At 31.3% G+C, this 144,179-nt stretch overlaps 6 protein-coding genes, 1 long non-coding RNA gene and 1 pseudogene across 7 annotated transcripts; 3 read left to right on the top strand and 5 right to left on the bottom strand.

Annotated features, from left to right (window-relative positions):
* Window positions 1-30,959: 30,959 nt before the first annotated feature.
* On the bottom strand, window positions 30,960-37,357 carry LOC132731503 (disintegrin and metalloproteinase domain-containing protein 10-like). The gene is made up of 11 exons (XM_060717698.1): window positions 37,212-37,357; window positions 36,737-36,865; window positions 36,353-36,486; window positions 35,866-36,047; window positions 35,356-35,509; window positions 34,788-34,895; window positions 34,370-34,469; window positions 33,960-34,071; window positions 33,168-33,296; window positions 32,748-32,887; window positions 30,960-32,496 (listed from the first exon to the last, which is right to left on the bottom strand). The coding sequence occupies exons 4-11, from the start codon at window positions 35,972-35,974 to the stop codon at window positions 32,191-32,193; spliced, it is 1,158 nt and encodes a 385-aa protein (XP_060573681.1). The 5' UTR covers window positions 35,975-36,047; window positions 36,353-36,486; window positions 36,737-36,865; window positions 37,212-37,357; the 3' UTR covers window positions 30,960-32,190.
* Window positions 37,358-37,362: 5 nt separating this feature from the next.
* On the bottom strand, window positions 37,363-39,287 carry LOC132731504 (uncharacterized). The gene is made up of 3 exons (XR_009625902.1): window positions 38,242-39,287; window positions 37,706-37,756; window positions 37,363-37,406 (listed from the first exon to the last, which is right to left on the bottom strand). It is a non-coding gene; the product is annotated as an uncharacterized LOC132731504 (long non-coding RNA).
* A 1,281-nt stretch (window positions 39,288-40,568) lies between these two features.
* On the bottom strand, window positions 40,569-49,565 carry LOC132731509 (uncharacterized). Its single transcript, XM_060717704.1, has 4 exons — window positions 49,351-49,565; window positions 42,127-42,262; window positions 41,133-41,252; window positions 40,569-40,599 (listed from the first exon to the last, which is right to left on the bottom strand). The coding sequence occupies exons 1-4, from the start codon at window positions 49,418-49,420 to the stop codon at window positions 40,569-40,571; spliced, it is 357 nt and encodes a 118-aa protein (XP_060573687.1). The 5' UTR covers window positions 49,421-49,565.
* Window positions 49,566-70,382: 20,817 nt separating this feature from the next.
* Window positions 70,383-85,255, bottom strand: LOC132731508 (guanine nucleotide-binding protein subunit beta-like protein 1). The gene is made up of 5 exons (XM_060717703.1): window positions 85,149-85,255; window positions 77,114-77,185; window positions 76,389-76,634; window positions 74,216-74,378; window positions 70,383-72,363 (listed from the first exon to the last, which is right to left on the bottom strand). Exons 2-5 carry the CDS (start codon window positions 77,180-77,182, stop codon window positions 71,882-71,884), a joined length of 960 nt encoding a protein of 319 aa, XP_060573686.1. The 5' UTR covers window positions 77,183-77,185; window positions 85,149-85,255; the 3' UTR covers window positions 70,383-71,881.
* Window positions 85,183-93,189, top strand: LOC132731511 (transcription initiation factor TFIID subunit 12-like; annotated as a pseudogene).
* Window positions 93,190-96,519: 3,330 nt separating this feature from the next.
* Window positions 96,520-101,655, bottom strand: LOC132731510 (uncharacterized protein DDB_G0274171-like). Its single transcript, XM_060717705.1, has 5 exons — window positions 100,576-101,655; window positions 99,952-100,086; window positions 98,902-98,991; window positions 97,669-97,761; window positions 96,520-96,800 (listed from the first exon to the last, which is right to left on the bottom strand). Exons 1-5 carry the CDS (start codon window positions 101,519-101,521, stop codon window positions 96,700-96,702), a joined length of 1,365 nt encoding a protein of 454 aa, XP_060573688.1. The 5' UTR covers window positions 101,522-101,655; the 3' UTR covers window positions 96,520-96,699.
* A 10,388-nt stretch (window positions 101,656-112,043) lies between these two features.
* Window positions 112,044-119,771, top strand: LOC132731506 (cytochrome P450 4F1-like). The gene is made up of 11 exons (XM_060717699.1): window positions 112,044-112,268; window positions 113,808-113,964; window positions 114,394-114,575; window positions 115,036-115,160; window positions 115,737-115,799; window positions 116,499-116,622; window positions 117,078-117,210; window positions 118,189-118,318; window positions 118,586-118,867; window positions 119,346-119,411; window positions 119,664-119,771. The coding sequence occupies exons 1-11, from the start codon at window positions 112,098-112,100 to the stop codon at window positions 119,767-119,769; spliced, it is 1,539 nt and encodes a 512-aa protein (XP_060573682.1). The 5' UTR covers window positions 112,044-112,097; the 3' UTR covers window positions 119,770-119,771.
* Window positions 119,772-129,217: 9,446 nt separating this feature from the next.
* On the top strand, window positions 129,218-142,098 carry LOC132731507 (myosin-11-like). Its single transcript, XM_060717700.1, has 14 exons — window positions 129,218-131,602; window positions 132,645-133,095; window positions 133,263-133,458; window positions 133,895-133,963; window positions 134,332-134,514; window positions 135,016-135,271; window positions 135,635-135,767; window positions 136,388-136,799; window positions 138,153-138,269; window positions 138,635-138,689; window positions 138,918-139,114; window positions 139,682-139,790; window positions 140,019-140,264; window positions 141,039-142,098. Exons 1-14 carry the CDS (start codon window positions 129,349-129,351, stop codon window positions 141,065-141,067), a joined length of 4,707 nt encoding a protein of 1,568 aa, XP_060573683.1. The 5' UTR covers window positions 129,218-129,348; the 3' UTR covers window positions 141,068-142,098.
* Window positions 142,099-144,179: the final 2,081 nt, after the last annotated feature.

Raw genomic sequence — 144,179 nt, 5'->3', positions numbered from 1 at the left:
AAAATTACCTTAAAAAGCAATGTTTTTTAAATCATTTTTTTGTTAAATTACTTCTTTAAATGTTGTCATATGTTTTATAAATTAAAATTGTTTTTGGTGACAATGTCTCATTCCAAAAACAAAAATAAAACTGTTTTGACGCCTGCCATTCTTGTCTACACCGAAATGTTTTCTTATGTTTGTCATATAATAAAACACAAACCAAATATAAATCAAAACTGTTTTAGAACAAGGTTCATAATTAGAGCATTGTTTTGTTTGTGTTCTAATGTTAATTCTATGGCTTGAGAAATATTTTTTGATTGATCACCACCAACAAGTATTGGAATAATAATCTCGAAGGACCTGGAAAAAAACAACAGTGATGGAGAACTGGACAGCTTCAAAAAAGCGCACATCAATCAAATAATTTTCAATTATCTGAGACATGTTAAAATCAAAGGCTGTACTTACATGACTTAAACACAATGAAAATCTTGACATAGTAACACCAAACTATATCAGTCTGTATTTGTACATTGACACACATTCGAAATGAATAAATCTGTGCTATGCAATACAAATAAATAATGAGACTGTGTGAACTGAAAAAGTTTTATCTCTTAAAGATTTGTCTCAGGGCAAACACTTGCTACATAATATGTTTGTGGAATGTTAGCAACGTGTGTGAGTTGAATATAGCGTCATAATGCTATGTGATCAAGAATCGAGAATATATACGTACAGGTTAGCCAAAATGTAAAGAAATATATTTGATGACATTTTCAAATTCAATTAAATAAGATTAATTGATTAATCTATGTATCGTAGATAAAACATTATCATCGTATTGAATAATAGATATTTCCTACTGCCTCTTTATTATAATATATGTAATATAACATAAATGAACAGTTAACTAAATGGCACGAAATTTTATTTCATCTTCTTGTAAATTCACCTCGAAAAATAGACTTAAGTACCATATTTAGAATAAAGGAAACGTACGAGGCAGTCAAAGTAGCTTAAAAACCTAAAAAACCTAATTGTTTTATGCTTTCATTAAAGTTGTCCATGTATACCCTTCCAGACGTGTCCATTTAAGACATTGAAATGTTTAGGTCAAGCATATTTTACCAATATCATAGTATCGATTATCCCTAAACTGATCCCATTTTAGAATATTATTACTCGCGTCTTATTCAATTGGTTGCCTCCGTATTTGATTAAGCAAGCCTATCAAATAATTATCTAAGCTGTGAACAACACAATCTTTTAATCTTGCATTCTACGATAAAGGCGTTCTCCACTAATTCTTGCATCAAAAACATTTGTTTCTGTACGTCTTCACTGCTAAATCTTTTAGCCTTTGTGATTCAAATGAACAAATAATTTCAAACTACATCATAACTTACTTAATTCATGTAAAAGTTTGCTCTGATTTTCTAAAATCTGGAACAGTCCATTCATATTTTAAATAACTTTGCTATCAACTACACAAATTTAGAATGAGATTATGAAACAGTATGAAGTCTAGCTCTATACAACGTTGCCAAGGCTTTTCTCTCTTAGATCCAGTAAATGTTTGGACTGAAATAGAAATAAAATACAAATATGAATATTTTGATAAGTGTTGATAAGATGTCTGGAACTGGAACAAAATATACATTTCTGGAATCGTTTAAAGAATGTAGTGCAATTTGTCAAATTCCTGACAGGAGAGATAAAAGATTTGACTTTTGATTTATTATTATGCTTAAAGATGTGCGGGTTTAGGTCAAGGCTTATTCCAATTTTCTTAAAAATCCACCAATCTAAATATTGTAGATATAATCTGTATTCACTATTTATTTACTGTCCCCGTTTTATGCCACTGGCCGGTAAGCTGCATTTTGAACTGCGTTTTAAAGTGAGGCTAAGAAATTTAAAGATAAAAATAAGTTTCATTTTGAAAGATAATTGGTACACATTCTGAGAAGATATGACGACACGCTACGTTTCAAACTCTACTCACTACAGGTATAAAAATCCTGGCAGTCTTTTCAATAAAAGACAAACTTAAGTTGTTCAACAATAGGAAATGCAGCTTTGTAGTTTGTGCATTCCCTTTTACATATTTAACAAGAAAGTTATAGATTTCAATAGAGTTCTGCAATAATTTTTTTTTTTGACAGTATAGTTTTACAAGTTTTATCAAAACCAAATTTTAAGATAACATATTTTTAAAAGTAAAGACTAACTGTATTGGTTGTTAAGCCTATTCGGAACTTACCATCCCGTCATGTTTGGCATTTTGATTTCCGTGATTTAACTTAGTACAAATATTTAGCTACTTTTATAGTATACTTTTATATATTTAGTTACTATTAAGCTAATATTGCTGTCATATTTACTGAAATATGATGTATCTTATCAAGAGTCCTTCTAGATAATAAATTAACATAAACAATTGTTACTTTACTTTATGCATTTGTTTTCTTTTTTGTTTGTTATTCTTGCATTTAAGAGGGAATGACTTCATATACGTATATTGATAGTTCATAGATTATCATTTTAAATAGTTACAACCGGTAACTAATATAACTTTTGGAATAAATTATACTATAAAAGCTTAATATATGCAATGTCACAGATAATTATTTGCTATGAATACATATTTAGATAATCCAAATGATTTCAGACATGCGTGAGTTAACAGTTCAGATATTTTTACACTTCAATAAAAATATATTTATATAGATGCTGACATAAAAGCAATAACAAGTGCTATTTCTTTTGATTCATATTATCTGTATGCATTCATTACACTGCCGAGGGGAAAACAGAATTAATGGGGCATAATGATGAAAAGATAAAGAATAACCACAATAAACAATTGTATTGTTTCAAAGAAGTGTGTTGATATTTAGAACATCTTTATTTATTTATAAGTTTAGTAAGATTCTTTAATCGTATCAAAATTGTTAATTATTTTACAAGATATTTAACAAATGTCTCATTTGATAACTTTTAAAGGTCAAGGCTATCCTAGAAATAAAAAGCAAAACGGAGTGCACTTTTAGTTTTGTGCTTGTTAACCTTTTTTCACACCGCCTTACAGTATACGCAACCGTTTATTATTGTACTGTAGCCGAAATACTTCATTTAAAAGAATTACAGCAGAAAAAACAGTACACCTGTTACAATCAAAGACTGAACAATAAAACGCACAGACAATCATTAGAGTTAAGGTCTGTACAAAAAATAACAATGTTAATGATGAATGCTAGACTTTTTTATAACGTCTGATATGTCAGGTGGTGTAAGATATTATATCAATAAAACTTTGTAAGTTAACTAGACCTGCGAATAAATCATTAGCAACTAACTGTTTGCACATTACTCGTACGTATGAACATAATGTTGTAACATTAAAAGGTAGTACTCATCCTGTTTTTGTTTATTTGAAGTCCTTGGAAGAAATAATTTGTTACATTTATCAATCTATTAAATAAGATTCAATTTAGAGTCAATGTATAATAAAGACAAATTGATAACAAATTATAGTTTTGTTTCTTTCGCGGTTTATCCTTTGAAAATTCCTTTGAAGTAACTATTAAATCTATTTAAAAGTTTATGTAAAAACAATCAAAATATATATACCGCATGTTAATATGGTTAGTATTTTACAACGTATTATTATTTTTCTTCATTCTACAATGAAACAGTGGACGACTTTAACAAAATATGCTTGCAGACAAAGTAATATAACATAAGTATTACAAGTATAATCACATTATCTATGATACAAAAGTACCAAACAAATCATTAAGAAATAACTGTATTAAACGTTTAGTATATATATTTAACTACTTCATTTACAAGATATAAACATAATCTGTTGCTGTTTGATGTAAAGATTCGCATAATTATTACTATTAAAGGCTCTAGTGTATTTAATATGTGTGCTTTTTATAACTTATATTTGTAAATTAATTATACCAAGTGCGTATATTATTGCAAACAAAGCGCAATGATAATAATGTTGTTGAGCCTTTTCTTAATAAAGAACGTAGTTAAGAGTACGTGTATTCTCCGGGGCAAAGACATTTAATAGAAGCTCAAACATCTCTAAATGTTATATAAGTAAGCAATTAAGTGCTTTGCGAAAGTAAAGCCTTTAAAATAATACATGCTTTAAACATCGGTAACATTGCAGGTAACATTGCAGGTAAATATCTAGTAATTTATTACTGTGCTGGACATACACCTTACTTTATAGTAAGGATATTCAGGGTATTTAACAGTTCTATCCAAAACTAAGGAAATACAAAATTATATGTATAACAGAACTCATACGAGTTCTCTATATGATACTGCATATAAATATTTACAAAACCTTAAACTATAATATGCGAATTACCACTTGAACACTCCCTCTTTTTATTTCGCTTCTCTCTTGAGAGTGATATTGTTTAATATAGTTACTGTGCTGGACATACACCTTACTTTATAGTAAGGATATTCAGGGTATTTAACAGTTCTATCCAAAACTAAGGAAATACATATATGTATAATAGAACTCATACGAGTTCTCTATATGATACTGCATATAAATATTTACAAAACCTTAAACTATAATATGCGAATTACCACTTGAACACTCCCTCTTTTTATTTCGCTTCTCTCTTGAGAGTGATATTGTTTAATATAGTTAGCTAGTCTTGCAAGGTAGATTGATATATGTAGGCAAGTATAATATCTAAACTTATGACAAGAAATCAAAATACTACTTTCTGGTTTCTGTCATGCATCATGTCGAAGGCATCTTATATAGTTATATAAAACAGATGTGACAAAAATACATCGTATAAAGAAGATTTGTGACATATAGTTTTTATCTAAACTTACCAAAAATTTTAGAAGTACTAGTTAAATGAAACGCGCTTATATCAAATTCAATGCTGTCTATACCTACATTAAGAATATCATAGTTTCTGTTTTGTTTGCTGCCAGCTATAGCATGGAACGATAAATAGCCTGTTACATGTTCCATTCCGATATAACATGTTATTTGTAAGTAAAGTGCCAACCTTATAAAACAAGAGGGCCATGATGGCCCTAGATCGCTCACCTGACTTATCAAACTCATCCAAACAATTACCTAAGACAAGCATTCTGACAAAGTCTCATGACAGGTGAGTCAAAAATGTGACCACTATGTACAGTGTTAACAAGGATTATCCATATTTGAGCAGTGCGACCTAGTTTTTTACCCAGGTGACACATATTCAAACTTGACCTAGAAATCATCAAAACAAACTTTCAGACCAATTTCCAGGATACTTGGATCAAAACAGTAGCAACTAGAGTGTTACGAAGATTTTTCTATTTTTTGCTCCGGTGACCTAGTTTCACATGCGATTTCGAACTCATCCAAGCAATTACCTAGACAAGCATCCTGACCAAGTTTGATGATAATTGAGTCGAAAATGTGACCACTAGAATGTTAACAAGGTTTTTCCATATTTGGGCGGTGTGACCCAGTTTTTCATCCAAGATGACCCATGTTCGATCTTGACTTAGAAATCATCAAAACAAACTTTCAGACCAATTAACAGAATATTTGGATCACAACAGTAGCCACTAGAGTGTTAACATGAGTTTTCTATTTTAAGCTCCTGTGACCTAGTTTTTCATCCGAGATGACCCATGTTCGATTTATTCCCAGCAATGACATAGACAAGTTTCCTTACCAAGTTTGATGACAATTGAGTCAAAATTGTGACCACTAGACTGTTAACAAGGTTTTTCTATTTTTAGCTCCTGTGTCCTAGTTTTTCATCCAAGATGACCCATGTTCGAACTCATCCGAGCTATCACCTAGACAAGCATCTTGATCAAGTTTGATGATATTTGATGCAAAAATGTGACTGCTAGAGTGTTAACAAGGTTTTTCTATTTTTAGCTCCGGTGATCTACTTTTTCATCCGAGATGACCCATGTTCAAACTCATCCGAGCTATCACCTAGACAAACATCCTGACCAAGTTTGATGATGATTGAGGCAAAATTGTGACCTCTAGAGTGTTAACATGGTTTTTCTATTTTTAGCTTCGGTGACCTAGTTTTCATCCGAGATGACCCATGTTCAAACTCATCCGAGCTTTCACCTAGACAAGCATCTTGACCAAGTTTGATGGTGATTGATGCAAAAATGTGACCTCTAGGGTGTTAACAAGGTTTTTCTATTTTTAGCTCCGGTGACCTACTTTTTCATCCGAGATGACCCATGTTCGAACTTATCCGAGCTATCACCTAGACAAGCATCTTGACCAAGTTTGATGATGATTGATGCAAAAATGTGACCGCTAGAGTGTTAACAAGGTTTTTCTATTTTTAGCTCCAGTGACCTACTTTTTCATCCGAGATGACCCATGTTTAAACTCATCCGTGCTATCAACTAGACAAGCATCTTGACCAAGTTTGATGATGATTGATGCAAAAATGTGACCGCTAGAGTGTTAACAAGGTTTTTCTATTTTTAGCTCCGGTGACCTACTTTTTCATCCGAGATGACCCATGTTCAAACTCATCCAATCTATCAACTAGATAAGCATCCTGACCAAGTTTGATGATGATTGATGCAAAAATGTGACCGCTAGAGTGTTAACAAGGTTTTTCTATTTTTAGCTCCGGTGACCTACTTTTTCATCCGAGATGACCCATGTTCGAACTCATCCGAGCTATTACCTAGACAAACATCCTGACCAAGTTTGATGATGATTGAGGCAAAAATGTGACCTCTAGAGTGTTAACAAGGTTTTTCTATTTTTAGCTCTTGTGACCTAGTTTCTCATCCGAGATGACCCATGTTCGAACTCATCCGAGCTATCAACTAGATAAGCATCTTGACCAAGTTTGATGATGATTGAGGCAAAAATGCGACTGCTAGAGTGTTAACAACTAAATGTGAACGGACGACGGACGGACGGACGACGGACAATCATCGATCCTAAAAGCTCACCCTGAGCATGCTCAGGTGAGCTAAAAAGTAGTAAATTTAATGCATTAACCATCAAAAAGGCCTCAGCATTTAGCAGTAATTAATGATATCAAATATAGATTGTTTTAAAATAAATGTGTTGCTGTCGAAAAATTGATAAAATAAAAAATGCACACATTTTAATTTTCTAGAATATAACACGTAATGTTATTATACTAATAGTTGTTTATCTAAATTGGCAATTTTCTAAAGATTTTTTGTTATTTCATTTGGAATGTATTAAACAGTTTTATCTTACATCTTGAAGATTTTTTTTCTGAAATGAGTAAATAATTATTATATAAATATATAAATTTAATCCGATATAAATTACATTCGAATTTAACATTATTATTAACTTTATTATTAGAAATCTACATATTTACTTATCTTACTGCCAAATATATCTATTGAGATATTATATAATTACTTTATTTTATCATGCCTTTATCATATCTGGCAAAAGAATTTGCAAATAAAAATGTATTTTGTTCATGTTGTTATTTACACTCTATAAGCATAATTTGATGCGAATTGTAATTAATTTATGACTAGTTTAGGTGCTTGATATATCAAACTTATTTTGCTAGACTTAATTAGTAAGCTTGTCAAATTTCTACATCATTTCACGCTTTTTAAATAAGTGATATTTACCTAATTGTCTTTAAATCTTCACCTATTTAGCCCTGTAAATCGATGCCATCTTTTGTTGTCAATATATAATCGATTTGGAGAAGAACGATAACTTTCGTTATCCATTTCCATAGTGTATGTTGCTGAATCTGTACTGTGTATGTTATGATATAAAACATTTGTAAACTATTTAAAGCTTTAATTCGTGACGGATTTTATCTTTCGTATGAAATAAAAAAAACACAGAATCCCTACAGAACGCTCAAAACGTTTAAGTCTTAAACAAATATGTAATTTTTAAAAAAAAAAAATATAAAAAGGAAACACTTTTTTTGTGAGATTAGAATGATTTACATGTTTGAAATTGTCATACCGTACTTAACCATAATGAAATAATGGTCTTTATTTCATAAAACTTGTTCAAATAAAGATTAAATAAAAATAATTTCTTTTCATGTATAGAGACATTATGCCAGATTAAAGAGGGCTGTTGAAATATATAAACTAAGCTGTTAATGGCGGTATACATTAGATAATTAAGTTAGCAATAATTTTAAAACATATGCTCACAAGACTAGTACATTATTGTAGTATTGTACTATAGATTTAAAATACGGAGTATTACTTGATATCAAAATTAACATCAGTAGGAGGACATTTATAATTTTTATTCTTGGCGTTTCTGTTCATTTCCTTAAAGTCTTAAATCTATTGGTTACTCATATTCTACTGACGCATTTTCTATTAAGACTATATGTGTAAATTTTAATACAGCAAGATCTTGTAATGGTTTAAAGCAAGTTTTTCATATCAATGCTTTATTATTAATTTTGTCTCTGTGTAACTGATTTGGTGTGGGCTCATTATATCATCATTTCTGACGTCTCTATCGCTTAACTTAATCTATATGACCTGATATTACATACTTTGACTGTATCGTAATCGTATGAATAGATTTTTGAATATATTTGGAAAAAAGAAAAAGAAATAATGACATACAATGTGTGTTCTACTTGACTCGTATCCTAAAGGTGTAATAAATCTTACACCTTAAATATTCTTATGATAGTTTATGACAGATAAAGTTACTTTTTGGATAGACATTTTGATAATCTCAAATTATCGGGAATACGCTTTTTCTAAAATCATTGAAAAAATATGTGTTTTTTTTTTTTCATTATTTATAGCATCTCAGTTTCATTACAATGCATTTTTCAAATAAAATACAAAGACAGTATCTCATTCAAGTGTCTTTGACAGACATTGTTGTTTTTAAGAATTGTTTTATTAAAGTCAACTTGTCATAAACAATATTTAATAATAGAAATATATAATTTTACAGGTATTTAATATATCCATAATTCAAACTTTATCTTGATAAACATTTCAATGTGGGAATCATTTTCTTAAACTAACCATAATTCATTTTCATAAGCAGACAAATTGTCTTTCGGACATTAAATTAAAAAAGGTAAATATGATATTATACATTATGATATAAAATAACTTTAGTATTATTTTATATAAAACATAAGACATTTATTATAAAACTTAATAAAAGTACATAAATAAAAATTATAATTGAAATATATTTTCTTATCTTATATCCCGCAAACCTATATATTACTTATGACGTACGTGTTTAAATATTGTTTGTTTATTTTCATTTATTTATTTATTTATTTGAATGTGTCTGTGTGCATGCATGCGCGCACGTGTATGTCTGAAAACTGTTTTTATACCATTTATAACAACATTTGTCTCCATTTTAAAACAAGTTTATTTACCTAACTACACACGTTTCATTCAAAAAGACAAAAACAAGATTCAAGCTTCGGCAACCAAACAAATGTTACAAACTGACATACGGTTTAAGTGAGGATGTAAAATTTCATTCATTCATTCATTCATTCATTCATTCATTCATTCATTCACTGATCTGTTCGTTTGTTTGTTCGTTCGTTGCACTAAAAGCCGTAACATCTCGACATGAACGACCCCCTGGTTACAAAGGTCAGATGGGTTGTTAGATATGCAGGAGCTGAATACCCTTAATTTCTTACTTATAAATAACTTTTAAACTCTAAGCAAGAACTATAGATAGATAATGATTTTTATATGTGCTGAACTAACAAAAAACATCTGTGTGTGGCAAATATATTTATAGCAAATCTTTTATTTCAACCTTGATAAAACTGTAAAAACACATTGCAACGTAGAAAATTATTTATCATTCAATGCAAAAAAATGGACTTCGTAATCAAATGCTTATCTTTATGTTTTAGATAGGAAACATCAATAATAAAGCCATAATTCTTGGCTGTGGTATTATGGTTACATAACATTTAAATAGCACGTGTTGTGGAACTGGCTTACTTATCTAACATATTCGGGGATTCAAAGTGCAACTCCTTAAATACTTAAAAGTACAAAAGTGCAAACTGATGAGAAATAACAGTGGGAAGTGGGTAAATTGAGGTAAAGTATAATACCAATTTAGTCAAACAACACTTTCATATAGCTGGCCGTTTAGCTCAATAGATAGAGTGTTGGACTGTGATTTGGGCGACCAGGATTCGATTTCCGGACGTTGCATTTTTTGTTGTGATTGATCATTTGCACTGTACTTCTGCTCTGACATGTACAAGAAGTTATCAGTTCTTTGCGAACGTGAGTGCAACTAGTACTGGTAAACTGCTTGACAGCTTTACCAGGAACGATGCAGTGGCTGAACTCTAATCTTGAAAATGCAATGTGGTTAACTGCCCTGATCCGGAGTGAAACTACCAAAACCACCACCAACTGTATTTTTATTGAAGGAAATGCTTCATATAAATATGTACATTTGTAAAAATAAATAAATAGATAAATGAAAGATCCTAGTTTAGTGAAATTTATTTTTACTAATGTTAATATTTGATAGTTTAAAGATGCTTTGTATTGGTAATAATAAAATTTATTTGGAAACGCAGAAAAATATCTTGAAAAAAATAGTGCTTTTTACGTTTTTTATGTCATTTTGTTTAAAATATAGCATTGTGCTGTTAACGCATCGGTCTGTTTTGCTCTTTATGAGTATTTGCCTTAGACTGAATAAACTATTTATTAAATTAGTGTTGTTAAAAGTGTAGACGTTTAAGATGTTATAAAACAGGCTGAATAATGGAAACTTGCACTTGAACGATACGATTACGTTTTATCTGGTAAATTAAGATTGGAAAGCAGAAATGCTGATATATGTCATTTGTTGCACAATATGTAAGTATTAACTTGTCACTTTTGATACCTCGCAACATGCGTAAAGTTAAAGACCTGATACCTACGTGTCTATTTTATTTAAACAAAGGTTATTAACAAACAAACAAACAAAGTTTATCCGGATTTTATTTGCTGTGACTTACGTAACTCGAGAGCATCAATTTGTATCACAAATGATTTAAAGTTCTCTTGTGAAAAATTGCTTGATCATTCTTGCGGCCGGTGACTTAAAAATATCGCCATCTCTTCTTACCCTTCAAATAAAACGATCCGGCAGATGTAAATTCTTTGAATCTGTTTAAAATTCTTTTCTAGTTTTCACTGATATCAACGTGTTTTTAGATTAAAATGAATATTTCATTACAAGTGCTGCACTATTTATATAGACTTGACTTGAATGAAATTTACTTTATTCATATGAAAGCTTTAAAGTCTGAGAAACTACATCGGTTCAGGCTGATTTCTAAAATTGTAGGTTTTTTTTTTGTTAAACTCTACATATTGTAATCTTTTCAAATACATTATCATATTAAGTATTTACTGTTTTGAATACTATTTTACGAATTTAAAGTTTTTATTTACACAGACCTATATCCTATTTGTGTCCAGTTTCATGTTTGCACTGAAGCGCAGTGTGAGCTTATCACATATTCAATTATAAGTGCAGCATTTATAATACGTGTTAATAGCATATGGTTTTACAGTCAAATGTTGCATTTTATGAAAATACTTATTGTTAAATTGGCATCTTTTTGAAATTTTATCCGTTTAATTATTTTACTTTAACGTGACAATTCCTTAAAATCAAAATTTTCCATGGTCAAAATAAGTATTTATTAAATTTAATCACGAACAATGTTACAATGTAAACTATGTTATCTATGGCCTAATTTGAATACATTTATATGTATTCTCTAACACCTAGTCATCAAAACGATGCTGATTTTGAAACATAGCTACATTTTATAAATAAATATGTTTTGGCTGTGGTAATTGTGGTAACATAACATTTTAATTACTGTCTGACAAGTTGTGGAACTATTCCACTCATCTAACTTTCTCTTAGTAAGCATGGATTTTATTGTGCAGTTTTAGTATTACTTAAAACACTTATCAGTATTATTACATAAATATTAAACATATTTCATTATTGTTATAACTTAATATTCTTTATCATTACTTTATACCGTCATCACAGAAGTGTAAATGATGAAACAAAATAGTATCCAGTCAGTAAATTGTAAGCTTATAAATTAATACAATATATCATTTTGAACAAACCTTTTTCATTAAAAGTGCATAGTTAAATATTTCAACATTAAAGTGTTGGCGCAAGGAATGTGTGCCAAGACGCGACTATGCCCTGTGGGCCTTTCTGGCTATTTGCATCGGTTGGCTTAGTGTTTAAAAACTAACTGTAAAAAAACCCTCACAACTAACATAAGGGCTATTCCGTGATGGAATCAGACATGTGGTGTATTAATGGATTGCTCTAGAAAATTGTGCTTTTAACGATTATTCTTATATTTTATATCATTTCGACGACTATTGTGTAATTAAATGTAATTGCGAAGATAGCACATTTTGGCTGCCGCATCAATCAATGATTTATTTTTGACAAAACTATGTCCATGTACAGACGTGTGTCCATACTTGAAATTGAAAACGTGTGTTTTACCACAAACACATATTTTTGATCATAGAATTGCCACCTGACTGTTCCTGCCAAATGGTGTTTTCCGAAAAGTTTAATACATTGTTTTCAAGGTAGGAAACAGACAAAACTATGCACTAAACGGCACAAATATACTTTATTTTTCTTTAAAAAAATGTATTTACGTAGCATTTACAACATTGAAAAAAATGTTCAATGAAAAACAATATGTTCGTTCTCAAATGCGTATCTATTTTTCTAAACATACAACACTCTATAAATAAATAATTCTTGGCTGTGATAATTGTTGAAACATAACATTTTAATGGCTGTCTGGCAAGTTTACCGATCTTACATTTTTAAAAACACGGTAATTGTATAGAGAAACCAGAGTGCAAAATGATGATAAATATCTTAGGGAAGTAAAAATAAGATGTTCATCAAATTAAAACCATGTTAGTCGACAGAACTTTCGTCGCGAAAAAACGTTGTTTTTTTCATAACAAATAATGTATAAAAACAAAAGGTGTGCTTGAAAAATGTTCAAAAACATAAGAAAATAATTTTAAGTTCTTACAATAATTTTGTCTTCTTAATTTAATGTCTAAAAGATTAAAATATGGCGATGTTTACTTTTTAATGTCTGGTTATTTTTTTTTCTCTTACTTCTAAAGTAACTATCGCATACACGTGTCTGTTGAAAATGCGGACTGTCTGCTTTTCTGAGCTGTTTCAAGACATACATAGGTTTTATCTGACTAACTCCCACAAACTTGCTTTTTACGATAACGAGTTAAATTCGATTAATTGAATTTATCAGGTTAGTACAAAACCGCTGATTTGTGCCTTTTGCTGCACAAAATATGTATCAGTCTTTTTTGATTCCATAAAACAATGTGCAATGTGCACTATTAGAATAGACTTGATATCGCGATTTAAATCGTCATTCACATAAACGATGCATGTCGGAGAAGCTATTTCGGTCCAGTGTGATTTCATTTTTTGCAGCGTTTCTATCTAATTCGGCATATTGTTATCTTCCAAAATATTTATCAACAATTCACGTTAAAACATTACGAGAAGTGCATACGTTATAATGATACGAAAGTTTTTTGTTTACTTGATCTATCTAACATAACGCTTTGCTTTGATTAGCGTCTAGTTGCATTTAACCGCAGCGAGTGCTTATCAAATAGTCAATTGTAAGTGCAACAGCTATTAACAGTAATAATCTGATAAGGTTTAAAAGTGAAATGTTGCAATGTGTTGAATAAGAAAGTGTCACAGTTGAACAATAAATAAACTACGGTCAAACTCGAAATATAGGTATTATCGTACACCAGATTTTGTCATCTTTATTTATGAATATATCTTAATTAAGTTCAACATATTAAAATTTATATAAATTATACATTTAAGACAGTAAACGATGATTAATATATTTGATGTTTGAGAATTCCATCTCTAGATAGAAAAAAGAAAAACTTTTATAAATAATCATCAATGCGGGACTACTATTTTTCGATAAAGGTTAATTATCAATTGTAATATAAAAAAATGAAGATTATATACAGTTTCCACAAATATATAAGTTTTTGTTAATTTATTTTTATTACAAGAGTTCTAATGATGAGACATAATAGTATGAAGTGTGTAAATTGTAAGTACGTAAATTAACACAATTTACCATAGGTAAAAAAAAATTCCATTTACAGAAAATTTGTTTATTTCATTTACAGAAGATATGTTTACATATAAAACAATCAAGAATTTTGAAAATAAATTGATAAACAAATAAACTGCCTGCGCCATTTTGTTTACTAGATATATCAATGACAAATTTTAAGAAATAAGCATAAATCTTTAGAAAAAGTTTGTCTGCCTTACATCAGACATATTCTAGAACACACTGATGTTGACAATAAAGGGAAAGTAAGCTTGATAAAACATTCATGAATCTACAAAGTCGTAGAATTGTTTCTGGTGTTACTTAACTTCTGTCCCTGTATAAGCTCCTACCACAAGTCTCTTGGGAATCTCTTGACTGTTGGAAATTATAAATATAAAGATATTTCTTTAAAATAAAAAAATAACTCCTGACTATCTGTCATCTATTGGTAAATAAAAACCAAATAATTCTAATACGGTGATAACATAATGTTAAAATGAACATATTTAAATTTAACAATCTATTATTTGTTTTTTGTTTCCTCATAAATGTTATACTGCTTAACACGTTACACTTTCTGTACATGTACACATGGATTTGCCTGGCAGTCCATTACAAGTTTAATGAAATTCAATATTAGAACATATATAAACACCAGCTACCATCAGTATCCAAAACTGCACAGAAGTGCTGACAGGATGTGTTCTATGGGGTGGCGAAGGCTAAACACTTTTTGTCCTAGCAGATTATTTGTTAATGCCTCCAGAAGATAACATGAAGTTGTTCTGAAATAAAGCTTGATATAAACATTTACTAAGTTGAAATACTATATCGTAATCCAGGCGTTAAGAATCCTGGAATTTCCGCACCACTGTTATGACATGTGACTATGTTGAATGCATTACCTTTACCATTTATATCTGCCACTGAGTTAGTAAAGCTGTAAAATACACACCGAACAAAAAAGAAATGTTTTACTTAAGATTGTGTATTTTTTTGTCTTGGAAAAAAGGCCAGTAGTATTAGATTTTACACTAATCCTAACTAAAAGATATTTACTTTTAACTTTAAATATTATTTCAATTTTTTCTTCTTTCATTTGACCATCTGGAGGCGTGCTGATTTAAGACATAAAATGCTTACTTAATCAATACAAATTTTAGCATTGTTTAAAATAATACCAACCTCTTAGATCTTTATTGAACAAAATACAGGAAAACTTAATACCGGGCAAAAATAACAAAACAATGTGGCAAGAACAAAAATGTGTTTGGTATTTAAAAAAGACCATATGGTTTAACTCGATATCAAACACTCAATGCATAACATATCAGGCAAGCAATATAGAAGGGCTTTTACAATAAAACAATTTAAGAAAGTTAGGAAAGTATATCATATTAATAATAAAAATATAAATAGAGGATATTCAAGCTGTTTTCTTTAAATCAAGGATTTATATTCATTGGGTGATATGAAAATAAGTATTGCATGATTTGCTGTAAGTACCGATTTGCCCTCGTCATTATAATCGATGTCTGTCATAATCTTTTTGGTAAATGATAGCTCTCAATAAAATGATAACCTTTATTTCAATGCATTGTAAATATCATTTTCAAGGTTTTGTCATAATAAAATGGCAAATCACATAATTAGAAGGTATACTTTGCATGACACCATTTACATACAGTATAATTATAAAATTAATGTTATTATTAAAAAACTTGAATCAATACAAAAGCTCAAACAAAGAAAAAGAAACAACAAATTCATTCATTTGGAAAAAGAAGTTTAGTGATTTTTAAGTATGTGCATGTACCTTTTTTTCCATATCTCAAATTGTATGCCTTTCAATTTTTCTTCCGTATTTTTACCTTGATTTAAAATGAATTCTCTATTTTTGAAGACTTCATTTAAATCAGTCACGTGTCATACTACAAACATCGACCAGCACCAAGATTCGTTTCTGAAAAAAGTTTTACAAAGATTAAATATAATAAATCGTATTCGACTTATGATTAATATATATTGTGTATACATACACGTAGACGTGTCCTCAATAATTTCTTCTATATCTCGAGAAACGATACAGTTCGGCTGAAAAATATTTTATATTACAAAATGTATTCTTTAGAACACGAAATTCAAGCTCAAATAATTTCAATTTATGCAAGTGCTGGAAACGTTATTGAATTAAAAGCGCTGAATGATTGAAATTATCAAAGATAATTGCCTATATACACTTCATCATAGTAACATGAAGCAAAACCTTCACGTGCTTAACTGATAAGCCGGATAATTTCTTTTTTTTGCATATGTTACATGCTTCAATCATGTTCTTTTACTTTTTTCGTAAACAAAACTGTCTCTACAAATACATTTTCTGAGATGTGATTTGCAATAAAATACGTAAAATATGATAAAAAAGCATCGTTACCAGCCTGATAAGCCCAGGAAAACTTTGTTATCATTTAATACTATTTTTTCTGCACGTTTGTAACGTCTTTTTTATTTGATAATCGTGATTTTAATATTAAATATATATAGGACCGACTTGTGTATGTCTCAGTATCGTAATGTAACGGTCCATAGTCATAGTACAGCAAACGTTTATCAAGCAGTTCATTTTTCATCGAAAAGTAATACAAAACATTTCTTAAAATTTATAAACTATATCAAGTATACTTTAACCAGTATTGAAACTGTTGTTTTTTTGTTTTTGTTTTTTTTTTGTTTTTTTTTTCGTTGTCAAATCATGAATATGACACTTTTGATGAACCACAATATAGAGAAAAGGGACGATAAATCAAATTGTCTTTTTATATATTTACGTTTAAGTTCCATTCATAATATAAACATTAGGTCGGCTACTTAAATATGATACATACCAACTACAAAAATTATGCCAAATGTTTATAGTATTGTTTGTTTAGTTACCTAGGGCCATTAAGTTCAGTTGGATTATGTAATAGGACTGAGTTACATAAACCATGTTACAAGTATATATGACTGAATAATACAATTTAACTAGGTTAAGCAAGTATATATATTATTTAGGTATATTAAAGGGAATTTTAAGAATTTGCAGTTGACTACTTATTTTTTTTATATTTAATATTAATAGCGGAGCTGAGTTAATTGTTCCTCGATAGAAATGAATTAAGTTAAACTACATTTAAGAATAAAGCATCTCGTGATTAACGTTGAGTGTGTGATAGTGTGTGTGTTTTATTTCATCAAACCATTTTAAGGGGTAATTGGGACACTTAGACTTTTTGGGCATTTACCAGTAAACCCATTTATTTATATACTAATGATGATTTATATTTAAACTATAAATGCAAAGTTTAAAGTGAACGAAAAAACCTTAACTTTATATTTTTTTCTATAATCAGCATTCTGTTTTTGTTTCATTTTTTTAGATGTTCGAGTTAGAACTGTTCTTCTATTTTTCTTTTTCGTTTTTCGATATACGATTTCAAAGAATTAAATTAATCCTTCTATAGTGAAATACGAAATCTGTTTTGGTAGATCATGTTATTTCAAACCACTTTAAGAGAGATATCTATTACATTAGACATTTTTAAATGTGACAAACAAGATTAACAAGGAAGGGAGGCATACAATGAACGCATCCCCTAATACACGACCACCGGCAAGACGTCTAGCAGATCACTAAACGGGACAAAGCACTCGGGCAAAGAAACAAGAACAAAAAAAGACGGACGGGACGCCATTAGAAAACAGGAAATCATAGACTTCTACAAGGTAATTAATCATGCATATTAATTAATGGCAACCGAAAACATTTCTTACTTAGACACTTTTTTGCGGGGGTTTCTTAATATATTCTCTTTTCAGTTGTAAAAATTGTTAATTATAATCTCATAGCGTATTAGATAAGATGAGAAAAGGAAGTCTACCTTATAAGAGAATTCCCTATTGCTTTTTCGGAAATAAAATATCAAATTTAATCTCATATGCCATATACTAATTTTTTCACATATAAAAGATAAAGCAAATCGTGGTGCAATAAACAATAGACAAGGAAAACTTTTTATAGGTCTATCCTGTTGTATAACTATATCCTGCTTCTGTAATTCTACAAAAATGTCAAATTATAACCGCAAGTGTCGATTAATTCTTTATCATATAACAATATATGTATTATGAATATAAACAGAAACCCGGATGTAAGTATTTTTAGACTGTTTTGAAAAGTTCAATATGTTGGAACCCCATTTCCTTTGAACTTGAAATAAGTAGAACAGGAAAGAAACGAGGAAAAGGCAGAAAAACGTAGAACGATATGATTTTTAAGAAAGACTTCATTAACTTTACTTTCAATTTACACGTTCGTTTCAAAGAATTCTTCAAAGTATTATTAATGCAGACATGTCAATGATTCAATTTATGAAAATGAGCTGTACAACATGTCCAAAGGGAAAACACTCCTTTACATAAACCGATGATAGCTCAATAAATTGTTATTTTCCCATTTTGCATTTTATGATAGTATTGTATATGTATAGAGTCTGTGTATCCTTAATATATTCTTAAAATATATATACTAATGAAATGAAATATTTTCTTCTTATTCTGTTCCTTCAACTTCTGTCTTTACTCTTGTAATAATGCTTAAACTGGCTAAACAATTACATGAGCCTAGGGACACATGATAAAAATCGCGAAATGAATCAAATGTATCACGAGAAAATCACTTGCATTTCTAATGGCTATACATGTCTATTATTAGCAAATAAAACGAAGTCTTATTTTAAATGAACATGTTATTACATATATTTTGTGTGTGTGAGTTCAGAGCTGCATGCATCTAAATGGGAGTGCACAATTTAAATAAAATTTACACTTGTATATACTTCCGCATAAAAGTAAACATGTCACACGTTCACACCTCTTATAACATATTTACGTATGCAAAATTATTACTCAAAACACATTATGATCGTATAATTTTTCGATATTGTCAGGATATACTCGTAAATATAAAAACAAAATTACACAGACTTTCAATAATAGATTAACACGATATTCTACCGAATCGTAAATAAGTCATTAAGCAAAGTGTTAGTAAGGGATAGTTTTATCAGAATTTTCAAATATTTTAACAGCTGATAGCACATAAATCTTCTGATAAATTATGTTACATAAAGATAATAAACATGTTTTATTCTAAAATCGGAAGTTACTCATCAAGATAAACATTGAATTACAAAATTATCTAATAGAAATTTAGCAAATATCAGTGTCAGTTTTATTATTCTTTTTCACATATTGGGCCAATCAATTTTGAGTGGAGATGGAATAATCAATAAGTGCCTTGACCTTTAAACTTATTGGTTGACAATTACAAAAATCTATCAATCGGCACATAATATATTCAATCTAAATTACTGGTTTTATATCAGTTTGTCTATAAAAAAACTCCTTCAAATGATACTTATTCAGGTCTTGTTGTTTTAAGATATATCATTAGATTACATGGCCAGATTCTGTAAATCCCATGCACCTTGTCAATGCAGTGTCTCTTAGATACAAATAAAATAAATATTAAGTAATTTTTATTTTAGTTTTACTTGTTTCTTGGTAGTTCTTTTACATGATATGGGTTTGATATCATTTCCTTAAACTGGATTTTACTATAGTCAAATACAGTACAAGGTGCAGTTTATCATAATTATACCACCGGAAAAAATTACGGTACAGCATAAAATAAAATTTATTAACAGAAAATTGCACTAACACGGGCAATAATTTCCAGTATGTTTTCACTCGACACAAGTACCGCATTATGCGTACAGTCAACAGATTGTTTACTTGTTTAAAAACATATTATATAGTATAATATACAATAATACACCGTTTATTTTTATTCGTTTAATATTAGTATTTAATATATACTTTTGCTAATAGTTTGGTACACCGCAGACAGTATTTAATAGAGGGTTTACTGTGTTTTATTTTATCAAGTACCAAAAAAAACAAACTATTTAATTGTTATAATGAATAAACCTGCCACACCTGAGAGATTTGCAAGTTAACATAAATAATAGCAAAACAAAACAAAATAGCACAACATAACGGAGCATAGCCTGGCCTGACGTAGAATTATGTTCGTCAATTTCGTCATAGTTGTTTTACGAAAATATAGTAGAAAATGTATCAACTTAAACTTTACACTAAAATTTAAGCCTTGCTGATACTTTGGTATTACAATTTTAGGAATCCCTTTGCTATTTAACACAATCATGGTAACATATACATTCAAATCGAATAAGTCAAGTACAGTTTAACCATTTATCTTTAAAATTCACTGTTGAGGCTTACAGTCATGTTAATTTGCAAAGAGTGCTATAAAGTCGAATACTTGATGACCTGTCTTTCTTTAAGTTTCTTTTTTATTTAGCATGAATAATTTCTGATAATATTATCGATTATCTTTGTTCCAAAAAAGAGTGTGATAATTGATTGTTTTATCTCAAAGTTATCTAGGTTAGTTTCTAGAAACTAGTTGAGCATGGAATAATTAATGTAATAGTTTTTTTTAGATAAAAATAGAGTCATTAACTGTATAAAAAAGAAAAGGTACATTAAAAATTAACAGTATGTTGCTTGAGAAGATAGCAAATAGTTTCGGGGTGCGTGTGTTTTTTTTAAATCATTAGAAAGTGACACATCATCTATATAAAAAAGTAAAAAAAAGATATTAGCGTTTTTTTTATAACGAAACAAATGCCTTGTTCTAATCTTAACACACCTGTCCGATCAAATGCTTAAAAAGCTGATTAAAAAAATGTTTATAAGTGCCAAAGTGCAAAGAGCACTGTAGTATTACATCGATTTCTTTTTGCCTTATTCACAACCTTACGGAATTATAAAGATAAAATAACACGATAAGCAAATATTTTATTTTATTTTTTTTTTTTTTTTGGGGGGGGGGGGGTAGTTTATAAACGCTGATTGATTTCAATCGCAATAATGATGATGTACAAATTATATTTCAGATGGATGTCATATTCCGACATTCTTCGAAGTGGTGAAATCACACCGGCTTAAGTGGTACACAATTTTCAACGCCTAAAAGTGCTGGAATAAATTATCCCGAAGGACCAGAAAAATTAAACTATCATCTTTTCATGGACGGCAGTGGGAATTGCAAGATAGCCTGATACAAACCACTGGCAAAAACGAAAACGCCATGTAACATTAATATTTAACTATAATTAAATCATCCACAGATATGCGTCTGTGTTTATGGAACATTCAATATAACACTGTTGTTCTATTTAAGTCGAGTTCTTATATTTTATTAAGTAAATGTTGATATTGTTATTCTCGAGCAATTTCCTCATTTTTATGTTATAAAATGTGCATTTAAAACTTGAGAATAAACACTTTCTTTGATAAAACCCTGACTTACTATTTAACTTATGGTGTATTAAAGATGTGTTAAACGATACCTTTGCTACTTAAAGAATAAAAGTTAACAAACCTTTCATTTATCATCACAAAAAACCCGAACAAGGTAAAAATGGTTAATATCGATGTGCACAAAGTATTCACAAATATGCTTTAATTGAAATCATCTATTTTATCCGGTATCCACGTTTCTTAAAAAAGAATACAAAGGTATGTAATGAAATTGGATTAGCCAGTTTGAAATGACGAAAGGTAAAAAAGTTGGAAACTTAATAGCGTAATTTTTTTCATCAAAAACGATTGTCATATATATACATTTATAATTTATCATATTTACGTACATTGTACAAATATAAAAGCTGTTTATATATCAGTCAATTTCTTTCAGCGACATTAAATGCAACATAAGTCATTAGAACACGTACCAAAAACGTATATTAAACAATTAAAGTTATCTGGTTGCTACATATAGTAAATTAATGGATCGACCAATTTGAGTTCTTCATCTATCCGGTACAGTGCACGGATAACTGAAGAAATAAGCCGAGTGTTTAACCCCGGCCAGGTTAATAAATTGGCATTCGCGGCGCCAAAACATCGAAGAATTCGATCGATGCAAAGCTATGTAAAATTTAATTTCTGACTATAACTACAGGGCTAAGTCTTTCTCGTGGGTTTGATAATATAGATATTGCCATAATTTACAAGGGGTTTGCACAGGAGATAGAATTGATTATGCCTATTCACAATGGAATGAAAACAAAAGATATATATAAAAAATATGCAGCAAAGTACATGGAATATTCATATATATCAAGATATGATTATGAATGCTTTGCTCTTGTCTTGTTTATCGGAACTCTGTAAAAACAAGTTCACTATTAGTAACAACTATTTTTCATAATTTTGCACCAAACCTTAAATGCAATCTCTAGGCCTTAATACACTACAAACTACCTCGATAAAGTTTGAATTATATATGTGATGTATTACATAATTAAAGCATAACTTATTACAAAAAGATATATATACGTCATAGCGGAGTAATATTATGTAAAATTAGTCTTCATAATGGAAATGAATCTCATTTTGCGCGTATCTATTTTATATACTTTTCAAAGAAATGTATAAATCATTCCCAGTTTTGTTTTCGTGTACAGTGTTTATTTAGCTAGACAAAGAACACATTTCGCTCGACCACTGAAAAATATCTCATTATAAAAATTATAATGATTAAGTTATCTGGAAGCTATCAAAAGGTACGTTTCTAAACATAACTTAACTATGGAATAGCTGTAGCAAATCTGTCAGTAGTAAATAGACAATCTTGATGAAATCAAGTGTACCAGTATAATTATACTACTAAACTCCAGTAGAAAATAAAACAATATCGGTATAAAAAAGCAACATGATTGTTTGTCTATAAAACACGTTGTCCGTACCATCACTTGTACACTTGTGACAGCTCATTTTGTCACCTTCGTCACACATGTTGATATTTTTGTAGGACATCTTATTGTAAAATAAAGTGTTCATTGTCAAGAAAAATTTAAAACATCAAGGGCTAATTAAAACTGATAGAACTTAACATATAGGAAGATCTATTTAAAACATTTTAAGACATTTTCATGACCGAACCCATTGTAGGTATTTGCAACATTTTTATTCATTTTAACTTCACAACAAACCCTACATTATCCTGATGTGAAATCTGTACATTTATTAATATCGCCTTTAACTGTGACACATCTAGAAACACTCTACCCGCTTTCCACAAAGTTGACAAATTGTAATACCAATAATAAATGTTTTAATACATACCTGACTTAGAAAGACCGCATATACTCTGTAAAACTGTCCAGATAAAAAATATCAAAAAGTTGGTTATACCTTTTATAGGCTTAAGCTTTCCGAAAGCTAAAGATATTTATAATCATTTTATTATGGTCATTTATGTAGCATTCATCATCTGAAAAAGACACAGAAAACCTAAAATATTTAGAGCTTTTTCATTCAGTAACAAAATCATATTGAACGTAATAAATTTAAATTTCAAGAAGTAAAAAAAGGACATTGACCAAGAGCTAAACTGCTCACGAGCATTTCTCTTTGAATTATAAAAATTTGATAAAAGCATTTATGTTTTCATGTTCATGTTTCTTGTTATGTAAATTCTATGTGGATTTTGTCGATACGAAAGTTGGTATTGACGAATGTGTACCAAAGATTGCTACAATGAGTCAGTCTTTGGTAAAATTTCTGACATCTCATTAAAAAGTCGAAGGAGTCTATAGCGAGTTTTAAACTAGTACTTAACTAGTCTAACCACCCCATATCGGAAAGGTTCCGGCCGTTAAGCTTACTTAACAGATGACAAGGACGCAAAGGTACATGCTTCGAAAGATAAGGGTCTTGATATATAAAGCACAACACGGACAATCATATCTGTAAAAAGCAGGAATTTTCCTTTTTTATCTAGTTAATTATGACACTACACGTGTATAGTGTAACACATTCCTCAAACATAAATAATCAAGGACAAATTATAGACCTTCTGTGAGAAAGTTTATTTATTTGTATAGCAAACAGGTGCTAGATAATCATAACAACGAGACATTGGAAATGTAGGGACAATGCGCCTAGGATATGAGCACTTTGATCATACAATAAATCGTACCTATCCCTGTTTAGCTTGTATTGTTAGCGATGTTTAATTTCACTTTCTTAATATCAATCTGCGGTTGCATTTGCGATAAATTGATGAACAAATTAGATGCTAGGTCTTTAAAGTGGTTAGAATCTCCTTATTAATTTGTTAACCACTATGATACAGTACAGTAGCTTTTTATTTTCTATATATTGATGCACGAATGAATAAATGATGGAGAAAATGAGATTATCTTGATAACGTTTGATAACTGACATTTTGCAGAACTGCATATTGAACACTTTCGTGAAAATGCATGTCAAATTTGAAGAAACATTTTTCAAGCGTCAGGCTTGTTAAAGAAAGACGAAAATGTATTAAATAAATAATTTTTAAACATCCGGATTGACTTGTTACTAAAACGAATGGTGTTTTATCGCCCGCCCTCTTGTCAATAAGTATATATCTATTTAGATATAAACAAACAATATATGGAAAGTTAAACAAAATGCAGTTTGAATTGACATAATTTATCATTTATTAAATACTAGTCTAACACTATTGTATAAATTTTCGTTAAAAAACACCATTTTCTCGAACCAATCGTTTAAACAATATTTATCTTTGTCTGATTTCATTGCGACACGATTTTTCATTGGTTTGAAGTGGTGTCTCCTTTTGAGCAATATAAGGCCCAAAAACCCTAACCCAAGCAATTTGTTGGAATGTTCGTTTTTTGAACGGTCGATGTATTTGTTATTGTTTTATTTTGTATATAAAATGTGTACATTTTCTCAAAAAAAAAAATCATTTGACGGGTCTACGTTCCAACATTTTGGAAGGGAGGAAGGTCTAGTTGCAATAGGGGAATGTATCACATTTCATAAAATGCACTAGGAATGTAATATTCTTATTTAATTTTCACTTTTAAATAACAATCTTCACGGTTACTTTAACATTTAAATGGACTTTTGGATTCTTTCATGTGAGGAAGCTATTTAAGTAACTTAATGAACGTAGAAAGTTGTACTCAGGTGCACGTATATTCTTAAAATAATGCAGGTAGAGGTACCTGAGATCTCCCACCTCAAATAATGCCGGAAAGTCGCCATATATTCTTTATAGTGTTGGTGCGATGAAAGAAAAAAAAAACACCCAAAACAAAAATCAAACATTCTTTAAAAAATAAAAAGGGAGATAATTGATTTTTATCCATTTATTATCACATAACTATCTAGAGTTATTATAAAATCTAGCTAGGCATGGGTTATAATATGTGATAAATTTATATACGTAACAAAAATAGAGTCATTACTTTCGACAAAAAAGAAACACACATAAATAAACAGATGTTTGGTAGAGTTTTTGTCGGAAAATCACCAGACAGTAAAACTGTATCTAAATATGATATTTTTTATAGATAAAGAAGCAATGTGCTTGTTCCATAGGTCAATCTGTCCGGCAGAAGGCTCGAAATTTGCACGGACTAACATCATTTTTAAAGCATCAACTTATTTATTTGTTTAACTTAAAAACTCAAAATATAAAGGCAAAACAAACGCAATGATGCACACACGCTGCAATATTATAGAAGAGCTCAATATTATACAAAAATAAATGCAACACTAATTCAATCAATTTGTCCTTCTGTCAAGCTCGACGGTCTAAATCGTTTCAGTATTATTTTTTTTAACATTTTCGAAAATGATTCACATTCATCAAACTTTATCGTCACATTTCAAATAAAATATCGAGTCATATTGAATTTTTAAGACTGCCGGTCTATTCATTTTTATATAACAGGGGCTTAACAAATGTAAATTCCATCTTGCAACATTTTGCATTTAAATAATACGGAATGTTTGTTTTAATGAACTGGCACCATTTTTAAAAAAATAAATATCAGAAGTCACCTATTGAGATCCCTTACCTATTTCATCAACATTCCAAATGACACGATGTCCATTTAACATTGCTCATAAGGTCTATATGCAAAAGACCGATCATAAACGATTGTTGAACGTAAAGTGTACAGTGTACGAAGTAACTAAAACAATAATTCGTTAACAATTTTGACATCCACCCCTTTATTTGTTTAAAAAATTTTAACAATTTAAAAATTTAACCAACCTTTATAAAATTTCCATTTTTTGGTCATTTGTGTTTAAATATGAAACAATGAAATGCAATTTTTGAAATTTTCATTTTTTCCCAATGAAATTTTTTAAAATTTAACCACTTAAACGGGTTTATTACCCTTTTAGTCGTTGACATAATTTGGGAAGAAAATAATTTAAAAAATTGTAATTATTTTTCCCTTGTCATTTTAAAAGTTTAAAAATTTACAACTTTTTATTTTCCTTTGATTTGGGTTTTTAAGGTTTTGCTGTAAAATACAAGTAAATTTTTTTTATTTCGGGGATTTTAAATTTCATCAATCTTATTTGAACAAATTAAAACTCAAAAAACTTTAAAAAGAACCAAATTTTAAAATTGTTTTATTTTTATTTCATAAAAAACTGTCTTATCAAACCAGGTATTTTCTCTCATTTATTTTTTTTCTTTGAAAATAAGCGTAAATAAGGAATTTGATAATATACGCTTTGTGATGGTTTTTTTTGTCAGTGTATATATTTGTACTTGATTTATTTTATTTGTTAGCCACTCAAAAAACAACAACAAAAAACAAATTATTATCACAATAAACAACTGATTAATCATTGTTGTACACCAAATAGCCACAAGTTAGCTGTTATTGAAGTCATCTTATATTTCGAGTATTCATATCAATTAAATAGGAATACAAAGGTGTTTACACTAAAGAAAGGTTAAAAAGCGACTAAAGGAAACATTAAATGTAATGTCGGTAACTTACCCAGTTACAACCGAAATATGCCTGAATTAACAATAACAGTCTGAAATATTGTTTGAAAACAATATACCTCGACTATCCGACTTTCTTTTATTATTATACCATACTGATTATTTGTTTGTTTGATTCGACGGTGCACCGACACAAGTTAGGTCATATTGCACCGGAACAGGAATAATTATTTTGGCTAACCTCTGGTGTTACAAACTTAAACAACACCCTTAAAAATTTCACATGCTGGGTAAAAAGGGTACAAATTTAGAAAATGAACCCCTTGTTTGTCCTAATGAAGGTTCCTCCCCAAAAAGTATAAGTCAAAAAACACACTTATTAGGTAAATTCCCCAAAAAAGGGTTTAATTAATAGGGCCATTGTATCTTAAAAAATTAAACTTTTGTTTCGATTTTTAATGAAAAACCTTTTTAAACATACAAAAAAAAAAACCTTCGAAGAAAATCAACTATTTTCCCAAAAATAAATAAAACCAAATTTAAAAAGAAAAAGCATTGGAATTTTAAAAAAGTTTACCAAAAGAGCCCCTTTATCAAATAAAACAAAAAATTCATATTGTTTGTATTTTTTTTTTGTAAGGTGGGTTTTTATATTTTCTATTTGAAACATAAATTTGCATTGGCGGTTTACCATTTAATGTGAATTGATGAACAAATTGAATATCAGATCCTGACATTATCTAAAGTGGTTTGACACCCGTTCACAACTTTGATACAGTAGATAAGCTTCTTTTTTCATACAGTTGAATGCACGATTTAATAAATGGGAGTAGGTGATTTTTTTTGCTTGCATTTGACAATAGACAATTTGCAGACTTGCATATTAAATAGATTTGTGAATAATGAGCTGAAATGATTAATATACAAATGTCTAATATGAGAGATATTTTCTATTTTGGACTTGTTTTTGAGAAGCATGATACAAATCTTAGTTTTCTAAAAACAAAAAAGTGAAAACGTTTTACACAAAACACCAGAGATAGGGATCGCATGCATTTTAAAATAATTTCGTGTTTGTTTTCTCAAATCTATTTAAAAAAAACTCAAAATATTATAAGCAACATGATTATCACGTTTGTGTATCAAGGGCAAACGTTTTCAAAAATATCAAAAGTTAGCAAGGAGGTCTTTATACACTGCTAATTATTTTCATAAGTATTGCCCCTTGTTGCAATAAGTTGACATAGGATTAATTGATCTTGCATATGTAAATTTAGCCTATGGGTTTTTGTTCACATCCTAAAAGCATTGTCAAGTTTCAAAGGCTAGATTTTTGGCAACGAATAGCCTCCATGAAACAGGAGCAATTAAAGATGTTAAAAATCAAACATTTCTCATTTGTATAGTCAATAATGCTACTACAATTGCATTACGTATATTTATCCCCCAGAAGAACTGATTAGATATAGGCCTACCATGTATGCTTTATGTAATTAATATAAACGAGCTCTAGATACGATTTAATAAATAATTGTAATACATAACAACACTGAAAGACCTATCCCAAAGATAAATCAGACCTATCCCAAAGATAAACTAAAACTTAATGTCAAGAAGACGATAATAATGACACCGAGACATTGGACACTTAAGACAGTTTGCATAATACAGAAGCAATTTTATCCCAAATTAAATCTATCCGTATTAGTTCTGCTAATTTAATTCCGTCTGGTGAACGCTGTTAAATTTGATCAGTTTTCATATTTGAAACATCATTTGCAATGGCGGTTTACGATTTAATCTGAATTGATGAACATATTGAATATCAGATCCTGACATTATCTTAAGTGGTTTTACTACCGATAAGAACTTTGATACAGTGGCAATCTATTTCATATCCCTAAATGCACTATATAATAAATGAGGGATTAAACGATATTATATTTGTATGTAATGAATGCATTTGATAATAGACATTTAGCAGACCTGCATAATAAACAGATTTGTGAAAAAATGAGCGGAATTGATTAATGTACAAATGTCTTATATAAGAGATATTTTCTATTTTGGATTGTTTTTGAAAGACATGTAAGTCTAAGTTTTTTGAAAAAAAAAGGTGAAACATCAAAACACCAGACATCCGGATTGCTTGCAAGTTAAACGATTGGTGCGTTTCTTTTCACAAATCTATTAAAAACAATTATAATGAAAACTCAAATATAATTAGCAACATGGTTATCACGTTTAGGTTAAATATAAAAAGGGCAAACATTTTCGAAATTATCAAAATTTAACAAAGGCGTCTTTATATGATATTCACGGAAAATAATTTTATAAGTATTGCTCCTTATTGCAATAAATTGACATAGGTTCAATTGATCCTGCACATGTTATTTCTGCCTGTGGGATTTTTGTTTACATCATAAAAAGTTAATTTGAAATACAATGCTAGTCAAATATCAAATAATAAGACGCTTAAAGGTTATGTGTAAGGTTTGTTAGTCATATAATGGACCCCGAATCAAGTGTTCTTTAAATACATAAAAAATAACAATGCGGACATGAATTAATGCCATTAAGCCAATCATCTTAAATTACATCTTATATTTATGTTAAAATGACTTAAGTGATATTATTTTACTTTTTCATACTAAAAGCATATACGCTAAAAAGAAGAAATCAGATAAGTGTTACAAAAAGAAATAAGATAAATGATTGTAAATTTCATCGTCAAAATATTATCATCTATCAAAATCATTTTTGACAGTTAAGTGTATCTCGTATATACGAGTACTCATATTTCACCAGATTAGTGTAATCAAATAAATTCAATTATACAAAGATTTATGTCTGATGTTCCTTAATGAAATCAAACGAATTACTAACACAAGCATTTTCTAGCAATTGTTTGCCATTATAGGTCAAATAGTTTCAAAAAGCAACGATGTGGTATGGCAAAATGAATTCATTTTTAATTTATATCAAAATAAGACTTTAAGGTCTGTTTTAGTGATACTAGTAACTCAGTGAGAATATGAGTTTCCTTGATTTTGTAAAGACCGTGTAATTGCACTTCGTTTCATAATATTATAATGGGTATTTTGACGATTTTATATTCGGTCTGCAGTCTTTGATATATCAGAAATGCGACCATTTTGACAACTTATTTTAAGAAAAATTGGTCAAAAGTTTCCACCCATTTTTATTTTTTTGTTAAAATGAAATTATGTCACAAATATGCAATATTTTATAATACTGTTTAACAGCATGATACAGTATGAGTGTTAGTTTGTAGTTTGTAATAATTTGAGATCTTTGCCTAGGTATGTTTGACTCTGAAACTTTAAAAAATCCCTTACTGTTTAATGTAGGTTATCAAGGTAAAAAATTAAACATTTGATTTATTTGCATGTTAAAAGATATGCACGAGTTCAGTGAAAGGCTGTTTTTAATTTTGTAATGAATTCCAACATTCCAGTTGACGTTAAAGTACTCTGTTTTCACTATTTACATATAATACTATTTAATTCCAACGGCAAATGAGGAACCATCGTTTAACGGTTAATACTGTATTCTATAAGTGTGTAGCACACAAATTGTAGATAAAATATTCGTCATAGTTTTCCAATATATTTTATAAATATAATTGATTATAAAGTTATAAAGTTAATTTACTAAAACTTATAAATTGGTCCTTTACTCCGCCTTTTTCGTTTTTGACATATATCGGCGTTAATATTGCATAATGCCTGTATTATTTACATTTTTATTATTTATTCAACAATGAAAAGACAAAAGAATATTTTTACATTTTATTTTAACAAAATAAAAATGCATACTTTTGTACAAAGTTTAACAATTCCATTGGACATTGAAATGTTTTGGACCATTTCTATATATACACAAAATGAACATTTATGCATAATAATACAATGGAAATTACAATTAGTTAATTACTAAATCAAAGTACTAGTTAGTTACTTAAAAGAAAGAACTCATTGCAAAAAGAGTTTTTTCTCTTTAACAATTTAGCAACTAGTACACAAAAAGACAAAAGTGTAAACCACATTGAAAGGACACAGATAAAAAAATTCTTGCACATTTTTTCTTTGTCTTTCATTTGTTACAATATATTTATAATAAAAAATAATCCATATGTACGTATAACTTGTATTTGACTCGTGTGTATTTTGCTAGAGCTTTATTACGATTACAAGTACCTTTTACTTCCGATATTATTAATGCAAGCTTTTTCAGTTCAACTTCTTATCACCTGATGCAGATGTGTTTCTAAGCAGTGCAATTAGTGATAATTTTTTTACACGGACTTTAGCCTAAACCCGTGTTATAACTAATATATTACAACATATCATATCAACCTTACGTCAATACAAATAATGTATCAAGTAAAGCTACAAATAATGGGACTGTATGGTTACACAATAATGCATTAGTCAATGGTAACATTATAACTACGATTCTGTATATGATACTGAGGTAATTTGTTGAAAACAAAACATCAAAAGGAAACAATACGTTTGACAATGAACAACAGGTGTTGACTAATTATCATGAAAATAAGAAGAAAATCCAACCGGTCATCACACAATGACAACACTTTCATTTGGCTTACTCACACCACTTATACAGAGCTACAGAAAATCCATTAATGTGACAAAATGAATATGATTGTTGATATAAACTATTTGTAGCTTATTTTGAAGCACTGTCGATTAAGCACGAACAGTAATAATGTCTACTGAAGAAATATTTAAGTGACCAAGTTGGGCACGGATCAATTCTTTCTGTCATTTGAGAAAACGCATTTTGCTAGCCTAACAAAACCATAATGTTTCCTGCACACGATCTCAACATAAATGAAATTTGTTTATTTCAAAATGTAAATCAATTAATAATGTATTATTACACTTGCATAAAACCACAATTTCTTCATATTAATATTGTTACTTCTTTTTACACAATTTATGCCGTATGTCTTTTTCTGTCCTTTTTTTATATTTTTCAATAAAGTTACTGATGATATTCCTGCACTGCTACGACCTAAGGTCATGGGTTGTTGTTCAACGCTTCTAACTCCTCGCCAAAGGTATTCAATTCAGAATTACTATGACCAGGTCCTGTATACGTTCGCTTCCAAAGTGCTCTAACAATTTTAAATGAAGATAATAATCTGTCCTTAGTATGTTTCACATCATCGCGATTGTCTGACTGATGTAATGTTTTATGAGGATTTCGTTGAAAGTCTATGTCTCGGTTGCTACTTTTTGTATGAACAGAAAACCTCTTGAATAGTTTGAAGAACAGAAATATACATACGACGACACCTGCTAGCAAGATTGCCCACCAATAATGCTGAAAAGACAATATATTACAATTGAAAAAATAAAAGTGTATCATAGCATTAAATTATGTATAAGTCCGCAACAAAAATGGAGTTGTATTCAAAGCTTGTTTATTCTCCCATCTACAATGCCATTTACACATTGATACCGGTTTTTTTTATTTTGGGTTTTTACTTGTCTTGTTATTGGTGAATTTTACATTTAAAATGGGTGTGACATTAAGGAGTTTTATCATTTAATTTACATACTAGTAGTACTCACTCTTAAAGTAGATACAATGTTCCCTTCACATTTAGTACCAGGATGGCAATGTTTCATTCTAGGCAATGGTGTATCAGGTCCAGCAACTTGACACCGTTTTTGTACGTCGCAATAGCCAGTGTCCTTGTTACAAGGTGTGCCTGTAAAAACGAATACTTCTACTTATTATTGAATGAATGCCTCAAGGACCATAATTTATTCAAAGATCACTGTGCTTAAATAAAATGAAGCAACAAGACAACTCGACAAACTTCAGCCACACAAGACATTCGAAAGAGGCGCAGCAAGGCGTCGAAAAAATAGGAAGGCACAAAAGTCGCAGAACGTGGGCACGGGTAAGCAAAAACCTGTTCTCGCCATTTGTTGTTGTTTTTTATTATTAATATAAGATTAAGTGAATATTGAAGAAATACTACTTGCCAGTTGGAAGCTGTACGGGACGAATTGTTGAATTGCTTGAAATATTTGATAACAAGGCCATGAATTCAGGATGTTGTTTAACCTTGTCTATATCGTGTGAACTGATACACTCATCAGACCGTCGTCTCCCTGAAATGTTAAAAACGGTCTTGTAAAGAATATGGACTATATGACAAATACTCATGCATGTCATGAACACAAAAGTAGCCTATCCTTTCAGAGATTGACAGGTCAAGAACTAATTATTGTGCAAAACAAGTAAGTTTTCATATGAGCCGCGTCACGACAAAACCAACATAATGGGTTTGCGACCAGCATGGATCCAGACCAGCCTGCGCATCCGCTATCAGTTCCTCTACTTGTTATAGGGTTTGTAAGCGAAAAGCATGGATCCTGATTAGACTACGCGGATGCGCAGGCTGGTCTGGATCCATGCTGGTCGCAAACCCATTATGTTGGTTTTGTCATGACGCGGCTCATATATTTCTACTCTAGACCTGGTAACCTATTGCAAAAACAATTCATTCAGAATTTAAGGAATATGTTGAGCGTAGTTTATGTTATTACAAATTGAAGTATATTAATATATCAATATATTTGTCAATTTGTAAGCACGCATTTGCCATTTCTGAAAACGGTCAAATAGTATTTGTTATCCTTAACATAGAATATTTTGTTCAAATGTAAAAGTAACATCAAATATAAGAATTGCAACAGATTAAAGTTTACTAAGGCTGTCACATTGCAGAATTACAAACAGTTTTTGTAGGTAGTAAGTTGAGATTTACTTACGACAGCCAATGTAACATAGCTCCTCTTTCTGTTGAATAGTAAGGTTTTCATTGTCATTGGACATCAAACATTCTTGCCATTGTATCAGTTTACATATCGACGCGTTACAGCTCTTCAAAGAAACCAAAAACAATACTGTCGCAATAAAATGGATAACTGAGATGTTTTGAAATGTCATATGCGGATAAGTACCCCAAAATCTTTTCACCTTACCATTGAATGAATATCATATAGCTAAAATTATGTGATATTAAAATGCGTTTGATTTTTAATAATGGAGCAAATTGAATAATTGATGACAGCACTATATGTGAACCGAAATACTTAACACACAACTGTATCTAGAAATGCACCCAATATTTATCATTTAAAGTTTGCGTATATTATATAGCATTAAGGTAAAGATTTACCCCTGCGTCACAAACACGGCCATTTCTGCTGCATATAAAACCGTCTTCTCGCTGTTGATCTAAACGTGGCGGTGGGCACTTATGACCGTACATCTCTCCAGTGCGAAAGAGTTAAAGAACTTGAATTTTGTATTATAACATATTTTAGGTGAAACAAATGAACCCTGACTTAACAAGAATGAAACAGCAAAATCGTTTGTGCCTGCTTCGTGAAACCGTTTATAATGTTCATAAGAAAATCCTATACTTGTTTTATTCCTATTCATGTTGTGGTTAACGAAATTATCAGCACTTTCGTACTTTCTTCATAATCTAAATCGTATGCTTAGGAGAATATGATGCTAATATTAAGATTATCATTTCAAAATGTTTTGTAGTAGCATCTAGATTTTGTACATAGTTTTGATGAAAAGGATATTGGCAGTATAATTCGTCGACACATGGTTTAGAGTTCTGACACACAAAATTCTCTGATTTATTTATAAACTGACAAGTACTGCTGTCACAACATGGTCCTTGACTTGGACTGAAATAAATTGAAGAATTTTTGTTTTTTTTTAATTGACAAGTCATTTAAAATATTTAATCTTTGTATTTGGACACTTCATGTATTCAGTATTTCATATAAAATATAATCACATTGCACAGGCTACGTACTACATTATATTAGTAAACGCTTAAACGACATTTATGGTAAACGAATAAGTATTAAAAAACACAACATACTGGATTTAAATGAAATAAATATTTATTTCATTTTACTTTATTTGCGTCAAAATGAATATTTCAACTAAAATTGTTCCTGAAATGTCAAAGATGCACTACATGATTAAGAAGGTGCTGAAGAGCGTAGTCAATCCTGTTTGACAAGTTTGACATGGTCTTATTATGGTCTTATTATGATCTTACTTAATTGACTTGCAACGTCAATTAATCATGTATCCTACACTATTAAATGTATTAAAACAATACCCTTTATGTATTACCTGCATTGTGCCGTAGCTTTAAGCATACATCTTAAACCCTCAGTTGCATTATGGGAATGACAGCAAGCATCTTTACCTGTATAGCAGTCGTTACCACAGTCACATTCCTCCTCGTCTTCAACTATACCATTACCACAATATGGTAACTCACTACCTGGTGAATTATATGGCTATATATTGAATTGGTACTCACTTATTGCTGAACAATAATTATGTTTGAATATCTAATAGCTCTCTACTATATGAAAAATATTGCTAAACATCAAATAAGTAACTCATTTCTTATTGAAATATTGTCTGAAAATTAGGTTGGAAACTCACTATCTGATAAAATGATAAACTATAAAATTGGTTATTCACTACCTAAAACTATATATAGCTAAACGTAACTTTTTCACCCAAATACCTGCTCCACCTATAAGGTTTTTAATATAACGCCTAGTAGTAAATGACTTTTGTAACATCTTTAACTATTTTATTTTAAAAATCACACTAGTCAAGTAGTCATACCAGTAAAACAAGTTGTTGATTTGTTCCATAGACAGCGCTCTTGATATATATTTAAGACTACAAGGTGATAGTTTATGGTGATTTGGTTTGTCTCCGCGTTGTGCGACATTATGCATCAAATAAAAGCCGTCGACTGGTTCCTCTTTCAGATTAAAACCTGCGCATTCCTGCATAGTGTCATGCTTAAAAGTAAAAGGCAAAATGCATTTCAGATATACTACGCTCAATTTAGAATATTTGTTTTTATGAATAAATTGATACAGACATATTTTAATCAAGTTCTCTTATTATAGATTCTATATTCTGTACTCTGTGTTATAGGATTTGTATTGTTCACCTCCAGTTTAGTTGCATTTTCAAAACAAGAATTTTCAAAACTTCTCTAGTGAAGCATTTACTAAATTTCAAAGTTATCACACAAGTCGTCGGTAAGACATTTCACCATTATATCAAAACAAACTATTACTTTTAAGACAATTGTTCTTACTAGTGCGCCAAATGCATGTGCAACTTCGTGTGTAAACACCAATTGTGTAACCATTGCTGGTAATGCTTGTGTAGTTTCTTGAAATAATGTGATGAATCCATTGTTTATGTTAGAACATATTCCCCCATCTTTGTCTGTAAATAATATTGATAGTGAAATAATATCGATTGTTGACGATCATACGACATACCACCTTGAGTAACAAAACAACATCAATAAAAGAATGTTGAAACATTCTATTAAGTTATGCCAAGGCGTCGAAATCCGATGAATTTCGTTGACAACAACATAAAAAATATACACATTGACTTAAACTTGATAACATATCTATCTTCCTGTAATAACAAATGCTTGCTTGTCATTTTTGTTAAAGAAAGTACTTACCTTTTGATGGCTGAAATGCTAAACCAAGAAGAGGACTTCTGTTGATATACAACACTCTAGCTGTGATAAGGAAAGACAAACAATACTTTGATTCTGTTGTTAGATATTCGTCATCTTTGTATGCAGCATCTGTTAAACAAATGAAAAGAAAAACGCAGTTATCAAACAAAACATCAGTTATATGTCTGGGTGTAACAGATTAATAAAACTATAACCAAAGAATATCAAGATACAGTAACAATGACAATGAATCGTTAATATATCTAAATTTGTCGGAAGTTTATCAAAAATACTAAATGTAAATATAATCTATTTAAACTCGAAATTTAAAACAACATGTAGCCTATTTAAACCAGTCTCGAACCAACTTCCTTGGTGCCATACGATGCAACATGGCTGTTGTTCTAGAGACAAGAAGTCGCGATTTCATGATTGAGATCCACAAGATCATCGCTCCCTTTTTAAGTACACATACATCCTTGGTAATCAGCATCATGAAAATCATGATTATAGTAATAATCGTAATCAGATAGACTTTCTTCTTCTTCTTCATCGGCAAACTTGTTGAGCAGGACTTGTCCTTTAAGATCGTCTCGGCATAAAACAGATGTGTTGTTTTCCTCGCAAGTAAATCTCGTTTCCGTCTGCCTCTTGGCTTATTATTCATCAACTTCAGGACAAAATAATCATCGTTTAACTAAGTAGATTTTTATTGTTAATAAGGTTTTATATTAACAAGAACGAAATTTTGTATGATAAATAAATGGCAATATGTACCGATTTAGTTATTGTTGGTTGTGTTGTGAAAGATAACCTTTCTTTAGAAGTATTGCAAACTTTTATGTCCTCAAAATTAGCAGATTATCAATTAAACTGAGTATGCACATTGTTGCCTTGAAAATTTACACTCATATATTTTTTGGGTTTTACATTGGCTAGGTGCATTGAAGTATCTGAATAGTTTCAAACCTGAGTCTTACTCCCTGCATTTTGTACCCATCTGAGTGGAATGTGTGATTCCTGAAAAAAGTAGAGAATTGAAATTGAAAACGGTGTTTTACTCTCACAGAGTCATATTAAAGTTTCATATGAAATCTTGGGAAAGCATTTTCTTACTTCTTTTATATATTCTATATATTGTATACTATTTAAGTGTGCAAGATCTGTTCAGAATAAAAACAGTTTGTTTATGTTTAATATGTTTTTATCAATTAATAAAACTGCCAAATAATGAAGGAAAAAAACATTTTATTATATATTATTATTTTATATTCGTTTCATTCAAGATCACATAAAAGGTTTGTTTTACAATAGAAAACACCTGCATCTGAGAAAACGCGATGATAGAACAGAATTAAGAATGTAGTTTGCGACAAGAAAAATTAATATTTGTGCAAGTACCATACTATTGACCCCTCCAACAATAATACTCGTTCTTCTTCATCAATGGTGTATAATACAGAGCACAAAGGACATTTGTGAATAATGTTTATAATAAATCATACCATAGATAGTCTTTTTCAGAGTATATCACTGTATGAAATGGTGTTGGCTGTTTGAACAACCAGGAACTTGGAGCAATGTGATAAATGGTTTCTCCAGGATGAATTAGTTTTCCCTGCAATGTTCCATTGATCACAGCTATTTTTGCTTCACTCCCAGGATAATCTTTAAAACAATCGGTCGTAAAATTAAACAATATTTTCAAAGATATAGGACAGAACCTATTGGTTTTTATTCAATATCAATCATCATATGAAAAAATGTTGCCTTACGGCAAATGTAGTCAAACTGTATAAAAATAAGCAAATTAAAATAAATATACAAGCCGTTTTCGATTGCGTGCTTTCAATGACAATGTATCAAATTGTTTACAAATAATATGTAATATATATCTAATGGGAATGTGAAACGTTGCAAATATAGACAGGTCGTTTATTAGGGAGCAGCCTGAGAAACTGCTGTAATTACCTTCGACCCAACCCTTTTGTATATTGTCTGAAATTATATGAATTCATGTACAGTCCAAGTTTATATTCTATCAAATAAAATGTTATTAAACTATAACCTGTATCTTTTGTTAGGTACAAATACATAACTGTAATATTTTTCGAAATGAATGAAATATACAAAACTTAGGAAAGACATTTATACATTGGGATATTTTAGTTGAAAAGCACACATACACCATGTCTAGATTTTAATATTCGTATAATGCTAGGTTAGACACGAATTATAAAAATCTTAAACTAAAATAGAAAACTTTGTGTATTCTAGGTTTGCTTGAATAATAAAATATTTTTTTCGCTTTTGATTTTAGGAATATGTGTTTTTGAAAGTCATGATCGAAATTAAAAAACTGGTTATTCTATTAACATTATGTTAAAGAGTTTTAATCACAGTTTATCACCGATTCTAAAGTTATTTTACTTTTTTAAAACAGCAATTCAATTTTCAACAGCACAATTTTATGATAAGAGGCGATATACGATAGCAAGAGCCGTTACGTTCAATATAAAGTGGGCTTTCTTACATTATCTAGTTTAGGCAATATTTTGGAGATTAATTATGTCTTTAAGTCCTTGGGTGTATTTTGTTATCATCCGCAATACATTATCCTTTTCATTAAATGATATATTAACCTAGTAACTATTTTTACATTGTATATCAATGTTGCTATCCAGCTAGCTTACGGAACGTCGGTGGTTCTACTCAGGTGCCCGTTCGTGCCTGAAATAATGCACGGAAGGGCACCTGAGGTCTTCCCCCAACAGTAAAGCTGGAACGTCGCGATATGACCTATACTGTGTCGATGTGACGTAAAACCCAAAACAAACAAACAAAATATCAATGTTGAATATCTCATTATGATAACCTTTTTTGATTTATTAACCACGCATCAAAATGATAACTTTTCCTGACATTTAAACTGTAAGTTAAACACAATTCCAAAATCTCTAGCTATTTTTCATGTTGAGATTGAATGCAGTGTTGGAATTTCAATGTTACTTTTTTCTTAACTATATGAAAAAATAATTTGCGTCAGCGGGGATTTTGAAACTTAAATTCTCTAGCGCTAACAAGTATGTAGTCCATGTATTTTAATGAAAGTGATTTGGTCCATAATGGAAAGGTTTATGTTATGTTGATAGTATATAATTTACTTATATGTGGATATAGTTTATAATTGTGAGATACATGATGAGATTTAATTTTACATATCTTTATATTGCAGATAAAACAACTGTTCTAGAACAACTTATTTTTCACATCATACAACTGTTCATAATTGTTCAATTAGAACTCTATCAACTATTTTGCCCAAAGAATATTTAAAAAGGAATATAAAGTTGGTTTTATTAACAATTAAGATATGGCTGGAAATGTTCCTGTTGTAGACAAAATATATTTTAACAGCAACTGCCATTACTAATAAAAAATTAAGGGATAGTGTAATTTATGCTATCGGATCGGACATAAATTGATAACTTATCATAGCGATTTCAAAATAAAAATAAGTTTTAATTTACGTCTTTCAACAAAATTGCGTTTAAAAATGTTTCATATTAACTTTGTGAAAAACTTTTGAATCATACTACCCGAAATTAGCTTGATATGGCATATAAGCTTTAAGAATAAAATAAATAAGATAATAAACATTACTAGATGACCCAAGGCAAAAAAGGCTTTTTTCGGATTGACAGGTATAAAAGTTAAATGGTATTGTAAGATAACTTTTAACCAAAATAATTTCAAACGAAATAAAACCGTGAGACTTTTTTTTCAACATAATTACAATGTTTTGTTTCGTTCGTTGCTGATATTATTTGAGTCAAATATTGTATCTAAAGCATGTACCAAACCTGAATGAATAATGTTTGATTATGCATTACAGATCCGTTCAAAAACCCTTATGCAAGCACATTTGGGGCAATAAAATTTCGATTAAGAGGACACGGGAATTATCTATTGAAAATTTTTTAACATAGAAATCATCAAACAAAAGTTTAAGTTATTAGGGATTGTATGATAAACAAGAGATTAAATATGATCAAAGCGTTTTTATTGTCAACAACGCTTGACACACATATTGAGCGTTTTTATTCATCAAAGCAAAATAAATGTACATGTCTCTTTCATGTGTTATCACAAAAGTTCGTTTTTTTTCTTCTTTAAACAGTGCAACGCTACAAAAAAACGTTGGGGGGATTTTATTATTTAATCCCAACTGTGGTTTTTTTTTTGTAGTTGATATTATATACCTTAAAGTGTACACATCTAAACGAAAATGTAGATATCTTATACCTTTTCAAAAATCATTTTTCAAAAGAATAAGCATTTTCCTTTTGATAATAATAACATATTAAAGGGAAAATAAATAACACTGACAACCAACCTGTATCCTTTCCAGTAATAAACAAAATGACAGATCTGGTGTAGTGGTTTTTTCTTTTTGTGATGCAGAATAATGTTTGATGTTGACTGTACACTTCTTTTTAATTCAAGAGAAAAGTTTCTGAAAACATTATAATATAAGTTAAGGCATTAAAGCAAAACTGTAGAAAAATAAATAATCTAAAATATCTCATATCTTACAGATATTAATAGTGCTGTCTGGCAAACTACAAATCATGAGTCAACATGACATGCGGCGTCTTAGCAATATAAGAAGGGCAAACCATAATTCACTGTTCTCAAATTATGCAAGTTTTGACAGTATACGTACATTTTTTTAAAGCAAACTCTTAAATTGATAAATATTACTCTCATTTCGTCAATCCCGAGTTGCTGTATTTAAGCAAGTATATATCTTGACATTTTTGTTTTGAGTACATCTTGACGCTTATGTCATGCATTAAAGGTTTCAAAGGAGAAAATGTATTGTTATAACTACATTTATCACACACCCGTGCCGATTTCGCGACTCCGTAAATATGGTATTGCACGGCCGTGCATATATTTTGACGTGACGTCATTAGCGTTATACAAACATAGTGTAAAGACGCGCTAAATGTTAGCGTTATACTATAGGCGCGTCAATGAAAAATGACTCTTATTTCTCTTTAAACGGTCTTTATTTTGGGTATGTGATAAATAGAATATTAAATTCGTGTAAGTTCATTACTGAATTTATTGCACTCGTTGAATAAAATAATATTATGCTCGCCAGAGGCTCGCATAATATGATTTTATTCAACTCGTGCAATAAATTCAGTATTGAACTTACACTTATTCAATATCCTCTATATCTGGCATTTATCTTTAAACAATTTGATTACATAAGCTATTTAAGAACTTAGTTTTTTCAAATGGCAATGTTTAATAATTTTCTTGTCAATTAATGTAGCATTCAGAATAAAGAAATGAACATACTATTTAAAGACACGCACCTTTTAAATGCATTCAATTTAATCCGGATTAAACTCCCCGGCTTGCCGCTTTTTGTATGTAAAAGGTGAAGGTAATCTATATCGTAATTTAGTGGCTCATAGTACAACAAACGCTTGTCCAAAAGCTCTTCCTTCCCTGTATAAAAGTAAAACAGAGGACATACGAAAATTACACAAAGGTATATACGAGGGGTGATCCAAAAATTCGTGGACAATGTGTGTATCTCCATAACTTGACGTCCTACCGAGGTGAACTCTTTAGATATTATTAATCAATGCTTTTTTAATAAATTGACCACATTTTAAAACACCAATTGCATTTTTTATCTATATATGACAACATAAAAACATTAAGTATCAAAATCGCGGCGCAGCTTACTTTTTCTCTGTGATGTAAACGTTTACATCTCATTTAAACACATGCAAAACCTGTGCAAACAAAGAAAATTGCGGGAAACGTTATAATAACGTTGTTTTGATGTGTATGACGTCATTCTGTCAGTATATTAGAAGACATTTTGAAGTTGCGGTTATTTTACGCTCGTGCTTTAAAGAACAGGTGCTAAAACAGTTTATCGAAAATGGACGTCACGGATCCAGCAAAACTTCGGACAGCTATACAGTTCTGTGTAAATCTTATTATGTTTCCTAATCAAGTATACCGCTAAATAGACAAATGTACACCTTGTACTATAGTACACCTTGTACTATAATATTGCCACACACATGCATGTAAACAATTACAGTACACTTTGTTCATAATATACAAAAGCTACAATTCCTTTGCAGACGATAATATGCATGTTTGATATGTTTTGAAATATTCAAGTTTATCGGAATCAAAGTTACAGAAGAATCATCAACGAATTACTTTATTTCACCACAAAGTGAACAAAAAAGGCTTTCGACCACCTGCATTTTAAATAAAAGCGTAATAAACAAAACCACAAGATAACTGTTTTAAAACCGCGTATACTTTATTTTCATTACATACGAACATATATATATATAACACGAAAAACATTCTGAATGCAATACTTTTGCAGAAAACAAATAAAATGATGCCAATTGCTTTTAAAAATAGAGCTTTATTACGTAAACTTTTTAAATCATTTTAAATTAACATCTAATACTTCATCATTTACAGTAGAATATATAAAAAGTACCTTAAATTTCTGAAAAAAATAAATACAAAAATATATGAGCCGCGTCACGACAAAACCAACATAGTGCGTTTGCGACCAGCATTGATCCAGACTAGCTTGTGCATCCGCGCAGTCTGATCAGGATTCATGCTGTTCGCTTACAAACCCTATAGCAAGCAGAGAAACTGATAGCGAACAGCATGGATCCTGATCAGACTGCGCGGATGCGCAGGCTGGTCTGGATCCATGCTGATCGCAAACGCATTACGTTGGTTTTGTCGTGACGCGGCTCGATCATATCATTTTAAATTTTTGTTTTTCTGAGGAGACGATACAATATAAAGTGTACTATTATCTCTTATCACAGTGTTTGGTTGATAAAATCATGAGATATGTAAAATAATGATGCCTCTGTCTGGTTATGAAACGAATAGTGACTTTATGTGAAAAAAAACAACATAAATAAGAACAACAAATAATAACATCGTAGAAGATCCTGTAATATGTAATAATATATCATGTGTCTAGATAAAGACTAAATTATTGGTATGAAATACAATTATATATAAATCATTATTCATACACACTCTGATTTATACAAATGTCAAACTGACATTAAAATAACATGTATTATAAAGATTAAATATTTATAAACCATCTTAATAATATACCGCTTGAAAATTTAAATTTGGGTTATTGCGACTAATAACCGAGTAATGTAAATACTACAGATTCAATTTATGCTTTAAACGTCCCTATAAAATGTAACTCAATATGTCATAAAATGAACAACCATTCATGAAATATAAAAAATAGAAGAAAGAAAATATAAATCACTTAACTAGTCAAGTACACATTGCTGTCCGTACAAAAGTAAAATGAAGTAAAACTACATGGTAATTTGTTTGTGACATATCGTACTTTCGCTCGCCAGGCGCAAGACAAAAACACGAAAATACGACTAAGTGGACACTGTCGTTTTTTCGAGTTTTTACCTGGCGCCCGGCTGAGGGAGAGTACCCAAAGTGGTTGCTTTGTCGTATTTTCGTGTTTTTCTATGTCGCCCCACGGAGAAAATACTCAATGACAAAAAATCAGCCGCCATTATTCTAAAGTGTTCTTTTATGTGATTAAAATAAAATCAAATAATTCCTTTGTATATCAAAATATATTATTGGGATATATCAATGACGGCGAAATTGATATATAATCGCAAGCGCACACATAATTTGTCAACAGTAAAATTAGTTGAAGAAGTATAAAATACATAATTGTTAAAATCCCCTGACTAACATCAAAGACGACTTTTAAAAAGAAAATTAAATATATAGATTATCATTTATACACACTCTGATTAATGTAAATGTCACACTGACATTATTATTACATTTCTTTTCAGATTTTGACAGAGTAAATATTTATAAATCAAAAATATACCGCTTGTAAATTTAAATTTTGGTAAATGCGCTAATTAGGACTAATGTAAATACTACAGATTCAATTTATACTTTAAACGTCCCCATAAAATGTATCCAATCTGTCATGAAATGAATATACATATTTTTGTGTTGTTTTTTTTATTTCGAGTTTGCTCCTGGCGCGCCGCTAAGGGAAAGGTCAACTTTTTTGAATTCACGATTTCAACTCCGCGAATTCACGATTTCAACTTCATGAATTCACGATTTAACTCGAGGAATGCACGATTTCATGTTCATGAATTCATTATTTCAACTTTCTGAATTCATGTTTTAAACATCACGGATTCAAGATTTCATCTTCACCAAGTTGAATAAATGAATTCGTGAAGCTAAAAGCGTGAATTCTGTATGTTGAAATCGTGAATTCATTTAATTGAAATAGTGAATTCGTGAAGGTAATGCTGAAAACTACGAAAGACCGGTAGGGACATTTCAACTTCATGAATTCCCGATTTCAGCTTCATGAATTCCGATTTCAACTTCAAGAATTCACGATTTCAACTTCACGAATTCACGATTTCAACTTCATGAATTCACGATTTCAACTTCACGAATTCACGATTTCAACTTCATAAAGTTGAAATCGTGAATTCGTGAAGTTGAAATTGTGAATTTGTGAAGTTGAAATCGTGAATTCGTGAAGTTGAAATCGTGAATTCACGAAGTTGAATTCGTGAAGTTGAAATCGTGAATTCATGAAGTTGAAACCGTGAATTCGTGAAGTTGAAATCGTGAATTTGTGAAGTTGAAATCGTGAATTCGTGAAGTTGAAATCGTGAATTCACGAAGTTGAATTCGTGAAGTTGAAATCGTGAATTCGTGAAGTTGAAATCGTGAATTCATGAAGTTGAAATCGTGAATTCGTGAAGTTGAAGTCGTGAATTCATGAAGCTGAATCGTGAATTCTTGAATTCCGTATTTTGAAAACGGGAATTCACGAAGTTTAAATTGTGAATTCATGAAGATGAAATCGGGAATTCATGAAGTTGAAATGGCCCTACCGGTCTTTCGTAGAAAACTCAAGAAGTTTATATGTCACCACCGATCTTTCGTACGAAAGTGTAAGTGAGGTAATATAGCAACATCTTAAGTTTAAAATGTGATATATCTTGTATAACTCAATTTACCTTGCTCAAAACAAAATTTCATGAACACGTTGACATATATATATAAAAAAATCAGCATGATCCTACAGACGCCGTCATTTCGTACAAGTTAAGGTCTAATAATTTTTCCTTCTTAAACAAAAATGCCTATAAGATAAGGTTTTGGTACTTAATATGATCAAGCAACAATATAATTTAAGAACAAAATAAAATGGTTTCAAGTGTGTTTCAACAGATGGTTGATAAGCCATGTTTAAGTCCTAAATAAGTGAATGAATACACGTTTTGTTTGATAACAATAATATAACATAAATCAGCAATAAAACAATGGTTTTGCACACTTGTGAGTTAAAAAAAACTTGAAAAGTTATAAGTTTTTAACAGCTCAACACCTCTCATAATTGGAAAATACTTATCTTAAATAATAATGGCATTGATAAAAATGGTTTATCTACAATGTTGAAGGCGTTCTTGTTAATATAAACACTTTTACATTTGTTTGAACAGTTTTTATAACTTATTTATTTAGAATAAAATAATTGATTTTTGATGAAGTGATATTTTTCGACTTAAAATTCGCTTACAAAACACTTTTAGTATTCAAATAAAACATGAATGATCAACAGCGGGTTATGTAGATTTATCTCCCAGATAAAATTTAGTATTGCAATTTGAAATTATAAGATATATAGCCATTCTTGAGTGTGGTGCATTCATGCAAATTGTATAATCTAAGCGTCAATGTGTCGACGTGCCTTTTCATTATTTATTACAGATTCTGGTGGCTAACCATAATGTTTATCTTTTTTATTTCTTTTCAATTTCACCAACACCCCTCCCAACACCACCACCATCCTCCAACCACATAAAGAAAGAAAAAATTGTCCTGTTCAAGGATATCATCTCGATTTATAAAAAAGTCTTTTCATGACAATCACTGAGGTGACTAGAATGACAAAAATATTCAGATTAGCAGTTAGTTTACGCTTTTTGTCTGTATAAAAGCTGCATTTTTGAAGTGTTCTTAAAGATGCGTTTCGAAAATCAACGATAACAAATGTTGCAAACGTCAGTGAAATTGAAAGTGATGACAGGTACACGATTTGTGATATTGTCAAAGCTGTTGTCATTTCGGGTGCATTTTATTTTGAAGCGTATTTTAAAAGTATGAACGATTTCAGCCAGATGAATACCCCATATATTAACATGACCAAATCCAAACCGCTTAGCAATTGCTTACAATGTTCAAACTTCAATCAAAGATATTTTTTAACATTGTTATTGATGACGATACATGGGTTAACTATTTTTATTTTTAACTAGTCAGAAAAATTGGAAACAAAATAGTGCTGACCAAAAACGGTAGAAGGCCTGTAGTTGCCAGGAGGACCAAGACCACAATGAATGTCCTTCTCCCGTGGTGTTATAGCCGTACAAAATTTGTTAGCAAAGAGTAAAAGTGTTAAATGTCGGTTTTACCGAGATGTCATACTAAAACGCTCAAGAAATATAATCAACCTTGTGTCAGGATTTATTTATGTTCATGATATGTTCCATCACATACATCTGAGCTTGTTAAGAAATTTTTGAAGTCTTGCAACATTCACCATTCTCTCTAGGATCTAGCCCCATGTGACTTTTACGTTTTCCAAACCTTAAAAAGTTCTTATCTGGTCGTCGATACAAGTCCCGACAGACGCTTGGCTCTGTCAGGTTTATCTAATCAGAGTACAGTGACGAATTTCATAATTGAGATATTAAAAGTATGTATTTTCAAACCGCGGAGAACATTTTGAAGTTCATCTGACTAAATTCTTTTTAGATATTGTACAATACACATCACAAATCGAACAACCCACGTCTATCGAAAACACAGAATCCACAAATGGTTGGTTGTTCCGTGATATTTTGATATTTTATAGCTTAGATATGCATTACTATTTGCGAAATTATGCAGAACAATTGAAATTAGTGTGGAAAAAATTACTCTTACATTCCACTATTTTCGCTACTTTTCTTTTATCATATAAATTATTCAACTTTTTTATCTTAATATGTTGGTAAGTTGTAAAATAAATCAAAAAAATAAAACCCAACAGATTTACATAGTACAGTATTTTACAAAGTACAATTTTAAGTTTGTTACACAATAACACATTTGATAGATAAAGTTCGAGATAAAAAAACAACCTGTACCTAGCTATGTTGATCCAATTATGACTATCGAAACCGGTAATGATACAAAACTGCACGGCTTCTAAGAATTATTTTTTTCTTACTGGAATTTATTGGTATAGTATTACAGAATTAAACTATTTATCTGGCAAGAAATAAAAACTGAAATTGTTCATCGCTTTAATATAATTCTATGTAATTCTAAGTGCTTGAGATATAAACTACTGTACAATGATACAAAAATCTTTTATTTTTAAAACACATGCACAATGATACACATAATTTAATATAACACGTTTAATAATAAGTTTTTTTAAATAAACTTTATCTGTGATAAACACATAACTTTAAACAGAGAAAACGTTAATGGTGAAAAAATCTAAGTATAGATCTTTTCAGCTCGCAAATAAAATATACCAAAAACAATCTAATTGAAAATATGAAATCACTTATATGGAATCACAATTAACACTAATCCGGTTGAAATATGAATTAATGTACACAAATATTCGTTTCTTTATATATATTGAAACACTAACAAAGGAACACTAAGGATAATTAAACATGTACTTGATAATCATGATATAATTGCCCCAGGTTAATTTTGCTCGGTTATCGTAGTAAAATATATATTTTAATTGCTTTCTTAGAAATACGGCAGCATAATCATACATTTCATAAATGACACTAAAAATCGGCCTTTATTTTTCCTAAACATAAGAATTCTAGAATTATCAAACAACATTAAATTTGACAGGTGTTGAAGGAATGAAAAATAAAACAGTTAGTGAAATAACCGCACGTTTAGATCTTATTTAATTCCCGTTTTGATATTTCACTTTAGATATATTTCTAACATTGCAGGCGCAGTTTACAGGAAAAAAACATATTGTTTAATTTATTATATACTCGACATACTCAAAGTTTCGTTTTTCTCGGTTGTTTTTTTCTTGCTGTGTTCTCTTTCCCCTTATTTGTTAAATCTTAAATACTTCATTTCAATAGCAGATATTATCTTTCATAAAAAATATCACCTGCATTAAATCTTGATCTATAACCCCCTTGCTCGTATGCTAGATATGGAAATAAACTTTTAAGAATAGCTATTTATCAATAAATTATTTCTCGATAGTCATAATAGCATAGTCAGAATTTCTCAAAGGTATAATTGTATTATTTAATTTTTCCTAGCGTGCATTTTATATCTTAATTCTATGACGTACATTAAAAGGTTTATAAAAAGATGAAAAACAAAACATTAAAATTTTTCAAAGAAAAATAAAATTTCATAAAGTTAAAATTAAATAAAATATGTCAAACCTGCAACATAATTAGCACACCATGCTATCTGAAACAATAACAAAATTAACTCGACATTTAGATGTCTCATTTTGCACTCTATATAAATCTCAATGTTTGACAATAGTTATTTTATCCATTATGAAAATGCACATCATTTATCCGTCTCGATTATATGGTAATATCCATGCATGCTGTTATCATTACGACTGAACTGTTTACTCTAAAACTTCAGCTAGTTAAACTGTATTTTATATCACGGTAGTTTTTTCCTACCTATACTCTTACCACACATGCGCAGTCAAAACACAAAATCCGCTCCGATTTGATACTAAAGTTTTCATTACTTCTGTTTGCTATTTGAATATTAGTTTGGCTTACCGGTTTATCTCTTATGACATGTCATCTCACTCTGACATAGAATTATAATATTTAGTATCTTATATTCATGTATAATGATATGGTTAATTAATTTATAATGTTTAGATAAGTTCATTCATTTGGTTAAACATAAATATATTAAACAATATCATTATTATTAAAACCATTAATTAATCAATCAATTGATCAATCAATCAATCAAATGATAAAATTATTAATTAATTAAATATTTATTTATTATTTCCGTTATTCACTTGTAATGATTTACATGCATTATTTTATTTATTTATTTATTTATTTACTATATTTGCATTTCTTTTTGCATTTGTTTTGTTATTTAAGACTCGCATCTTCTTAATACTTCAATATAGATTTATAAGAGATAAAACATCTATTTACGGACATAAATAAAAACATAGCAGACACACATTAAGCAAACAATAATTGACTCCAAAGTTGTAAAGCACATCATCGGTACATCTTTTTTAACCTTGTAATACAGGTCAAACAATGTTGACATGTTTTACATGGTGTTGATAAAACTTGAGAGAAATTGCCTCCATTCACACTCACTATGTTCATATCTTTACTACAAGGTCATACAAGTGTAAATAGTTTAAAACGTCTATTTCCATTCATAATTCTTCAAAGATTGTTTCGTAAGGCATATAAATGCTTGTTAATAGCGTAATAGCCGTAAATATTTCTACGCTAACTACAAGATCTGTTTATATTGTTATATTATACTATGTAATTCACTGTCCTTTTTCTGATGTTGTTTTTTTTTTTTCGTTTCTTTAATGTTGTTGTTTTTATTCATTTTTCGTTTTTACTTATTTTTTTTTTATTTGTTGATGATTTTTTTATATAATATTATTATATTTCTATATTTGCTTTCAATTGCAAGCATTTGGTGAGAAATTTGATTTCGACATTAGGCAATTTTGCAATACGATATTTCTTTGCCCGGTAAATACGTTTATCAAATTCAGAAAAGTGATCCTATATTGTTGCATTAAGAAAAAAACATTGTACATGTGCCTGTAGTTGGTAAATCAGTTCTTTACTCGCAAAAAAAATTCTGATAGCAAATATATCCCTAAATGCCAAATATGCTTAATTTACAGAATGATTTTCTCAATTTAGAAGTCATCAATGGCGAATATCAGACTGAATACGTCACGTAACTTTATGGCGCACAATATGTCACTTTTTGTATTGTATGAGTCATTATATTACCCAGATTGTCTTACGTTGATAATGTTATTGACATAATTTATTATCTATGCAAGTTGGTCTATAAAAGTTTAGATTAACAATCTACGTCAGATCAATAATGCATGATTCAGTCAAATGTCCTTGTTAAGAACACTGATACTTTTGTTCAAACATGGTTTTTATACCATACGATCTTAAAAGTAACTTGAATCACGTGAAAGCTTATGAGTTCTTTCAAAGCTCAGTATATTATGCAAGTTTGGCATTTATCATTAATGCAACAACTAAACCGAGTTATAACATATGGATTTAAATAAATATGCATTTGTTCATTTTCTTATGATGAATAAAGAACTCTTCAACATCGGATATGACATGCATAAAATATATGACTTTACTTTATTCACTTTCTTATACTTCTAATTAAAGGGACATATAGCTAATGAATTATCATTTTAAATAGTTATAATCGGTAACCAATATTACTTTTGGAATAATTTATGTTATAAAAGCTTATTGGCAATGTAAAAGGAAGTCATTATTTAATGAGTGCATATTTAAATGAACTGAATACTTTCAGTTCCGAAATGTGTATGTTAAAAGATAGAAAACATGTCTTTACACTTCAATAAATATGCACTCAAATAAAATAGGGTCTGACATTAATACAATGACAAGTGTCCATTCTTTTGATTGATATTATCTTTATTAATCCATTACACTGCCGAGGGAAATGACAATTGATCAGGCATAATAACATAAAGATAAAGAACATCCACATTAAACAATTTACCCGTTTGAAACAAAATGTTCTTAACAAATTATTAGTTATGATATGATATTTAGAATGTCTTTATTCATTGAATGTGTTTGCTGAGAAAACAGAAAAATATAAGCTTAAAAAGTGTTAATCAGTCGGGAACAGTAGCAATTAAGTAGTCAAGATAAGGTCATTTTGTGTGTCGTTAAAGTGATCTAGTCTCTTTTTATTAGACCATAAGAGTAAAATAAACAAAGTAAAACAAATGTCACGCAGCAGAGCCTCTGACAATATCCAGCAATACAAGATATCCAACCAGTTGAACATGAAAATGATTACCAGAACTAGTTGAAACACGCCATGCGAAGGGATAATGTAACTTTCTAAAGTAACCAAGAGCTATATATTTTTCAAAGCGACACTCATTTGTTTAATAATTTGCTCTTTAACTCATTCATTTTCAAATTGATTTTACAGTAAACTGAATAAGTATGCTAATTCATATTGTCTAAAAAGAAGCAATACTCGTTTTATACAGATTGATATATCTTTGTGATTTTTTGCAGGACAGTAATGTAAGGTGGCACAAAGGTGACATGTGTGTGTGTTTTTATTTATCTCGTGGCCACGAGATACTATGTCGTGGCTACGAGTTACTAAGTCGTGGACACGAGATAGCTAAGTCGTGGCCACGAGATAATCGATTTCACAAGAAAAAAAGGAAAAGACAAGGTTCAGTTTGTTATTCTATAACTTCTATATCTTTTTTAATTTCATGTCTTCACTTAGGCGTATGCAATGCTGTATTAGCATGAATGAATAAATGTCAAACGTTTGACATTCGGTTAAGCGGAGAATTCAAATTTTCAACAACTTAACTGGCATTGAAGTATATTAGATAACATTTTATAAAATGTTAAGTGGCAATGATCTATCTATTATGCAACATAATAAATAAGAAAATATGATGTTATGTTAATTCTTAAAAAAAAGTCATATGATATTTGGACTGTTTAACTGCTGTTTGAAATTGAAAGAGGATATCCCTTGTGAGCAATGCACACATAGTAAAACGATGAAAATTGCAGAATCGGTATTATAGCTTGGTCCATGAGAGAATTTACAAGAATCAGCATCTTCATTGCCCTCTAGCACCAGCTACATCTTCAACATTATTATACATGTATCTGTCAATAACCCAAATATAACGAGATTAAAATAAGTACGGGGCAACAGATAACATCTTTCATACAAAAATAAACACCTTCTGTAATAAGTGTAAAAATCTTAGTTTCAGCACAGTTTATAAGTTTATAAAATCCTCTTTGGCTCTCACTTGTTTTTGTTTCCTTTTCTTGCTCAAGCAATAAAGTACTGACATTAAATATTTCGCGGAAAATGTAATGCAGTGGTAATTGTTAGCATAAAATATATCTTTAGTCAATCTTGGAATTTTCGATAAAAAAATTGTAAAAAAACATTTGTAATTTGTACAAATTATAGTTGGTGCCAAGATTTTTATCCATCAAATTTACGGGCCCGTTGAAATATATGTCTTTATAAACTCCTGCATCCGTAAAGATATATAGTAAATCTTTCATTGTGTACGCTTTCCGTTTCTGTAATACTATATATCAGCATGGGAAATCAACAGCCGACACACGGTTAAAAAACGCGAAACAAATCTGTATCAATAATAAAAAGTTTTTATAGTTTTGAAACAGTAAAAATGTTTTTAATGCATTTATTTTTTAGGATCTGTCCTGTTGCCCATAGGATCTTAATTAATAAGACTAATTTGTACGTTCTGTCAAAACAAATTTCACTTATAAATAAAAACACTTCTCATATAATCCCATATACTGTAATAAGTTCATGTACTTTATATCAGATTTCCAGGTTTTATTATCATAGAAAAACTAATTTTGTTTGAGATTATGATACTAACTTTATTCACATTTCTGATAGAACCATCTTCCTCGTTCTAATCTTGCACATCTAGACTTGACCTTAAAATAAAGTGATGAAAGTTCATATATATATATATAATTATATATATTATTTCTATTTAATAGCAGTAATGTATCAGAACTTAGATATTTTTCATTTTCAATGAAACCTGAACTGGAGAAGGAATCGAAAATTTGAAGTGGATTGGTCTACAATGGAAATATAATTTTCATGAATATTTCAAATATTTATGAAAAAATAAAAATATATCAATATTCTCATGAAACAGAATGTTGATGAAGTTATATGTGAGTTAGTATTAACATATATATCATTAATAATAATTTGTGATAGAACATTTTATTAACTGCAATACATTTATATGTCATAGCGAATCGTGTATCCAACACTTACCAAAAGAACTTCAGGTATGCCCTAAGTGTAGTGTCTTTTACCTTTATAACATTCTATAATTATCTACTAAAACATCAGTGCTACCTGAATACTTTGCACCAATTTAATTAATAGTCATATTATTCTTCACAAATTATAAAATGCAAATAAATGTTTCAATCGAGATTTAAGTTATTAGAAAACACGACACCATTTGTTTTATTTTGACTTATAACATTAATTGTTTTGAGTATTTACAAGTTCAAAAGTTCAAAATCTGCTAAGGTATATTTCATACTTACCTTTTAAAGTCTCGTATGAAAGGAAGCTACAGTTTTTGTTTAAGTTATAAATAACGAAACAAAAAAAATCTGTTTAAGTACAACACCTTGTCTTGTTTTTACCTTTTATACTATAAGTAGTTACTAAACAAACAAATGTTATTGTATTTTTTATCATTCGCTTATTTTTTACAATGTTATTATTTACAGTGCAGTGGTAAAGTACTAATAATATGTTTGCATCTCAAATTTTAAATTTCTAGATAATTTGGAACCGATAACAAGTCTTAACTTGTGTTATATAAGTAACAGACCCACTATTCTAATCTAAATGATTGTTATTTAAACTGTTGTAAACGATAAAATAAGTATGGAAATATAACAAATTTAAGAATTCAAAAAATCAAAACGCTCTTTTACTATACTTTTTAAGACGAAAAAATCTATTCATTTCTGATACTTTGTATTCTGGATCCTTGTTTTTGATTTTTATTCAAATGGGCTAATTTTAAAGTAACAATGAAAATTAAAATGAAATGTAAGATATTTACCTTCACTGATTTTGTGTAAACTTTAAACATATGTATTGTCATTGGGGTCAACATTTTGATATGTTATGCCATCAATCTCGTCCAAATTGAACAACACGTTTCTGTGATTATTGTATTAGCGACTACGTGATTTAATCTACGTTTATGTGATTCAATTTGTAATTAATTTTATTTTTGAACTGGTCAAGAGGTTAACCTAGGTCATGATGTTAAAATCTTTCTTTATCGGAAAATTTAAACAATAAAAATATACCGAAAGATCTGGACGAGCCCATAAAATCTATGAATTATTCAATAAAAATTGTATCGGAAATTATTTTGCATATATCTAGTCTCAATAATAAATAAAACCACTAAAATATATCACTTCCTTTCATTTCTTCATGTCTGCAATTCCTGTTTGCAATTTTATGTATAACGTGTTTTTTTTTGTCTGAAAGACCTATAATTAGCTAGTAGTATTGACAGTACACAGTTGATTTCACATAATAATGTTAAACCAGAGTAAGTACACTTATAAAATATGGTAGTATAAACATTGATTTCACATATGTTTTTATTATAACACTTGTAATATACATTAGAACAAAGTTTACATCACAAAGCATATTATCCAAATGGTCAAAAAATCCCTGATAAACGGAGATCCCTCGCAAGCAATAACAATAATTTTAAAAAATGAAATCGAGACTAGGATTGGTTGAGTTTTTCATGACAGATAATAAAAGATGCAATATATCTGACGCCATAATAACCCCCCCCAGCACCGGGAACGACTTAGCACCTCACACAACACATGGCACCTGCATGTTTGGAGTATTAAACATTTGGAGAAGGTCAGACAAAACTTGTTTATTCCCAATGAGGTTTTTAATAAAGTTGAAGCAAGAAGGATGAAAACAAATCTTTTACAATTTGATATAATGTAAAAATATCTTACATCCGGAAAAATCCATTGGCAAAAAATAAAACTGTAAGCCAAATGCTCATTAGGAAGAGAACGTGTTTTAAATAAAGATGTGTCATTTATAAAATAATTTAAAAGTTGTTAATAGAACAGCAATAATTTTATTTTTCAGATGTGAAGAGATACTTGAGCTTGATAATGTTCATTGTCGTACAAAACAAAGATATGTTTAGTAATAGAAAGTGCATCGAAACACGAGTAGAAATCAGATTGCCGAGTGTTTTGATGTTCTTTCTCTTTTGAATCATAGTAAAATATAAAAATACGTTTCTGTTTTCACAATATGAAATCCCAGAAAAAAGATACAAATGAACGAGCATCTGAATATGATATTTCTATCGCTTTCCCTTTCTCTGCCGTCTAAATAAGTACACCCCAGAAAAACGAGCCTATCAGTGGGCATTATCTTGAGTGCGGGAGTGCACTCCAGTTAACGCACTATGCATGTATATGTGTACAATTTAACTATGACACATGTGAAAGAGAAAGGCCTCAAACTATGATACAACATTTTATAATTGCAAGTTTTCAACCATTTTATTTTTACTAGATTTAAACCCTCCAAAGATGTAAATATCGGGTCAACTGAGTAGTCGCGTAATTTATCAATTGTTTGTCGGCGTATATTATTCCACTACACTTGCTGAAATGGGCAGAATAGGACAAATACGTGTTTGTGTTTAATGCCACAAAAGGTTTTTTGGTGTTGTTTTTTTTCTCTCTCGTTTTTTGTATCTTTGTTGGAATTAGTATGCCTCTTCTTCCTTTCTTGATTCAATTATTTGTTTGCTGTACTATTATATCAATTAATATTTCCTTTATTTTTATGATATAAATAAATCTCTTCAGTTAAGTTTGTTTCTCCCAAATGAAGGCTTAATAGAAAATAAAAACATAAATTGATTAGGTAAGCATTTTACAACGTATGATACTTTCTCCTTACATAATAAAAGGTGGAAGGGTTTATCAACATATCCGGGTAAAAAAGTAATATATCATAAGTATTATTCGTATATTTGCATTAATTATGATGACAAAGATGTGAGCAAATAAATCTATCAAGATTTACTTTTTTTCAGTGTACTTTCTAACTACTTCAATTACAGGGATTTAAAGTCAGTAAATAGTGTTGCTGTTTGATGTTTTAATTCACTTTTTATTACTATTAAATGCTTAACAATGTTTAATATGTATGTTTTATTAGTAAAAATGGTACATTTACCATATCAGCAGTGTAAGTTATTGATGATAGTAAAAATATGTGTTGCATCCATTCTTAATAGTGTACTGATATAGTACAAATATTCTTCTAGGCAAGTAGCTGAGTGTTTTGCGAAAGAATAACCATTGTGAAGGAAATATATTGCTTTAGGCAACTGTTTACAATAACGGTTTTTCATAAATAAAAGATGACTAATAGTTATATCGACTTAATTCTCGTTGAGCTATAAGTACTTTAATTACACATCCTTGTGCATTAACATCCGAAGAAGCACTTAACATTACGCCTTGAGTCACACATAAGAATACCCAATGAGTAATGCATGATTTCTTTTCCATAAATGTATACCGAAGTGCGCACTTTTATGCAAGAATACATCTTTGCTGATTTTCATACATTTAATTATCAATAGAGGGTTTTAAATTTAAACACAAATTTTGTATTGTTCATCCCCAAGCCTCTTATCCCTCATAACGAGTGAATTAATGTACCATTTATTACGAGTTTTATCTCGATGATGCACTTCGAAACATTATACCGATTTCATAAGATTAACACTAGCCCTCTAATCTTTAAAAAAGGTTTAAATGTACATATCAAGTGCATTGTAAATTTGAACTACAAGTAGCTATATAGACAGAGTACACAAAAGTGTGCATTTATTGAACATGAAATGTATGCACTTTTAGATAAGTCGTGTTAAAAGCCTGTCATGAACGGTAAAACATTACCGGTACCTGTAATTTATTATTGTGCCCGACATCCACATTTTTCAGAAAGGTGATAAATTCAACTTACAAAAAAGATTAACAATTGATTTAATTATTTCAAATGTTCCTATATATCATACACTGGCAACTAATTTTACAATATATAGGAGCAAACAGTGTAATATATGAAATATTACTTGAAAACTCTCTGACTTTATTTATGTCGGACTCTTAACCATGATATTGTTAAATATTGTTCAACTTAGTCTGACAAGCAAGAATGATATATGGAGGCACATTTTTATAATCATTGTAAGAAATGACGGTATAGAATTCTGGATTCTGTCATACATAATACAATTTTCTGAATCACCTCGGTTTTCGGTTATATTAAGGTCAACATTGTTAACTTCAATATTTTCGCGTGGTTTATCATGTTTTGTTGTCAAAATAGGGTACACGTCAATTGCACAGTTAAAGTTTTAGTATGTCGTAAATATATCAATAAAACAAGCTTATTTGTAGATTATATATTATATCATTTATTTAAGACAACAAATATGTAAGGCAATATTATTTTGAATTTAATACTTGTTTATGTGCTTATGAAGGCCTTATATTTATAAATATATGAATAAATGTATCAACACTTTCAATTATATTACACTTTTACGATGATCTTAAATTGTAAACATCTAACAATTTATTGTACAGATGACTTCGTTTAAACATATTAGCATGCTTCTGTAAATTTAGAATTAATTATGTTTAGATATTTTGCTTTATGCTTTATAATTTGTAATGGCTTATTTTCCATTTATCGAATAAAGTTCTACCTAAAACTGACATAACTGTTTGTGTTATAATGTTTCAAACTGTATCTGTGATTGGTTTTTGAAAAGTTTTTTTTTGACAGTAGTAAATGATACATTTCAGCAAAAACTGATAGCTCAATGTTCTTTTAATCTTCATTTTCATTGTTTTGCATTATTATTGTTTTTCATTGACCATAAAATTCAAGTTTTTTATTCTTTCTATCAAGTTTGTTCTTAAAGGAATTGTTACATAATTCTTTTTTTTACAATTTATAAATATAGTAACATTCTTAGCTTTACTTTCAATCAAATCTTGCAATTTTAAACGTTTTAAGTCAGTTAAGAAGAATACGTTTTATATGCAAATAATTATGCAATGATTTAGTTGGGTTTCCATTGTTTTATTATTCAATTTATATTGCCGTATCAAAGAATACAGTCAGTCAAACCAAAAGCCAAAGTCATCCAAAGGAGAGACCGAATATGGCATGTATAGACAGGTGGTCTTTCACTTGCGGTAGCTCTGTTTTATTCAATTACTAACAGGTTGTCGAAAAGTAGATTTTATGTACAAGGTGTACTTTATTCGGAAATGGTCTTTAATACAGGTTTTACTATAATGATTGTATAAAATCTAATACATAAACGGGTGCAATAATGCCAAGCATAAAACATTCCTCTGTCTTTCTAGCCTATCTTTATATGTACTGCGAAGTGCTTGTTGATTGTACAGCATTACAGTACTTTAGTTCTCTTATCTGCGCTATTAAATGAAACAGTTTCTAGTACATTGTATCAAGAATTATTTTGCCAATTTATGAACTGATGGACATTAAATAATTATGCAATGTGTGAAACATTACAATTTAGGGTATGAATGCATGACTATGAGGAACCGGTGCAAATTAAATCTATTTTTACATGTATTTCTTTTTTTATTTTCTAACTCTTTCAACTTAATTGTATTGAACAAAAATAACTGTACAAAAATAGCACTTAATGCTTTAGTCACGCAGTAAAATATGGTGATAAACAATGCAAAATTTAAATCAGTAACATGTAAATTATTACTTAAATCTTGTTTAATATTAGTACATTTCTCTCAAGTTTGACTTTTTCTTAAACATTTTGGCTCATATGGAGCCATGCATGCAGCTTTAATACTAGTTTATACTAAAATGAAAGCATCCCATCGAGATAAACAATATATGCAATTATTAATCTATTGAAATCGTTCAAACGAAACATATTTTGATTATCTGTGTTATCATTGTGCTTGAATTGATTACAGTATCCTTTGGCTAGTACATGTACCATAAAAATGATATGATTAATAATAATGTTGTAGATGTTTATACTAAGTACATTTTAATTGCTATTTATTTGTTACAGCAATTTTGATCTTTACTTGATTGTTGCTTATAAAGAGACGTGTTAATAATGTACATTTTGATACGTTTTTGTTGTGTTCTTCTAAATTGAATGGCCACTTTGATTGAATGAACCTCTTGTCTATCTTTACGCTTAAACATTAACGTATTTTAAAAGGCATACCCCTTTATTATATTGACAATTATCTTATGTTTGTACATATTTAAACTATCGAGTGAACATGAGGCATTGACCTTACATAGGTCACTTACCTTTTTATCACTTATTTCTAAGAAGCCAAAACTCAACATCATCACAAGAGGTATATAAAACGAGTTCCCTTACCTGTCGGTTATTTTTATATTCATTGTTTTATATTCATTTGATTATATGCATTAATATTAGTATGTTAAAGTAGACCTTAACTTCTAGTTACAGATTTTCTAGCAAAGCGATAATCGTATAGTTCGTTTGTTTGTTACATAATCTGAGTATCTGTTTGCAAAAAAGAAAACAACGTCTCTGCAGGCTCTTTTCATTTCGCATAATGTGTTATTTGTTAGTGCTAAACTAATAAAAAATGAAAAGTGGAAACAATTTTAATGACGTCGAGCATTTCTCAACATTTAGCATTAATTAGTGATATAAAATATCAAGGAATTAAAAATAAACATGTCGGTGTTAAAGTATTAACATAATGAAATTAATAATTGCTGCGTGAATAACGAGTTTTTAGTATGCGTTTGAGAAGCAGTTATGTTATGTTATAGTATTAAAGGTTCTTTAATCTAAATTGACAATTGTAAAATATTCGGATGTCAAACCATCAAAAACTTTAAAGGAACTTTATTGATTTTCAAAAAAAACCTAAAAACATTAAATTTGAATATCCTACATAGATAAACTCAGACACTTAAGGCAGAAAGATTTATTGAAGATAATTAAGAAATATACTCAAAAATATATTAAGAATAGATTTTTTTCTGTTATAGTCTTTGTCTTTTTTTATGAAAAGCGTTACATCCAATGAAACATTGATCTTAAAAATTATTACCAGTCCCGTCCTGCCAAACAATCTCAGAGGAGTCCCTTCAATTCGTGACAGACTTTATCTTTCTTAAAGGTATGAAATCTAAAACAAAATCCATGTTTAGAATCAGAAACATTATGCTTTCTGTTTGATTTTAAATGACTGACATGTTTGACTTTGTCAAACAATTCTTAACCGAAATTAAACAATCGTATTTTTATCAATCAAACTTGTTCAAATAAAGATAGAATGAAGATTTCTCTGTAGTTTTATAAGATCAGAGATATATGATGACATTAAAGGAACTTCACTGAAGTTTAAAAGCCTAAAAAAACAATATATTTGATTGTTTACATAGTTCAGATTGGGCACTAAAACATAAAGATATGCAAAAGATAAATTAGAGATATGTACGAGTTATATAATAATACTCAAATATAAACTTAAAATCGTATTATTGAGCCATTCTTATCCATATTTTGATCATTTGTCACAATTGAAATAATCATTCTGAAAAAAAAACGGAGTCAGTGAATGATCTGAAATTGTGCATACAAGCTATTTGTCTAGACCTACATGAAATGGAATATTAATCTCGAAAAAAGTATTATTTTGTCGTCATGTTAAGAAACCTTAGTGGAGTCGCTTTAAGAGAGCTGTTGAAAAACTGTTGATAGGGATATACAATTAACATTTCAATCTCTAAAGACTGACTTTTTATTTCATCCAATAATAGACTATATAACGGGCCTATTGGTTGGTTCAAAGTCCATAAGTTGTTTTAGTACATATATGTTTAAGAAACTGAGCGTTGTGATAGCGATTTATTTCGGATAAAAAGACGTTGAAGAAGGTAGCATGTAAATTTTCAAATTAGTTCAATTTGACTTTTTCTAGCTTTACTCAATAATAACTACTTAACCACACCCTCCCTCCCAATACACATAAGGCATTTGCTGCCGTAAGATTATTGTATTTTTCAGACTATTACAATGTGGGATGGCTGGAACAGAGCTCTTCTTTTTTTCTTTTCTTTTTTTTTGGAATTTGTGTCTCTTTATAATTGATTTGGTGTGAGCTCTTTAAATCATCTCTTCTGACGATAATATATCTTAAGTTTATCTTATAAAGTAATATCTTGGATAACATTTCGGACATTTTGAAAATCTCAAATCATTGCTAAAGTTTTGGGTTGTTAATTAATTAAATAATTAGTTATTATATAATTAATTAATTAATTCATTCATTCAGTTTATTAATCAATTAATTCAAAATTTTATCTTGATATACTACTCTTCAATGTGGAGGGTCATTTTAATACACATACAATTATTCCTTTTTCATTACAAGACAGAGTTACCTTTCTTTGACATAATTTATTACTTTATCTTTTACACATTACATTAAAGAAGGTAAATACGATATATTATAATATAAAACATTATGCTTTAAAGATAAATCAAGAAATAATTTTATATAATGGTAAGACTTTTATTATATATCATGATAAGTGTACATAAATAAAAACTATGATTTAAATGTATTTCTTATCTGATATCCTGGAAACAAGTATGTTATTTATGATGAACGTGTTTAAAAGATGATTTTTTTGGTTGTTTTGGTAATAGCTGCTTCTACACCATTGATAATAATGTATGGATTTTTTTCGTAAGTAACTACCCACTTCTTCTTCAAGGAGGCAAAAAACAGATCAGATCTTAGAATGTTTCTTTCTAAGAAAAGAATTACGATGGAGGGAAATACTTTAACATGTTTTCATAAGAATGACATAAAAATGTGCCTTTAAAATCTCTTTTTGTCAATTTAAAGAAGAGTTCTCTTGGCAAATGCGTTCTGCAAATAAACAAAATATTAACATCTTCTTTCCGATAAACATCTTGTCCAAGAGAAGCAAACTGATATTACCTCTAAAGACATGACACTTTCCAGGTCGTCATTAAAAAAAATAACAGGATTGTATCATAATCTTAGAGCTTAATTCTTATACATGTGATTGTGTATAATTAATTTAAAGAACTCAATACAGATCCACCAAATTTGACTTTCTTACATAGATCAACTCAATACATTAAAATATGCAAAAGTAAGAAAATACCCTGAAATGAATTGAAAATCATATTTTTGTGCTCTTCTTACACTAATTTCAGTTCAACGCTTTTCAATTTTAGGTAATTTTTCACAATTATTCCGAAAAAAAAATTATTGTGGAAAAACAGAATAAGCGAACGATTTGAAATTTTGCAGACAAGAAATTGTTCCTGACCTACATCAAACTGAATATTAATGTCGAAAAACTATTTTCAGTCCAATCATGTAAAAAACCTCAATGGAGTCCCTTTTAAGTACATATATCAAATATTGCGCTTGTTCAGGAATTTATTTAATAGCTTGATGACACCCTTGCGTCTGGTGGTTTAAAACTCTCTTTTTTTATATCTGCTAACCCCCTTCAAAATGAATGTTCCGACACATACATTCATTATAGTCGATATTGTGATTGCATGCGATTGTGTGTGGTGCGTAAGTGTATGAAATAAATCATCGCTGTAAATGTAAACAAATCAAGCTGGGTATAAACTTTTAAACAAGTACATGCTTCACTATTAAAATAAACATTTACAACATTATTTGAACCGACCATAACCTAAGGAAAGGGACTCCACTGAAGCTGTTTTGGCATGACGGGACTGGCAATAATTTTTTGTCAAAATAAATGTTCTTTTTGATGTAGGTCAAGGCCAATAACTTGATTGCAAAATTTCAGTAATTATTCTAATTGTGCAAAGTGACCCTTTGCAACGCTTTCAATCAAATAGTGTTAAAGATAGTACACAACTAAGATTTTTAATTTATATCTGAGTATATTTCTAATTATCTGTTGCATATTTTTTCTGTTTTTAGTGCCAAACCTGATCTTTGATAGAAATTAAATTTTTATGTTAATATCAGGATTTTTGTACCTCAGTGGAGTTCCTAGTCAGGACTCTATTTAAAAACATAGTGTTGATTTTTTTTCAAGATAGATATTCCATTAAAAACAAAATTTTGATGTAAGTATATGTCAGTATAACTCGGGTGTTATATTTCAGTAATTATTCTTATTATGCAAAATGATCCAAAATTGAACGCTTTGCACACATATAGCACAAAAAATAAGATTTCCAATTTATTTTTGCGTTTATTTCTAATTATCTTCTGTACATTTTTCTGTTTTAAGTACCAAAGCTGATCTATGTTACGAATTAATTTTTCATTTCTTTTTAGGCTTTTGGGACCTCAGTGGATTTGCTAGTCGCAGAGGCACTTTCTGTTCAGGTTTATTTTTTTAAAAATGAGAAAAAAGTGTTGTTGTTTTTTCCTATCTTAAAATGTCCTTGTCGGCTACTTGATTTGATATTTTGTCGCATTAACAGCGCAAGAAGTATTTTGTTAATATATCAAGAAAACATTTTATTTACTTAGTTTCTCGTCTTATAATGTTTGTGTTAAGTTTCATGATTGTTTTTATCGCAGCATGTTATTTTCAAATTTTCAAGAACGAGTGCAACATTTACTATCCATTAAGATATATAAAGATAAGATAAAGTGTACGGAAGCGTATCAGGGCCTACAGTTGGTGAGATGTTTTGCGCTAAGTCAACTTATTTTTATTCGCATTGATAAAATGTTTTTGCATTTCTCAATTAAATTTACTGACAAAGATGAGAAGCTTTTAGGCATTGCCACTGAATTTTTCTCGATATGCTTGAAGCTTTTGTCTTTTCGACAAAAATCCTGTCGAAACTTCGTGATTTCACGACTTTGGTGAAATTTTTAATAAGACACAAAGACGTTACTCGCATTGACAAATAGCTTACGTAACACAACAAAGTTTTTTTTGCAATGATTAAAAACTTCTACGTATTACATATTAATCATAATGTCTTCATGGAATGTTTTATGTATTACGTATTAATCATAACGTCTTCATGGAATGTTTTTGTTCAAAACGAGAAGAAACAAGTTGACATGACGTGAAACTTTTAGATAAGTGGAGGCCCTGATACGCTTCCGTAACTCTCCATTAAAATATATAAGATAAGATAAAGTTAAATGTTTTATAATCTGATTAAAGCACTTGTTATTGAATTAATGAGTTTTAACTTATCGTTACATTGAGACGCGGCAATTGTTTAGGGAAAAATACAAATGTTGTGGCAAGGAATGTCAAAGTTGTAATAAAAAGTACCTGACTACTACGGACACTTTTAATCTTTCATACACATTTGTTTTTTTTACTGAATTCGCTCACATGTCATTACATTTTTTATACTTGTATTTTGTTATCAGTGGCAATGCAATTTGCAAATAAAGTATACGTTTCGTTCTAGGTACATGCAAAAAAAATCGAAAAGAAAAGAAAAACCTACTTGTTTCAAAACATTTGTCGAATTAAGTTTATTTTGTTTTATTTGCATAATTATTAAATATAGTATCCCAACAACAAGTCATTGTTTGTAATGTGATAGCATAGTTTCATAGAAGAACGGTAAAATGTCAAGTTAACATAACAACTTCAATTAAACATCAACTATTTGATTATAGCAAGATATTTAGAAATAGTTTGTTAGAAAACTCCACTTTAAAAAGATTGTATTCCCAAATATAAACATTTAAAGCACATACAAGAAAACGCCGTTGAAACACTGCTGTTGAAAATAATTCAAAGTGTGATTCCTGTAAAAAAACACAAGCACGAATTGGAATTAAAACTTGAATTTTTAATTCAGAATTTTTATGAGTTTTATGTAAGATGTCATGTGATGACCTCCAGCTTTACAGGTGGGGAAAGGCGGTTTTATTGTTAATAATCTGAGGGGTACAGAATTTTTTTCTGCAAGTGATTTGTCGAAAGAAGCATCTTTTCGCGATGAATATACAACATATCTTCTGATATTTGTCTAATACTATTTTCATAATTTGTTATATAACAGTCTCTTATCAATTACATTTATACTTACAATTTCAGCTGTACAAGTACTTTGTAAGATCAATTTTAAGATAAAATGCTGTCAAAACTCCATAAACTGTTGAGTAGCCATTAAAATGTTGTTTACTTACATTAATTATTTTCAAGAAACTTTGATACAATCTCGATGACAGCAGGGAGTGTTTTTGATATTTTGAAGCAGATTTTTTTCATGCAATGATATATAGAGTTGTTGATATTGTTTCTATTAAGGTCGCAATGAAATATTGCTACATGTAAGCAACACAACCATTATTTACTTCACACATGAAAGCTAAATTTAAAACGCCAATGAAAAATATATCCGTTTTGAGTTCACCTTTAATCAACATGGTTCTGAAATTAAATACAAACAAACATAACTCACGCTGGTGAGAGATCAGGGGTTAATAGATAAATCAAATATAAACAGAATAGAACAAAACAGAACATAAGTTTATTTAAGACTTAAGCATACAGCATATCGTCAAAACAATGCATTCATTCCAACAAATCATACATCATTATTTTAATAAAAATACGAGGTATGTTAAAAAAAGTTCTCGGCCCGATTTACTTCTAGCCCTTACACTGACATGTACACACGATACGTCGATACCGATATATTATTTAGAGGTTAATACTTGGTTGCTGCTCGGCATTATGCGATACTGGCCCGAAGATGTGCATAATGGCCTGAGGGCCGCAGGCCCGAAGGACATTATTGACTCGAGGGCCATTATCGCATAATGCCGAGCAGCAACCAAGTATTAACGTCTTTAATACCTATGTCCGAAACAGGGCATTTAGACATCGCCGCTAATCTTGGTTGTCGCCCTTTCTAAGAAACTGACAGTTGTCAATGTAAACAAAAATATGTCATTCAGTTTTAAAATCCTCTTATTACATTTGAAAACATGAGCAAACAAAATAGTTATGAGACAATGTTGTTTTATTGTTGTTTATATCGATAAAAACGCTATATATTTTTTGTGAGAATAACATATAGTGACTGTTTTTATTAACTTGTGTGCCTCCGAGACTGATGTCTAGCTCCCGATCTTATTTCTACAGTCAAACTGAAATCATTTTTGGAAATTCTGAGGGTTATGTTTTGTCTTTGGTAGAGTTATTCTTTTCTTGAGTTTATAAATCTTCAATGTTAAGCTTTGTTGATTGAGACTGACTACGTCATTTAAACTGAAAGGTTTTTGTGCAAGTGACTACAGTTCATTCAACGTTAATCTGGTTCACTGTCCTATTATGGTGCCCATTTTTAGAAGTGCGCAGGGGACCAGTCTAATTCAACGTCAGCAGCCATCTTGAAAGTCACTGAGAGTTGATTACGTCATTTTGCACGTGCGCTCATTCACTCGCCCATTATGGAAAAATAATGGCGAGTAGCAAGGCGGCCGAAATTGCATTATGACCTAATTCTTGCCATAATGGCCCTGAAATACCCTAGATTTTGTTACTATATATAGTAACATAGGTATTAATGAAGATTACTGACCGAGTAACACGCAGTTTTACACAGATTAAGTAACATAAAACACACTTTGATCATAAGAGGTGTGTGTCATTTATACCAAGTGGAGAAGGTATTCTATAGAAAATACTTAAAACGAAAATGACACCTATCATTGAAGGGTTTATCAAGATAAAATATGATTAACTGGTATACAAGACAAGAGCACTAGAACATTATACACTTTGATAAATTCATATGTCATACTACAAAAATGCGAAAGGGCATGGGAAAGTCGATGAAAGTTTGCATCAAACAGAAGTTATCTATTGAAAGAAAGCAATTCGTTCTGATTTCTCTTGATTTGCTAATTCAATGACATGTGCTTATTAAACTTGGAACTACATCAATTTTCACCCGTGTAAAATTACTCAATTTTGCATTGGTGCATTTGAGATAATAATGAGGAACAAATTACATGTCAGATTCTGGATATCTTTTAAGTGGTTAAGATTCGTTAATGACATAACCACATTTGAGCCGTGTCACGACAAAACCAACATAATGGGTTTGCGACCAGCATGGATCCAGACAAGCCTGCGCATCCGCGCAGTCTAATCAGGATCCATGCTGTTCGCTATCAGTTTCTCTACATGTAAAAGGGTTGGTAAGCGAACAGCATGGATCCTGATCAGACTGCGCGGATGCGCAGGCTGGTCTGGATCCATGCTGGTCGCAAACGCACTATGTTGGTTTTGTTGTGTGACACGGCTCATTTCTTCAAAACAGCACCCTTCTGTTTTATAACTCAAAGCACAGTTTTTAAATTAGTTCATTGTGGTTACATTTCATGCTGTAAATGTGCACCATATTGCATAGAAAACTATCTCAAACAAGAGCCGTCCGTAAGACAGTTCGCTCGACCTTTCTCAATAGCTGATAGTGGAACAAAAACAATTCTTAAAATGTAACAATGTCCTTCAATCGAGGTTAGGGTCATCAATAACTATGTTGTGTTTGAAAGCAATATATCAAAGAGTAGAGTGATAAAAATATGATTACAAAAGGTCGGAATAAATTTTCTAAGAATACATGAAGGATTTATTATATAAGATCTCTTTCCTAAAAGTAGGGGTCATATCGAGACTTAGTATTTAAAGTGTCAACATTATACCTCAATTTTTTGCCAATGAGCTTTGAGGTAAAAGGTACAAATTCTAAGTTTTCTCGCTGTCGTAGTCTTTGTCACCGTAGTTGTAGCCGACGTCGTCGTAAAAACATTACGTCGTTACAAATATGGTTGAAGACGTTGTCGCATCTGTATTCAACGAAATCGTAGTCTCCTTGTAAGTCGTAGTCATATAATCTGTGAGTGAAATCGTACCTGTCGTAGTCATATTCGTAGAACTCGTTAAAGCTGTAACCGTACTTGTAATGCCAATGTCATAGTCATAGTTGTTATCATAGTAGCCTCATAAAGTCGTAAAAATCATAGTCGTAACAATTCTCGTAGTCCATATGAGCCGCGTCACGACAAAACCAACATAATGGGTTTGCGACCAGCATGGACCCAGACCAGCCTGCGCATCCGCGCAGTCTGATCAGGATCCATGCTGTTCGCTTACAAACCCTATTACAAGTAGAGAAACTGATAGCGAACAGCATGGATCCTGATCAGACTGCGCGGATGCGCAGGCTGGTCTGGATCCATGCTGGTCGCAAACCCATTATGTTGGTTTTGTCGTGACGCGGCTCATATGTCATAGTACTAATAAGTAGTAGTGGTCGACCTGTTCGTTGTAGCTGCACTTCTAATCGTGGATGTCTACGTTGTCTTATACCGTCTTGCAGTCGTAAAAGTCGTCATAGTCAATGTCGTGCAGTCATGTCTTAAAATTCTTATTCGTTGTCGAAGCGGTCCACATCTTCGTGGTCAAAGTTGTACTTGTAGTCGTATAAGTCATAGTTACAGAAATGACCGTAGTCGTGGACATAGTAAGATATGCAGCAACTAAACATAAACAGCTAACAGTTAGCTGTAGTCAGTTTAAGCTGTAAATACAATGTACTGTTAGTCAATGTTTACAGGTGCAACATACATGTAGCATCACGACTTGCTCCTAAATATACGAACACAAAATTTAATATGAACACAAATAACTATTGGAAGGGAGCTTACTTGATTATATTTTACTCATGGTACATATTTTTATTATTCCCCTTCACATGTTTCTCAGGCTCTTAGGAAAAAATACTTTCGAAAGTCAAATATAGCATGTAGATGATGTTGTTTTTCTTGATTGTATACCTCTACAAATTGTAATCAGTACTGAGGAGTGACAACATTTCAATTTTGTTAAACCAATGTGTCAAATTGGGTAAGAGTAAAACAATCCCAACTTTGGAACAATACAATGAAAAACTCATAGCATAGACAAAAAGACTCTATCTACAAATTATTGGGCAAAAAAAGGCTCTATCTATTCAGCATGGCAAAAAGGCTCTATCCATTGAGCACAATCAAACATGTTCTGTCTATCTAACATATGCAAAAAGGCTCTATCTATTATGCATAGACAAAAAGCCTTTATCTATTGAGTATACATTAGATAAAAAAAAACCTCTATCTTTTGATCATATACAAAAGGGCTCTATCTATTGATCATGGGCAAAAAGGATCCTTCAATCGAGCTCAGTAAAAAAAATACTTATCTATTAAGCAAGAGAGACAAAAAAGGTTTTTTTCTTTTGGGCATTTAAAAAAGGCTTTATCTGATATGCAAACAAATAGGCTTTCTCTCTTGTGCTAAGACAAAAATACTCTGTCTATGGAGCATACACAAAGGCTCTATTTATTGAGCATAGAAACAAAAAAGATCTATCTATTAAGCATAGAAAATCTATTAAGCATAGAAAAGGTTAAATATATTGAGCTTAGGCCAAATGGCTTTATTTATTCAGCATTCAATAAGGGCTGATATTGTTATAACAACACAATGTAATTTAGCAATTATACCTTCATCAATTTAGAATATGATTTTGATCTTGGATTTTAAATCAAATTTAATACAATTACTTCATTAAAACTCCTAATATATTAACAGATAAAAAAATTTCCCTTTGCTAGGTTTTTTTACTTCATTATTTAATCTATACTGTCAAAATTTGGTCAAGAAAATTATTCATTCAATAACGGTCCATAAAATCTATATGTAATTTCAACACTGCATGTGTACATGTATATTCTACTACAATTTGGCTACTTTTTATTTCTTCTAACACAAGCTGCTAAAATGTGTTGCCTTAGTATAGATCAAGCCTGTACACCAGATTTCATACTGGTTTATTAACTAAATTCTTTCTGTGGTCTTTAACCATGCAATTCATGAAACAACCATGTACTTCTGGTGTATTGTCCCAGTCAATTTCATAACATATGCTTTTGTTTGGTCTTGTCATAACAGATTTCATATACAATAATATGCTCCTTCTGGCCTTCAAAAAATGTCACTATAAATTTCATATAACATGCTCTCTCTTTGGTCTTGTCAATATAAATTTCATATAACATGCTCCCTCTTTGATCTTGTCACTACATATTTCATATAGCATGCTCCCTCTTTGATCTTGTCACTACATATTTCATATAGCATGCTCCCTCTTTGATATTGTCACTACATATTTCATATAACATGCTCCCTCTTTGGTCTTGTCACTACATATTTCATATATATAGCATGCTCCCTCTTTAATCTTGTCACTACATATTTCATATAGCATGCTCCCTCTTTGATCTTGTCACTACATATTTCATATAACATGCTCCCTCTTTGGCCTTGTCACTACATATTACATATAACATATAACATGCCCCTCTTCTATCTTGTCACAACATATTTTATATAACCAGCTCCCCCTTTGTCTTGCCACCACAAATTTCATATAACCTGTTCCTTATTTAATCTTGTAACTACAAATTTCATACAACCTGCTCCTTATTTAATTTTGTAACTACAATTTTCATATAACCTGTTCCTTATTTAATCTTGTTTCTAAAAATTTCATATAACCTGCTCCCTCTTTGATCTTGTCACTACAACTTTCATATAACCTTCTCTCTTTGGATGTGCCACTACAAATTTCATATAACATGCTCCCTCCTTGGTCTTGTCACTACAAATTTCATATAACCTGTTCCCCCTTTGATCTAGTCTGACACTACAGATTTCATATAACATGCTCCTCTTTAATCTTGTCACTACAGATTTCATATAACATGCTCCCTTTTAGGTCTTGTCACAACTCAGATCATATTCATACAGACCTTCTTTGGTCTTATTGTTTACAACTGCATAGAGAATGCTATTTCTAGGGTCATCAAAAATTCCCACATTTTTTATAAATCTCATCATTTTATTCATATATCATCATCTGTAAATGTCCCATAACGTAATTAACTCATCTTTAGAACCACAAGCTAAGATATTGTCCTCAGCGAAAGCTAAACAGTGAACACTTTCCTTATGATAATTAAGAACTGCTAAAGGCTTCAATTTTTTGGCACCAAATATTCTAATATTTCCATCCCAGCCAGCAAATACCACAATTTTACCATCTTTCCTCACTAATGCATCATTAAATCCTGGGTTTGTGGTTTTAACTGATAAACTAGCATTTATTTTATCTTCAGATATAGTCCATGAATGAAGATCTTCATCAACAGAACCAGAATAACCTTTGTTTAGGACGTTAGAAAAATCCATGCACATTAAAGCATCTGGATGCACTTTTAACTTTTCGGCCATTTTGTTTTGTCTTAAATCCCATAATGCAACACTGCCATCTTCATATCCTGTAAGTAGATTCTGATTATCATTGTGGTCACATCTTTTAATTTTCATACACATTCCTGAAAAATGGAAACAAACTTCATGCAATTAAAATCAAAATTTTAGAGAACAACTATGATGTTAAGGTAAAGCAATTATCATTCTTGTATATTTAGACAGGAAATTCTACTGCTTAAAACTGTGTGAGAAAACTAGTTGCCCCTATTAATTGAAGCAGGGTCTTTCAAATAGAATGGTCTGGAAACACGCTATGTAAACCCTTCTCGCTACAATTAAACATGTCTCGGTATAACTCGGTATAGTTTGCTGTACGCAAATTATATAAGTGTTCAAGAAAAGGGCGAATATTAAATACAAGAGCAAAAATGAAAATTTAAACGACATGATGTTATTTAAAAATCTTTAAACTTGTGAAAAAAGGATAAATATTTCAGAAAATAATGTTTTTTAAAACTATATTTGTTGAAAAACATAGATTGCTTTTTCACAATATTTGCCGATAAACGGCGCCATTTTGAAAATGCACGAAATTAAACATCCAATATTTACAAATAATATCGTGAAATTTTATGATATTTCTACATGATACGATTGAATAACATCTTTTCTCTTAAAAATCAATTTCTATTTTGTCATTGAACAATGAATAAATTTAAAAAAGCTCGTGAAACTCGGACCTATTTTCAAGTATGAGCGGTAGATTTTTACCTTGACACCTGGAATGAAAAATTCTTAATTTCATTGCAAATCTATAAAATTGTTACTTTTACACTAAAAACTGGTAATAAATGTAGTCAGAGTTAGTTTTTGGTAATTTTTTGATTAATTTAACAAAACATTATCTTATAATTTGATTTTTTAATGGTGATGTGCTAAGCCAGATCACGGTCGGTAGATAACCCAATCACGTGACCCAACCGAGACAGCTTTTTTCGTAAAATGTGTCCGTCTCCAGACCATTCTTTTTGAAAGACCCTGATTGAAGGTTCAAATCATGCCAGGACTTTGGGTTCTTTCAATTTGAGGAAGCAATCCAGCTACCTTATGGAACATAAGTGGTTCTACTCAGCTACCTGCTTGTGTCTGAAATAATGCATAGATGGTCTTCCTCAAGAAGAAATGCTGGTACATATCTGTATGACCCTTTAAGTGTTGATATGACTTAAACCCAACACTGCAAACATTTTTGGTGTAAGTATAGTCACGTGCTTTACATGACATCATTCTTATGCGCCTTTTATGAATAAATCATAGCATGCTAGAATGAGGTCTTTTAGGCATTGTACATTTGTAAATGAAGATGTAAATTCATACACTATCATGAGAGAGAAATTTATACTAAACCAAAATATTAGTTTTCATAATATGATTATTTTTTACATAAAGCATCACTTTTACCTTGACCTTTGACCAAGAGGTCATCTAATAGCCAAAGGCATTGTCCCTACCAAATTTAACATACATGTACTTAGTTTATTTCTTCTCAAGATACTGATGACTAGGTTAACAGGCCCAATATATGGATCCGGTTTTTCATAGCGGAACATTTAGCCACACTTTTCCCACTCATTGCTAGGCCAACTGCTCACAAACAGTATCACAAACATAACCATGTGTTCTTTTGTACAAACCAGGTCAACAATTGACTATGTATTATCTCAGTGCAGAAGTTAGCCAATTTACATAAAACGGTAAACACTGGAAAGGTCCATTGTCACCTTAGTGCAGTAACATGTTAACTCCTTTAAAATTATATAAGGAGTTAACCTGTTTCTGCACTAAGGTGACAATACGTCCATTCTTACACAAAACCCTCAACACAGTAGAATTTAACTTAAAAGGGTGTCTTGAGATCAATTAAAAGTTTTCCTAATTTTGAATATAAAAACCACAAAGAACACATTAACTCACCAAATTTTTCTTTTGAACTTTCAGGTTTAAGATGAGCAAAGACTTTCAAAGTGTCAAGGTCATAAATATCCACTTCTGACTGGTTTATTCCTGGAACAGCCAAGGTTCTATCAGCCAAATAGACAGCTTCCACAGAAACCAGTATCACAGCACTTGATTGATCCTGCAAGTATTCAATCTTAATATTCCAGCAACAACAATGATTACTCAATTACATACATGTAAGTATAGAACCGTCCACCTGCTTAGGTTAATAGAGAGTGCATCGGATTAGTAATCCAGGGTTTGTTGGTTCTATCCTTGTTCATACTACCATGTTTCTACTCAGACATTAAAGCTGCATGCCTCCTGATGAGCCAAAATATTTCAAGAAAATAAATATGAGAAAAATGTAAGGTAAAAACATTCAAGATCCAAGTTATATTTAAAATGTTACATGCAGTTTAAGACTGATTTTTCAGTACTGTATCATCATATTTCTACTGCTTTACTAACGCAGTAAGAGCTGTTTTTGCATATGTTGTTCACTTTTTGGTAATTTTCATGGATTGTAAGTGCCAACTGCAATATATAAAATACTTTATTTGTTCACCTCATAATATTTTACTTTTATAAACATTTCCAAAATATTCATGAAAATTAACATGAATCTGGAGTCATGCTGCTTTAAGTTTAATGTTAATTTGTTTCTCATCGCTGATTCAGAAATCATGTGGAAATAGTAGTCGGTCACTTGCCAAGAAGTTGGTAATTAATGGTTAGTATCCAGGAAAGCCTGTAACGTGGATTGATCATGAGATATGAGCAAAAATGTGTTAAAATCATTTTAAAAAACAGATAAATAAACAAACAAATAAGTATGGAACCAAGCAAATATATGCATTCATTATGGAAGTCAACTTTTTAATATTCCTAGTGAGCAGGCATTTTCTTTAAATTTATTATGAACCCTTAGCCAGCTGCTGACAACAGATTCTACATGCACCTTTTTGACCAGTGCTGACCAAGACCGACCAGCACATCTTTGCTATCTGATAATGGTTTGCAATATTAGCTAATCAGTCAATTAATAGTGTTTTTTTCTCTCTAAAATAATAAATGGTTTAGTCCAGATTGAAAGACAGACAAGTCCATTTTAGATATTTTGTGGTGTAAAGGTTAAACATGCTCTATTGAACCTAAATCATTTTTTAGTTTAATAAATAGTTTTTCATAAACTAAACTAGATTTTCATGGAAAAACTGGAATATATGTAATATTCAAATGATAACAGAATTCTACACATTATACATATTGTGTTAACTTGCTAAAATATTAGTATAATTATGCAATAAGATTTCCCTTGTAATTGACATAAACTAAATAAATAATGAAATATTAAGTCAAAATTATTTTATTTCTGACTACATTTTATAATCCTTGCCTTTTCTCTTTTTAGGGAGAAATTTTAACAAAAGTAGCAAGAAAAAAATCAGAACAGTAAATCAAAAGGGACTTCAAAAAAAATGCACTATCTGAGCAAACACAAATTGTTATCTAATACATGTAATGTGGTGGTAGTGTTGGTGGGGGTAGTTTTCACTCCAGATTACTGCAGTTAGCCCCATTGAATTTACCACAGCACAGTTCAGCCACCGCATCCTTCCTGGGCAGGCTTTCAAGCAGTTTACCAGTACTTAGTTGCCTTCACTTCCACAAGGAACTGAAACTTCTGTACATACCAGAGCAGAGGTACAGTGCGAATGACCGTAGAAAAGATTTCATGATCAATCACAATGAAAGTAACCTGTGCCGTCAACCAGACGGCTACGTATCTAAAAAAGTACTGTTTTTACTGCTTTTATAGCTTAGCCATCAGGCCTTTTTCACAGGTAGGGGTAGTTGCCCTACACAGATAGGGGAAGGTGCCCTAGTCACAAGTAGGGGAAGGTGCCCTACACAGGTAGGGGGAAGGTGCCCTACACAAGTATGGAAAGTTGCCCTACACAGGTAGGGTAAGGTGCCCTACACAGGAAGGGGGGAAGGTGCCCTACACAAGTAGGGAAAGTTACCCTACACAGGTAGGGGAAGTTGCCCTACACAGGTAGGGCGAAGGTGCCCTACATAGGTAGGGAAGGTGCCCTACACAGGTAGGGAAAGGTGCCCTATACAGGTAGGGGAAGGTGCCCTACACAGGTAGGGGAAGTTGCCGTATACAGATATTACCATTCAAGATCCAGTCTGTTTCTGCCTTTGTCCAAAGTTTCACCATACCATCTCGGCCATGTGTGATCATGTTTGAGTCATCAATGAAGTCAAGGTACAGTATAGAATGACCGGGATGTGCAGATACTTTGCTGATTATTCTTTTAGTCTCAATTGACCATACATGCACCATTCCATCATAGGTGCCAGAATATAACGTCCCAGTGTCACAAAACTGTAAAAATATTAAATAGTATTAAATAGGAACACAACCTAATAAACTTTTAATATAAAGCTGCAAAAGAAGTATATTGAAAATATTGAAAATCAATCTGTCACTGGCAAAATACTATTTAAGGATATAAGGTGAAAGCATTTTTAGCACCATTGCTTATTGGAAAGTAGCAACATTTTTTTTTTTTTTTTAGAAGTTTTTAGTTTAGGATAATAAATGTATTTATCAAAAAGTATTTGAGGCATAGAATGAAAATAACCTGCCACAGTTTAAAACAGTTACTGTTCCACACAATTTAGGGGAGAAGATGTGTAAGCCTCCAGACAGCATAGTATGCAGAGCCGCAGAAAGTATTCTGAGGGTCCCAGGTTCGAGTCCTGTTCAGGCTGCATATCCATAAAAAATTCTAATGTCACCACCAGCACAATAATTCTTGCTAAATTAATATAAATCTAAGCTCTAGTTCTGTCATGGCATACCTTTAAACATGAGATGGCACTTCCCGAGCCTCGAAGAGTATATATTGGATCAGGGGCAGTTCTATTCATTATCTGAAACATATAATAAAATAAAATGTAATGAAATATATCATTCTAAGATCCAGTGATATATATCTCTACTACAGTATGTTGTATCACCACAGCAATGTGAATGTCTAAACTCTTATGAACTTGTCCATCATAACCAAAGCCAAGTTGTTGGAACTTAGACTAAAGGAGTTAATCCCTGTCCTAGAAATTGGATGGTAAAATCCCCAACATTGCCATTTAGACACATCCCTGGCTGTTTTCATGGAACCAAAATAATTCCACTGCATCAACTTTGAAGTGAGGGTACAGACCAAAGGTAAAAGCTCAGTCACTAACTTCCCATCCTCAAATTGACAGGTGCACAATCTCTTCAATTTAGTAGCCAGTCACGTGGGGTTGCAATTTTTATAAATAACAATTTTGAGTGCAAAGTAAAGAACATGGAAAAGGATGATGATGGTAACCTTTTGATCTTGAATTGCGATATATGTGAGAAAGATATTACACTTGTAAACATTTATGGACCAAATAGAGACAATCCAAATTTTTATGAAAAGGTTTTTGAAAAAATGTCCAAATTTGAGGACTCTTTATTTATTTTGGCAGGGGATTTTAACTTAGTACTTGATCCAGACAAAGATAGTTATAATTATCTACACTTAAATAATCCGAATGCCAGAGACAAGGTCATTAATTTAATGTCAGAGTATAACTTGATGGATTGCTGGCGAGAGAAATAATATTGAAAAAAGAGAATATACATGGTTTAGGAAAAAATCCTATCAAAAGGCACGCCTAGATTTCTTTCTTATTTCGAACAATTTGTATACTGATATTGATAGTACTGTTATATTTTACCTGGATATCATAACTGATCATTCTCGTATATTCATATCTTTAGAATTTGGTAAATTTAGAAAAGGTTTGTCATATTGGAAGTTTAAATAATTTTTTACTTAGGGATGAAGTTTATATAGATAAGGTAAAAAGATTATCAATGATACAAAGTTACAGTATATAGCTGACCAACCAGACAATATACATGAGGTAGAATAATATTCCATCACAAGACTTGCTTTTTTCAATATAAATGATCAGTTATTTTTTTGAAACTTCTTATTAAACATTAGAGGTGTAAACAATAAGCCATGCTTCAAGTAAGAAAAAACTAGAGGCAAATAAGGAAAGAAAAACATTTTGAAAGAAATTGAAAAGATTGAAAAAGATACAAACATAAATTTCCAACATCTAGAAAATAAAAAAAGAGAACTCTCAGAATTAAGAAAAAAAAATGAATGGTATTTTTATTAGATCTAAAGCAAAATGGCTACATGAAGGAGAAAAGCCCACACAGTTTTCTGTAATCTAGAAAACAGAAACTATGTTTCTAAACTTATGAACTCACTTATTTCAGATAAAGGTCAACATTTTAAAATCACAAAATGAAATTCTTTTAGAGACAAAACATCACTACGAAAACTTGTATAAGTTAAAAGAGACAGAAACTATAATCTCTAAATAATACTTTGGATCATTTTGATATACCAAAACTCTCAGAAACAATCAAGCAGTCCATTGAGGGAACTCTGACATACAATGAAATGTTAAACTCTCTAAAGAGAATGTCAAATAATACAAGCCCTGGAAATGATGGCTTTACAGTAGAATTCTTTAAGTTTTTTTGGAAAGACATAGGGGGTTTTCTTGGTAAGATCTATTAAATTATGCCTATGCAAAAGGAGAATTATCAGTTACAAAAAAACAAGGGGTCATAACTTGCATACCTAAGGGAAATAAAGATAAACTTTATTTGAAAAATTGGAGGCCTATTTCACTTTTGAATGTGGCATATAAAATCGCTTCTGCCTCGGTTGCATTTCGTTTAAAAAATATTTTAGCAAATGTTATTAATGAAGACCAAACAGGATTTTTACCTGGCCGATTAATGGCATCTAATATTAGAATGTTATATGACATTTTATTTTATACGGAGAAGAATAATATCCCTGGTTTACTTCTCCTTATTGACTTTGCTGCTGCTTTCGACACTGTGTCATGGGATTTCATGCACCAAGTCTTAGAGTTCTTTAACTTTGGTCCATCTATACGTAAATGGATAAAATTGTTTTATACAAATATAGAATCGTGTGTCATTGTGAACGGACACATGTCTGATTGGTTCTTACTTCATAGAGGATGCCGTCAAGGCGATGCTCTGTCACCCTACCTGTTCATTTTATGTGCTGAGATACTTTCAATTCTAATTAGGAATAACAAAAATATTAAAGGTATACTAATTCAGGGTAAAGAATATAAAATATCACAGTATGCTGATGACACAAGTTTGTTTTTGGATGGTACAAAAAAGTCTTTACAGAACATAATGTTGACATTAAAATTCTATGCTAGTGTTTCAGGCCTGAATATAAATACAGAGAAAACTAAGGCAATATGGATTGGATCAAGGAAAAATAGTAATACCATTATTTGTCCAGAATATAATCTGGCATGGAATGATGAAGTATTTACTGTTCTTGGGGTCAAATTTTCTAATAATCTCTCAGAAATAGTAGACTTGAACTATGATTTAAAAATTGAAGAAATTAAAAAGCTATTTGCAAATTGGTCAAAAAGAGTCCTTTCCCCTATAGGTAAAATTGTAGTAATTAAATCCCTTGCTCTAGCAAAACTAAATCATCTGATTTTAAGTATTCCAAATCCTTCTTTAGTAAAAATCAATATAATTCAAAACTTATTCTTTAAATTTCTATGGAATGAATCTCATGACAAAGTTAAAAGAAAGGTTATAACACAGGACTACAAGTATGGAGGACTCAAAATGATAGATTTGAAAATATTTATTAATAGTCTAAAGGTGACATGGCTACGAAGACTGATCAACTCAAATAGTAAATTCAGTAGTTTTATTGATGGTACATGTCCCTTCATAAGTCAAATATTTAAATTTGGTACAGACTTTATTAAGTCAAAACTTCATGAAGATATCAATCCATTCTGGAAAGATGTTTTATACAGTTATTTTACCCTTTCTGTAAACTTAAAACCTGAAAACAGCAAACAATGTTTTTCAGTTCATATCTGGAAAAATCCAGGAATTAAAGTTGGTAACTCAAGTGTGTATTTACAAAGATGGATTTCAAGAGGAATCTTGTTTTTAGGAGACCTCCTCAATCAAGATGGTGAATTTTATTCTTATGATGAGTTTACTGCAACCTACAATATTAGAAGTAATTTTTTAGAATATAGGGGTATTGTAAATGCCTTAAAAATACCTAGAAGTTAATAATATTTTACATTTGCCCCAGAAGCTCAACTATTTTATCCACATTCCTCATAGCCTGATACTTTTAAATAAAGATAAAAAAGGTTGTAGATCTATCTATAAAGCAATGCAAAATATAAACCAGTATTCAAACTCTTTACAAAAATGGAAAGATAATTTGACGGCTTTTTCGGACCTTTCTTTTTTTTCAAAATAATTCAATATATGATATGGTTCATAGATATACAAAAGATCAAAAAATCATATGGTTACAATTTAGAATCAACCATCGAATCCTTGCAACAAACTATTTACTTAAAAAAATGAATATTACTGATGATGATATCTGTACATTTTGTCAAAATGAATCAGAAACTTTGTTCCACCTGTTTTGTGATTGCCCAATAATAAAACAATTCTGGTTACAAGTTCAAAATTATGTTAAAGAGAAAATGTAATATTGATTTCCCATAATTGGCTGGCAACAGATATCTTATTTGGCAGTACAAAACTTGATATTGTGTTAAACAAAATAATTTTGATTGCAAAAAGTCATATATATTACAGTAGGATTAAGAAAATAAGGCCTAACCTAGAAAATTTTAAAGAATCAAATAGTAGTCAACTATAAGATTGAAAAATATACTGCAAAACAAACTTCAAAGTATGAGCTTTTTGAAAAGACATGGGAGAAGTATGATAATTTAGTCTTTCAATATAATTCAGAACATTAATTTTCTTTTGCTTAGCCATCTCATATGTATTTAGACTGGACATTTGGTAATATTGCAATGTATGGAGCCTTCCACCAACCCAAAACACTGTTTAAAGATATGTTTTTTACTAAACAGCAGAGACGAAAGCCAAAGTAGTTTACACCAATAACCTTTTATTTGATATTTTCCCTATTTTTCCCCTCTTTCCTCCCCCCTCAATTCCCCCTCTCTCCCACCATGATCCTTCCTCCCTTCAGTAGAATATCATAGTTTTAAGCAAATTGTTGCTTTGTTTTGTGTATTATGTTTATACAGTTTAAGAAACAGTAATGTTTAGTTTAAATGACTATCACACAGTACATTTTTGCTCTTTACAATTAAATATTTAAATATTGAATAGATTGTACTCCTTGTAAATCAAAGAGACATTCAAGTTAAAAGTGACTGTCATGATTTTACAAAAACACACTGACCAATTGTTGCTCATCATAATAAAAAAAAAAAATTGTTAAAGTTATAGCTAAGTACATTGATTTATATGTCAGTTCTATTCTTTTCTTAATGTTCTATTCTTAATGCACATAGTTGCAAAAGAGTTAAAATTTCTTTTGACCTACTCAATATCTTATAAATTTTCAGGTAAATATTGCATGATATTTTTTACATTTACTTGAGGAAAGTAATTCATGGTATTTTTTTTTTAGTAAAGTTTTTTTTTATGTGATATAATTCTGTGGTCAAAGTGACATCACCAATTTTGAAATACACACTTTTCATTTGTTTTTAATAGTAGGAAAAAAAATGTGTTAAAACTAAAAAGATTACATGTTTCATTCCTATTGAACCTGATAGCAGAATGATAAGATTTATTTGAGACCATCTCAGTCTTTTGTAAAGACTCAGTTAATTGTTGTATGAGATTTTTTATTTATTTTAAGAAAAAAAAACAGTAGGTATATATTTGGATGGGTAAATGTAACAACTTTCTTTTAACATAAATTATGTTTCAAACATTTTTGTGACATTGAAAAAAAAAGAATACTACTTTAATTTTTGCTGAAAATATTTTTTATTCTAAAAAATATTAGGTCAAAGGGAAGCAACTCTCAAGAGGATATGTTGAAACAAAAAAATGGTTATCTTCTTCAAAATGAAGTATTTTGATAAACTTTTATTTTACTTTATGTTTTAGAAAGTCTTTGGAAAATGTTTGCTTTAGGATTATTTCTGTATAAATTTGTTTGTTATTTCTCTTCTATGTTATAAAAACAGAAACCCCATGAACGTACTACAAATTCTAAATAACACTTTTATACCAGTCATGTTAAAGTATATAAAATTGTATGTAAAGAAATTTTGTAAGGGGCAGTAGGGATGGTTCTCCGACCCTACTCTCCAAATTTGACGGGGATCAATAAACGGGCAAAACTTGTTTTTGCTGAAATTACAAAAAAAAAATCTCTTCAATTTAAGGTATGGACTTACCATGCTTTGTATTTAAACTGTCCATTTTAAACAGTTAACAGTACTGTGAGAGTGAGGTCAGGCTACACAAATACATCCTGACTTAGATCTGGTCCTGTACTGATTGATAAGAGTGACTATAATTAGTTGGTTTTAAACCTTCTTACAGCCTTACTGTTAGATTTGTAATATTTAACAAGCAGCTTGACTGTTAGTTTAACTTTATGCTTATATAAAAATCTAGAGATCCAGGAGTATAATTCGCAAATGTTACATTTTATCAGTTAAAATACATGTAATCCTGCCTTAGAGACAGGAAAACATTTTCTGTTCCTTTCAGATAAAGAATTATATTTTATTCTGATCACTTGGTCACCAATATCAATTAGTTGTGAGTACAATGCCTGGCATGGACATGCTGGTCAGCAAATGACATTATTATGATATAGTCAAAATATGTCTTAATAAATCAATATTTGAATTGCTAAATCAACATTGATTAAAGTAAGTTGTCATTTACATTTTTCGCCTACAATTGAGAAAATTATACAAGAACAAATATAAAGGGGTTTGGTGTATATATATCAAATTTTGTAAAAAGAGAGGTGAATCAAGGGTTTTGAAAAAAATGGCTAGGAGTGAAGTGTCTGTAAATCTCATCACATAGCCCAGAGACATACAATATAATGTCTCTGCTTAACCATTGACCATCTTTTACTAAATAACAGAGGGCTGCTTTTCAGGAAACTTCAAACTCATTAAAATCTGATCATTGTTTTCGCTCTTTTACTCTTCGCTACCTTGGTAGTGGAGTGACAGTTAGGATTTGATTTTAATGTGACTGAGGAAACTTAAAGGGACTCAACTGAGGTTCAAAAGCCTAAAAAACATAACATTTGCATTTCTTACATAAACGAGCTGGGGCACTTTAAACAGAAATATAAAATTATGCAAATATAGTTATACATACATGTGACAAATGAAATGGGCCAAATCTGGATTTTCAGCTGGATTTTGAGGCTCAAAACTGGATTTTTTTATCGACTTGAATTTCAATGCGTGTTTGGCACATTTGGTTCAAAGAATCTATATTACCCTCAATATCCTTTAATGATTATACTTTTTATGATTTTTTTGTTGATCAATATTAATTTATTTCACCAAAAAAATAAATAAATAGATAAATAAATAAGTGTAGTCATACAGGCTATTTCTAAAACAGTGACACTTTCACATTTCATTATTTTCAGTTTGAAGAATTATATTTCTTTTCAGTCTTTCAATAATTAAACACAAGCTATTTGAAAATGTGCAACAACTATTCATGAACATAAGACTATGACAGTTAAATAACGTAACATAAGTAGAAGACTCAAAATAAATGCAAGAATCATTCCGTTAATTAAATCCACATTTTTGCCTCGATGATTGTGTAATTCCTAAACAAAACAAAAAATAGGTTAATTAGACATCTTAAACAGGTTTTGAATGATCCCCTTTAAGTTTAAATGATTCTGCTCACCTTTTATCTTTATCAGTGCGGCACTAATCAAAGAAAATCAAAGGTTGAGCCGAATTCATACATGTAAATTTACAGGGTAGTGTTGATGACGTAGCGTGTAATACCTAAAAAGAGGTCAATTGACTGACACACGACACATGATAAGTTAAACACGTGAGAATAACTTTGGGTATTGGAACTGTTTATTACGTCACCTTGCTGTCAATTAGGGACTCAACATTTAATCCGCTATAATTTAGGATATGGACAGATAACAATCAATGCCCGGAGGCACGGTTTACATTTTAGATACAGGTGCTGTGTTTGATTTTTTTTTATGTTGATTTTTTTTAAATATCGGGAATTCAAGTTGTAATATCGGGAATCGGGATCAGTGTTGAAATATCGGGATTTTTTTAAATCCCGCTGGGATGTCACATGTATGGTTATAATAAATACTTTGAAATAAATTGAGAAATTTATGCTTTTCTTAGTCTGATTTTAGTGAAAAGCGTTTAAACGCTTTTCATTATGGGTCTTTTTTTTTACAGTTTGAATAATTATTCTGGAAAAACGAAGTGCGCGATTGATCTGAAATTTTGCACAAAGATTAGTGGTCTAAACCTTTATCAAATGGTACATTTATCTGGAAAAAATATTTTCAGTCCCATGATGTCAAGAAACCGCAGTGGAGTCCCTTTAAAATTTAGTACATTGTCATTGTAGCAGGATAATTGCAGAGTGCACTGGCATCAGAGCTTCAAGTTGCTGTCAGTTAATAATAATTATTTCTTTTTTGTGATATAAATATATGTGTTCCAGTTTGTTAATACAAAACAATAAAATCATCAAAAAATACACTTTCGTTCTTAGTCTCTTTCTATAAATTAAAATATAATTTAGGCCTATATGTATTCTGGGACTTAAAATTTTAGGTCCCCTGGTCCCAGATGTAAATTGTATTGACTATCATTTCTGAAGAACCAGCCACATTATGAAAAAAAGAAAGCACAAAATCACCAGATATAAGATCTATAGGCAGATTTGTACAAACAAAGGAACATAAGAAGAAATTTCCATCACAAGTCCTCCAAGAGCAACTACACACCAGCTGATAAGTAATTTTCACAAAAAGTAAAATTTACAGTTACACCGTTTTCGGAAATATAAAAGAAAACAGTTTGTATTTTTCGATATTTCTTTTGAATTAGTGATGATATGTACCATAGAGTATCTTTATTTAATTGAACTTTGTTTTATTATGCAGTGAAAAAACTGTTGAACTTCTTTTCTGTGTTAAGAAAATGGATTGTTTGATTTATTGTTTTTGAATCGCGAAAACATATGTCAAACATTTTTTTCGACCCAATAAATATGACAGCCAATTTTACTTCAGTTTTTTAAGTTGACTTTTGCAATACCAGGCCGTTATGATTTTATAAAGAAATAAGTAGTATGTTACTGACTGTAAAAATCATTGCCATGGCATTTATTAATGACCACGGATTATCAATCAGTCGGTAATGTTTTACAAATCATTTCAAACTGTAGCAAACATTATTTGATTTAAACCACTTCACACCATTCAGTCAATTGTTAGCGCCGCGGGGCACCGGTTTGTATAGTGAAGCATGCTGACTTCATAATCCTACCTAACAGAGAAGTGATTGTTAGTTTATTGTGATGTTTACATATTGATTTCATACATATTGATAAAGCCGGATTAAAGGGGCGCATTTGATTTAATTAAGTATATGGGGTGGTATTTTAGAGACAAAAGGGCGGACTTAAAAAGGTGCAGGGCGGCCTGTCATTCCGCACTAGAATAATCACTATGACATAGTTATAAGTAATGATCTGCAGCCTAAATTAATATGAAAAAGGCAAGCCCTCAAAGCGAGCTTTATTCTGGTTCCCTGTCCTATTATGGTGCCTATAAAAGTGTGCAGGACACCAGTCTATGCATCTGTTTTCAATCAGAATACCTCGGCTTTTATTTATGTCTTGTTATTTGAAAAGTTGTGATGTGTCTATTCAGTACTTCCAACGAAAGTTTTCAAAACGCGTTACCGTAAAGCTTGCTTAGGAGCAGGCCCTTTGGGTCAGCTATTCGAGCTCGCTATTAATTAAGCATGAGCGGTTTGACCCATTTAACTAACTGTTTTTTCTACTGACAAACACTGAAACAGTTATGTGTTATTATAACTGTCATTTTAAGGACAGAAATTTTATAGACAACACTGAACATTGCTAGTTTTAATCGATTTAAATGGTAAAAATAAGATTTTTTTTTTCAGTTATTCAAAAATTCATAAGACTTTATTCTATTACTTACATGTATCTCAATCAAAAATGTATTCAAGGACAGTTTTCTGAAAGCGTACCAGTAATTTATTTCAAATTGTTATTATAAACTTTTTCTTTGGTGGATATGTTTTTGGGTCATTGCAATAAAAAAGTCATTTTTTGTAATAACTTTTAATAAAATGAATATGGCCGATCTGGTCTTATTCAACGTTAGAACTACTCTAATATAGTGAAATTAGTAAAATTGGCCATGCTTCTCAATAATCGGTGCAAAATTTCAAAGTTTATTAATTTAATTGGTTGACTAGTGTCATGTTATATTATTTAGAGTCAGATTGTATATTCTTTGTAACTTATTATAAGGATTATGAAATTAAAAAGTAATATATTGGGGCGTCTGTGGCCGAGTTCTTAAGGTTGTTGACTTCAAACCACTTGCCCCTCACCGCTGTGGGTTCGAATCCCTACAGTGACTTTGGATTCTTTAATGTGAGGAAGCTATCCAGCTTGCTTACGGAACGTCGGTGGTTCTACTCAGGTGCCCGTTCGTGCCTGAAATAATGCATGGAAGGGCACCTGAGGTCTTCCTCCAACGTCGTGATATGACCTATACTGTATCGATGTGATGTAAAACCCAATCAAAACAAACAAAAAAAAGTAATATATTACAAATTTATTTTTGCAGGAGATTACAATGGTTTGAAAATGGTGTAAAATGGTGTAAATAGTTATAACATATAAATCACTGTGATGGCATCAACACCTAACACATTTGTGGCAGCTTCTGCAGTATCCTCGCCTGTACCTGGTATCATTTCACAGCAAATACCGGCTAATGTAAGTTTTGTTGCAAGTGTCATTTCAGTCTTAAATTTATACCAACCAGTTTCTTGTTTTGAAAAGTTAGATATCATTATGTTTCATGTATCTATTATAATATAATCAAAATATGTAACTACATATGAGTCTGCAATTTCTTTTCGATAGATTTGTCCAGGATATTTTACAAATCTGGCAAAATTAAGTTGTCCTAAAATCTAAAATTAGTAAAAGATCACTTGTCCAATTTTCAGTTGTAAAATTTTCAATTTTCAACTCGACTATTTATTTCATAATTAAAGACCTCTGGCCCAAAATATATATCAAACAATAAATAGCATTTTATATATAATTTGCATTGTGTGCATTTTACACATAAACGATGAAACAAAAAATATTATTTCTACGACTGATTTATTTGGTTTACAATTTTGTTTTAATTCAGGTAGTTTTTTTATTGTTAACTTTCTCTAACATTTCAGCCATTTTGATTTGTTTTGCTGTTTTTCGTAATACATTCATACTTAAAAACTGTTATTTTGTTATCTTAAAGGCAATAACAAACAGTCCTGGTATTGTTGGAGCCCAGCAGGTTGGCATAGCCCAGCAACAGATGGGTTTGCGCCCGGCAGTGTCAGCAACACAGCCGGCAACTGTGTCAGCTGTAGGCATACCAAGCTCTGTGAGCAAGGAGAGTAAAGTGCTGGACAAGAGGAGACTACAGGAACTTGTTTAAAGAAAAGGTGCTCCTCTAGAACAGCTCGATGAAGATTGTGGAAAGGAAGGTAAATTGAATAGGAAATTGGAAAAAAAAATGTCTTTTTAAAAAAACATTTCCAAAAAAAGCCTTTTTTCCCCTTTTTGACATTTAATTTTGGGGTTTTAATTTTTTTTTTTTGTTTTAAAAAAAAAAATTTTAAACGTTTAACCCTGCTAAAATTCTTTCTGGGCCCTTGCGGGTCCATTAATTTGTTTAAAAAAAATTTTCCAAATTGGTTTGAAAATTGATTCCCCAAATTGGGAAGGTATTGTTAATTTTTGTTTTTTTAATAAAATTAATGTTCTATCCTGGCAATCTAACATGGGAAACAAGTTTTTAGGCACTTGCCTCAAGTCCAGGTATTTGATACTCCTACTTTATAAAACCAATTAAAATTATGCTATATTCATGTTTGTCAGATTCGCTGACATTTTGAACTTACACCATGCTCTCTAAATATTTAGCTTAGTCAGGTAATTTTTTTTTTTCCCAAACAATTCTAATTTCACTAATTTTGAATCCTTAGTGTTGTTTTCTTAAGTCCTGCAAAGGACTTTTAAATGTTAAATATTTAATGTTAATAACGTAAAAGAATTGGCCAAGTAGTCTAGATAGGTGGATGGACATAAGGTAAAAACTTCTATTCATGTACCTGCAATAATGTACATTATAGAGCATGTGTCCGACAGTAAAGCATACAGTCCCTATATGACTTATACAGGGACATGACTTAAAACCTTGCAGAAGAAAAGGTTATAATCAAACCATGATTAACTAAATTGAAGGGTTTGGGATATTGACAAATTATTGTTTCTATAGAAAATGTATGCAAGTACACAGTAACTTATTACTTTGTAGCATTGAAAGTCTGATAGGTTTTGAATTTTATTTATTTCAGGTGCTTATGCAAATTGCAGATGATTTTATTGAAAGTGTGGTGACATCATCTTGTAAAATTGCCAAACATAGAAAATCAAATACCTTAGATGTCAAAGATGTTCAATTACATTTAGGTATGTTGAAGTTTTTGTTAAACTTTATAATTGTATCTTGAGTTCATTTATGATGAATGTATTTGAGCCCATTTGTGATCAATGTATTTGAGCCCATTTGTGATCAATGTATTTGAGTAATTTGTGATCAATGTATTTGAGCCCATTTGTGATCAATGTATTTGAGTCATTTGTGATCAGTATATTTGAGCTCATTTGTAATCATTGTATTTGAGCTCATTTGTGATCAATGAATTTGAGCCCATTTGTAAATCAATGTATTTTGAGTCTTTTTGTGATAGAAATATTTGATTTCATTTTTTTCCCAATGTTTTGAGCCCCATTTTGATCAAGGGAAAAATTTTGTTTTTTAAAAATTTTTTTAAAAATTCCCCCCAAATTTTGAAATGTTTTTTCCAAAAATGAAAATTTTTAAGGGGTTCCCCCCAATTTTTTGTAAAAATTTGGATCAATTTTTTTTGAGCTCAATTGTGATCAATGTATTTGAGCTCATTTGTGATCAATGTATTTAAGTTCACATGTGAATGTGTCAGATCAATGTATTTTAGTTTATTTTTGATCATAGTTATAGTCTGTTTTATTGGTTATATTCTTCATTGTGTTTTAGGAAACATGTATATGTTTTTTAGGGGTTGAAAATATTTTAGATTACCCACTGCTGTTTCAAATACTGTTATGTGTATGTCACTTTCTTACAGGCCCTGATCACTAAATAATTGTTCTTCATTTAGAAATTAACATGTTGAATTGTTTTTGTTTCATTACATGAAGAGAACCGTGCTTACTAGTGATTAGGATGTTTTTGGCATTCAATAGACATGCAGCTTAATATCATCTGTCATACCATGTGTTCAAAATACATTGTCAATGTGTATAACAATAAAAGATATGCGATCAAATGCCAGTCATATTGCCTCATATTGCCAGTTAAACATTTTATTTGCAAAAATTTGCAAGTAGAAAATATTGCTAAATTACAACTCTAGCTTATACTTTCATTGCCAGATTGGTAAAAAAAATAAATATGATTAAAATTATAGTTAAACTTTGTTTTAATAATAAAGCCGAGTTCCATAATGTTGTATAAAGCAGAGCATATTAAATACTGTTAATTGTTATTTTTTACAGAACATAGTTGGGGTATGTGGGTACCAGGTTTTGGCACAGATGAGCTCCGGCCTTACAAGAGGGCAGCAACGACAGAAGCGCATAAACAGGTAAATGTCCCTATTTTTTAGCTTGACTATTCGATAACAATAAGTAGAGCTATCCTAATCACCTGAGCATTGGCGTCGATGTAACCACTTAAGTTAAAGTTTTTATAAGACGTCTAATATTTTCAAAGTCCATTGACATATGGCTTTGAAACTTTGCACACTTGTACACCATCATGCCTCGAACCTGTAGAAAGGAGGAGGTAATTCTACCAAGCATTTTGACAGAATTATGCCCCTTTTAAGACTTAGAATTTATGTTAAAGTTTACATACCACCTCAAATATTTTCAAGTTCCACTGACGTTTTGCTTTGAAACTTCTCACACTTGTTCACCATCATACCCATAACCTGTAGACACAGGAAGTTACTCTTTCAAACAATTTGACAGAATTATGCCCCTTTTTCGACTTAAAATTTATGTTTTGTGTACCAACTCAGATATTTTCATATTTCATTGACATCATGCTTTGAAACATCTTGAAATTTTACACACTTTTTTGACTCTCCAAGGTCGGTAACTGTAATATAGTTTAGATAAAAAAATTGGCCCTTTTGTGACTTTAGAAAATTTTACAATATCAAGGCTCTTTTACTTTCAATCACTAAGAATAGTCAAGCATGCTGCCCTACCAACAGCTCTAGTTTGCTTAATTGTCCACCTCACTTGCACTGCAAAGGTGATTTGGTGACTTTCCTGATGCAGGAAGATTTTTGGTTCCCCTCTGTACATTGTTGTAATCACAAGCCACCCAAGAAGAACTTTCTGTAAGCTAGCTTCAAAGCTTTGTCACATGAAAAGAATCTTAATTCAGTTGAGGTTAAAATCCACAAAATTGAGGGTTAAATGATTTCAAGTTGGTTACCTCAGCTAACGGTAGTCTCTCTAAATTACTAAATCTTTAGACTGCTAGTGGCAACTGGATTTACCCATACAATCCGTGTTGACTAAAAGCATGCAGTCGGCACTTTCATGCCATCTAATCATGGTCTTCCCTGCTGCTGCTGCTGCTGCTGCTATTCAGGCAGTATTTAATTTGAAATTTTCCCAAAAAACTATGTGAGGTATTGTCCAGAATTAAACATAGACAAGTTCATGTAAGATATTTAACATGGTAAGGTCATGTAAGATATTTAACATGGTAAGGGCTAATGTGGAAGGATGTTCTGTGAAAGACATAACATTCCTGTATGTTTTGGATGAAATTCTCATTCCATTGCCACAGCTTTTTTCAAGAGTAATGTTTGTTTTTATGTAGAGAAATTTATTTTTACATGTGTAAAACAAGAAAAGTGTCTAGAAACATTGTTAGGTAATACAACCTACCTGACTGAACTAGTATGCTTATTTATGATTATAAGTTTAACTGAAAATTGGAATTATCTTACCTTTGAATATGTATATACATGTTATAAAAAAGGGATTATATTTTGACTTAAAATACTGCATGTTTGTAATGTCACTTTTCATTGGATAATCGTGATGTTATAGATATTTTTGATATGCACAGCTGCTGTCAAGTTATGAAGAAAACTCATTTTTTCCTATAAAAAGGAAGATAACTGTATTATATAAATCTGTGATTAAGATTCCTGTTGTGTTATATGGTCATATATAAATGAGCGGCGTCACGACAAAACCAACATAATGTGTATGCGACCAGCATGGATCCAGACCAGCCTGCGCCTCCGCGGAGTCTGATCAGGATCCATGCTGTTCGCTTACAAACCCTATTACAAGTAGAGAAACTGATAGCGAACAGCATGGATCCTGATCAGACTGCGCGGAAGCGCAGTCTGGTCTGGATCCATGCTGGTCGCAAACCCATTGTGTTGGTTTTGTTGTGACGTGGCTCAAATGATTATTTGCATAGCAGCTGGGCTTGGGTTATATTTGCAAACAACCATTTAGATAGGGCCATAAAATCTGTCAAATATCTTTATAACAAATAATATACTTTATTTATAAAATGTTAACCAGTTATGTAATCTTATTTTTTCAGAGAATGGCTTTAATCAGGAAGACATTGAAGAAAAGTTGATGTTAGTAATTCCATGTTGACATTGTGTACAGATATTTCTATATGGTTGACATTTTGTACATATATTTTGAAAACTTGACAAGAGTGTAATAAATCATAATACTACACAGTTTGGAGATATTACCACATAGACGAGACTATGTCGAGACGCTTCGGAAATTATATAAGAAGTATCTGAATAACTAATTTTGAAGTACCAAGCTACAAATCACGCTTTCAAAAATCATATCTATGTCCATTTTGCTATGCTCATAGACATACGTGTATTATTTTTAGAAATATGTTCAACTGTGTTAGGTTATGAAACTTATTTACCATTATATGGTATTTTTATGATATTGTCTGATAACATATAACCATGCTCATATCTAAGGATACTTCCAGTGCTTGAATTTGTTATTATATGTAACAAATACACATGAAATATAGGGAATAATCTTGGATCTATATATAGATGTTAACATTGTCGACCTGCCTGTAGTAGTTTCTGGAATATGGCATAATAATGTTTTACAAAGTGTCGGCAATCAAAACAATTCTCATCATTGAAATTATATAAAAAAGTAACAAGGATTTTTCATTTATTGTTTTGCAACATGTTCATTCTTTAAAAAGAAACATTCATGGACATTTCCATTGAAATTATCATTTTTCCCCATTCTTTTCATGTGAAAAAAAATAACCATAATCTGTGTTTGGTAATGACTGTTTCAATTCATGTGTGACTGAAAATAACATGATGTATGTTACATGTGCGAGAGACTTTTTGAAATGTGTACCAAATTATAATACATCTGTATCATCATTTACATCATCAGTAAATTCAAATTGTATTTTTAAGTTTGAAGCATTTGTGTTCAGAAATATTATAAACAAAATGAGTGTGACTTATAAAAGTGAATGTATCGTTGTTTGTTTATTTGTTTTTTTTATCTCCACTTTTTGAGGAAAAAAGAGCTGAGCTTTTATCATGTCCCTTTTGTAAGCATCAGCATTGGTTAACCTTTAAGGTCTGTTTTCTCAGAAACTATAACAGCTTTTCACTTCAAACTCGGTATACATGATTATTGTCTTGAAAGGACACCAATTCTAAAGGGCAAATAATCCTGAAACATTTTTGTGTGGCCTTGAAAAGGCGACATATAGGGGTTACTTTTGTCGTTGTTGGCGGCGGCGGTGTCCCCTAAGGCTTGTCCAGAGCATGACTCAGTCACTATAAGTCGGATTGACTCAAACTTTGGTATGCATGCTTCTTGCAATAACCAGAAGTGCAGTGCACAAGAATCGTTAATCGTTAATACTCTAATTTTTACATGGGCCATTTCTCTTAAATTGTAAAAGCTATTGAGTTGAAACTTCATAGGTTGATAGATCTCATTAAAAAGAAGTGCAGTGCACAAGAACCAGTACTATGCATTTCTTTTTTTTTAGCTCACCTGTCACAAAGTGACAGGGTGAGCTTTTGTGATCGCTTTTCGTCCGGCGTCCGTCCGTAAACTTTTACTTTAAATGACATCTCCTCATAAACCACTAAGCCAATTTCATCCAAACTTCACAGGAATGTTCCTTTGGTGGTCACCTTTAAAAATTCTTCAAAGAATTTAATTCCATGCAGAACTCGGGTTGCCATGGCAACCGAAAGAAAAACTTTAAATATCTTCTTTTAAAAAACCCAAAGAGCTAGAGCTTAGATATTTGGCATGAAACATCTTCTAGTGAGTGTCTACCAAGTTTGTTAAAATAAAAGGCCTGGGGTCAAAATTGGCCCCGCCCCAGGAGGTCATTGATTTTCCCTATATGCACAAAGTAAACACTTAAAAAATCTTCTTTTAAAGAACCCTAAGAGCTAGAGCTAAGATATTTAGCATGAAACATCTTCTAATGAGTGTCTACCAAGTCTGTTCAAATAAAAGCCCTGTGGTTAAAATTGGCCCCGCCCCAGGGGGTCATTGATTTTTCTTATATGTGTATAGCAAAAACTTAAAAAATCTTCTTTGAAAAAACCTAAAGAGCTAGAGTTTAGATATTAAGCATGAAAAATCTTCTAGTGAGTGTCTACAAAGTTTGTTCAAATAAAAGCCCTTGGGTCAAAACTGGCCCCGCCCCAGGGGTGTCATTGTTTTTAACTATATGTGTACAGTAAAAACTTAAAAATCTTCTTTTAAAAAACGCAATGAGCTAGAGCTTAGATGTTTAGCATGAAACATCTTCTTTTGAGTGTCTACCAAGTCATAAAAGCCCTTGGGTTAAAATTGGCCCTGCGGGTGAGGGGGGGGGGGTTGGTCATTGTTTTTCATTATATGTGTGTAGTAAAAACTTAACATCATGAAACATCTTCTAATGGGTGTCTTCCAAGTTTGTTCAAATAAAAGCCCTGGGGTTTAAACTGGCCCGCGCGGGGGCCTATATACAGGTGAGCGACCTTAGGGCCATCATTGCCCTCTTGTTTTTAAGTAATTGCCTAATTTTGAAGTAATTGCCCTTTGTTCATTTTTACACTTGTCCGGGACATAACTCGGACACTACAAGAGGTATTCTTTTCTGTATCCAAAACCTTTTCCAGGAGCATCACCCGGTTCAACCGGTTCTTGTCTATTTATTTTTTGAAATGAGGTCAATTTCTCAGACTGTGAAAGCTAATTTGCAAAACTTGGAAAACTTTTAAATTTGGATGCATTTCTTCAGGACAGGTTACCATATAATTTATTTTAGCTTAATTATGCCCCTTTTTTGTCATTAAATTTCTTGGTTAACCTTATGAGTATGGTACATTTCTCCAAAGCATTTCTAAGCGGTAGGAGTCATGAAAGCCTATTTTGCTCAATGATTTTATTTTTGCCTTTCCAATAACTGTTAAAGATATTTACTTCAAAGTTAAAATAGGGTGGGGGGACAACAGCATTGTTTCAGACACCAACAGGCACTTTAGTAGACCCACCAAGCTTGTCGGAATACTTGCCTCAGTTTTACTTCAATGGTTATAGCTTCATCAAAACATAGATGTACTCTAATTTACAATATGTGTGGTCATGCATAATAAATCATCTTTAATGAAAATAATAAAGGCTAATGAAATACAAGCCAAACAGGTGACTGACCTTATTAATGACTTTAAAACAATTTTAGAAAGTGCCATTTTAAGAACGTGATCTGCGTTAGGTGATTTAATTCGTATTTGTTGTTTGAATTGTGCATGGTGTCCTCCTTTGAATTTGGAACATGAATTCAGAACATTTGCTTACAGATTTAATGAAGTTATTCAGTTATAGAATACATTTCAGTCTGCCGGGGTGACGGTTTCAATATATGTGACTAAGGTTTGGTCCGTGTTTACATACATGACATAATGAATTTGTGACATGGACCAGTACTCCATTTGTATTTCATTCAGATGTTTTAAATATATTTTATCTGTGAACCATATATGTGCATACATGTTTTAGTATAATATATACCAGCTTAACTTGCGATTGGACAATTTTTTGAAAATTCGGCAAAAATCTTTTTTACATATTTGATGAAATGATTTTATTGAGTGTCGTTTATATCTCGAGCAGACATTGACGTCAATTGTCTGGACCTAATAATGTGCCGAAAGTCATTAAACTGTCGTATAACAATAACAGTTACAAATAACAAAAAGGACACATGCATACCCAAAAGTTCAGATTTACCCAGTTATTTCTTGCATGTAGCAATGCGTAGCTGACGGTCTATGATGTCGCATGCATCATTGTTACACAGACGGTAAAAGCCATGATTGTCCAATGAAAAACCATGCATTACAAACGTATGATAAATGTATTGATGGAACATTCATGACAGAATACAACAAAATAAAGAATATAAACCGGTTCAATATATTCTTGTTATAGCAACGAACGTTTTTGAAGTGCGATGGGCCCCTGTTACTATGATTTTATATATAGATTTATTATTAAATATAGGAAGCATTCTCTGATTGTCATGGATACGAAATCTAAACTCATCGGATAACCAAGATGCAAAACTTTCAGTCCTGCAACCCTTGTGTATGAGCCCGTTTTAGCCATATTGAAATGGATAGGTAACAGTTCAATTAAATAAAATCGAAAAACTTGAACACTGACTCAAAAACATAGAGCCAACACTAAACAGAATTTCAAGGACTATGTAACTAAATAAAAACATTGAAAGCAAATATAACAAATTATCTTACTATAAATAAACAATTTTATTTTATTAAAAAATGCATATGGTAACAACAAGTGTTGCTTAATAAAATGTATCACCGAGAAAAACAAAGTGTATCAATTTAATAAGATACAGGAATTCGTTATCGTTAATTTAATCGGAACTTTTAAGTCCAATTCCGTCCGACTGATTAGGAACGGTTTTGTTAAATTGCGAGGTGCTCCGAATAATCGTAGGTGTCTGCTAGTATGTGTCATTTTGACAAACCGGGCAGCATTGGCCGGGTGGGATGTACTTGTTTTCGCAGTTTTGGGCTGTGCATACTATTCCTCTGCAGTCAGGTCCTGAAATGAAATAAATATCAAGAAATCTGACTTATTTTAAAAAAGAAAAAAAAAACACCAACAAGAAAAAAAAACAATTAGATGTTTTTAAAGTTTTGAATTACGTCATATTAGTATTAACAGGAACTCGCAATATTACTTTGATAGTCATCAGGGTCTATCCAGCTTTTAAACGTCCGAAATAATTACATAAGCCTGATACATGTAAGAAGAAGTCTAAAATGATAATTGTAAGAGTTTCTTAGACATTTCTATGACAGTATGTCAATATTCAACATGCTGAAATGTGATTTCAAACCCAACAAATGCACAACACACTATATGTTATAATTATGTTTATCACAATGAAAGCGTGATTGTAGATGAAATGGTCCAGTGTCTACAAGTCATTACATTACGAGCTTGAGCACTCGTTTCTCCAACTTGAATCTTAAAATAGTAATCTAGCTAACCGGACGCACTGCGCAAAATACACTTATGTACAGGAATAAACGGTCCCGTATTTTCAACATATACGGGAGTGTACGGGACTTATTTATCTAATAATTATACGTAACAAGTATACGAGTCCATATAGAAAACACCGGGTATAGAGGAAGTACGATACTTTAAAAACCAAAGTTTTGTGACTTGGCACTTTACAGCATGTGTGTTGAAACAACTAGTTGATTTTGTTAATGACTCTTGTTTTTCTTTCAACCAGTTGCTCTATAAATTTCACAAAGTAGATTTACTGCTTGTCTTCAGGAGTAAGTCACCTGAATTTGGTTTCCGTTGGCGGCGTGTGTATGAGTATAAATAAACTTATAGCATGCACTTGTGGACATGATGATATTTGTTTGTTAAAGTATAGTGTAGTTGGTATTACCTGTGTTTCTACAGACAGGACAACATTGGCCTGGTGGTGTATACTGATTCAGGCATGATATTGGTCTACAGTCTACAAGGTTGCATTCGTTCTCTGTAAAAAATATAGAAAAGTTCATATGATTTTCACAGAAACGCTTAACCCTTAACCTGCTGAATTTATGTAAGTTTGCCCTGCTTTGGATTTGGAACTCTCCTTTAAAAGTTCAAGGGATTTCAAACCGATCCAAATACAAAAATAAAGCCACAACCAGTACAGAGACTCGGTCAGACTTCTCTACGCATGTGGCAAAGGCTTGTCATCATCGGTTCCAGAGGAATAAGAGTTACAGAATTATAAAGTTATATAAAAAAAAGTAATAGTTATATTTAACTTCCAGCAAAAAGTTGATGATTTGAAACAACTGATAGTGATTGTAAATACTGAATAATACTATATAAAATCCGGTATGTTCGCAATGTATTTGGGAAATAAAAGAAAAGAAAAGCATAAAACAGCACACAACCATGATGATGATGCGGTCACTGAAATCTCAAACTTATTTATTTGTGTATACCAAAAAATTATGGCCATTGCTATTTTAAATGTGCATTTCCTTCTTCTATTCTTTTTTATATTTGAGATAGCCCAATCAAACCGAGTAGGTGTTGCACAGCATGATTTGAGCCGTGTCATGACAAAACCAACATAATGGGTTTGCGACCAGCATGGATCCAGACCAGCCTGCGCATCCGCGCAGTCTGATCAGGATCCATGCTGTTCGCTTACAAACCCTATAACAAGTAGAGAAACTGATAGCGAACAGCATGGATCCTGATCAGACTGTGCGGATGCGCAGGCTGGTCTGGATCCATGCTGGTCGCAAACCCATTATGTTGGTTTTGTCATGACACGGCTCATTTGTTTTGCTTAAAATTTAAAGTTCAATTAGCATAGTCTTTGAGTTTTAATAAGAAAAGCGCCTTAGTGAATAATGATTACATTTAAGACATTAAATAGCGTCTACTCGAAAAACGTGAGTAGAGTTTAATTTAAACTCGCTCTACTATGAAAAGAGCTTTCACCTCATTTGAATCATTCTTATGTCTGCCTTTCAAATTAAGCAGTTTTGATGAATGTGAGAGGTCGTGACCTCAAAACTTACGGTGCCTATGTTTAGAGGCATACATCGGTAATGCAACATATTTTCCAAGAAACTGAGTTACAAAATTAAAATTTTTAATAGTAAATTACCTATTGGTCTGCATATTGGACAGCATTGTCCAGGTGGCGTATACTGATTGGCACACCTTAATTGAGGACACTGGACTCGACTGCACCTCCCTGTATCCAGTAAAAATGAAAGACACTTATTAATAACAAACATATGTATTATGGCGGGTAAAGTTTCAAAATAGGTCAAACAATTGTCAAAATATTTACTCTTAAAGCTGAATATTTTGAACGGTTTTTTATAAGTATAGGTTATTTTTAATTGAAGTCTCGTGTTTCTATCAGTTGTCATGTATTCCATTCGTTGCGTTTTGAATCATAAAGATCATATGACCATTTTAAATGTGTACGAATCTCGTGCATTTATTCATCGTTAGATCCCTTGCATGACCAAGTGGTATTCAAAGCCACGTGTTCCAAATTTTATAGCAGGACAAGTAGCATGTACGATATTCAAAACTGTGATATTACGGATCAAATCACGCAACTCAGGTGGATCTAATTAATAAACTAACCAAAATTTCACTTTCTAACTTTGCTTATAATGTCAATTTACGATATCCTGGGGGCATGTGAGTTGCAGTCAGGGACATTATGTAACTACTCCGCCACTGAGACATACATGTATAAGCATTGTAATAGGGAATCGTGCTTCAATGAATGTTGCCTGAAGGAATACTAGTTAGTCATATGTTATCTACAATTTATGTCACGAACGTAACGAACTAAAACCAAAAATTAGTTTAATGCAATATTAACATAATATGAAAATATGAGCCGCGTCACAACAAAACCAACATAATGGGTTTGCGACCAGCATGGATCCAGACCAGCCTGCGCATCCGCGCAGTCTGATCAGGATCCATGCTGTTCGCTATCAGTTTCACTACTTGTTATAGGGTTTGTAAGCAAACAGCATGGATCTTGATCAGACTGCGCGGATGCGCAGGCTGGTCTGGATGCATGTTGGTCGCAAACCCATTATGTTGGTTTTGTCGTGACGCGGCTCATATGTATTATGTTGATATGATATCGACATGATTTTCATGTAATTCAAACAAATGTACAAACCTCTTGGTCGCCTACATTGGCGTCCACATCCATTGCTACAACATTTTTGGTTACCAGGACAACTGAAGTCGCCTGTACATTCATTCACACATATTCCGAATTGAGAGACCCGAGGGCATCTGCCTGGTTTTAAGCCTGAAAAAGAGAAATACTACTGATATTAAAATATGATTATTGGCTACCGGTACTTCTTGCATTTTCAATATGCACGGTGTTTTTCTTTCTTTAAAATATTCCATTTATATAACAAATAATAAAAGAGTCCAATCTTATTATCTTTATTGCATGTACATGCATGCATACGCGATAAAAACTTAAATGCCATGATAGATGAGGCAATTTAATGTTTACTTGAAACAAAAGTTTAAAAAAAAACTATGTCTGACATTTAACAATAGACTGTGAAAAAACAACACATATCATTGATCTAAAATGTATGACAGCGATACTGGCTGCAGTCTTTTTTAAGATTAAATTTTTCACTGTTCAGCATTTAAGTTTAATACATTACTTTGCTAATTAGTTGATAACAATTTAAATAAAAGCAGTGTTTATTTCTTTACAGGAAGCGGCCTACTTTAAAAATTGTTGCGACAAATGTTTAAGATAATTATTATTGCTTACCTTGACAGACTGGGCAACATTCACCTTCCGGTATCACAGGATTCACACAGTTTGGACGAGCACACCTTACTCTATCACATATTGGAGGTAACGTTGGTGGACAAACTGGGCAACATTCTCCTTCCGGTGTGACCGGATTTAGGCAGTTTGGAATAACACAGGAAACTGTGGCACAAAAAGGTGGTAACGTGGGCGGACAAACCGGGCAACACTCGCCTTCCGGTGTAACTGGATTTAAACAGTCTGGAATGGCGCAAGAAACGGCGGCGCAAAAAGGTGGTAACGTTGGTGGACAAACTGGGCAACATTCTCCTTTCGGTGTTATTGAGTTTATACAGTTTGGACGAGCACACTTTACTCTATCACATATTGGAGGTAACGTTGGTGGACAGACTGGGCAACATTCACCATCCGGTATCACAGGATTCACACAGTTTGGACGAGCACACTTTACTCTATCACATATTGGAGGTAACGTTGGTGGACAGACTGGGCAACATTCACCTTCCGGTATCACAGGATTCACACAGTTTGGACGAACACACCTTACTCTATCACATATTGGAGGTAACGTTGGTGGACAAACCGGGCAACATTCTCCTTCAGGTGTTACCGGATTTAGGCAGTTTGGAATAACGCACGAAACAGCGGCGCAAAAAGGTGGTAACGTTGGTGGACAAACCGGGCAACACTCGCCTTCCGGTGTAACTGGATTTAAACAGTCTGGAATGGCGCAAGAAACGGCGGCGCAAAAAGGTGGTAACGTTGGTGGACAAACTGGGCAACATTCTCCTTTCGGTGTTATTGGTTTTATACAGTTTGTCCGAGGACAGAACACCCTCGCACATCTATCCGGTAAAGGTGGTTGTCTTGTGCGACCAACATACTGTCCATCTGCTATCACCATATATCCAAATAACAGAATAATAAAAGCTAACGATTTCATATTCTATTGATCCTCGAAAGAATATGGGAAAAAACACAAAAAAACTACGTGCGTTCTTCAACAAAGATATTTAATAAAAAAAAACCAACTATATAACATACGTTCCCTACAACTGAAATAAAAATGATAATTAGAAAAGATTTTTACATCTTTTATACTATAACCGAACACACGTCTCTGCGGTAATCTAATTAAAGAGTAATGTATTTGTTAAGAGTGTTTTTATTTAAGGACGACGTCATATTTTACATCCGTTAACGTAACAAAACAAACAGGTGCGTTATAAAAACGTAAATTAACTGCCCGCAAATGAGACCTTTATTATGTCTTGGTTACAATGCTCTACATATTACTAGTAATTACGGATGTTTTCAAACTATGAAAAAATAAATCAAATCAACTTAAACTGTAATATCACACCGTATAACCGGCGCCAGTGATTGGCAGATTGTTGCAGTGATGACAGAAATCTAAAAAGAATACTGATTAATATTTACATTACGCAAAAAAGGACTATTTCATTGCTATATTGACTAGGTATATTACCAGGTACTTTTAGACTCGTTTCCCCAATGAAATATTTTGAGGGGGTAATAAATGGAAGCTCCGAAAAAAACAACAGTGAAAGATTGTTATTATTATCATTATTGTTATTATTATTATTATTATTATTATTATTATTATTATTATTATTATTCGTGCAAAATATCTCTATTTTGAAATAAATATAATGATTTCTTGTTACAAACACACAATCATATGGTCACTGCCAAACATCAACCCATTGTGTCTTTCCTTGAGAATGTAACAGGCGTTAAAACTATTTCGGTCGAAGAAAAAATGCTGCCTGCAGAAATGTATTTTCGATGCTGCCGATGATTGCAAGATCGCTACTGTAACATTCGGACAGAAAAAATAAGATCACTCTCAGGTAACAGATAAGATTGATATCAATCAGTATCAAAGGTCATACTTCGTATATTATCAGTAACATTTGCACAACACTGTCGCATTGTTGATTAAAAATGATCGAGAATAGGAAATCCTAAATATAAAAGTAAACACTTATTTATTTATTTATTTATTTTTATATAAATATATTGATCTAATATTTTATTAACGAGAATGGTATATAGCATATACAGTATAATAAGTTCAATTCAGTTCAGACTCTGTGTCACTTTCAGTCGGGCCGGCGCTGTCAGTCGTACCGGAGTACTCCCCCTCGCTGGCTGTAGCCGTGCCTTCATCTGATGAATCAACCATGAAGCATGTTCTGCCCATATCCCTATAGATGGGGATGTCGGATGCATGGTGCCTGCTCTCTACGGCCTCCACATGTTTGATGTCATCAACGGTGATGTCCCCGATGGCATTATCCACAAGAGCCCACACATCTTTAACTAAAAGGTTAGATTCTTTGCGGCAACCTTTCCTTTTATATTGGCACATATCCATTCGATTGGGTTAGGGTCTGCATGGTACGATGGAAGCCTAACACACTCGTGTCTGTGTTGTCTAAGAATTGAACCCGTACGATAAATCGGTTCTGCTGGCTTGTGTTTCTGACATAGATCTAGCAATTCTGTCCTGAGCATGTTTTGGCTGAAGTGTATGTTAAGGCGTTGTAACCAGGACGCAAGCACACTTTTTGTATATGACTTCGTCGGAAACTTACCATCGCAAATTAAATGGTGTGATAAGGTCGATTGTCTATCACTAAGACACTGTGTGTTGGAAGATCGGGATAAGCTTTTGATTAAGCAATTCGCCATTCATTTTTCCGTGGTAATTTCCTGTTGAGGAATTCGCTTTGAAAATGAGCTTGACTCCGGAGACGAACCCAGAGACAGATCCAGCGTGAACAACAATCAACCGCTCTCCTTTACTAAACGACGGATTCACAATAATTCCGTCAGACTGCCAGCAATTTTTCGTTGAGTGTAAAATATTACCTCGTCCACATACACGATCAGTCTACCATCATCTTGAAGTCACTTTCTTTATTTGGCCAAGAAAACGAATCCTGTCAAGAAACAAGATCTTGTCTTTCCATGAGCAGCCTCGTTTTCGGTTTACAACGCTTCCAACTGAATCCCAACTTCTTCAACAACACCTAGCAAGTGAACTTCTCCAGCATCAAATACAATCTTCTCTTGAAGGTCAGCTATAGTATTATCTTTGTCGTATGTACATGAAACGAATACATGTAGTAAGAAGGAAACTTCAAAACTCGCTAAATAACCGCTTTTGCGTGCTCGTAGTAAGCCATTGTGTTATGTGTAGCACAAAATCTCATTTGAATTGTATTAAACGCGGGGCACGAAATACACGTGCATTGAAAACAATTTATTATTTAAAGAAAAGATTTGAACATACAGATGTTCGGTGCGTTGATTGGTTACTACGGTGGTAAAAAGGGGAGGGGTACTACCCCTCCCCCTTTTACCCACTCTACAACCCCCTACCTCTCCAAAACAATGTAAACTGCAGTATTTTTCATTTGAAATATTTTTTTACATTTGATATAATTATCCTTTAATTCAATATCCTTCGTTTCCCACAAAAAACGGTACATATATACTTAGTAACTATATATCAATGATCAAATATAATCGCGAAAATTTTTTTTCAAATCATTTTTTCTCCTGCTTTTCGTCATATCAAAATATTTAAATTTTAAAATTCCGCATAACATGTTTATATAATAGTGGAGCGGGAAATAAGGTCTCTCCTGTCAAAATAGTGCAAATTGTGATACAAGCATGAAACTTTCAGGAAATCATCTTTAGACTATAGACATTCCAAAAGTGAAGTGGGCCCAAAAATATCTCTGCTCATCCAAGATGGCCGCCATTTCAAAATGGCCGCCTATAAATTTGACGTTCATAATAGCGCATTCAGTGATTTTTTTGTACAGACCTATTACTTACACTTAAGCATGTATAAAGGTTCTCCTTTACAAAAATTCAAATCTTGAACAAATTCCGCGTTCATACTTCTTCAGAATTCAAGATGGCGTCGAATATGGCTGCCGATTTTATGCAAAAATTAATATATCTCTTTTGTCATATAATTTGTATCACAAATTATACAAATTTCGATAAAAAGTGTTTAAACATATCAAGAATAATCATATTATTATGTAAACCAGAATGTAAGTCAAACTTTTTAAGTTATTTATCCAAAAAATATCTTTAAAAATACTAAAGAAAAAGTGCTAATATTTGCATATTTCTCTAACATGGTTTTCTAATAGGTCGTTGTGTAAAACTCAAAAAGTTACTTAGTTTCTTTTAGTGTATATAATATTTAATTAATATTTTGTGTTTATTGTAAGCATAAAATCTGTAGGTTATATATTTTGTCAAAGTGGGTTGGGTAAATTTATTTGATAATTGAAAAACAAAAACAACAAAGTTTGTAAGTTAATTTCATTTTTTTTATTTTTGTTAAACTTTCTACGAATTTTTAGGAAAATATTCACTGTTAAAAAGTTATGGTTCTTAAGAAATTTTTGTCTTCATTCAGGCCTAGAGGGTGTGCTAAAATATCAGTAAATGCACATACATTCATGTGTATACAGTCAGTTATAAAATTTGTTTGCAAGATATAACTTGTTTCAATATTCTTAATATTATCAGTTAATTGTAACGATAGTAGACTGAATATACATCAACAAAACATGCGTTAAATATTGTCTTATTTACGAATAAAATTAATTCCTTCACAACATATATTACGAAAAAGATAAAAATCGCTTTAAAGCCAACACAATGAAAAAATGAATTTTGCATGAGATATCATAGTCTTACTGAAGGCTTGTTACAGTACGATTCAAAGTTATATCTACTTTCATATCATTGTAATTAAGTATAATTGAATCAGCACTGTTTATAGAATAACATATCTAGACATGGTATTTTCAAAAGATACAAAGTAAAATTAAGGCGACTGATACATCATATGATCTATGTGTAGTTTAATATGTATATCAATAGTATCGCTTGACCCACATATAGTTGCTGATGATTTAAAATATAAATTAACTGTCTGTCAAAGATTATTCAAGTTTCATGTTTCCCATTAAACAATCCTAGACCACTCGCCTATGATCCACTGCAGGAAAATTGCCATAACTCTTTAATACAGAAGTAAGATAAGATCATGTTAGAAGTATCAATTTTTTTCACCACATACAGTTATGATTTATGAACTACACGTATTTGTAAAGGTTGCTTTACAGGAAACATGCCCAATATCTAGGTACTCAGAACTGTTTCACACAAATACTCATATTGTTTTATTCCTATATGAGTCCATTTAAACTTAGAGATTTGGTCCTATGCCAATAATTTATAATTTTTATAGAGGTATCACAAAGTAATGTTTCATGATAATTTTTCTGTTCTGTAAACTTAAGTTACAGAGAAGATTTTTAAGGCAGTTTTAAGTCTATGCAAACATAAGTTACATACCAGGGAAAGCCATTTTAGACTGCAGGAGCATGATTAAAAGGCTTGCCAGAAGGGGCGCTTAGTTTTGAAATACTTATATAGGAAATCACATGTAAGTCCTCTTTTGCAGATCTACAATGCATAGAACTTAGATATTCAACATACCGGTATGTTACATTGTCTAGCAGAAAATAGAGTGAAATAAGAATCCCTAAAGAAAGCCCAACGCGGCAAAAAGACCTCTTTAAAAGTTACATAAAGCGCTCTTTGCGTCACTTTGTGTACATAGATTTTACATAGTAAAAATGTTTAAAAAGTCTTCTCAAAAAGCAAAATGCACAGAGCATAGAACATAGATACTAAGCATGTACTATCATCTTGTGTCTTTAACATATTAAATGAATCTTGCTCATAGAGCCACCCGGGTTTATAGACTGATTTGTTTAAGAAAACACAATACAAACTTCTAGTGTTAAACTAAATGCATAAAATTGTATGATGCTCCTGCAGTTAAAATGGGTTTGAAATGGAAATCACTTATTTTACACAGACTTATGTAATAAATATGTATTCTCTGAATCTACAGTACCCGGATTATAGACATTAATTATGTATCATCATAATCTTGTAATACTCTACAAATATTTGATAAATCATGGACAAGATTGTCAAAATTTATAATGCACCAGGGGTGACTAAGTTTATATGGACTCATATAGGAATATTAATAGTTATTCAAGTCCTCTCTGAGAAACTTGATATTAGGCTGTTTCTTTTAAAGCAGCCGAATACAAATATTTCACAAATCATAATGTTATGACAAAATTGATACAACCAATTACCTACGTTTATAAAGAATTATGACCATGTTTTTCTTTTATAATTATCGGATGAATTGACCCCACCCACTTTGACAAACTATAAAACCTACAGTTTTAAGGTTTTCTTACATGTTTTCTTACAAACCCCTATTTTTAATTGAATGACAAATAAGAAATAGAGTAACTTTTTTTGATTTTGCATATAGATTAAGAAAACCAAATTAGATATCTTACAAAACTTTACTTTCATTATGATTTACATATGATTTGATAATTTCTGATATGTTGAAACACTTTTTTTTATCTAAATAAACATTATCTGTTCTATAAATTGACATTACGCCAGAGAAGAGATTGCTCCGCCCACTGATTCATGTGACCCGATCATTCAGAACCTTAGACAAAAGACGGTACCGACGTTTACGCGAAACTGTCATGCCACTTAAGTGACTAATGAATTTACCTTATATCATTTGGTATATATAAAATTTTAATGCTTTTATTGAATAGTTCAATGTATTATGGTATTTAAAAAAGTATTCACGCATTAATGATGAATAAAACGTTTGGCAAAGATCTTGTTATATTTCTAGCTGACATCAAGGAAGATGTTACTGACAAAATATCATTTTAGTTTACAAATTCAAAGATAGTGAAAATTGATGTAGTGGAACATATAATAGTAAAATTATATCAATGAAACAGTAAGATTTACAAATGTTTTTGGGGTTTTATGTGCGAAATCACTTATATATAATGCATTTGCGCATAAATTGTCAAAATTAAATGAGAAAATTGCCCATGCGTAACTTTGTTATATGTTTATTTGTACATTAGATATTTTCGTGATAAAACGCAATATTATTCACTTCAAAATAAATTTCACATATACCATACCTCAACTTTAAATTAAAACCGTGATCAGATATGATGTTATTGAAGCAGATGTATTTAAATAATTAATCTCAATTCATTGAGCTTTAATAGAAATAATTTGGTAGGATAATTTCACCTGAAATATTTATTGCATATTTTTTCATTTTATTTGCAAGTACTTTTTTTCTACTGCAGCATTTTATTGCCACTATGTTATAAACGAACAAAAATGTCATATCATCTGGATATCCTGAGACCTTATAATATTATGTGATTATGAAAAGACATAATTGTAATGAAGGAAGGAATAGAGTATTTGTTAAAACTTTTTTCTTGTTTAATGCAATGTGGTATAGCCAGTTTTAACTTTCGTACCTGCTATATAACTTATTATCTTCATATATAGAAAGTTACTGATTTTTTGTTTTTTGTAAAATGAACTAACTTATTCCCTCTGTCAATATGTCAGGATATTTTGTAACTTAGATATACCGTTTTAATAGCTTTAAATTGACAAAAAAATCAAAATTTCAATATAAATACTGCTGCACCATTGTCTTATACACATAGCCTGTCTAAGGAAAATGGCGGACTTCTCAGACATCTTAGCATGAAACTGAAAACGATCGCCTATTAGCTTATCTGTAAGACCCCTGCCAGCTTGATTGACAGGCGGCGTAATGTCAATTATACTGTAGAAATTATATAACAAGTTTGCATAAAATTGGCGGCCATATTGGACGCCATCTTGGATTGACAAGACGTATGAAGCGGAATTTTGGAAGATTTAATTTTTGTAAAGGAGACACTTTAAACATGTTTTGGTGTAAGTTTCAGGTCGTTAAAAAAAATTTGACCGAATGAGCTATTTATGTACGTGAAATTTATATGGCGGCCATTTTGAAAATGGCGGCCATCTTGAATGAGCAGAGATATTTTTGGGCCCACTTCTTTTTTGAAATCTACGTGGTCTAAAGATGATTTCCTGAAAGTTTCATGCTTGTATCACCATTTGCACTATTTTCTCAATTTCCCGCCCCACTATAACCATTGATTGTTGAAATACCCGACGGCAAAATATTTTTACATATTTATTTAATGCAGCTTTAAACGTATTCAACAACTCTATTTGGAATGAACCTCCTAAGGAATTTACAATTTTGTAATTATGGATTAATTTCTATGAGGCTATTTATAATTGTTCTAAGAAATAATAACTCTAAAATTGTACTTATGATAGCCTAATAAGAACATTGTTACTCCTAATCAAGGGAAATAAAAGAGCCTGATTAGAACTTTGTTGCTCCTACTAAAGAAATTATTTATCTACTGTTTGCTTTGTATTAAGAAGTTACAAAGTTCAAATTAGGATTTTATTTCTCATTATAAGGTTTTCAAGTTTCTAATAAGGACTTTCGGTTTTCTAATTTATAAAAGAGGACTTATATAATCTTAATTAAGACTGTATATAAGTCCTATTAAGGTTATAGCAAAATCCAAGTTAGGCGGTTAAAATTACATGTTGAAACATATTTATTATAATTAGGAATTAAAAATCCAAATAGTAGTTTAAAATCCTAATTATACTTTTTATTTCGTTAATTAAAGTAAGATATTCCTAAATAGGCTTTTAAAACTTCTTGTAACCAGTTGTTTTTTTATTGTCTTTTATATTTGAATATGTTATGAAATTTCGACCGTGCGACCACATACACGCATCGAGGACTTTGGAGGGAAGAGTGATCGTGCGTCCACATACACACATCACAAAAATTCCCCTTCTCATACGAGAAAGGGACAAACTTGTCCGCCCCTTTAAAAAGGGGCAGACTATAAAAAATATGCCGTATCCTTATTCTTAAGATAAGGAGGCTAATTTCCACAACGATTTTGAATTAGTTAATATACTACTATAGTTATGCAAACCAAGCGGGTTTCAGTTTTCGTCCTTTAAAGTTCGCTATGAAAATTTCAAAAAGTTCATATCTAATTTTTAGGAAAATCTTTACAGCTCTTTCTACTTTTCTTTTATGTATTTAATAGAATTAAATGGGTTTTTATTCTATTTCTGCAAAACATGAACGTTTCAAAAACGTTTTATACGAGGGTTGTCCAAAAAATTCGTGCACTGCAGTATGCACATAAAAGTGGGAGATATATTTCACACTTTGTAAATATTAACCTGGGGGCATTTTTGCCATAATACAAATTTACTTTCTGAACTTGTAATAGAAAAGGTAATGTGATGGACAGCAAGACAAAAATAGATTAAACTTGAGTAAGATTTGCAAATCTATTTCTACACATGCAATTTTTTTGTGAAATGGACTTTTCAAGCTTCCATTATTGGAAATGTCCATTGTCAATCTGGAAGTATCAAGATAGAAATATCATGAAGTCAACCCCAAAAGTACAGAGCCTGATCAGATTGCACGGATGTGCAGCCTGGCTTGGCTTGGCTCTACTGTGGTTATTTCATTTGAGCCGCGTCACGACAAAACCAACATAGTGGGTTTGCGACCAGCATGGATCCAGACCAGCCTGCGCATCCGCACGGTCTGATCAGAATCCATGCATTTCGCTTACCAACCCTATTACAAGTACAGAACCTGATAGCGAACAGCATGGATCCTGATCAGACTGCGCGGACGCGCAGGCTGGTCTGGATTCATGCTGGTCGCAAAAGCACTATGTTGGTTTTGTCGTGACGCGGCTCATTTGATTTTAATTCCAGCAGGGTAAAAGTGCAGTGTTGTTTTCAGTTTTCAAGTTGTCATATTTACACATTTGACAGTTCATTTTGATCGAACGCCTCGGACTGGTACTGTAAGGGTTGTCGGCTGTATGTATGGGTTCAAGTCCCATCAGTGTCAAGTCGTTGTTTCATTAAGCAAGAAATTTTATACCCAATGCTTAGTACCAATTATATGAAAATAAGGTCTGTCTATATTATTTAAAAAATTTCTGCTTTCATGTCATTACAGTAGATCTATCGTCAATCTGAAGTCATTAAATAAGTCGGCCAAATTTGCATAACGACTTAATTTTTGCCGTAATGACCTTCAAATACCCTGGATTCTGTTACTATATGTAGTTATGGGTTCTCTGTTTATAAAAGATTGATGCACTCCGTAATTTTCAGTATTTTTACTTTTTTCTCTCTTTTTGTTGTTGTTGTTGTTGTTGTTGAAAATCTATAGTTTCTATACTTTCGAGACAGATTTTTTTTACCTTAGATGTTCTATTTATTTACCAACTTTGTTTAAATGACTGCGCTGTCTGTTACAATGATTGCACTGTCCTTTTAAATAACTGTATCTTTAAATAACTGTTTGAATAACTATCTGTTTAAATAGATGTTTAAATAACCGTCTGTTTAAATACCTGTTTGAATAACTGTCTGTTTAAATAACAAAAGATTTACCTGACCCAAGAATTAAAGAAGATTGTTAACAAAATAAACATCAATTTTCTTCTTTAATATTTTTTCAGCACGCCGCCAGATTCACGCTAATTTTCATGAAAATTTTGAAAATGTATTTGAATGTATAATATTGTGAAATAACCAAAAGGAAGCAATTTGCACATTATCAATGTCACTTACAACACACGTAAATTACCAAAATGTTGTCAAAATATGCAAAAATAGCCCTTACTGCGTTAGTAACGCAGTAGAAATATAGTTGTAAATATTGAAGAAAAAAACAGTCATTAACCGCACATAACATGTAAAATATTACTTGAATCTTGAATCATTTTACTTTTTCTAAAATCTTAGTACATATTTTTAAAGTTTGGTTTTATTGAAATATTTTGACTCATCTGGATGCATGCAGTTTTAAAGTTGTTGATCAGCATCTTTCAATAAACGATGATTTTATAACAGACTTAAAGAGTTACCTAATATATACTTTTAACTTAATTTTACATCGGCGCATTTCGCATGCGTTTAACTGTACACAATCAATGTGAAGTATTCGACTGCAGTTAAAATTAACAAAACAAATTTTCTTAATGATATATTATACATTTTTGTATGTTATTTGCAACATACTTTTTCTGTTTAAATTTTGATGTAAGAGACACCTTTTAATCATGATGTGAGGTGACAAATTTCTTTAACAACATATTGATATACCAAGACAATATACTTTGACTTATAACTTAAAGACTCCCTGGGCATTATGTTTCAGAATAGCACACCATGATATCCGCTGGTCATTTTATCGTTGTAACAATGTATAACATTATAAATAAACATTCTGTAACAGCATGGTTTATTTTTACTGCGAGCCTTTTTTTCAATCATTAGATGCGGCAATATTACGATTATCCGCCGTGACACAATAACTGACCTCTAGGTCATGTTTAAAACCAAAAGTGCAGTACACACTTCAATAGAGTTACAAGCTGATATACAGAATGGAAGTGCCTCATTTTATTTTGATTTTACAAACTGTTTTACTAATATTTGGAATTTATGTTTTGTTCCATATTGTGTCATTTTTAATAAGTGTCAGGAAAATTAAGAAGCGTTTTCATGGAGCGAAAGGACCAGAAAATTCTCATTGGTTGCTTGGTAGTTTCGTCAATGTAAGTATAATATAATATATACGATATATACGTCTAAAAAGGATGAAAATTACGCATTTATAAACGTTGTTTTAAGTAGACTATTTTAGCATCTCATACGTTGTATATTAAACTACAAGAATCAGGCGAATTCAAAGAACCTTAATTTGTCTTCATTGAAAACAAACTTGGTATATTTTTAACAGTTTAAAAAAAATAAAATGGTTGACTGGTCTGTTTATCGCAAAGCCTAAGGTCATAGGGTTACAATCTAGGTTGTTGACATTTCAAGGTAGACGCGAATGAACTTCATATTGAACTTAATACGACAATGAACTTCACAGATATATATTTTTTAAAGTTTAATGTTTTACATATTTAACGAAAGTATTTAATCAAAATGCAGGGTACAGATGGCTGGCTATTTGTTACTTTCAGCACAAAAAGTAATGTAAATATGTCTTCCGTATGTCTAATAATGATAAATAGTTAAATGTGTACTACTTTAAGATGAAAGTGAGTCTGGTAAAATTTTGTGAACTTGGCATTAACGTGACCAATTTTAAACAACATTCGTCAACTTTTTTAGGTTATATTAACAAGACTGGCACAAACTTGTTTGATGGTATATAAAGTGTACTAAATAATAAACTTGTAATAATACATTAATATATAATCAATACATTATAAATCAACATATATTTTAAGAATTTATGCGGAAAGTACATGTCTAGAAAAGACTGTGACATAGAATGCCACTCATATACTAGTAAGCAAAGATAAGCACTTTTCACTGTTCAGCATTTAAGTTTAATACATTACTTTGCTAATTAGTTGATAACAATTGATTTTATAACAGACTCAAAGAGTTACCTAATATATACTTTTAACTTAATTTTACATCGGCGCATTTCGCATGCGTTTAACTGTACACAATCAATGTGAAGTATTCGACTGCAGTTAAAATTAACAAAACAAATTTTCTTAATGATATATTATACATTTTTGTATGTTATTTGCAACATACTTTTTCTGTTTAAATTTTGATGTAAGAGACACTTTTTAATCATGATGTGAGGTGACAAATTTCTTTAACAACATATTGATATACCAAGACAATATACTTTGACTTATAACTTAAGACTCCCTGGGCATTATGTTTCAGAATAGCACACCATGATATCCGCTGGTCATTTTATCGTTGTAACAATGTATAACATTATAAATAAACATTCTGTAACAGCATGGTTTATTTTTACTGCGAAACTTGTTTGATGGTATATAAAGTGTACTAAATAATAAACTCGTAAGAATACATTAATATCTAATCAATACATTATAAATTAACATATATTTTAAGAATTTATGCGGAAAGTACATGTCTAGAAAAGACTGTGACATAGAATGCCGCTCATATACTAGTAAGCAAAGATAAGCAAAATCCTTGCAGCGATTACTTCCCTTGACCAGTGAAAATTAATAATCCTTTTTCGCCAGGTTGCCTTGGTAACGAATATATAGTGGAAAAAGTAAAAATACATACCTTTATTTTATTTTCAGTTTCCAGCCGAGCCCCACGCACGTGCTATGTATTTGGTAGAGATGGCTAACAAGTATGGAAGTGAACAGGGCTACGTTCTGCTGTGGGGTATGCTAAAGCAGCCCATCGTTGTTCCATGTAGCCCGACGGTAATGGGTAGAATATGTAAAAGCAATGGTAAGTTTTTATAATCTCATAAAAACATAACGTTAGTAAGTCTGACAAAAGACCATGCATTGCAAAAAGAAATCGAAGACCCGCAACAATTTTGGCCAATGTCAGATTGGTGCATAACAACGCGCCATCGCAGCAGAAAAAAGTCGCTGTGCTCCCTCATATTCCGTACTCACATGACCTTGCTCCTTTTGACTTCTTTTTGTTAAATACCTTTCAGGAAGAAAATTTATTCAGCGCAAACACCTCGATTCTTCGATATTCCAGTGTTTTCATAGTATACATAGAAAAACTTGAAAATGCCTCCAAAGTTTGGAACCGCAGACTGAACTTCGAATAGCTGTTGGAGGTAAATAATTGGAGGGAACAAAAAAAACATTGAAACCTTTAAAGAATATTTGAATACTCTTCGTACCATTTGTATATTAACAGAACCAAAGTCAAAAGGCATCGGAGGTGCCTATCGGTTTCTAGAACCATGGCTGGGCGAGGGATTGCTTGTTGCCAATGGTGAAAAATGGGCGCGAAATAGACGTCTGCTAACTCCCGCCTTTCACTTTGAGATTCTCAAACCGTACACCAAAGTGTTCAACCAGGCAGCTGACATACTTGTGGTAAATATATTTCGAATTCTTAAAAAGAATATCACACTTCACTTCATAGTTCATTTGTAATTTGTAAGAATCATGGTGTAAACATAATTATTGATTACATGTACGTAATAAATTTTTGATACCCCATAGGCTGAACGTTTTTATTACAACAATTTATGCCCTAGTCGCGGAACGTCATCGTGTATACATTTTTATGCCGAATTAGCTTACCAAATTATGTATACTTCCATTTATTTTATGTTACTCTTCTATGAACTTTGTATTGACTTGTGGAAAAAACAGGCTCAATTCATAAAGTTTACAAACGATCTTTTGTATGATAAATCCCACGATTCCTTTCAATATCACTGTAAATGCACAGAACGTCAGACGCTTGCAGAAGTCCAGTTTCTGCCCATAAAATGTTCTGTTTCATTGATATATTGTTTAAATTATATGTATTTCTTCTTTTTTTCTTCAGAAAAAGCTGGATAGAAAAGCGAAAAGTGGGGAGAAATTTGAGGCTTTTCAGCACGTTTGTTTGTGTACATTAGAAGTCATATTGAAATGCGCATTTTCATACAGTAAAGATGTACAAAATGCCGGGTAGAAATTTTTAGCATTAGTCAATGCTCAATTCTGTAAACCATTTACTGAGGAATTTATGAATCGAACCAGCCCTGTTTTGACGATCGGAACATCCTCGGCCTTTTATCCGAAGACTGACGGAAAGGGCCGAAAAGTTGCGATTGCGGTTTTGAATGTTAAAGTTCTTGAACTAAACACCTAACGGTTGTGCAATCCCGCCTGTATTTTGGTGACAAAGAATTTGCAGTTTTGGTTTTAGCATTATGACGTATAAACAGCATCCACTTACAGCTGCATTGTGTAAATGTTTTATTTCTATAAATATGAATATGTTACAAAAGGAGTAGGACATGTGCCTAAAGCAGTAGCAGCAGAGATGGTCGAGCTTAGTGGTCCGAATTTATTGCCAATGATTTTATTCTAAAAATGGTTCCATTGCAGTTAACAGTTAACCAATTTACTCATCGCTTCTTCCTTCTTACAGCATGATTAAAAAGAAAATATGAGTTATTCAAGCAGAGTTTAATTTCTGTTAAGGTAATTTCAAATTGTTATTATCTTCAACATAATATACATTGTCATTTTAAATTTCAGGGAAACTAACCCATATGTGAAAGCGGTGAATAGGTTAACAGATGCTGTCACTTACAGATTCTTGTTAGTTTGTGTTTTAATGATTTTATGTACTCATTTTCTTTACTTTCTATTCTTTGGGAAATAAGTTATAACAATACTTTTGGACTGATACGTTTTGATAGTCTCCCTTTAATGTTTACTATCGGAAAATTTCGGTCAACTCCGTCACTCTCCGTGTAGAAACAGTGGGAATTTTTACGTAGTCGTAATAGTTAAACTAATTTTAATACATTGTATATTACAAAAGAGTTCAAAAGGCGGAAAATGTCGAAATGTGCCGAGTTTTGACGAAGTCGTGATGATAATATGAATACTGCTAATGTTTAGTACAATGAAGTATCTTATTTAATGAACAATGAACAAAAATGCATTTATTGCTAATAGAACTATAGTATTTTTTGCTGACTTCTGTTACAGAAATTATGAAATTGCGATAAAACAGTTATAATTTATGAAACTCGTTAGTTACGTGGGTATTGCAGTGACTTGGGCGACATCTCGGGATGTTTCTGCAAAAGAAAAAATCCACTTGGCGTGGCGGCCTCGATGCCGCCCCAGCGAGTGTTATATCATCGTAACTAACTCGTTTCATATACTATAACTATTACCTAACGTCATTTTAGGGCATCTGTTTTCGTTTTTCCCCAATTATTTCATAATTATACCTGCAGACGACACACCTTGAATTAGTACAGTCAATTATTGTCTTTTATATGTCAGACACCCGATCACATTTTTCGACTTCTTCTGGAACTTGTGTGCCGTCGGTCGACAGTTCCAAAAGGATTGTAGTTTTGTTCACTCTGTGGCTGAGGAGATCATAGACAAGAGAAAGGCTACCTTGGTATTTTTTATTTATGTACTTGCGTTTCGGAAATAGGTAACACTTTTGCGTGACCCTTTTCGGATTTAAAAGACGTTTCAAGAAACAGACTTAACAAGTATGGCATTCATTTCGGCAATTCAAATCATTATTTTTAGAAACTGATGCATTATCGTGCAAAAACTTCAATTTGAATTTCCTTTCGGCTTATATTTCCTTCATTAAATCATCGGGAACTTCGGATATATTTTACTTATTGATGACACAATCAGTTGTGGTACAGTAAAAGAACGTCATGAAAGTCAAAGTCAAAATGCATCAGTGGTATGACTGTTGACATCAAGTATAAGTGGCATGTTTTAAGTAACGGTCGGTTTGTTTATTTCTTGTATAAAATTGGCAAAGTATACATAACCTGTGGCAAATTTCGAAAAACGAGTATTTTTGTATAATTCTGTATATTGTACATTTTACAGGATCAGACCGGAAGTCCTAAAGGTAGTCGGTACATTGACTTTCTTGACATTCTCCTGACAGCACGTGACGAGGAGGGGCGGAGTCTCACTAGAAAGGAAATACGAAATGAAGTTGATACCTTCTTGTTCGAAGGTAAATTTTTAATTTCTTTTAAACAGAATACCTAAATTCATTTTATACCCACTATAAAAGCAGATAATTTAGTTTGTATGACTAAAACGTCCACTTTACTTTATCTAGATGCTATGGCGGCTGATCTGTGCCATGTCATATTTTGTGTCGATTTTCGCTCCGCGGGGCGCCAGGCGAAAGCACAGAAATACGACAATTTGGTCACTTTGTCGTACTTTCGTGATTTCGGCTGGCGCCCCGTGCAGCAAAAAAACAACATGGCACAAATCAGTCGCAATAAATAAGATCTTGTAATATATTAGTATATAATATACATTTTTTTAGTTTAGAAAAAATGATTCAGTACCTTTTTAAGTTGAAGATTGGAAACTGTATAAACTGGTGAAAAGCTGATGACCGAGGCGCAAGTAATACTCATAGAAGCGCACTGAATCAAACTGAGTCGTCAATTTTTCACCTTTTAATTTTTATTTTCACCGCTGGCGATGGACCTCTTCTTTCCAGCAATTCCCCAACTTCAGCTTTAATTGCGCTTGTGTGTCCTAGACGGGTCTCATCATTACTTTCAAATGATTTCATGTAGTATGTCCATGTATATGATGTTTGTAACATAATATGACCCAGTCTATTATAACTCCACTATGGAGTGGCACTATACTTCTTATTATGACTGTATATATATATTGATTGACTGATTGTAACTTGTATGTATGTATATTGATGAGACTTTAATAAATAAATAAATAAATAAATAAATAAATAAATAAATAAATAAATAAATAAATAAATAAATTAAGTGATATGTGCCTAGCACTTAATGTTGAATAGCATCAATAAGCATCAGTCACTTACTTCGTCTCACTTGTTTTATATTTTCTTTTTTACCATATGCCAATTGCTCAAGACTTAAAGACTATCTTTTACAGAATAAAATATTCTTAAATGATATCATGTTATTGATTTTATTTGATTGACTAGGTCACGATACAACAGCTAGTGCGTTATCCTGGATATTGTATTCTCTTGCGGAAAATCCCGAATGTCAGCGGAAATGTCAGACGGAGATTGACGAATTACTCGCCGAAAGGGAATCGGATGATTTGGAATGGTAAAGTTTGACCATTTTACTTCACGACAGCTCATTTACATTATGTACTGTTATTAAAGTTGATTTTGCAATTTTGATCCTAAATTTTGCAACTTTTTCCATTATTAGTGTTGAAAATTTTAAATAATAAACTATTTTATTGCAAAGTGTGATTATTTTTAAGATATTTGATTGTTTATGATTTGGTTATCTTCAAAAAAATAGGCATGCTTAATTTGTGTTCTAGAGCCACTTATATCTTTTCATTTGTAACCTTTATTTTAATAGGTCAGATCTGAGCAAGTTGGAGTACGTTACCATGTGTATTAAAGAAGGCATGCGCCTTAACGCGCCAGTTCCCGGTGTCAGCCGCGAGACGTCTGAAGAGTTTGATCTTGGCGACAGAATTGCGCCAAAAGGGACAATTGTTCTCATTAACGTATGGATATTGAACCATATGGAGAACGTATGGGGACCTGACCATATGAAATTTAATCCCGAACGATTCTCAAAGGAAAATATAGACAAGATTGAACATTTTCAATACGTGCCGTTCTCGGCGGGACCAAGGTTAGTTTGTATTCAAAGGCAACATACATTTGTAACCCCGGTCCCTATCTCCGACGGTCCCTGTCTCCGGCGTAGTGCGTGAGAAAATAAGGAAATCTATTTTTTTTAAAAATGATAACATACATTAAATGAAATAAACAATTTAAAAAACTGAGCTACCAACAGTATAGAGCGATGGCCTGGCTACATTGGCTACATTATCACGTTTTGTATTAGCAGGTTCAGGATTGAGTACTAAAATCTTACAAATTATTCAGCATGATGTTAAACTGACTGAGGTATAGACGTAGATGTTCACAATGAAAGTAAATAGATATAAATTATTTTCCAACAGTATTCGAAAGTTCATGGAAGTCGATCACATAGCTGAAATAAGCACACTTCTTAGTAAAATGTTTATAAAGGTACATGTTATTTGTACATTTAGCTAGTAAAAATTTTTGATAATGTTTGTAATCAATAAATCTTTAAATTACAGGAATTGTATAGGACAGAACTTTGCAATGAATGAAGAAAAGGTCATATTGTCAAAGCTGTTGAGAAAGTAAGTATTTTCAAAATTTTACAAAAATGCAGATATATATGTAAAAGCGTAGCGTAATATAAAGTGGCCTTCAGCTTTTGTAAGAGTGAAATTTGTTATTTTTAGATAAATCGTTTCATATAATTTTGTCGACGATAAAATGCATAAACAATACGGAAACCACTAACAAGTGTTTGGCATTGCTTGAAATTATTAAGTTGTCAAAAACTTATTCTGGCAAGATGACTATTGCAATTTGTATCTTTTTTAAAGTTTCACATTCCGGCTTGATCCGAACTTTGAGGTGAAGAGGAATATATCCGGTGTTATGAGGGCAAAAAATGGAATTTACATGTATGCTGAAAAACGACAACACTGAAAGAATGGAAATGATGAATGGCTGATCAAGGAAAGAGATAGACGGATCCAATACCGAACATCAGAATCTCTAGATCTTATAGACTCTTAATGTTGTTTTACGGTAATGCTTTCCCGCCAAAAAATTCTAACATCGGCCAATAACGTAGCAATTCGGTTATTTCCGGAACGTTTTTTTTTCAAACTCTTTGACATTAGATTATTTACAATCACTCATCCTTTAACTTGAATACCGAAAATTGTGAAAAATAACGTTCCGGAAATGACAGATTTATTACGCTATTGGCCGATGTTAGAATTTTTTAGCGGGAAAGCATAAAGCATAACGTAAGGCTACCTTAATGAGTTTAAGTAGAAAAGTTCGCAAGCATAAATTAAAATAATTGCACTGTCTAGATCTTCCATGTTGCAAAACGAGGGTTACCTCAAGAGTTCACCATTATTCCAGAAATCAATAAACAAGACAAAAAAATCTTAATGAATGTTGTGTGTTAAATATGTGTACATGTGAGAAAGCTATTTATTATGGAAGCGTCCTAGTGCCAAACCTGAAATGTTTTTATGTCATAATTAGTAGATAGTAAGTGCTAATTAGTAGAAAGTAAGTGCTAATTAGTAGAATAGTAAGTGCTAATTAAGATAGTAAGTGCTAATTAGTAGATGCTAAGTCATAATTAGTAGACAGTTAAATACTAATTAGGAGATAGTAAGTGCTAATTAGTATATACTAAAGTCATAATTAGTATATAGTAAGTACTAATTAGTAGATACTAAAGTCATAATTAGTAGATAGTTAAGTGCTAATTATTAGATAGTAAGTGCTAATTAGTAGATACTAAAGTCATAATTAGTAGATAGTAAGTACTAATTAATAGATACTATGTCATAATTAGTATATAGTAAGTACTAATTAATAGAATAACTATGTCATAATTAGTATATAGTAATACTAATTAGTAGATAATAAGTCATAATTAGTAGATAGTAAGTTACTAATTAGAAACATAATAAGTCATAATTAGTAGATAGTAAGTACTAATTAATAGATACTATGTCATAATTAGTATATAGTAAGTACTAATTAGTAGATAATAAGTCATAATTAGTAGATAGTAAGTACTAATTAGAACATAATAAGTCATAATTAGTAGATAGTAAGTACTAATTAGTACATACTAAGTTATAATATTGTAATCGCTGCTTGCATTCTGTTAACATGGCTAATGCCGAGGAATATAGTCAATCTATGGAAGCGTCGTAGTGCCAAACCTGAAATATTTTTATCTCTTAATTAGTAGATACTAAGTCATAATTAGTAGATAGTAAGTACTAATTATTAGATAGTAAGTGCTAATTAGTAGATAGTAAGTTATAATTAGTCGATACTAAGTCATAATTAGTAGACAGTAAATACTAATTAGGAGATAGTAAGTGCTAATTAGTATATACTAAGTCATAATTAGTATATAGTAAGTACTAATTAGTAGATACTAAGTCATAATTAGTAGATAGTAAGTGCTAATTATTAGATAGTAAGTGCTATTAGTAGATAATAAGTCTATTAGTAGATAGTGTAAGTACTAATTAGAACATAATAAGTCATAATTAGTAGATAGTAAGTACTAATTAATAGATACTATGTCATAATTAGAATATAGTAAGTACTAATTAGTTAGATACTATGTCATTAATTAGTATATAGTAAATACTAATTAGTAGATAATAAGTCATAATTAGTAGATAGTAAGTACTAAATAGAACATAATAAGTCATAATTAGTAGAATAGTAAAGTACTAATTAATAGATACTATGTCATAATTAGTATATAGTAAGTACTAATTAGTAGATAATAAGTCATAATTAGTAGATAGTAAGTACTAATTAGAACATAATAAGTCATAATTAGTAGATAGTAAGTACTAATTAGTACATACTAAGTTATAATATTGTAATCGCTGCTTGCATTCTGTTAACATGGCTGATTGCCGAGGAATATAGTCAATTTATAGTCAATAGACTTAGCATTTACTTATTAGTTAAACTATCTAAATAATTATTACTAAATATGTACTAATTAGTACTTACTATCTACTAATTATGACTTATTATCTACTAATTAGTACTTACTATATATACTAATTATGACATAGTATCTATTAATTAGTACGTACTATCTACTAATTAGCACTTACTATCTACTAATTAGTACTTACTATTTACTAAATTATCACTTACTATCTAATAATTATACTTACTATATACTAATTATGACATAGTATCTATTAATTAGTTACTTACTATCTACTAATTATGACTTATTATCTACACTAATTAGTACTTACTTTATACTAATTATGACATAGTATCTAATTAATTAGTACTTACTATCTAACTAATTAGCACTTACTATCTACTAATTAGTACTACTATTTACTAATTATCACTTACTATCTAATAATTAGTACTTACTATATACTAATTATGAACATATAGTATCTATTAATTAGCTACTCACTATCTACTAATTATGACTTATTATCTACTAATTAGTACTTACTATATACTTAATTATGACATAGTATCTATTAATTAGATTACTATCTACTAATTATGACTTAAGTATCTACTAATTAGCACTTACTATCTAATAATTAGCACTTTACTATCTACTAATTATGACTTAGTATCTACTAAATTAGTACTTTACTATATACTAATTATGACTTAGTATATACTAATTAGCACTTACTATCTCCTAATTAGTATTTACTGTCTACTAATTATGACTTAGCATCTACTAATTAGCACTTACTATCTACTAATTAGCACTTACTTTCTACTAATTAGCACTTACTTTCTACTAATTAGCACTTACTATCTACTAATTATGACATAAAAACATTTCAGGTTTGGCACTAGGACGCTTCCATATCAATCTGACAACAGTTTTGAAGCATTTCTGATTTCACGGGAAATTATGACTTATTATCTACTAATTAGTACTTACTATATACTAATTATGACATAGTATCTATTAATTAGTACTTACTATCTACTAATTATGACTTAGTATCTACTAATTAGCACTACTAATTAGCTATCTAATAATTAGCACTTACTATCTACTAATTATGACTTAGTATCTACTAATTAGTACTTACTATATACTAATTATGACTTAGTATATGACTTAGTATATACTAATAAGCACTTACTATCTCCTAATTAGTATTTACTGTCTACTAATTATGACTTAGCATCTACTAATTAGCACTTACTATCTACTAATTAGCACTTACTTTCTACTAATTAGCACTTACTTTCTACTAATTAGCACTTACTATCTACTAATTATGACATAAAAACATTTCAGGTTTGGCACTAGGACGCTTCCATAATTTATAGATAATAACATAATTATCTGTAGTAATTGAAACTAATGTGATAAATGGAATTTAAAGCTAAAGATAAATATATATGTGTTATAAGTTAAATTTGTATACTAAGTATTAATACACGTGCGTTGAAATTAGAATATTGATACACTGTCTTAGATCTAAGTATTAATACACGTGCGTTAAAGTTAAATATTGACGCACTTGTCTTAAAGCCACATATTAATACACACGTGTATGAGTACGTTAAAATTAGATATTGATACACGTGTCATAAAGCTAAGTATTTAATACACCTGTGTTCAAATTCAATTTTTATACACGTGTCTTTAAAGTTAAATTTTGAAACTTTTGTAAATAAAGCTAAATATATGTATGTGTAACATAATGTCAATATGTTTGTATAGAATAATTTATAATACTGCACGTTTGCAATGGATAATCGTGACGTTTATATACTTAATACACACGAATGCTGTCAATTTATGAAGAAATCTCACTTTTTTCTAAAAAAGGCAGTTTGCTGTAGTATGAATGTGTTATATATATTTCTGACAGGTTATATGACCGTATATATAAACAGTTGTTTGCAATATAACCCGAACCGCATATGTAAACAATCGTTTTTATAATGCCATATATAATCTGTCAAACATCTTTATAACTTATTACGAGTAAATACTGGCTCATTTCTTAAATAAATAAAGTATATGTTCTTGTCTGTTAAATGTATTTGTGAACATCTTAATTCTTAAATAAAGTAAAAGTATAATAACTAGTATGACTCATTTCACATGACTCTGTTGTTTTTTTATTTTATACATTTTTTTTCCCAAAATGTTTACAAGTCATGCAACATGACGTGAAAATTAGATAAGGTAATTTAGCATATATAAGAAGCACTTTCCTTAAATTAACTTTCGCAAGACAGCTTCGTTTTATTTACTTATTCAATTATGCCCCAGCACATCATTTTAGTTCATGGTCAAAAAGTAATTGTATCGAGATATCAGATTGTTTGCATCGTGGTTGAATAAGAAAAATGACTTCGGTAAATAATAACTCCAGGTTATATGGCCGTATATAAACAGTCGTTTGCGATATAAACCGAGCCGCTATTTCCAAACCACCGTTTATCTAGAGCCATATTAAAATCAAAGCACAGAAGGCGCTGAATTTGTTTGGGTCTCAGAATGTAAGAAAGGTGCAGGTTGTGAGATTATATGTTTAGTGCCACCAATGCTTTCCAGCGTTTTAATTGTAGTAAATTGGCTATAAGACTAATTGCAACACTGATATTCAATCCAATGTTTATTTGACTTTAACAATTTAAAAAAAAAAGTTACCTTACTGGGATTTGAACTCCAGACCTCTTCGCTTCCTAAGCGAGCCCGAAAACCCTTCAGCCACGGTTAAATTTATATGTGAAACGGCCTGAAGAAAACCATATTATTCTAAATTAGGGCTTGTAACGACTTTTAACTGTTGTTTAACACAGATGTAAATAATCCTGAAGCTTACTATAAGCATGTATATTTATAAAGAATCAAAGGGCTTCATGTTCTTTGGTATTTTCTGATCTTTGCAATCTAAATCGTACTGTATATCTGTATGCATTTTCCTGTATAAGTTTATTTTTATGTATTATAATTCATTTTGTAAGGCACATACGGAATTCTGCATAACTAGAGTTGCATCAAAAAATCATTTATGTACTTTTTTTACGACAGCCACACTTTATCCTTGTAAATCATGGCTACTTCCTTAACAAAAAACAATTAAAAAAAGAATTTAACCAAAAAAAAAATTTCCTCGACTGGGATTCGAACTCGAGACCTCTCACTCACTAAGCGAGCGCGTTACCACTGTACCACGGAGAAGTTATACACAGTATGTCTGAATAATATCAAGTCATTCTAAATTTAGAACTTCCATTGCATTCAGGTTTGTAATCCTTATTAATTTCGAGGTATTTTGTTCAGGGTAAACCTGTTGTTTAAAATTGAAGTAAATATTTTAGCGAAAATCCTCTCGCCCAAACAGTCCGACATGTAGAATCTATATATTCCACTACTCGGTTTGTGTAGTATTCGGTAAATCTACATGGCTAAAAATAGTATTTTCATTGATAAAATCATATTCATCCGCGTAATTTGTGATTGTGCATTTATTGACAATTCTATAAGCCAACGCTATTGTTTAACTTTAAATGCGTTGTAATTTGTTGGATACTTGTAACAAAATAAAATATTTCTTTCTTTTAAATCGCTAGTTTTAAGCTGTTTTGAGAACTACTTGTTGTTAGGTTTGTCATAAACTTCTGTGTCAGAGATTGAATGTCCGCTTTGTATTTAGTTATTTTCGATCAGAAAATACCAGAAAACAATATTAGAAATCTTCGACCATTCGGGAATTACTTTGCTTGAAAATTGATGCGCCTGTCTTTGACCATCTTTACACAGTGATCTCCCCTGAATTTTTCGGCTTTAGTGTACATACAAAAGGGAAGTAACCGCTTCAAAAAAGTGGACTACTTTCGGCATTTGCAATTAAGAACATTAGACTCTGAAATTTCGCTACCATTATTTGTTTGGTCTGACGACCCAAACAAATAAAAATCTTTATAACTAATAAGATACCAGACTTCCTAGGTTGAGAAAAATGGAATTAGCTGCCGGCTCAACCCCTGCCATGACCTATGAGGTCATTTATAAAATTAGCCAAAGGAAGTTCATTTGTTTTACACAAGTGCTTGCAACACCGTTCAGAGGTTCGCCCGTCATCCCCCTAAGAGTAAAGCTGGAAAGACACCAAACGACCTTCACAGTGTCGATGTGACTTCACCCCCCCCCCTACCTAAACAAAAACACACAAAAAAACCCCACAAACAACAGAATTGTCAAAATTGCTGATTTATTAATATATGTCCTTTTTGTTAGGTACATTTGAATTTGAGTATTAAGCCTTAACCACGTTCAATATCTTAAATGGATTAGGCCAGCTTTCAATGTGGACTTAACCATTTATCACTTATAGGGACATTTTCAAAATATGTACTTACTGAATAGCGAGCTGCGCTAGCCTGCACAGAAGGTTTTGCCGCCATCCTGATAAGGGTAAAACCTTTGTAATATATTCGAACCATTTTGACTTGTCTAGAAATTTTTAATTACAAACATTTATATTAAAACGTTAAACAATGACTTCTTGAAATAAAAATTTACAAAATTGAATCCTAAATTGATTGATTGGTTTTACACATGTATATCCTCGGATTAAAGGATCAAACATATCATGGACGGGATATCCACTTATTGATCTGTTAATCCCAGGTGAAATTTATCTGTTTAATATTACACATGAACAAATTAACTGATTAAATCAGAGGCCCGGCCAATATTGGGAATTCCATTATAAACTTTTTGATGTTTCCACGATGACGAGTATTCTTCTTTTCACGTGTTTGTGTCGTAATGAAACGTTTCTCAAATATTGTCCTTGTGACTACTACAACAAAACTACTTAAGTGACATCATATACACTTAATATATGTTGTCTCATGTATTCTATTTCTTTTATCTTAGATTAAAACGAAATACGCAATTTCTTATAAACACAATCTTAGATTCAATGGAATAAAATACACCTGACAACAATACCCCACTCCCGAAAAAACAAAACAAAAAAAAAACACCAACAAAAACACACAGTGTGCATAATATCACTTGAGGGATTCCGTACTATCCCGCAAACATTCGGAATATTGCTGTTTTTGCCTGGGTGTCAACCTTTGTCTGAAATAATCTTAGATCTTCTTTCATTAGTAAGTAAGCTAAAAAAAGAAAAGAAATAATAACAAAGAAACAAGGCAGTCTTCCTCCACCAGTAACCGTATGACATATACATGTACTGTGTTGCTGAGACGTAAAACGAAATAAAAAAATAGAAGGAAAAAAAAGAATCAATTAGCCTCCGAAACCGCGGACTTCTTTTGATTGTAAAATCTACCCGCAAACTTGTAGAAGTTCTGTGGTTCTATTCGGTTGTATAAGCGCGTGTCTCGGACACGCAATTGATCAAGGTCTTCCTCCGCCCTCGGACATACCGGTAAGATGTATACACCCAGCTCCACCAATAAAACCAGGAAGTCGTCAAGATAAATATTGTGACTCCAAATATGAAATGGCAGCTTTACGGGAAATTGCATGAACAAGATAATGACCCCCTTATTGGTATTTGTGTATTTATAAAATTTGCTGTATTTAACTATCAAAACAACTTATGTTGATTTAACATTATCGTGATTTCATTTCAAGCGATAATATTATTGAACACCGCCTTTATAATTACAAGATATGTTTGATTTTAATATAATAAAGATTGAGATCTAATTGAAACTATTTTTCTTATTAATGTAGTCATTCTAAATTGAATCGGTGAATAAATCAGTTTAAATATCAACAATATTTATATTGTCTCGTAATTCTAAATTGTGTATAGCCATTCCTATGCTGCGAACTCCACACTTTCATTTGCCCTGGGAAGAATTAAGTTAATAGTTTATTTGACTATCCATAAATGGTCAGACCAGAAAGTCAGGTAAAAATTTGAGAAAGCAAAACTATCATGTTATCACAAAGCGTTGATTGCTTTCAATGTAATTTGTAAATCAATTACGCATTTTCATCACATACCCGTGCATTTTTCCCGACTCTGTTACAGTCGTTATGCCCACCAATGAAAAATATATTTTACTGTAAACTGTTCTTCTTTTAGGTATGTGATAAGTAGGATATAATTATTTTTACGTAAAGCTTCATTACTACATTTATCAAACTCGTCGAATATAATAATATGTTAACAAGAGACTCGTTCGTTTAATACAACTTTATTTCACAACTTTACTACATTAATTATTAAACCTACACTCATTCAATACCAGTCATTTATATTTTACACACGATATTAGTCATTCATTTATTACATTTTATTTATCTCTTATTTATTATACAATAAATTATGTATATCTTTTTTTTTTATTTGTTTATTTTCTTAATGGCGGAGGTGCCGTTTTTCGTCGTTTATACTTATCATGTAATTAATTATTTTCTAATTTTATATACAATTATATAAAACTCGTTTCGGCACATTTTCCTACTTTCCTAAACTATTTTTAATAACAAATAAAATATCAACTAAGATCCTGTATTTAGTTACAGTTTAATGCTAAAAAACGGTATTTTTAATCTCAGTAAATATGATATTATTTGTTAAGTAAACTTTTTATTAAACTCATTTTGTTGTAGTACAAAGTAATTTGAACATTTTAACCTTGTGAAAATAGTACTTTACTACGCAAGATTATATCATTTATAGATTGTAAAAAATATATAATTTTAGCCGTGTCATGACAAAGCCAAAATAATGGGTTTGCGACCAGCATGGATCCAGACCAGCCTGCGCATCCGCGCAATCTGATCAGGATTCATGCTGTTCGCTAACAAACCATATAAGTAGAGAAACTGATAGCGAACAGCATGGATCCTGATCAGACTGCGCGGATGGATCCATGCTGGTCGCAAACCCATTATGTTGGTTTTGTCGTGACACGGCTCATATATAATTTGACGGTACAACAAAATAAATGAGTGTACATATATCATTTATCATTTGTAATAAATTTATTTACTTTAGAATATATTACACATTTCATACTAACTCATTTATACATCTTTCCATGATTTAAAATTATGGATAAAGAAAATATAACGATATTTTCCTTCAAATAAAAAAGATTTTTAATACAAATTAATATAAATTTTGAAGTTATTTGAGCAAATAAAACGTTATTCCATTTATTTGATTTATAGTCCGTGCGGGATAAAATATTTAAGCACTTACGAAATTTAAAGACATCGTTCGGACATTTTATTTGCCTTTTATAAAATTGGGCCTCGAGTTAAATCCTGTAACCTTTTGTTACTGCGACCACATTAAGATTAATGTTAAAACTCTCCGTATATAACTTATTCAATCGATACATTGAAAGTGAATTACAGTGCACTTACTTTTAACAATTGTATATTTTTAGAAAAGCAATAAAATTTACTTTAAACGTATGACTATCTACAATGGTTATCTACCAATAAGTATAATCTTTTGAATTCATAACTTTCAAATAAAAATGTCAAAAGAAGAGCTTAACAACGGGACATTCAATAGTGAAGCGGAAATCACTCCAGCCGGTAGCGATCAAAACACGCAACAAAATACGGAGTCAAAATTAATACAAGAGAACGAAGAAATCGATCAGTCTCAAATTAAAACTGATCATAAAATAAACGAAGAGTCATTGGCTGAAATTCAGAATTCTAATTTAATATCTGGGGATTTAACGAGTGTAAACAAACCCGATGATAGCGGATCAGTTAATGAAAACCCGGCTTTAGATATTGAAGAGTCGGCTAATTCAAATAATACGAATGAAACTAACTGTGAGACGGAAGTAAAAGACTCGACGGAAAAAGCCTTACCGACAGTAAAATCTGATGCTCAAAGTGATTCAAACAGTGGACAAATTTCTCGTTCTCAGTCACAAGACGATCAAACAAACCCAGAAATCGAAAAACTTGACGAAAACATAACAGATTCTAGTGGGATTGCATCGGAAGGAATTGTTGACGGCACAGATGATGATGCAACCGACGTGAATAAACATGAAATAAAACGGACAAGCTTCTGTGTAGATAGTGGTGCTTATTTATCAAAATCTGAAAAACAAGAAGACATCGATAAAAATTCAGAAGAAAGTCCCAATACAAACATACCTTTAAATAATGTCACTGGTGCACATGAAGCCCAGAATGCTTTGGAAACTGAATCTGACGTAAACCAAACTGTTACTGAAACAAAGTCTGATTCGAAAAGCAATGACGATATTGTGAAAGAGGAAGAAAAGGATACAAATAAATTATCAGAAGAACATGCTGATATAGTTGATAGAGTTGACGAGGCTGAAACAAATAATGCACCTTATGTAGAAACAAACGAAAAAGCAGAAATCGACACAGAAAATAAAGTGACAGAAGAAACTCAAGACAATAATCAAACTGACAAATCTGAAGCTGAAAATTATGAGGATGATTTTGAGGAAACCATAGAAGAACCAAGCACGGAAGGGAAAGACTTAATAAATACTGAGACAGTTAAACAAGAAAAGGAGAATAAACCTAAAGATACTGAAAGTGTTGAGGAAATAAGTGATTTCAAAAACGAAACAGAAAAGACAGAAACCAGTGAAGTTACTAGCAAAAAAGAGGACAATACACCTGCTGAAAGTGAACAGGTAAGCAAAAATACAGTTATATCAGATAATGTGACAGAAGAAAATACTGTTTGTGAATCAAATACTAGTGGAATTAAATCAGAAGAAGGATCTGAAGTAAAATCAAGCGTCAATGAAACTGAATCGCATAAGGAAATTGATTATAACACAAACAGTGATAACGATAAGTCAGACGAGAAATTCGTGACTGCTGTAAACGAAAACAACGAAGAAAAAGAATTGACTGAGGTTGTGATAGACGAAGACGGTATTCCAAAAGTAGCGATAACAACTGTTCCAGATAGACCACCATCATCTCTAAATGATGATACAGTAGACCAATCTGACCCATTTGAAGATTTCGGCTTTGACACAGACGCTAACGATAAAAACAAGTCTGACTCGAAAGAAAAGGAAGTCACAAACCAGGAAACATCAAAAGAGGAGCAACTTTCAAAAGAGAATAAAATGTCTGAAAAAGTTGATATGGAAAATGATCAGAAGAATGAGTCAAATGTTCAAAAGGAAGACGGTAATGAAAGTGATGGTACAAAAGTAGAAGCTAATACAGAATTAAATAAAACTGAAACACAGGCTGATTCAAAAGATGAAAATACAAGAAATGAGACCGATCCAAAATGCAATGAAAGTGAGAATATCAAAGACAAAGATATTGAAAAAGAAAATACAGAAACTTCGAAAACCGAGGAGAAACCTAAATCACAAGAGCATGTTCCAACGCCTCAACAAGAAAGTCCTTTAGAGCAAATGCTTAAACGAAATGTGCAAATTGATGGAACTGTGGAGTCTTTGCCCAAGTTAGAAGAAACTGTTACGACATTGCTTAACAGTATGAAGGATGTAATGAAATATTATTCTGACTTGTTGAAATTGCAGGCGTTGAAAGACTTTACGAATGATTTAGGAAAGTTTAGAGGCGATTTTATATCAATTACCGATGCATTTAAAATCTGCAATTCTATGTCTACTAATTTAAACCAGCATCTGAAAGAGTTACGCCTTGTAACAGATGAAGTGAGGTCTCAAATTAATCGGAAGTTTCAACAAGAAGATCTCAAGACCTGGGTGGATGTACCAATTGAGAAAGAGAAAGGTATGATTCGTTACATTTTTAACAAAGATATACACAGTTATAAAGGTTGCATTTGCTTGAAATTAAGTTTGTTTATTCTTTTAATTTTTTTTGCTTAAGTAATCAAATAGATTGATATTTGTTAGTCAATTTTTCTAGGGACAATGTCGCTATTTGACAGGAAACATTGTCTTGTGGTCCTAAATACGTGTCACTTGGGGAAACTTGTTATGAAACCAAGCGTAGTTAAACGTCCATTTTCTTTAATTATCCTACCATTTACATACTTTAAATATAACTATATCTTAAATTATCTGCCTAATTACATATCCAATTATCTAATGAGTAAAAAAGAATTTAGAGAATCTTAAGTCAACATTGATAACTTTGAACGCCAATAGATTTGTCGTGTTATTTAGAATAACATAAACTAATTGATACAAAGTCTTTTCATACTTTTCTTTTTAATTTTATACCAATACCTAATGATTTATGCGAAAGCCACGACATAATGATATTGACGCGTATTTTATTGGCCTAATTCAACATTATAATCATCATTTAAATTATACCGGTTGGGATTTTTGTTTGTGTTAATTCATATTTACAGAGGAAATATGTATTAAAGATTTAATTTTGCCTTTAGAAACGCTAAACTAATGAACATTTTAAAATAACTTAAACCTTGAAAAAATATATATCTCAATGAAGTTGTAATTTCTTACATACTTATATTTAACAATTGTATCCGTGTTTTTAAAATTGGAGACACTTAGCGCGTATGCTTTATTCATGTCAAGGTACAGTATTTGCCAGCCATGTAAAAACTAGTTCCGATTCATTCAGAGCCTCTTATATACTATATGTAGTTTCTTCAAAAATATTATCTAAGGAAAGTTAATACGTCTAGTTATTCTTAAAATGCCATCATTTCATAACGTAATTATTTGTCGATCTCTAGAAAAAATATTGAATTCTTAACTGTATCTTCGATACGAAGGGGGTATTTAAATAAATGTACTTTCTTTTTATATTTTGAAAAAGAGTTTTATTTTTTATACAGAAAAAGAAAAATTAGAAGAAGAGATATATGCAGCGGAGAAAGCAGCAATGGCAAATGCGGCAGAAGCCCGCCAGATTGTTTCAAAAGCAACTGTCGGTGTTTCCGAGGCTCATAAACTTATAGCAGAAATGGAGGTGCAAACGACTGATGCTCAAGCAATTGCGCAAAAAGCGGAAATACAAGCGCGTGTCGCGTTAATTGCAGCAGAAGAAGCTAGAGTAGCTGCAGAAGAAAGAAGACGCGCTGAGGAAGCGGCAAAAGCACGTGCAGAAGAACGTGCAAGAATTAAGGCAGCGGAAGATGAGAAAAAGAAGGCAATGGAAGAAATGAAAATTCACCAGGAGGCTGCTGCCAAAGGCACTTCGATAGAAGATGAGCGTAAGAGGTTTACGGAAGAAAAGGCAAGGAAAGAACAAGAAAGGAAAAACCCTAAAAACTGGCCAAGATTTACGTAAGTAGATAGTTAAGAACTTGGAAATCATCAAAATAATCATCTTATAAAACAATTTATAACTAATGTTGACTTAACATTTAAGTTATATGAATAATTTCTATATTATTTATAGATGCATGCGCAAAGTGTAATATAGTTAACGTTATTGCTCGTATCCATTTCAGATTCGAAACTAAAGGAGTTGATTTTAAACCTGCTGTTGGCTGTGTAATCCGGGCAATTGAAGGGAGCATGCGTAAAACGGATGTCACGTGTTCATATGTTGACCAATCAGAAGGTATATTAACGCTTGGATCTACCGAAGAACTTGTCAGCAATATTATCAGAGTTACTCAAACGGAAGAGGACAGATATTTAAATGTAAGTAGTTCTATCAAAAATGCTGACTAGAATAAATATTGAATGCACAGTCAAACTTGGATTGAAATAAAGAATGTTGTCTGTGGTTATATATTGTTGATATAAGGCTTGCAGTGTACCTATAATTATATAATTAGTACCCTTTAAAATTTGTAGGTTCTTTTTTAAAACTTGTTTTTTTACAAACGTCGTAGATTTAGCTAGAAAATCGTACTTTGACGACACGAAAATTGTCGAATCGTTTGCAACTGGAAACATGTAGTTTAGCCTTGTCTATAAACTTGTGATGTTTTTGAATCGAGAAATGGTTACGATTCAAAATAACAAATGCAAAACAAAAACATTCAAGCCCAATACATTTAATTTGGTGTTGTTGCTGTTTTAATATAAATTATTTCAATTACTAAAACCTGTTTAACATCCCACATATTTTCAGTTCGAGGAACCATTGTCCGATGCTCTTCCTGTTTGTATCGGCAGAGTTCCGACGGGGAAAGAAACTGTGGTGACAAAGGATGTCTAATGGTGCATGGCGGGAACTTCCGTCAGCAGACGTACAGTTTGAAGATTTCCGGGTACTGAATTCTTTCTCTTTGTGAACATTTCTTTTCATCTGCAACACTAGATATGCCACATTATAACATATATTAATATGTAATTAAATGTTGTACATTGAGCTGATGATATTGTACTGATTGTGTGTTGTATTGGTCTTTACTCATTATTTTTAATATACACAATACAGACTTCGGAATATCATTAAATTAGGAAAGAAACATACCGAATCTGCTGCTGTTGATTTAATCTGAAGGGAGACCATCTTTTTCACAGTCATTCAAAGCTCAATTTTACATTTTTTTCTTTTTGCTATAGGAGTTGAAATTTGTAGAAGGCCGGTGTGTTAAATTTGGAGCTTTCGTGGTTGTATTACGACCGAAGAAGGATATGTTACAATTTCTGAAGAAAGGTTGCAAGCTTCTGTGTAGCTCTGATTTTAGAATTTCGTTATCCTGTAAACCTGGTACATTTAAACAGAACATGAACGCAGTTTTAGAGGTAAGATTTAAAACAAATATCACACAATAAAAAATAAATAAAGAAAAAACATCATATACTAGTAGTTAGGCCCCCGTCGCAGCAAGGTATACACTCCTGATACTTCACAAGGAAGTGAACGATAGTGAAACATTCGACCGGTGCGGAGGAGAGTTACTAGTATATTAAAGTTTAAAATGCCACTGTTTGGTTTTATTTATTCATGCTGGACTTTTGAATGTGCTTTATTTCCGTGCAAAATGGATTCTAATTCTACATGCGCAGTAAAATCATCATGGAAAAATATGTATGTACCGGTGCCCTCACGTTCTATACAGGGAGAGAATTAGAAGGACGGATGCATTGTCGCAACGAACACTTATTTTCCTTTGTGATGATATATGGAAATTACCGGCAATGTTAGGAAGTATTGTTTAGACAAAAAAGTTTAAATAAAAGATCAAAAGTACACACTCTTGTTGTTTATTATTATAATTGTTATTCAATTTCTCTATGTTTTAGGTACAGACCTATGATTCAAGTGTTATACACGATCTGAAGACAAGATTTCCTAAGGAATGTGAGGACTTCTTGACAGCCAGTCCTTTTGTAAAGTTCTCTATACCCGTCAAAAATTTTGAGAAGCCTTTGACGGTGACCCTGCCTCTACCTCAGACTCAAACTCGTCAGAAAAGGCCAGCAACCGGTATAACGCGAGAAACCAAACCGACACAGGACATCAGGCCGTCCACTGCGCGACCGACAACAACAAACGAAGGTTCGGTGTTGAATTTATTTGCTGTATTAAATGAAATATGCATATTCTTGATATCTCTGCATCACCTTTTTATCAATTTGTACTCGTTTTTCTTTTGTTTGGTATTAATTGTATAAAAACCAATAATTTGTAAACCATGTAGTTTTTTATCAAAGGCAAATAAAAGAACTTCAAGAATGAAAGTCAAAATTACACTTTGTTAACATTATTCTACCATTATCACAATTTATTTCACATTAACCTTATTTATTTAGGCGATAATGTTCTAAATAAATTATTACAACACATTTGTCTTTTCTGCATAATGAAAATATTTGTTCATAATATGGCTTTAAGAAATTTCCCAAATTTTACATATTTCAGAGGATGCACAAGAACAAATATTTTTTCTTCATCGAGATGAAAAATTGGGATGGACTGTGAACTCAAAGATAAATCTAGTTCAGCCAAAATTAAAGGACACAGTTGTATTTGATATACCAACATCATATGAAAGGTTAAACATAGTCTTTAAAGTCTTTCCTACCCGACGTTAATAAATGTTTTAAAACAGAAAGTTTGTGGCTTATTTTTTACAATTATTACCATGTCATTGTAGTTAACTAATTACATGTTGTTTTTTTAAGCTGTGTTTACTGAAATAGTTTTGACGTTATTAATATAAGCTCAATCAGATTTTAATAACATGTACTTTGGTGAACGAGGATATCATTCGGTGCACTTTGGTTGATCACGGGTCTTGATTTTAACTCCATATGTGTGCCTCCACCTTGGTGTATGTGGTTTCTGTTCCATGCATTTACAACATTACTGCCTGTTTGGTAAAAATAAAAAAACTACTTTACCTGAATATTTCCAATAGAATCTTACAATGCTTGGAGTGTACTTCTCTTGTCCTTAAGACAGTCATATTTTAAAGAAACATGTAGTTGAACTTTGTTTATGACAAATACAATATCCTTGTCACTTTTGTTGTTTCATATAAGATTATCTATGAAAGACGGGGATTAGGCAAAGTCTTATTGTTCCGAATGACCAATATACTGCGTTTCAATGGCGCGTTTTATTATAAATTCTTTTTGAAGCATGAACATCAACTTTCCATATAACTTTCAGAATGCTCCTTCTACGAACTAAAGCAGGAAAGAGAGACGCAGCTGTCGAGAAGATGGCAACATTGCTCGAGAGTATGGCAACACAGAGAAATGTGAAACTGATTGTACGTCAACGTAATGATGACGTAGCTGACGTCATGGTCTCTTGCGCAATATCTAAAAGAGCCGACAGAACATTGAAATACATGGAAGATAATGCATTCACTGAAGGACCTAACCCTAGTCCTGACATTTTACTGAAAGAGGGTCAACAATTGTTCGTGAAATTTAGGGGAAATGTGGAATGTGTAAGCAAAAATCCGTCACTAAGTTTTATATACAATACAAATATAAGAGCTACAAGGGAATTCAAAATCAACGAAAAGGAGGAATTTGCACAGAAATCGTTGCCTTGTTATAGAGGATTTGTACAGGTGAGAAAACAGATTTAAAGCATCATATTTCACACTACGGTATCCTTTAAAACTGATATCCTTTAAAGCAGCATGCCCAGGATGCATGCTAATTTTCATGAAAATTTGGTAAATTTATTTAAAAGTATAATATTGTGAAGTGAACAAATAAAAGTTATTTACACACTACAAACGGCACTTACAATCGACGTAAATTGCCAAAAAGTTGTCAACATACATTTATGCAAAACTAGCTTTTACCGCGTTAGTTACGGAGTAGAAATATGGTGATGTATCCTGCAAAATCAGACATTACTCCCATACAACATGTTAATTCTTACTTGAATCTTGTTTTCAATCTAAGTTCATGAAGCTAATAGCGGGAACCATAAATATCAAAGTGTCTTCTTGGCGCAATTTTATGAAATGAGCCGTGTCATGACAAAACCAACATAATGGGTTTGCGACCAGCATGGATCCAGACCAGCCTGCGCATCCGCGCAGTCTGATCAGGATACATGCTGTTCGCTATCAGTTTCTCTACTTGTAATAGAGTTGGTAAGCGAACAGCATGGATCCTGATCAGACTGCGCGGATGCGCAGGCTGGTCTGGATCCATGCTGGTCGCAAACCCATTATGTTGGTTTTGTCGTGACGCGGCTCAAATATTTCATTGTATAATGTACAAAGATATATAGATATAAATAGAAGATTAATCAATGGAAAGGGATATATCACAATTATAAGAGTTACTTCGTTCTTTAATATTTTCAAGAGCACAAAACAAAAATATCGCTTCGAAATGAGATAATGTCCAATTATTTAACTAAAATACATGTACTTATTTATAGGTTACGTTATATAGTAATGTATAATTTTACATTACAAAAAGTCAAAAACTAATTCTGTATTTCACGCATTTTCAGTATTTGAAATATGTCTTATATGTATATCTGACTAATTTATTTCAATGTCTCGATGATATCATAGAAATATTTCTATCAATTTTAGTTTATAAATCAATGGTACATTTGAGTACAATTTGTTAAATTATTTAAATTATTATGAATCGTTATTGTGCATCATATATCATGTTTATCACTTACTGTTGGACTGACTAATCAGCACTGGGCTATTGTTGTGAGACCCTTGAATGACTCAAGCCCATTGTCGTACCCCGATTGAGAAGTGATATACCTTATCTTCAAGACCACTGCTCACTTTTTTGTAGTGCTTAACATAAACATGCTAAGATGACTTCCATGAAAGAAATAAAATATCTCTACCAAATATCGTGTCAATCATACGTTTGCATTAAAAAAAGATTTGCAATAGATATTTAATAACATATATCGTTCACTTCTTTTTTAAAAGATATTCACCAAAGCCCTAGTACCAAGTCCACAGCTAGAAGGGGCACCGAAAAATGTACAACCGGAAATGATTGAAGCGGAAGTGCTTCTGGCAGAACTTCTGGTAGAACTACCAAAGGTTTGCTTCTTATTCTCTGTTATGATTGTATGGATCATGAAACGATTTTTGAGCATATCGTGAAGAGGATATAATAACGTTTTTTACGAATTATGCCAAAAACACACGAAAAGTTACTTTTGCATTTTAGTATATATACAATGTAAATTAAGTATATTTTATAAATGATATACGATATAAACAATAAACTCTATGTTTCGTCGAATAAATTGTACATGGATGTACATACGATGTACAATATTTCATTGGAATAAACAAGCTTAGCTGGTAGAATAATCTTCACTCACTTACTGAAGTATTTATTACTATTTTATGAGCGTATGGTATGATTCTAAATGAATAAATTATATAATTCTTAATTACAGCCGGAGGCAGAGCCTCCGAAGCCATTGACAACAGCACCATTGCATTTAAAAGAAGGTAAATAAGTCTTATGCATGTTGAAAGTAAAAAGATTGAGGCAAACATACAGCAAATGCTACATGTTATTATTAAACACTTTAACATATCGCTTTTTTATTTTCTGAACAGTTTCGCAGAGACATTGAAATTGAATAAAAAATTTGATTTCTCTTTGCAAATTCAAAAGTAAATTCGTAAATGAATTATACATATATTTGTTAATGTTTGTATTTTATCGTTTGACAGGACCTTTAACAAATGGCGTACTGAGGTTAATAGCGGGGATGATAGGGAAAGAATGGAAAGAGGTTGCCGCGCAACTTAATCTAAAACCTATGCGGATACAGGCCATTCTGCGGAACCATCTAAACAAAAACACTGCAGAGACCAGATTTGATATGTTGATCACGTGGGCAAAGCGAGTTCCAAAGTCAGTGGATAAGGTCAGTAGTAATAGAATTTGCAATGCTCACACGTTTCTTTAGAACTACTACACCTCATCTAAGCCCATTTTTAGTATAACAATAATAACTCACCTAAGCCCCTTTTTAAGTATAAAAATAAATAAAATAAAGGGGGTAAAGGACCAGACGAAGACAGAATGTAGTTCTAGCTGTCTAAATGGTCTTTCGTTACATTTATGGGATTATTCGTATTTATGTTATACATATAACGTATACGGGCTTTCGTGATCGAATGGTTCAAATCCATGATTATCTGTCCCTGATCGCTAATAGTGCGAAACCTGCAAGGGATTCGGAGGGTCTGTGGTTTTATCCTGTGCCCGTTTGTTCAGAAATAATACACGAAAGGGCTGAACAGGCCACAAGCTAAGTTCAAAAACTGACATTTGACCATAACCATATTTGTTTGGCTGAAAAAAAATTAAAAAAGAGGAAAAAACATTTGAACAAAATCTTATTTATCGATCATAGTTGAAGTATACAAAAAAGAAAGCAAAAACAGCGCATACAAAGTAATTAAGTAACAGATTGCATTACTATTACCAGGTACAAATATTATGCAATGCTCTTAATGCATGTGGAAGGGCCGATGTAGCAGAGGAGGTGCGTCAGAAGGGTCAACAATACAAACAACAGAGGTTCATGAGTGCTAGAGGTAAAACACATCGTGTTTACGTTCTTTTAAGTTGCTTTCATGTTTTTGAATTGTCACATCTCTCTGCGTATTCGTTAGTATCATTTTTTGTATATTATGGATTTCATAAACTAACAATGCAAAGTTTTATTAATTGATGTAATCAATGTAATCATAAGGTAAGGACAAGAACATTCAAACATTTAGTAAGTCAAATATTCATATAATAATCTTCTATGATTTCTGAAGTGTCGCATCTTCGCCAAGCGTTCGTTAAAGTTGCCAAAACAACAGCTGTCTTCAACCATTGGAAGAATTTTGCAAAAGATCTTGGCGTATCGGAGGAAAAGATAAAAGAAATTGACGAGTCAGGTGGTTCGGGTCAGGAAAAGTGTTACACAAGCCTAGAAACGTGGAAGGACGCTGAAGGGGAAACGGCCACGGTAACAACGTTGGCGACATTCCTAAAATCAGCTAAACAGGAACGCTTGTCCCGTAAGTCTTTAAGGTGTTTGTAGTTACTCCCATAATTTGCTGATTATTATAATAATTACAAAGTAGCTTTCATTACTTAGGTCCATAATGAAGTTTATCCAAGTTTTTTTCAATCATTTTCTAGTCCGATTCCTAGAACTAACCGGTTCTGGTATACAATGAGGAGTCGTTGTTTTGATCCTTGTAGGATTCGAACTCATGATCACTGATTTACGAGGCAGAAACATTTACCACTGGGTTAACTCCCCTCACCTATTTATTTCAAAAATCATACATATTAAAATAGAGAAAACTCAACAAATATAAAGTTAATTCAAATGATGAAAGAAATCTTTGTTTGCTGTAAAACTAGAAATTTTCAAGATAATAAACGAAATGTATTGACTTATTCTGGCATTTTATTCTTGAAATATTTGCCAAATATCACACTTCTTCATTAGTAATTATCTGTTTATATTGATTCTTTTCATATTTTGTCAATCATATTATACAGATTATTGACCCCCAAATGACTGTCACTTTTGGCAAAGGGAGGTAAATATTTGTAAAAATCGGGAGCCGGCTAATGTAATGTATCTTGTAAAGAAAATTAAACAAAAATAATAGGAAAGAACAAACTTTTTATTTTTGATTTGTACATAGTACATCATTATAGTTTTATACAAAAAAAAATTCACTCAACATGTATATTAAAGTGCAATCAATATAATGAAATCAATAATACATAAAAATACACAATAGAATATGTAAAGGCATATTTCTTTTTATTTTAAGGTGATCTTGAAACGATGGTTGCAACATAACTGAGAGAAAGAGCCGGAATGTTTCAAAAACGTTCTATGCAAAACAAGAAGACTCTTTTGTATGATCAAAAATCAAGGAAACATTAATCACGTGAATTCTTCATGCAATACACAAAGTATCTTTTTTATTATTTTTTCAATTATTATTTATTAATTTATTTTTTAATTTTGTTATCTTTTTGTTCTGTGGTTTTGATGTGTTTGTGTTTGTGTTATTTTGTTTTGATTTATTTTGATATTTCTTAATAATGCGAAGATAACTGCACGTATATAAGTGTTGTGTAGGATGCATTTGTTATCAAATTTGTTGACGTTTGTAAAAGTTATTATTTGAAAAGTGCTGTGATAGTGTGACAATTATTGTTGATTTTTTGTTTCCGTTTTATCGTAGTATCATATTTTATCGTGAAATACTAGCCTTTACTGCCAGTGAAGACCCAGAGTAGCTGTACATTCTGGACAGTCTCCACAGGCTTTTACTATTTGTAGCTTACTTATTGTATACTTATAAATGAAATATTGAGAAATATTGATGCAATAAAATGACTATTTTCATTTTTCGTATTTTCACTGTAAAAATTTATTTTCACTTGCAGTGAAACACATTTTCTGTATTTTCACTGGTGTCCTGACGGACTATTTTCTTTTAAAATCAGTGAATACAAAAGAATTAAGGGGAAGTCTTTTAAATTGTAGCCAGAAAGAAAAAAATAATTATAATAAACAGAAAATTCAAGCAAGTTTTCTCTAGAAATACAGCTAGTGAAATACATATTTTCATACTACATAAAATAAATCCAGTATTCATAGAAAAAAACTTGAATATCCTCTATGTATTTTAATTCTGAAATCTCTTACTTTATAATTGAACTTTTCTAATTCAAAGCTAGGAAAGTCCATTGCGTTATTCAACAGGTAAAGGTAGGAGTGGAGTAAGGGTAAAATCATCATGTTATTTTGACAAAGATTTGGATATGTGTGTCATTTATTTATCTTTAAGGTAGTTTGCGTTTCAAAGGAACTTCCATATGTACATTGCTATCAGATTAATACATGTATAGATATAATATACTATATACATTTTTTGTTATTTGTAAACTGTCTTTGAAATATCAGGGGATCACTTATTAAAGATTTTAACTTACGATATTTTATATTTCAATAACTTGACATTTTAACAAATTGTCATATCTACTTCTGAGGCCATTAATTAAGACATTGTAAAACACGTACCGCTACAAAGACAATTTGCAAAACATAATGGGAGCGTGGACGGCAGTTGCCTTTACCACAATCGTCCATAAACAGACACAATTAAAACAGGCCTGTAATACTTTTTATTGACCTTTAAACTTAATCGTATTAGTATAGAGCCAGGACAGCCTGCACATCCTGAGTGGGCTATAAAAATTTTCATCTGGATAAGCTTAAATTGACAAAAGCCAGTTCCAAGAAATGAAAGTGAACTAGTATCTAGCGTGGTTTGATGCAATGTTTATAGTAAAGACTGTCTTTCTGTTAAAATTATAGCCCCTCGAGCAAGTTATTTTACTGCGGTCTAAAAATACATTAATTCAACAAAAATGTTTGTTTTTTTTTAATTTGTTTAACCCTTTTGTTTGTTTCAAATGACAAAGTATATATATAAACCCCATAATGAACGTTATTCGTTCAACATTCCTTTAAACACATATAGATTATAAAACACTTATTTTCTAAACAAATACGTTGTCCAATATACACTCGCAATTTCGACGAATACAATAAATGAAAGTGAAGTAATTTGCCAAAAACCATTTTTCATCTCAAACAGTCCCGAATCTTGGAAACAAATTCTAGCGTTCTTACCGCTTCTATATTCCCTCTTATGAAGGAGGAATTCACCTTCGGACAAAACTTTCCGTGTCTTTATAATGATAAGAAATGTTTCTTTATCATTCACAATAAACTCTGAACTGATTATTTCAACCTGCTGGCACAAGTTTAGCTTTGTGATGAAATGTATATTTTCAAAATACATTCTAATTCGATGTAGAACATGAAAAATAGGTGACCGGATCTGCTTTGAAGCATTTCCAAAGGCTAAAAGACTTAAATGACGATCATATACGTACAAAACATTTGAAAAACTTGATTTCAAATCAAATGTTTCGTAGCTTAGACTAAGCTCCCATTTTTGTTTAAATAACCACTTTACATATTGCATGAGATATTGAGGCCGAATCTTCGAAGCTTTATAAGTCACTTTAACTAGAAAGGATGTAGCATTTCTTGTATCGTCAGTAACTTCATATGCTATGCTTTCAACTCTCCACTTTTTCTTCATTGACCATGTCATACCGGATAACATATTTGTGATATCATTTATTTCATAGATACTGATGCTTCTTTCCAAGGTTAAGTTGATATTTACAACATACGTTTGATTGTACCAGAATTTATTTAGAAATTGGCATTTACCATCTATGTCCCTCAGCTGTCCTGATGGACAAAACATTGGTCGACATCTGCTGCCCTGGAAGAAAAATACATAATTATTATGAGGTATTTATTCTGAAGTTATATCAGTTCTACTCACAAATGTAAAATTTGGAAATTTAAATTAGGATGCATTCAAAGTAGTAAAATTATGGTAATGTCCGTTTCATTTCTAAAGGTCACATAGTAAATCAAACGAAGAAGAATAAAAGACAAAATTACTTGCATCATATGAATCGCATACCAATTGTGGATTTCTTGTATGTAGTATTTTCCCGTTTTTGGATCGATAAACTTACTATCGATTAAAGCAAATAATCCATCTGCGCTAATCTCCCGATCGTTGTACAGTAAAGAAACATTGCAATACAATGTATCTAGTAAGAAGTTGGTATTACAAATGTAGCAGAATACATTGGCATACAGTTTATTGTCTCGCAAAGGCGACATGAAGCCGCTTTCACACATCCTTATTATGTCTATCGTAGAAAGTCCAGTTCCATCTAGCGGAAGAAATTCAGTGTTGGAGCACGTCTGTATGAGAGAAGCATAGCATTTTAATGCTTTGATGTCTTTGGTTTCAGTAGGAGGGATGAAATTCACTGAGCAACCATGCGGAAAAATATCTGACTCG

The sequence above is a fragment of the Ruditapes philippinarum genome, unplaced genomic scaffold (assembly GCF_026571515.1).
Source record: "Ruditapes philippinarum isolate M1 unplaced genomic scaffold, ASM2657151v2 ctg5138_1_1_1_1, whole genome shotgun sequence".
NCBI lineage: Eukaryota > Metazoa > Mollusca > Bivalvia > Venerida > Veneridae > Ruditapes > Ruditapes philippinarum.
Note: the sequence above shows the minus strand (reverse complement) of the source record. Positions and strands in the feature narration are given on the sequence as shown.

Coding starts and splice junctions, on each gene's coding strand:
- LOC132731509 (XM_060717704.1), bottom strand. CDS start 49,420: ATGAGACATCTAAATGTCGAGTTAATTTTGTTATTGTTTCAGATAGCA. Junction 42,263..49,350: donor GTGTGCTAATTATGTTGCAG/GTTTGACATATT, acceptor ACTTTTATACAG/GGAAGGAAGAGCTTTTGGAC. Junction 40,600..41,132: donor TATTACTGGAAAGGATACAG/GTTGGTTGTCAG, acceptor TTATTCATTCAG/GTTTGGTACATGCTTTAGAT.
- LOC132731510 (XM_060717705.1), bottom strand. CDS start 101,521: ATGAAATCGTTAGCTTTTATTATTCTGTTATTTGGATATATGGTGATA. Junction 98,992..99,951: donor CCAATGTAGGCGACCAAGAG/GTTTGTACATTT, acceptor TACTGGATACAG/GGAGGTGCAGTCGAGTCCAG. Junction 96,801..97,668: donor TCCTGTCTGTAGAAACACAG/GTAATACCAACT, acceptor ATTTCATTTCAG/GACCTGACTGCAGAGGAATA.
- LOC132731506 (XM_060717699.1), top strand. CDS start 112,098: ATGGAAGTGCCTCATTTTATTTTGATTTTACAAACTGTTTTACTAATA. Junction 116,623..117,077: donor ACAAGAGAAAGGCTACCTTG/GTATTTTTTATT, acceptor TACATTTTACAG/GATCAGACCGGAAGTCCTAA. Junction 118,868..119,345: donor CCGTTCTCGGCGGGACCAAG/GTTAGTTTGTAT, acceptor TTTAAATTACAG/GAATTGTATAGGACAGAACT.
- LOC132731503 (XM_060717698.1), bottom strand. CDS start 35,974: ATGTCGCACAACGCGGAGACAAACCAAATCACCATAAACTATCACCTT. Junction 34,470..34,787: donor GTCGACGAATTATACTGCCA/ATATCCTTTTCA, acceptor ACTCTTTCGCAC/TGGAGAGATGTACGGTCATA. Junction 32,497..32,747: donor ACATTGTATCTACTTTAAGA/GTGAGTACTACT, acceptor TTGTCTTTTCAG/CATTATTGGTGGGCAATCTT.
- LOC132731507 (XM_060717700.1), top strand. CDS start 129,349: ATGTCAAAAGAAGAGCTTAACAACGGGACATTCAATAGTGAAGCGGAA. Junction 133,459..133,894: donor AAGAGGACAGATATTTAAAT/GTAAGTAGTTCT, acceptor ACATATTTTCAG/TTCGAGGAACCATTGTCCGA. Junction 138,690..138,917: donor ACCATTGCATTTAAAAGAAG/GTAAATAAGTCT, acceptor ATCGTTTGACAG/GACCTTTAACAAATGGCGTA.
- LOC132731508 (XM_060717703.1), bottom strand. CDS start 77,182: ATGAATAGAACTGCCCCTGATCCAATATATACTCTTCGAGGCTCGGGA. Junction 76,635..77,113: donor GTGCCATCTCATGTTTAAAG/GTATGCCATGAC, acceptor ATATTTTTACAG/TTTTGTGACACTGGGACGTT. Junction 74,379..76,388: donor TACGGCAACTTCCCCTACCT/GTGTAGGGCACC, acceptor GAATACTTGCAG/GATCAATCAAGTGCTGTGAT.